Source organism: Procambarus clarkii, chromosome 71 (assembly GCF_040958095.1).
Source record: "Procambarus clarkii isolate CNS0578487 chromosome 71, FALCON_Pclarkii_2.0, whole genome shotgun sequence".
Lineage (NCBI taxonomy): Eukaryota > Metazoa > Arthropoda > Malacostraca > Decapoda > Cambaridae > Procambarus > Procambarus clarkii.
The window spans coordinates 16,515,110-16,634,212 of NC_091220.1; the positions used below are offsets into that span (position 1 = coordinate 16,515,110).

General features: G+C 38.8%; 2 protein-coding genes across 18 annotated transcripts in view; one reads left to right on the forward strand and one right to left on the reverse strand.

Annotated features, from left to right (window-relative positions):
- Positions 1 to 12,138, reverse strand: part of Hipk (Homeodomain interacting protein kinase) — a 101,834-nt gene extending 89,696 nt beyond the window's left edge. For 7 of the 12 annotated variants that reach the window (XM_045726330.2, XM_069312106.1, XM_045726328.2 and 4 more), the window contains exons 1-2: positions 11,803 to 12,138; positions 4,185 to 4,388 (exon numbers count right to left, since the gene is read on the reverse strand). In XM_045726330.2, the coding sequence (XP_045582286.1) occupies positions 4,185 to 4,385 (201 nt within the window). In that variant the 5' untranslated portion in view covers positions 4,386 to 4,388; positions 11,803 to 12,138. Of the gene's footprint in view, positions 1 to 4,184; positions 4,389 to 8,129; positions 8,465 to 11,802 lie in introns of all 12 variants that reach the window. The other 5 variants (XM_069312101.1, XM_069312104.1, XM_045726331.2 and 2 more) reach the window with 3 other exon arrangements.
- Positions 12,139 to 25,000: 12,862 nt separating this feature from the next.
- On the forward strand, positions 25,001 to 111,181 carry LOC123745612 (golgin subfamily A member 4). 6 transcript variants are annotated; one of them, XR_011224305.1, is made up of 28 exons: positions 25,001 to 25,178; positions 26,559 to 26,612; positions 32,699 to 32,776; positions 33,681 to 33,759; positions 34,100 to 34,347; positions 35,028 to 35,155; positions 37,689 to 37,785; positions 39,132 to 39,248; positions 46,711 to 46,827; positions 49,546 to 49,840; positions 52,046 to 52,191; positions 53,540 to 53,776; positions 54,525 to 56,696; positions 60,915 to 61,006; positions 61,951 to 62,022; positions 71,935 to 72,202; positions 84,699 to 84,959; positions 90,873 to 91,111; positions 91,305 to 92,090; positions 94,747 to 94,928; positions 95,908 to 96,038; positions 98,006 to 98,203; positions 99,525 to 99,557; positions 100,838 to 100,962; positions 101,925 to 102,090; positions 102,221 to 102,310; positions 103,618 to 103,768; positions 108,165 to 111,181. XR_011224305.1 is itself a non-coding variant. In XM_069312097.1 (27 exons), the coding sequence occupies exons 1-27, from the start codon at positions 25,080 to 25,082 to the stop codon at positions 108,198 to 108,200; spliced, it is 6,573 nt and encodes a 2,190-aa protein (XP_069168198.1). In that variant the 5' UTR covers positions 25,007 to 25,079; the 3' UTR covers positions 108,201 to 111,181. The 6 variants fall into 6 exon arrangements, 1 of the variants encoding a protein (XP_069168198.1); XR_011224309.1 differs by lacking the exon at positions 99,525 to 99,557; XR_011224306.1 differs by lacking the exon at positions 46,711 to 46,827.
- The last annotated feature ends 7,922 nt before the right edge of the window (positions 111,182 to 119,103 follow it).

A 119,103-nucleotide genomic window follows, 5' to 3' on the forward strand; every position in this document is an offset into this window, starting at 1 on the left:
TATGAAGCGGGCCAGTACTTTAACCTCGAATATTTCATGCTTTCATACCAGGAAGGAGGAATGAATTAATAACAAAGGTTTTCTACAGAAATAACTAGAGAAGTGCACCAAACAAACATCCCGCATGAAATATTGTCTTGGAAGAAAAAGTTTTGTGACTTGCATTTATAATGATGCCTGGTGGTTAGGTTAGGCCATGAATAAGAATGCTGCAACATCACAGGAGAGTCTGATCAGTTCCCTACATCCCAATGCCCGATCACGCCAGATGAACTGAACATTCTGAATGAACAAGTTTTCACTAAGGTTGATCCATCTAAGATGGTCGGGTTGAAGGTCTACTTTTAAATTTTTTACAATTTATAATGGAATGATCCCATACTACAGTATAGACAGAACAGAGCTGGTCATCATGGAGTTCAATGACAAAATTACACACCAAAATGTGTATATATACTGTACTGTATCTGTTAAGATCTGATTGTCAAAGTCTAAACAGCAAAGCCTCAGCATCGGGAAATCAAAATTGAGTTTGCCAAGAATTTGTAATAATTTTAGGGTTAGGTTAAATTAGGTTCATTAATAATAAGTATATTTCACATCTTTTTTCAATATAAAATATACACAGTATTAAGTTGTACACTCTTCTAATCCCCCATTTGGCTACTGGATGTAAAGCTCCAACTGCCTCAAGGCAATTCTGATCACCCCACAATAGTTGAATGTCCTGCTGGTTCAATGGGAACGTCATTCCCCACTTAGAGAACCTCAGTAATTGTTTGCCATATTGGAGAAAAATCATGAACACCTTAGTTTTCTTCAAGAGCCTTAGCAAACAAATGTGCATCTTGTCTGGCACATCACCTTCCAGCTAGTAAATTCAATAAATGGAAGTGAAGTGAGACTGAGACTACACCCTGGAGACTGATCAGTCTCCGTGGTGTAGTGGTAAGACACTCGCCTGGCGTTCCGCGAGCGCTATGTCATGGGTTCGTATCCTGGCCGGGGAGGATTTACTGGGCGCAATTCCTTAACTGTAGCCTCTGTTTAACGCAACAGTAAAATGTGTACTTGGATGAAAAAACGATTCTTCACGGCAGGGGATCGTATTCCAGGGACTTGCCCGAAACGCTACGCGTACTAGTGGCTCTACAAGAATGTAACAACTCTTGTATATATCTCAAAAAAAAAAAAAAAAAAAAAAAAAAAAAAAAGTAAATGGTTTCAAGTGTAGCTATGCTACACTTGAAACCATTGACACCATGCAAAATAGTAAAGACTGAAAGACCTGGATGATCTTAGTGATGAATAGTAATATACTGCAAGTAACTTCAAGTTTTCTTATAAATCTCATTAAATATAAAAGCTTCAACATTTCTCTCTCTCTCTCTCTCTCTCTCTGGCTATTGAAAGCTAATAAAATTATAACTCCCTGTGGTGCAGTGGTAGCACACTCGCCCTTCGCTTTTGAGCTATTTGGCCTGGATTCATATCCTGGCCGGGGAGGATTGACTAGTCGCCAATCCTTAACTGTATGCCTCTGTTCACCCAGCAGTGATTTGGTTACGTGCTTGAGAGCACGGGTGGGTCATATTCCAAGGAAAAGTAGTGGATAAGGGTTACTATGAGCTGTGGAAAGGGAAAGCTCTCAGCTTGCTTACAGGAGTCAGCAGGTGTCTGTTCCTGTACCCACCTGTGTTGACAAAAAAAAAAAAAAAGTACACATAAAATTCGTTAAATAGTGAATTTTTGAGCACGTGGCATCATCACCCCCCAAAATATTTATGAAATATTAAGTTTGCCTATACCGTACACACAAGCAGCATTCACTAACATAGTATAAACCAAATGCACAACTGCAACAAAGTTCTTAAAGAAAACACAAGCCACTTAACTAAAAACACTTGGCTCCCCCTGCCCCACACACCCAGTTGCTGAAGCCAATTAGGATAGACTGAGTTCTGGCTGGAGTATACCAGAAGTAGGCTCTCAGTGTTCTTCTACTCTGTCTTTTTCCTGGCTAATATTGTACCACCTAGTTGTGATTGCAGGGGATGAACTCTGTGAACTCTGGCTCTTTGGGCCTGCCTCTCAACTATCAATCAATCAACTGTTTTTCTTCTTCCCCCCCCCCCACCCCCACCTACCTTGAGGTTACCTTGAGGTGCTTCCGGGGCTCAGCGTCCCCGCGGCCCGGTCGTCGACCAGGCCTCCTCACTTCCCACACACACACACACACACAGGGAGCAGCCCGTAGCAGTTGTCTAACTCCCAAGTACCTATTTACTGCGAACCAGGGCATCAGGGTGAAAGGAACTCTGCCCATTTGTTTCTGCCATCGCTGGTGATCGATCCCCGGTCCCTAGGACTACGAATCCCGAGCGCTATCCACTCAGCCACCAGGCCCCCCTGTGGCTGTGTTTGCTTTCATATGCTCACTAAACATTTAGTTATCTGACATCATTATTCCCAGATCCTTTACATGTCGCTTTCTTTCTATGAGATCTGATTGTGTCTTGGTCCCTGTATTTCACTTAATTTATTCATTTTTACCATACCTAAATATCTAGAATTTATCACTGTTAAAGATCATGATATTTTCTGTTGCCCAAGCAGACTTTATTGATATTTGTATCAAATGCAAAAGATGACTAGAAGTTGTGACTTTTATTTTTGTCTATACCTGAAATGAGAATGAGAAAGCACTTTTGTCATAGTGGTTCAATAATTGTGAAATGCTGGATCTTCCTGCTCTAAATCCATGTTGACCTGTATTGTGAATTTCATGGTTAAACCATAGAACTAGAGATTTGACTAATAATCTCTATAAAAAAACTGTAGTTATGTGTGATATAATGATAGCAATGTGTGATAATACCTGATCAACCAGGTTGTGATTCTTACATCAGGCTGTGAGCAGCCACGTCCAACAGCCTGGCTGACCAGACAACCAACTACGAGGCCTGGTTGGAGACCGGGTCGTGGGGCTGTTGATCCCCGGAAGCTACACAAGGTAGGTAGGTAGGAAGTTAGTACGAATGACCAATCCCATAACTTTAAGCAAATGCTTTGCTACCTCCCGTTACGACTGGAGCTTTATCTCACAATGTAATTGCTTCACATATTTAACTAGTATCCAAGCTTCTTTTCTATACTATATTGAGTGCTCATGATACTGATATAGTATTTTGCATTTCTTCATAAATATGGAGGAGTCAAGATAGAAGGCTGAGTGCATGACCATGTTATCATGTTGTTTATTGGGGGGGGGGGACTAAACATAACCAACCTGATTTTTTTTGTCATTCTCTGTGTATGTACCTTCTCTGGTATAGTGTTTAAGGGTTACGGGCCGTCTCTGGGAACGGATTAAATTCGTAAGCGAAGGTACCACTGTTCATGATAATCTGTTCAATATATATATACAGTACAACCTTATTTCCAAACTAGTACTGTACTTGCATTGGCCCAATGCTTTTTTTAATCTAAAGTACAGTAATCCAATTGGTTTGCATTGTTGAGTACTGTATTTTATTTATGCAAATATTTTAGCACACTGCAAATACTGTACCCTCTTATTATTCATTTTTACCTATGTATATACTGCAATTATGACCCCCCCTTCCCCTAGTCTTTGCTTTTTAAAATAATGTAAATCAAGTTCTTAATTTATTTTCATAATCGAGGTCACTAATGTCTGGAAATACTGTACGCTTTGGTACCTTTATTCTTACCAATAAATAAAGCTAAAATGAGTTCATCTTTTGCTAGGGCCCGTCTTCTTTCTTACCTAAAATAAAATTCTCTGTATCACTCCTGTTCAAATACACAGCAAATGTTATAAATCTGAAATGACACCCAGTGATTGGACAATGATGAAGAAATTGTTAAAACTTTGCAGAAACAAACCAAGCACCAGCACTAAATGTCCTCACGTGTAATTTTATACTTATGGCTATGCAAAAACTAGCTTACCTTAGCCACAGGCTGTTCTTGCTAATATATTCCCACATTAATTAGCAAGAACATTAAATTGAGTAGCAAGAACCCTTCAGTTTAGGTTATCCATTCCTTATACAGCACTGAGCTACCATTCCTCTATTAGCTACTTCCTTTCTTACTTTTAACTATGTTGGTTGTGAAGCCACATGGGGAAAAAAAGCTACTGTACATGTAAACCTCACCTGATGAGAAAGGTGTTTAGCAGCAAGAGTTTGGGAAGGCACTGCCGTAGCAGTCACTGTGTAACCGGTCGCAGTGCCGGTATAACTAGTGCCAATCTGGTCCAACTTTCGCTTCCTCTGCAGGCACTGTCCAGAAGTGGCAGGGGCATGCAAGACTGCACTGGGCTCACCTCCCGCCGGAGAGATGAACATGTCATGCATTCCCTGCAACACACCAACAAACACACACATGTTACTGGTTAGGCCACAACACACACAAGGCAGGGAGAGTGTAATGTATCCCTGGACCTTCTACAGAGGAAAGACCTGGGTACACTAAGAAGTGAAAAAAAGATGTAAGCCAGTATTATTAGAATAAGAGAAATCAAGCAGCACTTGCTGCACAGCATTCTTTACAAGACAGACATATATAGGCAAAAGATCACACAACACTGAAGTATAATTATTAAGTGAGAACATTAACATGTTAAGTGTACTAAAGTAGGTAAGGATTACATTGCCCTGAAAACAAAATCCACACCTAAAATACATCAATATATGTGAGAGACATGAGTGCACACTACCTGGAGTTGTTCTGTTTACCTCGTGTTGACTTTCTGCTAGTTGCAGGGATCAATTTTCCTGTGGTCCAGTTTCTAACCAAGTATCCTTGTTAGTGATCTGGTAAACAAGGCTGTTAAGCAGCAGCTGCTCGCATTCTGACGAATGAGTCAAAGCCTGGTTGATCAGGTATCCATTGGAGGCGTATATCAAGTTCTTTTGAACACCACGAGAGGTCAGCTAGTCATGCCCCTTATATTTTAGAAGGAGTGTTGAGAAGTCTTGGACCCTTAACCACTATACTGCACCACCCAACATAACATGGGGCATGGCGGTGCGCCACCCAACATGTGAGCGATAATAGGATATCTTAAGATTGAAAATGCATATGCGGTGGGTTGGTTACGAGATGAAGGCCTAAGATCTCCAGCGAGCGGCAGCCATCTTAAAAAAATGCCAGTTTTTGATACTACAGTAGTATTGGTGTGGGTGATTGTCAACTAAGAAAATGTGACAAGATTTTATCAGTGCATTGAAAAGACAGATGTGAACTGAATATGTTGACAACTATTTACACTGGTGAAATGCTTGACAGCGGTAAAATGAGGTTTGGAAGAAACGGAAAATTGTATAAGCCAGTGTGTCATTGACTACAATATAAATATGAGATTGATAGATAAATGTGACGTGATGGTTGGTGCCTTTGAGTGTTCGCAAAAGTGTAAAGTGGACAAAGAAATTGTTCTTTCACCTTGTGGACGTAACAGTGCTGAACTGTTTCAACTTGTATTTGGTGAAATCAGGCAAGAAACGATCAATTCGTGTTGTTAGTCGTGCTCTCTTGACGCAATTATTCGTCAAGTATGGCCAGGAAGGCAGTGTAAGGACAGTTGTTCATGCGTCAACAAGAGCACATGTAGCTCCCAACAGCCTGGCTGCTAAAGACTACCTTACAATTCACAAGCCTGGCTACATACCACCTACAGGAACTAAAGCCAAAGGTGTACATGAGTGCATTGTTTGCAAGCACACAGAACGAAGAAACTGGAAGCAAAAATCTGTGTGTACCTGGTGCATCGAGTGCAAAGTTGCACTGTGTACCATGGACTGCTTCTTTGATTATCATTCACTTCCAAAGTACTGAGTGTGTAATACAGTGTGTAACTGTAAATAGTGTATGTGAGTGTATATATTGTAAATAAATTGAATACAGTATTGAACAAGTAATATTGCGACAATAAACGTATTTTGTGAACACATTAATGACATTTATAAGTTCTTTGAAACATTATGTATATTCTACTGTGTATATATCGTAAAGGACACAAATGTGCATCAGATACAATAAAACAGTAATTAGAAAGCATTGAAAGTGCATTGAAAAATAAATTAAAATATATTTGTGGCAATTCGCAAGGCTTGAATTGCCTGCCAACTGCATCTGGCAGATTCTTGCACAGGTGAACACGTCTCGATGACGTCACATCACATCTTCTCCACGTCGCCACAGCCAAAGTAGTTTTGTATATACTGTACTGTATATACAGTAGATTTTTTTTATTTACATGTACATGTTCAGGAAAGGCATTTCAACAATTCATTTCAATCATTTCTTAAACCTTACTTTCCAGTAATTATTTCTTAAACCTTACTTTATTTAAAGATACAATAAAGTAGCAGTCACAACTGTAAGAAAAATGAGAGGTTAGATAACAAGATCCTTTGTAAAACAAAAAAAGATGCCATAACAGCAATACTTTTTAAGACACTGGTGCTCTCTGGGGTGGAATATTGTTGCACACTAAAGGAGCCATTCAAAGGTGGAGAAATTGCTGACCTGGATAAAGTGGAACGGTCTTTTACTGCCCGAATCTAATCAATAAAACATTAAATTATTATAACAGTTTAAAAAAATTAAACCTGTATTCTCTAAAGCACAGGCAAGAGGGATACACTGTACATAATAATTAATACTTGAAATATATTAAAAAGACTGATTCCAAATCTTCACATGGAAATATCTCCACATGAAACCAGAGGGTTTCATGTGTCAGCTTCACTAATGATTTAAGCAACCACGTAGCAACAGACATCAGATTTCCCACGAGAATTGCTACCTGGAGAGGGTTTCGCAAGTTCTTCTACTCCCCGAAGCCCGGCCTGAGGCCAGGCTCAACTTGTGATAACTTGATCCAACAGGCCACAGGCCCACATATCCACTACAGCCTGGCTGATCCGGCACTTCTTGCAAGAACCTGCCAAGTGCCTCTTGAATACATCCACCGTCGTTCCGGCAATATTTCTAATGCTTGCTGGGAGGGGTGTTGAACAGCTGTGGACCTCTAATGTTCGGACATTGCCCTCTGATTGTGCCTATGGCACCTCTACTCCTCACTGGTTCTATTCTGCATTTCCTTCCATACCTTTAGCTCCAGTATGTTGTTATTCTACTGGGCAAATTTGGGACCAGACCTTCAAGTATCTTCCAAGGGCCTCTTTCCTAGCCATGTCCAGCTGTAGGCCTAATAGCCCTGGCCTTTATGACTGGTCCCTAGCGGTGCCAAAGGCAGTGCTTCCTATTATGTTCTAAGGTGAGAACAATGTAGATTGGGGTACTGGACTGGAACAATTGTGTTATTGTAGTTATGTGGGCCTGCAGTCCACGTAACCACAATTTGTGGATGTTCTTTTTCTTCCCTCAGAGGGAAGGGTTGGGTTTGGTTAGGACCCAGCTATACGATCTGCTAGAGGTAGTTGAAGTGTAAGGTAAATGCTCTATGATTTATACACTGCATATAAACTCCATTTTGTTTTATTTTAGGGATATTTAAAATTGGACATAATTGATTTTATTAAAAAATTATGTTAATATATTCTTGCAATTTCAGTTCATTCCTCTTGTCATTCCAGTGGACAAATCTCACCCAAAGGCTGTTTGACCTTTGGCTTATTACCAGTGTTTCTCCACTCTATAAACTATCTAAAGAAACAATCAACCCATACAGAGAAATCACATTATCCTAATACAGTATATCAATGAGAAAATTCACAGGAGCCGTGATGAGGATTCGACCCGGGTAAATCTGGGAACACCCAGAGCATAGGTTCAAATCCCCATCTTGGTTCCTGTGGATTTTCTCAACTATCAACCTAATTGCAGTAACTAATAATCATCTGTTCCCTAGTAATTATCAAGAGAGTAAAGATTAAGTCTATTTTGCTGATGTCTTTGACCTCCTCTCATGGATTATGGGCAATGACTACCAGTGATTATAAAAAAAACTTTCAAGCCTATACAGGTATATATCTAAGGGTGGTAGCAGCTGAAGACTTGACAGATTTTTGCATATAGTTAACGCTGATATACTATCCCTCCAGTTTTCCAGTACAGTACCTGGATCTTACCTGGAGAGGGTCTCGGGAGTTCTTCTACTCCCCGAGCCCAGCCTGAGGCCAGGGTCGACTTGCGATAACTTAGTCCTACAGGCTGTTGCTTGCAGCTGCTCGTAGGCCTATTTATCTACTACAGCCCAGTTGGTCTCGTACTTCTAACAAGAATTCATCTAACTGGTTCTTGAAGAAGCCCACCTTTGTTCCAGCAATATTTCTAATGCTTGCTAGGAGAGTACTGAACAGATGTGAACCTCTGATGTTCAGATAGTACTCTCTGATTGTGCCTATGGCACCTCTAGATGTCTCACTCTTATCACTTCTGTGGCCTTGTAAGCTGTGACTGGCACCTACACAGGTAGCAAACATTAAAGGTCACAAGGGTCAAATGTTTCAATAAACCAAATTTTATAATTCTAGCAATTAGAAATTTCTTAATGAAGAAATTCTAGGAATTAGAGTTAAGGGTGACATGATTGAAGTATACATGTGGATAAATGGGCATAACAAGGAAGACTTTAATAAGTTATTAAATATATCAACACATAATTGAATGCAAAACATTGGATATAATTTGGAAAAGTTTAAATTTAGGAATGCCCTGGGTAAATACTGGTCTGGTAACATGATTGTGGATATGTGGAACAAATTACTGGGTAAAATAGTACATGTAGGATCCCTCAATCCTACAGTGCCTATTAGTGAGTTTAAGTGGATATAAATTGGAGCTCCCATATATGGGCCAATAGGTCTTTAAGAAGTTTCCTTGACTCTAATGGTCTAATAAAATATTTTAGGAAATACAAACTTCCCAAATAAAAAGATTCTAGGAATTAGAAAATTCCCAATGAAGATATTCAAGGAATTCAAAAATTCCCAATGCAGAGAATTTTGGAATTCAAAAATTCCCAATGAAGAGTTTTTAGGAATTAGAAAATTCCCAATGAAGAGATTCTATGAATTAGAAAATTCCCAATAAAGAGATTCCAGAAATTAGAAAATTCCCAATAAAGATATTCCAGGAATTAGAAAATTCCCAATAAAGATATTCCAGGAATTAGAAAATTCCCAATAAAGATACTCCAGGAATTGGAAAATTCCCAATAAAGAGACTCCAGGAATTAGAAAATTCCCAATAAAGAGACTCCAGGAATTAGAAAATTCCCAATAAAGATATTCCAGAAATTAGAAAATTTCCAATAAAGAGATTCCAGGAATTAGAAAATTTCCAATAAAGAGATTCCAGGAATTAGAAAATTTCCAATAAAGAGATTCCAGGAATTAGAAAATTTCCAATAAAGAGATTCCAGGAATTAGAAAATTTCCAATAAAGAGATTCCAGGAATTAGAAAATTTCCAATAAAGATATTCCAGGAATTAGAAAATTTCCAATAAAGAGATTCCAGGAATTAGAAAATTTCCAATAAAGAGATTCCAGGAATTAGAAAAATCCCAATAAAGAGATTCTAAGAATTAGAAACCTTCTTAATGAAGATATTCCAAGAATTATAATCCTTCCTTATGAGGATATTCTAGGAATTACAAACCTCTATTGTGAACAGAAATTCCAGGAATCAGAAACCATTTTATGAAGAGATACTGACAAATAGAAACCTCATTTGAAGAGGGACTTTAGGGATCAGAAACCATCCTCTTGAAGAGATCCATTGAATTAGAAACCTTTCTTATGAATAAAGATTCCATTAATTAAAAACTTTCCTTATGACAAGTGATTCCATGAAATAGAAACCTTCCTTAATAAATTATTAAATAGGAATTAGAAACCTTAACATGAAAGAATGAGTATAACTTGGATTAGTTTAGATTTAGGAAAGACCTGGTTAAATACTGGTTCGGTAACAGGGTTGTTGATTGGTGGAACCAATTACTGCGTAACATAAAATAATACCTTCATTCTCATGTTCTTATGAATAGATTTTATGAATTAGAAACTTTCCTTATGAAAGAGAGATTCCATGAATTAGAAACCATTTTTTTGTATTGATTCCTTAGATTCCAAGAATCCTTATAAAAAAAAATTACATTCCCCAGAATGATGAAGAGTAAGAGTACTAAGAGGTGACATGATTGTAGTACTGTATACAAATGGATGAAAGGATAGAACAAAGAGGATAAGGTTGTTGACCAAACCACACACTAGAAAGTGAAGAGATGACGATGTTTCGGTCCGTCCTGGACCATTATCAAGTCAGTTGTGATGAAACAAGTTGTTTCAGATTTAGCTACTCACAACGAAGTGTCCATGTAGCACAGGTTATGGTGAGCCCGTAATAAAACAAGGGAGGCAAGGGCATTAAGTAGGCAAGGGAGAGGTGAGGAGATGGAAATCTTAGAGGAAGATAAGAGCAAGGTGAAAGGTACATAAGGTAAGGTGTAATAATAGGAATAAAAAGGGGATTGTATGAGAAAACAAAAGAAAGGAAAAAGAAAGATAAAAGGGCAGGCTTATTAGAAAGTTTAGAGCATTTGAGTATGTACTGTGAAAGGGAAGAGTCAACAACAACAAAGCCAGGACTCGGGTTCATGTTAGGTATGTTGTTTATCACAGCCGATTTCAACTTTTTCAGCCACGTTACTGTGACTCATTATCTGCACAGGATAAGATTTTAAACCTTATCCTAAAAAAACAAACCAAACTAACACAAGACAAGCAACTTCTCCTTACTGCTGGTCTTCTTACGAGATCAGCAACTTTACCCTAGAAATCTTTTTACGGAGAGATTAGAAAAACTTATCTCCCCCTTGAGAGAGTCTACCAATGTCTACCAACCTATCTACCAAGTCTACCAATGAAGGGCATTTATATGGGGCCATAAACAAGGATGTCAGATTGTTAAAAACTGGCGAGAATTTGTAATAATTAGTATAAACTAATGGAGTTCAAATACAAGATAGATATCGGTCTGCATAGGTTTTGTAGACGAGTAATAAACTACCAGATTGCATCGTTGCCACTAACAATTAACAGGTGTAGAGAAATCTATCGGTGGGAGACAAACCCGAGACCTTGTGAACCGACTCCACTGACAATCTGATTCAAACGAGTTGACAGAAACACATACAGCACTTGGTTAATTATGTTGGGAAAACCATTTTTAACAGCGGAGCCCTTTCATTATAAGGTGTACCCAGTATAAGGTGTCAACACACACATTGGAGCACACAAACAATGTACTAAAGTACATGTGACTGTACACCCAAGAATATGAGCTGACATAAGCCAAACAGTATTAAGAGTCGAGTGACAACTACACCCCCTCCAGTCACCAGCTTTATGGGGCTTCCTCACTGTGTTGGCCACACACACACACACACACACACACACACACACACACACACACACACACACACACACACACACACACACACACACTATGCTTGATACACACCACACACACACGCAAACACTTAGCTAACAACATAAACAAACCAAGTAGAGGCAGCTGGTGACTGCCCCACGACCACAGACACCAGCCTCGACCCCTGGGCGTAGCCAGGCCCCAGGGAGGGAGAGGGAGCCTGGAGATAAGCCAGTATAGGGAGGCGAGGCGGCGGCCACAGCTGCCTCCACACACACACGTACACTCCACCTCAAGAACCTCCTGTCACTCCTCTCCACACTAACCTCCATGCCCCAAAACACTACCAGGTGGCCTGTGGCACTCACCTGCTATTCTCACTCCACCTCCTGGCTGCGTCTTGGAGCATTCCGCAGCGCAACGTCTAGTAAAGCTCTCAGCAACTGGCGTCAGCCATTTTCGTTTAGCCTTCGTCAGTTCACCTTCCCCATTTCCAAGCCTTCAACTAGTTTTCATGTTACGGCCTTTAGAACGACACTCACACATTCCTTGCACAACACTCGAGGGGGTTTTGGTCCCAACACTGACCCCTATTCATGGCAAAAGCCAGGGGATGAACGGGATAATGTATAATTCTTCCCCCTACACAACCCACTCAGACAGATTTCACCTTACACATCAGACTGGTTCCCCAGGTTCCAACAATGCATTATCCTCGCCCACCTAATCTCACTATTCCCTTCTCCTATTCACAACTTGGAAATAAAATTGCATTTATTTGGCTTTCTTGTATTAAACAAATTTTAAAATGTTTTATTTTACATTTTGTTTAGTAGATGAGCGGCATGCAGAAATAGAGCAGAAGGATTGATGTGTTTGCGCTACAGAGGAGAGTTCGCCATCAATGGCGGCGGAATTAGCCAATCAGCGACGGAGTTTACGTGAGATACCAAAATTACTCACTTTTACCTGAAGGTCAATATGACAACACCTTTACACCATTGACTTACTCAATGTGGCCTTATATTTCCCATCCAGCTACAGAACACACAAGTCTATACCGAATCAACAACTAAAGTCATACAAGGCAACCCCGGAAATACAGTGAAAGACGACCTAAAAAACGTAGCGTATTTCTTGGGTGCGTCCATTGCCAGCTGTGAAAGAAACCATATATATTATATAAACTAAAATCCATATTTAATCACGTCACTAAAATCTTTCCCGCTTAAAATATATTCAATAATTCCACAGAAGCAGGTTGGTGGGAGGAAAATGAACTATTAAGACGAGTTTTAAGGTAAATGAAGAAACAAGTGGCGTCTTGGCAACACCGGGAAGTGCACGTGCATCATCTACGTTTGTGACGTCACAAGTGTGTCGTCACGGGCCCACCCCGCGGCCTGACCACACGTCTCACCCCCAACACTCTCACCCTAAATTATCACCCCTACCACCACCCCCCGCCACACACCCACTCTACTCCCCTAATTCTCTGAATGAATCATGTTAAAGCCTTGCCTGATTCATGACAATATGCGCCCAAAACATAATACACATATACATATTATACATATACATATATACATATACATATTATATACATATACATATATACATATATACATATTATATACATATATACATATTATATACATATATACATATTATATACATATATACATATATACATATTATATACATATATACATATTATATATATATATATATAACACTTAGTTAACAACATAAACAAACCAAGTGCAGGCAGCTGCCATTTAATATGGGGGAATTCCCTAATCACAGGTAACATTCTTTCCATCCTGTTGGAGGAAGCTGAGGCGTAGTCCAATATTATAAGAAATCGAGAAACGATTAATCTTACGGGCTATTCATGCCCATGCCGCCACCTCTTGGGTGGCTTAATATTCATCATATGCGGGGGGGGGGGGGGGTAGGGAATTAGCCTCGGATACCATCCTCTTTTGTCCGGTCGTGTTGGTCGAGTGGTTAAGGTGTCCACCTTAACCTGGTCGTCGACTAGGAGGCCTGGTCGACGACCGGGCCGCGGGGACGCTAAGCCCCGGAAGCACCTCAAGGTAACCTCAAGGTAGATGATTAATCGATTGATAATTGATGAATATTAAGCCACCCAGGAGGTGGCAAGGGCATGAATAACCCGTAAGATTTATCGCTTCTCGATTTCTTATAACATTGGACTACGCCTCAGCTTCCTCCAATAGGATGGAAAGAATGTTACCTGTAATTAGGGAAAAGATTTAATGAATTAAGTAGACTTATTTCCTTAAGCTAATGAGAGCTTGGACTGAGTATATTCTTGACATGAAATACTCGTTACAAGTTATTAAGTTTTAGCCTAAGTGTTTTTCCCTACACATTGCCCGAAACGCTACGCGTATTAGTAGCTTTAGACATTGTAAATACTGGCTCTATCTATTAATCCAACACTATGTAACTCATCAATATCAATCAATAATATACAGAATGAGACCACCCATTAGGAGGAGCCTTGAAGTGGAGACAGCTGAAGAGAAGTTGGTGAGAGGAAACGCTGAACTTGTAGATGTTGTTTAAGATTCAGCTGCTGGGAACAAAAAGTTCCAAGTAGCACGGGCTATGGTGAGCCCGTAGTGGACTTATCTGGCACAGGAGCGGTAACTGAAGTAGTAGAGAAGAAGTCAGGGCTTAATCGACCCATCTGCGTGTCTTGAGTTCATGCTGCAATAACCCAACAACTGGCTAGGCTCTGAGTTCAGCTTACATGTATGTACTTTTATGTGAATAAACATTTTATTTTATTTTGTTTTATTTTATGTTATGTTATTTTATTTTATTTGAATGCAAATTTTACTACAATGTACCTAGAAATAATCCTCTAATTATGCAACAATGTAACTGTTAATAATTCTCAAATTATACTACAATGTATCTGCTGATAATCTTCAAATTTCACTATAATGTACCTACTAATTTTCTTCAATTTTTCTTACAAAGTATCTGTTTACATTTTTCAAATTTGCTTCAAATTACCTACTTAAATTTATCTGTTAGATTAAGAACCTGCATGATTAAGAACCTATGCGTGCTACAAGAATGTAAAATCATCAATGCTTTGTACTCTCATAAACCCAATGTACCTTCTTGTATAAATAAATAAATAAGTTGACATCAAAATTAAAAAAAAATAAGTCTACCATTGTATTAGTAGTTTTCTATGACATGGCTTTGTATTAAATACTGATTACAGGCCAGACTGATGTAGTTGGTTAGCTTATGGGAGGGAGTATTTATTTATGTATTTATTTATTTATTTATTTATTTATTTATTTATTTATTTATTTATTTATTTATTTATTTATTTATTTATTTATTTATTTATTTATTTATTTATTTATTTATTTGTTTATTTATTTATTTATATTCAAGAAGATACATTGGGTTTATGAAAGTACATAGCATTGATGTTTTTACGTTCTTGTATAGCCACTAATACGCATTAGCGTTTCAGGCAGGTCCTTAATCTAACATAATTTTAAGCAGGTAATTTGTAGAAAAAATGAAGAACGTTAACATGTTCATTGTATGAAATAGGTCAATGAAGAGTCCAATTGGAATTCATTTTTGTCCTGATACGAACTGTAGGGGACGGGGCTTCCTTGCACTGGTAGTATCTTCTAACTACTTCTTTTGTAAATAGGCCAATCCTAAGTCTTTTTTCACATTCATGTTTCTTGCTGATTGCTTTGTGTATGCCAGTTGCTTGTTAGGAATTGTTTAATTTGTTGGGGGTTACTTGCTTGGTGAGGAGAGGACAGTGAGTGTTGTAGAGACTTAGAGTTTTGGAAAGGAAGATGTTAGCTAATGAGTTTATATCCTGTGTATTATTGAATTCAGATTCCCAGTTTATATTGTGAAGTGCCCCCTGTTGTTCAGTCAACAGGTTGATACACGGGAGATCAGGTCAACTGATTACATGAAGGCTCTGGCACACAGTTGGCTACACGCTCATCCTGTTCCTTGTTAATGAATAAAGGCTATTCCTACTGATGGATATAACAGGCTCATGATATAAATGGGCCTCTAGGAGTAGGCTTCAACTGAGCTCAGGAAGGATTACAGCTCTTGCTTGCAGTTTCACCAGGTTCCTTATATGATAATAGTTTAAACGAAAGAGAGAGAGAGAGAGAGAGAGAGAGAGAGAGAGAGAGAGAGAGAGAGAGAGAGAGAGAGAGAGAGAGAGAGAGAGAGAGAGAGAGAGAGAGAGAGAGAGAGAGAGAGAGAGGGGGCGGAGGGAGAGAGAGAGAGAGAGAGAGAGAGAGAGAGAGGGGGGGGGGGCGGAGGGAGAGAGAGAGAGAGAGAGGGGGGGAGGGCGGAGGGAGAGAGAGTGAGAGAGAATATAAATATCCCAGGGGCGACCCTCATGAGAAGGCGACACCACCGCCCCTACACATCAGTCTAGTTGGGTTGGTGAACTGCTCGGGGAGCGTCTCGTCTCCCCCTCTCATACAGTCCACCTGGCAAGCCAGATCCCACACCTCTCCCTCAATTCCCTCTTACCCACCTCTCTCCCTCCACCTGTCCCTTCTAACCCATCCGGCACGCCCACACCAACAACTCTGTCCTCTCTAATCCACGCCCTTCCCTCTGAGAATGACTCTGACGAACAGACAAAAATAACAGTTAATTCCTGTGGAGTAGATTAGTTAAGGACTCGTCCGGCGCACCTGAGAAAGACTCGTCCGGCGTGCTTGAAAAAAGACTCGTCCGGCGCACCTGACGAAGACTCGCTCGCGTAAAAATACAACACAAACTTTGCTTGATAAGGAATAATTAACGCAAGTGCACCACGTGAGACTCAAGGATAAACGGTATGTTTAAGGACCTACAAATACAACACTGATAAAGAAACGCAGAAGTCAACTTAAATTACATAAACAAATTATACCAGCAAACACAACAAAAACAAATGCTTGTCAAAATAAATCCTAAAAAGAAGTGTGTGAACCAAATAATAAAGAAACAAGGTGAGGCAAACGCAGCCAAAATTGAGCGAGTAAACACAAATTAATTCATATATACGCATTGTAAACAAGAACAGCTGGGATGATTATGTATGGTGATCAAGCATGATCAGGGAGATGTAGTCATACGTACATATAACCATAGGAACAATGATTAGACATGTTTACTTACATAGGCTACATATTTACAAACATATATACACCGTTTCAAACATTTATGTATATATTTATATACATATATATCCAAACATATATGTCATATTTTGACACATACGCACATGTAAATATATGCACACATACATACACATGAATATACGCATACATACATAAACATGAATATACTCATACAAACATAAACATGAATATACGCACACATACATAAACATGAATATACGCACACATACATAAACATGAATATACGCACACATACATAAACATGAATATATGCACACATACATATACATAAATATGTGCACACATACTTAAACATAAATATATTCTCACATACGTACACATAAATATATTCACACACACACACGTACACATTTCACACGCGTACACATATTATATATGCACACATATACGTTTACATATTATATATGCACACATTCGTTTACATAAATATATGTACAATAATTTATATATTTTTAATGATATTGAAACCCACGTTAGTCAGCCACGGAAGGATTTTCTCCAAAGCCTATGTCGAGAGACATAATAATAATAATAATAATAATAATAATAATAATAATAATAATAATAATAATAATATTTTATTTAGGACTTATGTACTGTGTATGTACTTTTAGGAAAAGTACATACACAGATGCACAGTTACATTCATTTTGATTTATTTATAGATATACACCAGTACACCATTTTAAATAATACTTCTCCTTGTATACAATGAGATTACTTTAGTCCTGGGACAATAATCAGGAGTAATGTATACTTGGTAATTGATCAGTAGGCTAGTGTCACGGGTATATTAACCTTCTAGAGGTCAATACGCCTTAACATCAAACATAGCCGTCGTTTGTTTTGTGGGTAAACGCAATTGCTCACCTTTCGTACAGTAATGAAAGTGTGTTTTGTATATATATATATATATATATATATATATATATATATATATATATATATATATATGTCGTACCTAGTAGCCAGAACTCACTTCTCAGCCTACTATTCAAGGCCCGATTTGCCTAATAAGCCAAGTTTTCCTGAATTAATATATTTACTATAATTTTTTTCTTATGAAATGATAAAGCAACCCTTTTCTCAATGTATGAGGTCAATTTTCTTTTATTGGAGTTAAAATTAACGTAGATATATGACCGAACCTAACCAACCCTACCTAACCTAACCTAACCTATATTTATAGGTAAGGTTAGGTTAGGTAGCCAAAAAAAGCTAGGTTAGGTTAGGTTAGGTAGGTTAGGTAGACGAAAAAACATTAATTCATGAAAACTTGGCTTATTAGGCAAATCGGGCCTTGAATAGTAGGCTGAGAAGTGCGTTCTGGCTATTAGGTACGACATATATATATATAACCGCGTGTAATGTATAGACAGTTGCGTCAATTATACCGGTGCACCAGGCATGGTGGCTGAGATGTATATTGATATATTTTGGCTTGGCAGGATGAGTCTCTTGCCAAGATGGGCGTCTGGCCTCACCTCACCAGCTTACCCACCTGACTGTGTGTACTCAACTGACTGTGTGTACTCACCTGACTGTGTGTACTCACCTGGCTGTGTGTACTCAACTGGCTGTGTGCACTCACCTGGCTGTGTGTACTCACCTGACTGTGTGTACTCACCTACATGTGGTAGTCAGGCCCAACTTTCTGTTGACGGCTAACTAATGCGACGGCTACTAGCCCCCCCCCCCCTGCCAAAAAGGTGGCACGGGCATGAATAGCCCGTAATATAAGTGCGACTGACTCAGTTCGTACACTAATTTCATTGATTCAGATTCAGATTCAGATTCAGATGTTTATTCAGGTAAGGTATATACATACAAGTGATGTTACATTAATGGATTGATATATAGATTGAGCTAGTACATACAATGCCTAAAGCCACTATTACGCAATGCGTTTCGGGCAAAGATTGTTGTTATCAAAGATTTGACGATTGTTACCATGTCGTCAAAATCTGTTGTATTTGAGAGGCAAGAATTGTCGTTCCTAAGGAGGGTGGCTTATGAAATATATATTATGTAATATAAATTTGTGAAATAACAAAAATTCTTAATATCCGGTTTTCTTCCTTGGTATACAGGCGGTGAAAACAAATAATAAATGTCATTGTCTTGGAAAATACAAAAGTTTTTGAAAGAAACATTCCTAGAGACTAGACTGAAGAAATCATGAGCTCGTAGACCACCGCAAAGGGTAAAAACATATAGGGAAAAGAATAGTGCTTCTGTAAACAGTTGACTACGAAGAAAACAAAAGCCTGTGAGGAGGACGTCGGTCAGGAGAGGCGTCGAGGACCTACATCAAAGGGACAACTGGGTCATGTCGTCATCTTCCTCTACGGGCGACGATGATGACCTTACTGTCATCGAGGTGGTAAGTGTTCAGTAAATTATAATAACATTCACGTATTTGATATACTCTTAAGTATGGTAGTACCAAGCATGTGTATTTTTCTTGATCTTGAGGAGAGGTTTTGAGTACACCGGCCGTGGAAACACTCACTCAGCAGCATCTTCTTGTATATTGTGACGATGTCAACGCCTTCTGTTGAGCGCACCCGACCCCATTTTCTGTTACCCGGTGGAAAGGTGTGATCTTACTCCAGCGAGCTATTGGTGATTGGGCCGACGGGGGTGGCCCAGTGTTGTTACTAGATGGACGTAACGTCCGTCTGTTCTCAAAGTTAAGGCTTGTTAAAGGTGCTTCGAAGGAAGCCAACCAGCGTGTTACTGGAGCTTCGAAGTTGTGTCTTGACACTGTCATGATACTGTGGAGGACTGGCCCGTGAATTGCTGAGAAAGGCGGAGTCGCCGGCGTGAGTACCTTAGAAGAAAGACTCAAGGAAGGAACCTTGAATGTTGTGAAGGACTCGCTGGGATAGAAGATCGCAGAAGTTCTTTTGTAGTGTCCTGTGTGTAAGTGACACCTATGTACGGTGTTATCCGTGTTGTAAATATGTAATAAGTGTATGTAGTCAAGTAGAACATGTGGCGATGATTTTGTTAAGTGTTGTTTACCACCATTCCCGTTGGATTGACTATTACTGCCAGGTTTTTATCTTAAACCTGACTTGAAAAGTTGTTTGCTTGACAGTTGAGAGGCTAGACAGTTCTGAGAAAGAGCCAGAACTCAACCCCCGCAAGAACAACTAGGTGAATATAACTATAATATTACAACTGAATATTTGTAATTTGACTTGAGAGCATTAAACATACTCCCAATACACTGTGAGCCAGATATGTAGACACCTGTTGATAATACTACAGCCTGGCACCAGCCACTGCCAACACCAGACCTAATATAACATTATAATCTTCCAATAAGGCTCCCGCTCTATATACATCCTCCCTTGTAGATAACTGTTTAGCTTCCATTAACCGAACCCTGTACTAACTCAGCTTTAGACACACCAGCGATTAGTTTACTGTTGTGAGGGACAAGAAGCCTTAACATAGGCTTATTGAGGACCCTTAGCCAACTACTGACCTTCCTCAGGATGTAACCCATAACAGTTGCGTAACTCATAGGTACGTATTTACAGCTAGACGAACATAGGCACGTGACAGTAAAAGTATTCAATAGTCTTTGACTTACTACGGGAATAATCTGGGACCTGTCAGTTGTTTAACTCCAACTGTATGGTTTGATCTTCAATTAGAGTTTACCATGTGATTGGGAACGCTAAATACTTAGGTATAATCATCTTTAGCAATGTTTGTTGGGTATGATCATCTTTATCTTCAAATGTTTTTTAATATTGACAAATGCAAGACCTTGCATGCGGGGCACAACTACCAAATTTATGGCATTACATTATAGCAGATTGATGAAGAAAAGGGCATTGGAGTCAAAATCTATCACTTGATGAATGTTGCACAGCAGGTAGAGGCAGCTGTCAAAAAAGTTAACCAATCCCTTGGAATAAGCAAGCGTACCTTTGTATATAAGGTTATGAAGGTAGTGATTCACTTATATATATCTCTGGTGCGGCCCATTTGGATTACTGTACCCAAGCATGGAGACCACATCTCCAGAATTACATAGCTGCTGTAGAGAAAGTGCAACACCGGGCAATACAAATCATTCCAAGGCTAAGTCATCTCTCATACCAGGAATGGTCGAGGACCTCAGGGCTAACACCACTGCAAACCAGGCATGACAGGGTGGATCTCATTGAAACTTATAAAATACTGAACAATTTACAGGATGCTCTTCCAGACCACTTCTTCAAAAGGTCAAATGTAACACAAACAAGGAGCAACGGTTTCAATCTTGTTACGGCAATCTCCTGCCTAGCAGAACCCTTCCTGTTCCTTTACCGCATATTCACCATCGTATCTGTATGCTCCAACATCAACAACAGCAATACGTGCTCAAAACGTATTGGGTGTCGAGCCGACCGTTCTTCTGCCGGCGATAGTTACCTACAGAATTCTCGCCAGCTATGACGTCATGGCTCACATATAAGGGCTTGCCAGTGTCCAGTTCACCCACAGTTACAGCCCCGGTCAGTGTTGCCAGATTGGGCTACAAATAGCGAATTGGGCTACTTTTGAGAGCCCCGCGCTCCCAAATTTTTAATTTCGCTACTTGCTACTTTTTGGGCTAATTTAAAAGCAAGATGTGCTAATTTGGGCTATTAATGTTAAGAATGTACGATTACGAGTTACATGAAAGTAACTAAGCTATAAATAATTGTGATTAATAATAATTGTAAATATTAATTAATACTAAATAATATTATTTAATAAATTAGTCCCAATTCAATGCAGTTTTCTTCCAAACACAGAAACTTGTAAATATAAATACAAGATAATAGATAGATCGACAAATGAATAGACAACTTTCACATATTGCACCAAGTAATGGCGAGAGGAAAAAACTAGACAGTATACATTACATTTGAAATTAATAATGGATGAATGGTAATAAATTGGTGTATGTTTGTATGTATACCAGACAAAGTCTATTTAATGGCAGAATTTAGCCATTTTGTGTAAAAACTTTTATATCTCCTATTATTAATTATAACAGTAATCGAAAAAAGTCATAGTTTGTATAAGAGATGAAACAGCGAGCCATGAGCTAGAGCGATGTGCTGAGTCCATAAGGAGGCCGAGCTTCTAGAAATACCTTCCTGTGATTGGCTGTTGCGGGGAATACCAACACTCTTTTATGAATAAAATTTAAACTAAGAAATAGGTCCTCGTGCACAACAACAAGGTTATTGTCAAAAAGAACAGCAATTTCAGTTTTGCACCTGACAGAAATCTCCATCTAACTGAATAATTTACTCGAATAAGAGGGCAGAGCAGAGTATCATTATTTGTGTCAAGGCAACCCCCAATAATAACGTCACAAGTTAGGTAGCCAGCCCATGTTTCTGTACCACCCGTTACATCGTGCAGTATTTAATTATCACTATATTAATACTTTTAAATACTTAACATTTCACTTTTTAGGTAGATTAAAATTGAAGCAGAATGTCATAAGCAAGGATGGTGTGCTGAATAAAGATGATTTATTAAGTGGACGGAGCCTTTAGCTGATCCCTTCCTTTGATTGGCTGCTGCGGGGAATGCCAACGCTTATATGAATAAAGTACAAAATAAGAAATACGTCCTTTATTTGCTCAATAACCTTGTTGTTGTACAAAAGAACAACAATTTCTGTGTTATACAAGACAGAAATTTCCATGTAACTGAATAATGTAGACCAATAAGAGGGCGGAGGCATTGTATCGCCGATATTATTTGTGTAAGGCAACCCTCACTGATGACGTCACAAGATAGGTAGCCAGCCCATGTTTCTGTAACACTCGTTACATCCTGCAGTATTTAATTATCACTATATTATTACTTTTAAATACTTAACATTTCACTTTTTAGGTAGATTAAAGTTCAAGCAGCATGTCATAAGCAAGGATGGTGTGCTGAATAAAGATGATTTATTAAATGGATGGAGCCTTTAGCTGATCCCTTTCTGTGATTGGCTGTTGTGTGAATGTCAACAAAGAATATCTACCAATGATATGCCATTTATTATGCACCACATACCATCTGTGGGCGGAGCTTGGAACCTCCTACCCGAGCACAACAACCCACCTTATGGGTTGCTGTTTGGCTATTTATAGTGCGTTGGAAAAAAACTAGATGGCGTTAGTGGTATTTTGTGGGGTAATTTGTTATAGGTGTAATTTGATGTCAACAGATGGCGTAAGCTGTATCTTATGGCCATTATTGACCAGCCAGTTGATAGTGTTCTCTTCTGCCGACAGATGGCATCAGCTGTATCATTATTACTTCCGAATTCCCTTTTAAACACTGATCTACAAATCCCTTGGCTTATGATAAGGTTTTATACCATTTATGACAAGTATTAGATAACTTGAGTTCCGCAATTACTTTTATTTATCAACTGTTCAGGATGTCATCATATCACGTTTGGTTAGGACGTACTGCTCTCGACTGATGAAGATTAAGCCACCCAAGAAGTGGCACGGGCATGAATAGCCCTAAATACTGCTCTCGTAATATTATTCAAGGGGGTAGGAGAACTATCAAGTGAAAGCGCCAAGCCATTACCACTATATAGCGCTCGGAAGGGATCAGGATACGGATTTGGGATGGAACGGGGGAAAGGAATTTTGCCCAACCTTTTGGGCGGTCAGGAATTGAACGCGGACCTGTAGGAAACGAGACCGTCGCTCTACCGTCCAGTCCAAGTGGTTAAGCATAATATTATTAAAACAACAATTTATGCATATAATAACAGCATTTCACACTAAAAATACTTGGATATATCGAAATTTGGTAGTGAATTCCAATCTGGGAATCTCCTATGACTAAACTGTACTTTTTAATGATTTTTATGTGCTGTACTTACTACTTATTATTAAATTATTAAGTACTTACTATAATAATTAAATAAATTATTTTATTTAATATTTAAATTAAATGATAAAATAATAGGTAATAATAACTCATTGTGTAGGGGGACAGGCAGACAGTGTATATATACATGTTAGGCGTATACCAAGGTGCCAAATTAAAGATTGGGAGCTGCCGGGGCGGGCCCAAGGGCTGCTGGCGGCCCTGGCCAGGCGATAAAGAACTCTGTAGGGTAAGGCAGGTCCTAGTCAACAACGGCTTCTCCAATGGTTTCGTTGAAGACATCATAAGAAGGAAGGTGAAACGCCATGCAACCTCTGAAGAGACAACTAACACAACACCTGTACCCCCTATTAGACTATTTTACAGGAACTTCTTTTCCACAGCTCATAAAACAGAGGAAAGGGTCCTGAAAGATATTGTTAATAGAAACGTTATTCCTACAGACAAAAATCAGAAGATACAATTGACGATTTACTATAAAACCAAGAAAACGGCCAGCCTACTCATGAGAAACTCTCCAGACACAAAGCAGAACGCTTTGAAAGAGACCAATGTCGTCTATGCCTTCAAATGCCCACTTGGGGACTGTAAGCCTCAAAGAACTCAGTATATAGGCAAGACAACAACATCTCTTTCCAGGCGATTAACGATGCATAAGCAACAGGGCTCCATTAAGGAACATATAATCTCTTCCCACAACCAGACCATCACCAGAGAAATCTTATTTATTTATTTATGCTTTACTTTTCTTTATTAATGTACGATTGGCACAAGACCTGCCAGAATGGCCACTACTCTATTCCAGATTCTCGTCACAATCTCAACTAGCCACAATATACGACTGAGAACTGGAGATGCATTTTCACCCACAGGGTGAATTTGGGTTAACCCATGGAACCGCTTACCCGCTGAAGCTGTAAATACAAAAAAAAACTCTGTTAAGCTTTAAAATCCAATTGGAAAAGATCATCAGGCCAAATGGGGAGTGGAGAGGGGCCTTTAACAAGCCGACGGCTTCCTGTCATCGTCGAGAACACTAGTGTGTTAGTGGCCCTCAGGTAAATTCAGGTTAATTAATATAGTTTTCTCTAATTCTTGCTATTCCTCAACTAATGTTAGTTTTGAGACGTTCAAGACGCTATACGAGTGTTAGTTTCCACAGAAGAACGTAATCTACATACCAAACATTTCAAACATTGTTATACAACTTAAATTCTTGTGTTTTAAATAAATCAATTACTGAATTCATATTGATGAAATATGAGAATGCTTATTATGTCAAAGCAAGAATATATTTTCTTCAAGAGTGTGTTGATATATTATGCTAGCGATCATGTAACAGGTTAAAGAAAGTAATTGTAAATGTAAAATATATGATATAACAGAATAATATTATACGCGTGTCAAGTAGGAGACAATGGGCTTCAGTTCGGAATCTAACCGACCAATGGAAGACCAAAAAGATTAGTGTGAAATATGTGTGAATTTCGCCGTATTTTGCCAATATGTTAAAGAAATTGCGGGACAAAATTACGGAGGAAGTGCAGCAGACATCATTAAGATTGCCAGTGTCTGTTCAACAGTCTGTGCAGCAGCTGACGCAGGTAGACAAGGACTGTGGCAGCCAAATATGTCCACCACAGGTCCCTGCCACAATGTTTTGGTTCATGTTTTGACAGCTGGCAGTGTGGCCGCCCTTGACGGCAACTCTCCTACAGATCATGTATTCAAGAAAGGTCATGTTCGAGAATAATACAAGTAAAAACAATATGTGATTTAGGGATTCATAACGTGTTGAGTGAAGTGATTGACAGGTTATGGTGTGGGTGGGAAAGTGTGAATCGAGGCCAACCCGAGTCGACCCCATTCCTAACTCCTATATACTAGCCACGATATACAACACGTATGAGTTGCGTTAGCTAAGGGTTAGGGGAGGTTAGATAAGGTTGTATTAGGTCTGTATTATCAAAATAGGAACGAGGTGTTAAATGGGGGGGGGACTTGAGACTCTTTGTGGCTAGTCCTGCCGAGCCTTGATTTCAGGTGTAATCATTTCCTGATTTTGATATTATGGGTTTGAGACGGTAGTAAAGCTGGGGTCGTATTAGTGTAGTGTAGGCGATGTAGTGCAACCTCCAAAATCCAAACTTAGTTTCATACATTCCATATTTTTTAAATGTTCTCAGTTTTACAAAATTTCATGTCTTATATTGAAAATTTTAGTAAACACACTTTTACATATGTACACACATTACAGCATATAGTTCTGCAATATAAAAGAAAAAAAAAAAATTTTTTTTTATAAAAAGCTATTTGTTTACATCTTGAGGATATAAATTAGTAAAAGATGTATAACATGACTTAACTAAGGGAATCCTCGTGATTAACAAATTTACGCCTAATTTTTTCCAGCAATTTTCAACCAATTAATAGTTGAAAAAATTGAGATCTTATACTGTAACCAGTGCACAAAAAAGTCTCATGGTTGTGTGCCCGGTCGTTTCCGGGTGTGTGCCTGGTCGGTTCCGGTTGTGTGCCCGGTCGTTTCCGGGTGTGTGGCTGGTCGTCTCTGAACTGTGTTGAATAAGTGATATCAAAGGGCTAGCCTATGTAAAAAAGAATGCATGATTGAAAATAAATATTTTGTGTTTTGAAAAAGATTGTATAAATGAGAGATAGAATTTTGTTACACAGTATTTTGGTAAATATAAAACTTTCTGCAGTGTGTTTGTGTTTATTTTTTGTTTTTACAGCAAAAATTTTATTTACAGTACTTGGGATTTTTAGGGGAAACTAATATTGATATAAAATGATTTGTTCCAGATTATTTATGAAAGAGGTTAAGGATATGAAAAGTAGCAGGTGTGACTGCTGCTACTTGCTACGCAGGTGTTGAGTAGCCTGCAGAGTTACTTTGAGGAGGTGTGCTAACTGGTGGAGTTCATCTAAGCTCGCATACTAAAACTCACCCACTTACTTTACAGAAGTCAGCTACGGATCAGTGGCTTGAGGCCGTTAAAGATGGGAGCCAGTTGAATGTAAGATTGTCATATAGATGAAGTTGCAGGTTGCAAGGCTTTGGGTGGTGTAACTAATTGCTGCTGTGATTGGGAGTATATTGGGTATAACATTATGGTCTGCTGTTAACAATTTTGTATATATTAAAATACAAAAAAAATGACAATACTGTTAATGTATTAGCATGATCCAAAATGCTATGTAGCTTAGTAAATTCCATAAATTGAGTTATTAAAGAAAAGTTTTTTTTTAACAATTGTTAAGACTATTGAGACCTCAGTGTTATACTTAAAATACATTCACTCAAGGCTACAATAATATTTACTCACTTTGTGCAGCCACACCACTATATGCATTTCTTTTATCTCCCTTTTTCAATTTGCTTGTCTATCACATTTACTTTATGCAAAGTAGGCCTATTCTTCTTTGAAGTACAGTACAGTTCTGTACATTTCTCCAGCACTGTCAGTAGAAATTTGTCCTGCAAGATTGCACCCTGGATTAAACTGGATGTTAAATAAAAATGATTATAGGTCTCAGGGTTTTGTAATATAAATTCATATGTGGCTGCATCACTGATTGCTAATGCAGCTGGAGTTTGAGTAACTTTGGAAGTGTGTGAAGTCTTTCATTGTGTGCTATACAATTTAATAATTCTAGGACCAGTCATCTGTTACTTATAGCATTTTTTCTGAATTTATAAGACCAAGTTATCTGAAATCTGGTGGAATAGAACCTGAAATATGTTTAGTTTGGTGTACCAGATTGAGATGTATTTAAATATATTGTAAACAGTTTCCAATACCAAGACCTGGTAGATTAACATAGGTGACGAATATTCTTGAATTACATGTCACCTGCCACTCATGTTTAGGTGTGTTGAATCTACTCTCTCCAAGGTCTGTATAATTGGCCCAGAGAAAACTGGGTACTCTAATAGCATTTTTTTTCTTTTAGAACTTTTCCATGCTATATTTAACCTGATATCCTTATGATCACTGTTCCCTAATATGCTCCCTATTTCAATATTACTTATTTTTGTAGTATCTAACTGTTTGCCAGCACCAAATCTAATATATTATTTCCCCTGTGTTGGCTCCATGATGTATTGTTTAAGAAAACAATCATCAACCATTTCTAAAATTTCTTATGCCTTTACATTCCCTGATTTATTGGTCCAGTTTATTCTAGTCAAATTAGTCACCTATAATACAGCAGATACATTATCAGACCTAGATACTTCTGCCCATATGTCTTCTTTCCATTCTGTCAAGGTTTGGTGGTGTTTAGTTGAGCCCTGAGAGGCCAGGTCACTGGGATGGAGTCCTCACCCTGGGCACGAGTCATTGATGCCTCTGTGAGCTCCATCATCCGGGGACGTTATATTTGGTTGTGATATGGGGAGTAATTAGCTCGAGTGTAATTATCTAACTGTAGTTACAGGATGAGAGCTATGGTTATGGTGTTCTGCCGTCCCAGTACTCTTTATTGTATGTATGATACTGACTTTTGGCATCCACTACCTTCTCACTTGTTCCAACTGTCAGCCACTCTTGTTTGCAAAAGAGAATTTCATAATATTTATTCAGCATCTGCGTTTCATTGGCTATGGAAGCATAGATCTATGCCCATTTGTTTTTGAAGTTGCAGTTTTCAAGAATTCCTCTTTGTCAATTTTGTCAATTCCTGTTACTGTTTTGTATGTGGTGATCATATCTCCTTTTCTCCCAGTTTAGTAATGTGTATAGTGTGTTTCAATTTTGGTCTCGCAAAAGTCATGAACAATTTCTTTTAATATTTCACTGGCCATATATTTAAAAGTGATTTTGAAGTTAGAAAGCATAGCATAGGCACCTCATACAATGTTCTTTGTGGTCCTCTGCTGACAGTTTACTATGCAGAACCATGCCTGGATCTCTTTCTTTCTATATCATTTTCGATGATATAGCCAAATATTAGCTGCACATATCCGGTTGGATGTTCCATGTCCTCACTGAGCTTGTGCAGTACTCAGGCATCTTTCTAGCCATTACTCTGCTTCTTGTTCAAGCTGTGGTCTTCTGCTTCCTCCTCCATGGGTAAGCTATTTCTGGCTGTTTTTTTGAACAAAGCACTTTTTATCACTGGAGTACCATTGTGAATGTGCACTGGGGATCCTACTGAAGAAAGTCCAGCTTAGAAATCAGGCATTGAATATAATGGAACACTCTTTTTTTCTGCCTACCATGTACTGTAGTTCTTTCCTTTTGGGATAGGGTGTATCTTGCGGGCTAAGTGCCAGCTGAACCTCTAGGGGACCTGAGCTGCCATCTGGTGGGATGATTGTTTATCATTGCCACTCTACCACTTCCTTGGTTTTACATATTTTCTCTGTTTAATCAGGATTTGTGATACCCCTATTCTCTGAAACAATTCTGAAATAAATTTAAATAAATGATAAGCTGTTCAAGAGCATTCAGGTATACAATGCTTCTTTTCAATGTTTATGCCATAAATCATTTTAGAAGAATAAAAAATGAATAATATTAGCTTTGGTTTTAGTTGCTATTTCCTTGATAATAATTTTGCTATGCTTTATTTTATTTGCAGTGCTAAGCAGTGTTTTTGTTTGCTGCGCTTAGCTTTGGTTAATAATGTATCACACTACAGTACATAAATCACTTTAATATATCTAATAATTAATGTTATCAAATTAAGTTGGTAAATTAATGTTATATTATGTCAGTTTAATAATTATTAATCTTGTCGGGCAATGGAAAAACACTGATCATCTTCCTTCTTTGCATTTAGTATGTACCTTTTTAAGATTTTGTATAATGTTGTATTAATACAAACCAGGAATGTCTTCCTTTCACTGGCCCAAGTAACTGGCCAGGTTTCATGCTTTTCTGCTTTTGGTGGAGGTTCTGGGATTTTCTTTTCCTGTTTGGCTCCTACAAAATTTAGACAGTAGTGTATAAAACTTAACTATTTCTTTAATAAATACGGTTCCTAGAAAACTTGAAAAGTCCCCCTGAATAATTTGTTTTCAATATTGTTTTTATTTCTATTAGAAAGCCTAGATTATTAGCCTTATTATGAGCTTTATTTGAAAGAAATTAGACAGCTCTTAAGTTATTCATTGATATTTTCTGCGAGGCGTCCCTTGGGGGCACCCTTAAGCTATTTTGCTAAAATGGTTCCTCACCGCTGGTGTCACATCAGTCGCGGGGATCCTGTTGACCAGAGTTTAGAATCTGTGGCCCCCACTCACAGATGCACAAGGAACAGGGGACTGTTATTCACACCAGCTGGTTTTTTTTTTTTTTGGTAGTTCGTCTATTTTAGCACTCCTGGTCCCAAGATTTCTGGCCTTTCTGGGTCAACCTCCTGAGGGGTAGTTGGTCGACCGATCCACCTCTCCTGGATTTGGGGCTGTCGGATCAGGAGTCTTTCATGGACAATGTGATGTGGTCATCTCCCCCTCTCCTCCCTCTCTCTCTCTCCTAATCTCCCCCTCCTTTACCCTTCCCCTATCCCCCCCCCCTCTTTTCCCCCTATCCACCTTTCTCTCTTTCTCCCATATTCCTCCTCCACTCTTCACCCCCGCTTCTACTATCCTCCTCTCTCCACCTTTCTCCTCCTACTCTCTCCACCTTTCTCCTCCTACTCTCTCCACCTTTCTCCTACTCTCTCCACCTTTCTCCTCTTACTCTCTCCACCTTTCTCCTACTCTCTCCACCTTTCTCCTCCTACTCTCTCCACCTTTCTCCGCCTCTCTCCGCCTTTCTCCTCCTCTCTCCTCCTCTCTACTCCTCTCTCCGCCTTTCTGCCACCCCCCCTCTCCTTGCTTATCTCGCCCTTCCCCCACTTCCTTCCCTATCACATCCCCCTCTCTCCTTCCTTACCATTCCATCCACCTCTCCTTCCTTATCGCCTCTTCTGCTCTCTTCTTCCCTATCTCCCCCTCTCCCCATCTCTCAGAATATTTAATATTACAAACCACTGAAAAAAGTGCTAAATAACTCAGTGGAAAGCACAACCTGTATTTCAAACTTCATGAAAATTGCAGTGAGGTCACTATTGATATTAATATTTTTAAATGTGACACTGGGGTCAATCCCGACTGGCCTATGATACTCCTATACCCCTTTAGTGTCGTCTTGGAAAGTGGAATGTGGCTAGCCCCAAGCGTGTGACCTCTAATCCTGGAGAGAGACAGACATTCTGTTTTATAGATATAGATAGATTGAAGGCTAAAATAAGTTTAAACCCACACAAATGGCTTTCTAAAGAAACTATTTTGTGTTAAATCTGTGCCAGGTTTCGGGCACATTTGGGACAACCTGATAGTATTCAGTACAATAAGGGACGGAAGAGACTTTTGAACAATTATTAGGTGTTTGGATGTATGTACGTGTTTTGAGTGCATGAAATACTCTTAGGGCAATAAATATGGTTAAGAGAGTGTAAACCCAGTTATGTGAAAGCCCTATCTTAAGATAGACTTGTTTGTGCATCTAGGACTGGTAATGATAATGCTTACTGTGTTTCAATGTGATTAATTCAACATGGCAAAATTTATTTCATTGACTGAAGTGATGACAATATGCATTGGCCTTAACTGGTGAAGGTGTAAATAAAGGTTAGCCTTAGCATTAACCCAAGAATATGCATTGGCCTTAACTGGTGAAGGTGTAAATAAAGGTTAGCCTTAGCATTAACCCAAGAATATGCATTGGCCTTAGCTGGTGAAGGTGTAAATAAAGGTTAGCCTTAGCATTAACCCAACTTTATTTCAGTTAACATGACATGGCTGAGAGTATTATAGTTAAAAGCCAACAACTTGTATGTATCCTTTGTATCTCTTGATGTCTCATAAGTTGCTTATTGTTTTTATAGGATGCACATTGCAGGTAGTCTCATTTATATTATTTAGATACAGTGGCAATAGAAATAAATGTTATTGCATCAGAAATGGGGTTAAATATTAACTTATGTATGTGTGGTAATCATGTACCTCTTTGTTGTAGTTATACTAGGATGTTATGTGGATAGACTCCTAATTCAACATTCATGTGACTAGATTCATTTTGACCTAACATGTCATCTTTATTAGATATAATAAACAAAACCGTCATTCACAGCCTGTAGTAACTACAGTAATTTGGGTGGAATGTACAACAATGGATTGTTGCACTTGAAAAACCATGTTTGGTACTACTGTGTTAATTTGGTAGAGAGCACAAGATAGAATGCAATACCCAAACCTGATCTTTTCTAGGGCTTGTGTAGCAAGGCTTAGTCCTAAATTAATCCTGAAATGGCATGTGATTGGCCTAGGATTGCTTGTTTAGTCCTAGGACAGATTAGGTTAGATGGTATAGTTACTGTTTCACCTTTAGGCATGTCCTTGTCATATTTCAATAGTAAAAAATGTGAACTTTTTTAGCACAACAGCAAATTATATAGTACTGTACTTTAGGCTTTCATCTTGGTCGAACTGCTGACCCTTCTCAGGATGCAACCCCAAAGCAATTACCTAACTCCCAGGTACCTATATCCCAGGTAAACTTGGATGTAGAATGCACAGTATCTTTTAATTTTGTCCTTTCATTGAGTCATTCCATATTGAAGCAGATTCCCCTGGGTGCTGAAGAGGCACGATACTATATTCAGGGTTTAAGATGGTTTATTTTTCTGTGGGGCGTCCTTTCGGCTCCCTGGAGCTATTACTGATATGCGATATGCTGTACTGTGTTAGTCTTGGGCATTAGTCAATGGAGTTCAGCTTATCGGGGACCACAAGCCACCTGTGCCTCTGAGTGGGGCCAGGTTCTGGCTCGTGGTTCTTGGTAGGCTGAACTCTGTTGACTAATGCCCTAGACTAATATATCGCATATCAGTCCAATAGCTCCAGGAAGCCTCCGGGGCTCGCCCAGAAAATGACTTTTCATTACATTCAACAGGTTTTTTTTTACCAAATGAGCAGTTCAAAGTTGAACATTGTATTTTGAATTACAGCCATGAATTATTTTCTAATGTGGTTATTATATATGTAACTTGTGGTTTTTAGCATGTGTTCATGTACAAAGTGAAGGTAATCATGTGGACAACCTCTTAACAGCTGTCACCATTCAGCGGGGCAGCGACCTCACCAGGTGAACACAAGAAGGACATCCAGACAGGATCACTGCAAGATGAGGTATGTATTTATCTACTTATAAAATATACATACTGTACTGTACTTTATAAACGTTGATAATTAAAGTTATTCATAAAATTACCTCATGAATTTGAATAACTGACTGCAATACTAAACTAAGATAGCAGTACTAGACTTAAGCAAAACTTAACAAACTTAAAACATGTGCTGAGGGCATTTAACAAAATTAATGAAGAAGTAATATGGAGAGTGGTGAGCAATAATGGAGTTGTCGATGGTGTGTGAAATGTTTTGAAAAGGTTTTGTATTGGAAGTAATGCATGTGAAAGAGTTAATATTATCACGCATAACTGTTGTGATACTGTATTAGTGTAGGTATGCATCCAATTGTGAGAGATTTCAAAATAAGAAACTACAGAAAAATGGGAACCTGGTAATCAGACCTAATATGAGTAATTGTAGTTTTGTGTGTCAAATTTTATGAATGGAGATGATGCAGTTGTTTTAACAGAGCATTATAGAGATTAATAAAGACTAGTTGAAAATTTTGTTGACGTGTGTAACAAAAGACTGTTGAAAATTAATGGGAACAAAAGTAAAGAGAAAAGGAAATTCTAGGAGTGCAATACTGTAAATGTGAATGGTGAAATGTTAGGATTGGTCAATCAATTTATGAATAAGTGTGAATTTAATGTAATAAGTGTAAATATAAGAGGAATTTATGCAACTGAAGTTGAGATGAGAGGAAGGAAAGTGACTTACTGTAGTGAATTAGACTACAGTGTTATATTCATATTTCTGCAAAGCTTGCCTCCACACAAGGCAACTCTTGCTAACCCTCTCATTTGCCAGATTGATTCAAATTGTAATGTCTTTATTTTTTAGTACTCGGAGAATTTTAAATAACAATTAAGATGTCTTCGTGTTGTGTGTCTTGTGACAGCTTCTGGTGGACATCTCAGATATTAGGCCAGCAGGACACAACAAGGATCTCTTCAGCATTGATGAAGACAGCCATGAGGGTGAGTTGTGGCTTGTGCTTGCATGTGTCAGTATCTCTCTATATACCAGCAGCTTTATGAACAATTATGAGAGGGATTCCTAGTAAAATGTGTGTGTGTATTTATGGCTTCATACTTTGAAGAGCACTGTTTTTCTGGGAGAAGCCCCTTGTGGCTTCCTGAACCTATCTCAGAGATGGCTCTCTATAAAATCAAATCAAAATCATCAATAAATGATCACTTTACAGTGATCATTTTTGGACTTTTTTTTTTTTTTGTGGACAACTTTGAGAGAGCTGTACAGTACTTTTACTCTCACTGCCTGGCATATGTGGTGATGCATTCCCTTTTTATTTTTCAGGCTCCCCAAGCAAATCTGGATTTCAGTTGGTAGACCTGAGCGATGCAGAGTCTCTTGCTCCTGCTGACCCTGGCAGGGGGCCTGGTCAAGGGCAAGGGGTAGCTGGAGTAACATTTGACCCCACTTTAATAGGGGCAACCAGTCCTGCGCACAGAGTCAGAAGGGACTCCTCGGGCTCCTGTGTCAGCGATGCTAGTGGTCTTTTTCCCATATATGAAGTTCCTGGTGTGTCTTTTAGCATGCCACAGGTAATTTATTTATATTTTAATGCCCTAAAAAATAACTTGAGCAAAATATTGAATGGATTGAGATGAGTGAGTAAGTAATGGTAGTTCAATCTTTGAAAATGCTGGTTATTTTTTGTTCCAAAAGTTATGGGGTGTCTAATAGCATAGGACTGTAACGCATCCCCTGCCCACCGCTAAGTAGTACAATGAGCTAAGTATAATGTACAAAACAAAGGTTGAGGGATTAGGTTAGCAACCTGTTTTCCAAAATTAAATTGAATTAATCTTTTCCAAGCTCCCAAAAATTTTAACTTCAAAATACATTTCATACGTAATACACACATATTTTGTACTATAGTATGTACAAGTTATAGCTTACCTTTATTGATGACTCTTGTTGGCATATGGAAAACAGTGAGGAGGGGGGTAGGAGGAGAGGTGGAGGCCCTTTATAGTGCGGAACAGTGATCAGATTGATCGATTAATGTGTCTCACGCAAGTCTCTTGGTGTTGTTGGAAAAAATGGGGAAATAATAGGGCCTGATGCTAGGTTATGTGCTACTGTGAAAATTATGGTATTTAGGCAGCACACTGAAGCTAGAATTTATTGACTTAAAAGTTAGAAAATTGATTTTTCAAGTTCTCATATTTGTTATAGTGATTGGGTACGAAGTTGTTCTTTAAATTTTGGTATTCAACAGAGTGACTTGGAATCCTCAAGTGAGTGGGAGGATGGTAGTAACACAGCAGTTGTGGATCGGCTTAGCAAGGACACTGTGTATCAAGCGTACCTTAAGATGCGTCAGCGCTATCACAAGTACAAGGGCCGGTACGATGTGTGGTTGTTCATATGTTGGTGTGTGTTTACTCTCCTTTGTTGAGCTTTCTCAGTCTTCTGGTTATGCCTGGATAAGCTGTTGGAATAAGCACCTAACACTTATGAGTTCTCTACATCACTACAGCCTCTTGCTATTTGCACTGAGAACCTTGCATGACTTGACATGATTCTGCATAGTAATGGAAACTGTAAGAGCAAACTTATGAGAGTTTTTGGCATGTTTTTTCCCAACTTAGTAACGTAAGCATGTAGCATGAATGTTGTTATTGCTTGTGTTGTTTTCCTGTTATTTAATACTTTGTAAATTAGCCATATTTATATTCTTTTTGTTTCTTGTGGATTTGGCAAATCTTATGATAAAAAACACAAACCTGTTTGCTGTAAAAAAAAAAAAAGTTCATTTGGTAGTGTGATTTTAGTTTGGTTAAACTAATAATGATGCATTATATCATTGTTAAAAAAAATGATATACTGTATAAGATAAAGATTGACTTTTGGGAAACCTGAACTCAAATAATGCTAAGGCTTCCTTTTCATTTACTGTACATCATAAGTTTTAAGCCAAGTTTGATCAGTGTCCATAGTACTTAAGGATTAGAATACTAACACCATATATTATTTGCTTAATGAAACTGATATATATATATTTCCTATATATTTGTTGCACTAGGTGCTATTGTTAAAAGATCTACCGGTAAAGAACAAATCATTTGAAAATACTAAACAGTGCTGTGTAACAGTGAACATGAATGAACAGGAGATAATATTAAACAGTACTGTACTGTATACAGTCCCCGTGGCATAGTTGTAATGCACTTGCACAGAGCTTCGCGAGCGCTTTGGCCTGGGTTTGTATCCTGACTGAGGAGGATTGACTGGGTGCCAATCCTTAACTGTAGCCTCTGTTCTGTATAACTATTAATGGGCATGAAGGAACAGGAGATAATACTAAACAGTACTGTACAGTATAACGGTCAATGGGCTCATCTGGTCCGCCACAAAGAAAATGGATAAAAAAAAATTTATATGAAAATTAACTAAATAGCTCTAAAAAATACTTTAATGTGTGGCAATACTCTCCAAAGAAAATGAAGGATAACTGATAATTGTAAGTGTACTTTTCATAATTTGCAAGATAAAAAGAAACCAGTGACTGCCCCCGTCAAATTTACACACATTATTTTCTATACAAAAATTCTTATTTTGTGTGTGTGTGTGGGGGGGGGGGGGGAGTTATAATTATTTGTGAATGTGTTCAGTGGCAACCCCCATGACTAGGTACAACAAGGAGCTCTCAGTCGTCTTCCAGGTTTCTTGAAGAAAAGGTAGATTTATGCTTCTGAATGACACTTGCTCAGTTCTCATTTCTACCATAATACACCATGAAGTTTATTTAATATTTTATATGAATATATGAAAATCCAACTATAGAAACAAAGAAAACAGATAACACATACAGCAAGATAAATGAGTATTACAGCAAATTTTGATCTGGTCAAGAACATGTGATGTGTTGAGCCAGATGGCCGAGCGCTCATCAACAAAGGGAACAGCACACTACTCGGTACCTTCCACAGTGCAGTACTCGGGCGCATCCGATCCCACGATCGTCGTCGCCCCTAAATCAACACAACAACAGTGCAGTACTCGGGCACATCCGATCCCACGATCGTCGTCGCCCCTAAATCAACACAACAACAGTGCAGTACTCGGGCGCATCCGATCCCACGATCGTCGTCGCCCCTAAATCAACACAACAACAGTGCAGTACTCGGGCACATCCGATCCCACGATCGTCGTCGCCCCTAAATCAACACAACAACAGTGCAGTACTCGGGCGCATCCGATCCCACGATCGTCGTCGCCCCTAAATCAACACAACAACAGTGCAGTACTCGGGCACATCCGATCCCACGATCGTCGTCGCCCCTAAATCAACACAACAACAGTGCAGTACTCGGGCGCATCCGATCCCACGATCGTCGTCGCCCCTAAATCAACACAACAACAGTGCAGTACTCGGGCGCATCCGATCCCACGATCGTCGTCGCCCCTAAATCAACACAACAACAGTGCAGTACTCGGGCACATCCGATCCCACGATCGTCGTCGCCCCTAAATCAACACAACAACAGTGCAGTACTGTTTAGCATATCAACAAATACCAAAACAAAACAAAACAAAGTAGTCCAGTTGTTGCATTCAGAGAGTCCTTGACATGTAGTTGCTAAACATAATAATACTGTAAATAGTGGCTATACATACTAATATTTTTTCATAGAATTAAGTAAAATAGCATAATGTTATTTTTAATATATATATGTAAATAAAAATTTGTTTTAATTTTAAATTCTTTTGTAAATGGCTAATATTTACCTTATTTTAATAGATATTCTTAGCATACATTTTTGTTGGTAGTGTTTTGCATGTTAACTATGTTACTTTAATAATCTTGTTATCTATATACAAACATATAACTCATGCTGATCAGTTTTGAAATCATGCGGGAAAATAAATGTTGCAGGTACTCTGACTTGGCTCGGGCGTATAAAGATAAAGAAAAAGAGTCCGAGAAATTGCGTGATGTACTCACGAAGACACAGGACAAGGCTCTGCGTAAAGTAAGTGAATAACTTCTTATTTATAGGTAGTTTTCAGTGCTTACACTTGATTGCGTGTGTGTGCGCTAACTTTTTGCACTAATACTGGTAATATGTGGGCCTGACAGCTGAGTGGACTGCACTCGGGATTCAACTGAGGTTCTGGGCTCGATTCCCGGTGGAGGCAGAAACAAATGGGCAGAGTTTCTTTCACCCTGATGCTCCTGTTCACCTAGCAGTAAATAGGTACCTGGGAGTTAGACAGCTGCTATGGGCTGTTTTCTGGGGTTGGGTAACAAAAAAAAAAAAGAGGCCTAATCGAGGACCGGGCCGCAGGGATGCTAAGTCCTGAAATCATCTCAAGATAACCTCAAGAAGATATGTTATATATTATGTTAGTGCTCTACTTCATTGTCAGTAGGAGCTGTGGCGATAGAATTGTTTTGAAAACATATACAGTATAATGAGCAGGTGAGCATTTTATTTCATATTCAAATGGATCATTATACATTCAGTGATTTAGTATCAAGATCAGAATATGGCTTACTGGAGTTAAACGTACAGTGCAGTATATGCTATTTCATTATGATTCAGTTAACAATGTGAGGTAGAAAAATCATAAAGATAATTGGTGCTTACTAAATGCAATTAGGGAATTACTGCAATTCCTCCCATTACATTCCTGTGCCCACATTCTAAATTGTCTTTTTTGTTCTATGCTGATTTGGATGGTCACTAGGGTAATCTCTAAAGGACTGGATCATGCAGTTGTGACTTTTTGCGACTTTATGGTACTTATACCACAGAAAACTTTTAAAACGTTTCATGCGGAATCCCTTGAAGGGTTTTAGGGGGGTCATAGGAGACAATTCAATCCAATTCAGAATGACCAAAAGTAGTTCAATCATAAAACCTCAAAATCTTTATGAACCTTTCCTTGTCATACTGAATAATACAATGAGACCAATTTTGCTATTGTATTATTCAGTAATTCTCAAGATATTCCACTTATCACCTGAATCATATATACTGCATATTTGATATATGGTAGTTTACTTGTTTACACAAGTACATAGTCAGTTAGGCTTTGTTCTACCCTTTCAACACTTACACTTGGGATAACTTGTCATTATCATTTTTTTCATTGAGAATTGTAAAATTGTATTTGTTGAAATTATCTTTACTTATCTGTTGTTGGTGTTACCAAGATGATCACTAATAAGAACCAGTGAGGGGTTTTGCAAGTATTTTTAAATATTAACCAGTAACCCTACAACCACTTGGTGGTGGAGCTTTGCAGTTTGTTTTACAACAATGGGCTTAGGACACCTTTAACATGCTAACTTTGTGTGATTTGTAATGCATAGGTTAGTGAGCTGAAGGAGCAATGTGCGCTGGAGCAGCAGGCAAAAGCTCACCTGGAACAGGAACTTCGCAGTGACTTGGAGGAGAAGGACCATAAAATTACAGCTCTCCAGACGAAGGTAATTCCTTATCTGAACAGCTAAAAGAAATTGAAGTTACAAGATGAAATAAGAATCTCTTTTGCTATTAGATTATACTAGTATTTAATGTAGAATAGAATTTCAAGGAATAGAGAATAAGAGGCCAACTTTTTTCAGTATGAGAAGAAAATATACATTTTCCTTTTATGATATTTTTATAAAGAATTTTTACCATAACCACATTTAGGGACAACCATTTTTACTCTCTCTCTCTCTCAAATTATACATTTGTATAGTTTTTATACTGTATATGCCTGCACTCTGTCCATATTTAAGGGTTAGTTTACACATACAGTTAAATGTTCCTGCTACAAGCCAGTGCTCTTGTTATTTTGCAGACAAATTATATCATTTGGCAGACTCATGAGCTTAGACCTTTGTCTCTACCTGTCTCCTGAAGTAATCAAATTAGAAATATCCTAACATGGATATCATGTTAGGATACTGCCCCCAGTTGCCCCCAATGGCACTGGGGGCAACTGAAGAACTTCTCAAAGTTGTATATAAATATTCTCAATGTCCTACTTCTGTTTTTATCTCTGATGAACCTCTTGTTAGCCTCTGCTTACCAGTCTACATATTGAGGGGTTTTATCTAGATGAAGGTGGTGAAGAACAGCTTATGTCAAGCTTGTGTTAAGCACGTTATCAATTGTTCTGACTTAAACTATATTTATCTGTGATTGCTTAATATGACCTAACTCAAGTAATTCAATTATAATAATTCAGTGACACAAAAACTACTAGACCTAGATTATATTGGAAGAGACCCACATGATCAAAGCAAACACTAGCAAATTTGAATGTTCCATTATAAATTTGATTTGTGTGAATTCTGGTACAGTACTGTATATAATTAAGACAAATTTGCTTGAGCCTCTTGAAGAAGCAGAGTCAGTAGAAAACAGTAGCTTGTTACAACAACTAGCAAATATATATTAAAACAGGTTGTCATTTTTATGGAAAGACTCTGGAGTACTTTGAAGATGATTGTTAACTGGAAAGAAGGTAAGCAGATTTGTTAAGAAAGGTCAAGAGCAATGAAGAGTAGATCATAACTGGAGAGGATCACTGTAAAGTCATTCACAACCCAAATAACACTGATGTTGACAAATATAATATTTAGTACCATATTTAGTGATTTATGGATTTGAACGGTGTGAATTTATCTCCTGAACTTATATGCTGCTGCTGGGTGGTGTGACTGTTAATACATTTTGTATGTTTTTATGTAGTATTTTAATTTCGGTTAAATTGCATGCTTAGAACTGGGTCATATTAAACAGTCTAAGGTTATGACATTATGACTGTTTAGACATGGGGTAGTTTTCCTGATTAAATGTATAACGTCTGTTGTTCTTCACTTCCTAAATTTAGTGAAGCAATAGGAACATAGCCTTTCTTAGCTAATCATTAGTGTGACATTCAGGAGTCGTGTGAAGGTTTTGCTTCACTAAATGTAGATTATAGTATGTCTTAGCTTATAGTGCAGTAGATACTTACGTGGTGGCTGGTGACTTAACACTGCATGATCTGTGTATGTGTTTACAGCTGTGCATGATTTTGCAAGTACCGTATGTGTTGTAGAGTAGATGGCAATCTACAAAGTCCTGAGAGGACCTGACGCCGCTCCAATAACCAGAGGCAAGGTCTTGGTGTAGCTCTCTCGACGCCAGAGAAGGATGTGACCAGGGATTAGGGTGGGCAAATATTATCTTATCCTGGGCAATGGAGAATGCATTCTTTTCAGAGTTTAACCCTGAAAAGTGAAAATTTACTAGTTGCTAGTGAAATTAGTGAAATTTCACTAGTTTCTTTTGCTCATATTTTGTCATACTCTTTTAAACTGTACCAGGCTATCCCACAGTGTGAGAATCAATGTGTTCACATTCTTCACTCAATGGGAAACAGGTGTATTAAAATTCACTGAAGATGTTTTTATATATATTTAGTTACATCATATTTTTAATATTTTGGTCACATTCCTGAGTAAGGGAGAGGAGATTTTATAGTGGTAATATTGACTAGATGTTTCATTTTTTTTTACCATTGTAGCGCATAATGTATTTTATAGCACTAAATCCACTAATAGACTGCTTACATGTGACGTGTTGCCATGTGTTGTATGTAAACATTGTGACAGAAGGGGTCAGTTGGTGCTCTGTACATCTTACGTCAGCATTGTCAGATACGAATAGTGAACTGTACTAATGGTTCTAGTGATTTGGTTTGCCTCATGACGAACACGGTATTGGAATATACTGTTAGAAGTTAGTGTATCAGTAATTTGTTTATGAATGATTAGTGAACTTGGACGGACAAGTGAAGTAATCATAAATATGTATCTCGTTTAAAACATGATGTTATGCATGGGAGCAATAACATGCACTGAAAATCATTTGAGTCATATTAAGTAAGGTATAATGTGATGCTTACCTATCCGAGACTATGGGAAGTAAGAGCTGGCTCTATATGCCCTGTCGCCTAGCCTTTTGTACCTGCCATGCTAATTACTGTACCTCTCGGCAATATTTTTTTTTTTTTAAGTTGTGGATCGAATTGACTTCAACAACCTATTCCTTCAATGCAATTCACTTGCCAACCATCCGTACAGGAATTGAGAACTTCCTTACATCTTTTACTCAATTGTGTGTCCAGTTACAACTACTTTTCCTCGTCATACCTCTTTTTTAATTAAAATAAGCTTCCTTTATCCTCTTTATCTATTCCCCTTTGAGATCTTGTATGTAGTTATCATATCCCCCCTTTGTTTCCTCTTACTAAGGTTGTGAGGGTGAGTTCTCACCACCTGTCCTCAAAGCTAAGGCCTCTCAATTTTGGTACTAATCAAGTTACAAAACTCTGAACTGTCTAAAGTTTCAGTTTATTCTTCACAAGGTGTGGCTTTCATGCTGGTGCTGCATACTCAAGTAATGGTCTCACATAGGTCTCACATAGTATGGACTTGAAAGCCATCTTGTTTAGATTTGTAACCTCTTAGACTTTTTAACAAAATAAAGCATAATAATGTACTCATTATTATTTGTTTTATTATGTATTTCTCAGCAATGCTATACAGGCACCAGCTGCATATCCACTTTATGGGCACTTCTTACTACTCTTCTTCTTCTTCTTTGTGTGTCGGACAGGTGCTTGCATCTCTTTATTACTGCATTATTCCTCAGTTCCAGTTAATAGGAGCTGTTCTCTTTATCAGCAAATTTTTTTTTATTTTTTTAAATCGTGAAAAATCTATTTCTGAAAATTTTGGGATGAAACTTTCATGATGCTGAAGTCAATAAGTTGGAGATTTGTTTAACATTTATTAATAATTTTCACATAATTTGAATATTTGTTCATTTCCTGGCCCCCTTAATCAGGTCACCAGTAACACCTCTTCCTGTGGATATAGCATAAAAGCCTCTATATCAATACAGTCATGCATAACCACATACCAGACATCATCACACACAGAGATCACACTAACGTGATGCATCAAATGAACAAATCCACAAGGGCCGTGACGAGGATTCGAACCTGCGTCCGGGAGCATCCTAGACACTGCCTTAATCGACTGAGCTACAACAGGGTAAAGCCTGAGCCTGTCGTAGCTCAGTCGATTAAGGCAGTGTCTGGGATGCTCCCGGACGCAGGTTCGAATCCTCGTCATGGCCCTTGTGGATTTGTTTACCAGACATCATGTTTTAAAAGATAAGAAGGTTTGTATATTTGTGCTCATCTCCACTGTCCATCTCGACCTACTTACTGATACGTAAACTTGTTTTGACACATTGCTCTTCACCAGCACAAAATTCTGTGCAGAGTTGAGTCATTGTTGTGATGTACAAGTAACACAATTAGTGTTCTCAATGCCTGAACCACTGATGCCGATTGTTATTCACGTGCGACACTTTTGGACTTAATATGTAGACAGTGCCAGTTGATCCCTACCTCTGCAGTGTTTAACAATGTATGGACATGTGATTTTGAAGGAAGGGGGTCTTTATCTAGAGGATGGAATAGAATCCAATCAAAGTATTAGATTTTGATATGAAGTTGTATTTGTAAGGTGGTAGATCATCTCGGGTGTTATTGTAAGATTTTTGTAAACCCATATCATGAGCCAGAAATTTTGTTGAGGATTATGTTATAGTTATTAAGATTTTATACTAGTTTTGATTTTTTGTATAGATGTGATTTACTTGCATTCCAATGTGTGTAATGATGAGTCGTGGGAAATGATGAATTATTGCTGCTTGAGAGCATGCAACATCTTTCAGTTTACTGTACTGTAGATAGCATTCTAAGAATGTATTAATACTGTACCTCATAATGAATTAGCATTTGAATTCATGAATTTATTGTGAGTAGTATACAAAAGCTAATTCAGAACTGGAGATCGAATAGATCCCTATACAAACTGGGGTTTGTATAGATCATTTCTATAGATCATAAAAATAATGGTGCTAGGTGAGCATGATGAACATTGCATAATTTATCATTTGGATTTATCTAATATAGTTAATAAAAAACATCAAAGATACTAAAAATATTGTAATAAAATTGGCTACTTAACGTGTAAAATTAGTGCATATAATTAGAAGCAGCAAGTTGTATGGGAAAGAGGATGGGATTGTATTGTGGTGTATGGGGAATTTGTTTTACCTTCTGCAGCACTGTTGCTATATTGGCGTATGATGGTGCCCGTATATTACGATACTATGTGCACGAGGAAAGTCAATATTGAGGAGATAATGTAGGTCAAGAGTTCACTTTGTGACTGCAGAATGAGTCTTTGTTTATCATTGACATATTTTCCTGTGTGTGTTTATCAGCAAGATTTGGTGAATATGCCAGTTGTTGCATGCTGCTGACTCCCGGTAATAATAATAACAACAAACTGCCACTTGCACAAAATGCTGAAAAATCGTTGCCTCCATTGTTTTCTGAGGGGAGCCCTGTCGGCTCCCTGAAGCTATCAGACTGATATCTGCCATATTAGTCTAGAGCATCAGTTACAAGTCCTTTGCCCACCGGGAACCATGAGCCAGAACCTTGCTCCATCAGAGAGGCCCAGGGAGCAATGGCTTATAAAACACTCCACTATTTGAGATTATGGTCATGCCTGCCATCGACATGGCTATTACATCAACCGACATGCCTGGTTGATGGCAGACATGACTATACTCTCAAATAGTGGAGTGCTTCTTAAGCCATTGCTCCCTGTGCCTTTCTCATGGAGCCAGGTTCTGGCTCATGGTTCCCAGTAGGCAAAGGACTCTTGTAACTGATGCTCTAGACTAAAATGGCAGATATCAGTCTGATAGCTTCAGGGAGCCTCCGGAGCTCAACCCAGAAAATGGCATTTCATTACATTCAATGCTGGATTTTTGTAAAGTAATAGATCATTGACTGTAATGTAATGACCCATATTGGGCGACATCTCATTACCTCCCCCCTGGGCTTATGGCACTGGCTAACTAGGGGCATATTGTGTATGCCAGGATACCATAACTGCTCTCTGCCTACTGAGGACAAACACTTTATTGACCCCTCCTTGGGGCGAGAGCAGGATGTGGGAATTATCGATCAACTCCCTACCGAGGTGAACCTCCTGCCAAAAACTGAAAGGAAGTAAAAATGAACTGAAGCTCAATACAAGCAGTGTTTGGCAACACCTCATATACCAAACCAAACTCTAAACTGACTTAACTAGGTACTTGTATGAGGCCCCTGGTGATGTGTACACCTCATTTCATCCTCCTACTTATGCAGGAAAGAAGGAAGACAGTTGGGATGGGGAGCTACTGCTGTGCTATCCAGACTGAGGCATTTCATTACACTCACTGCTGTATTTCTGGCCTGGCCAACTCATTAGTTCCCCAAAGTTTATTCACTATGGTGACTTGAAGGGCAAGTACCAATTTTTGTTAAAATTAAGATCTACCAGGACACAGGCAAAATTAAAAAATACAAGAAAAACACTAGGCTTTCCTTAGTGTGTCCTTGAGTTACTCAGGCTGCCACCTGGTGGTGGAGCGAAGATGTGGACAAGTAATGTACCTAGTTAAGTTGTTTCATTGTTTTGTTTAGTGATGAAGTTGTTGCAAACATTGCTTTGAAGGAATCTAAGTGTTGTGTTACCTCCTTTTGACTTTTGGTCTTCAGTTCAACTTTTATCCTCAAATGCATCCACTGCCCTGTGAAGGTGGCAAGAGAGTTAGAAAATGTGCTTGTCTGAGGTAAGTAGAAAGAAGTGATGAGAACCTGACAGATGAAGTACAGTAGGTTGCTAGTAAGCCAGTGTCATAAGCTCAGAGTTACTACTCAGTAGGACCAGTCTAAAAGTGTTTGGTTTTAAAAACATTATCATTTAGAATTCTTAAAAGTAACACTTACATGGCGGGATAAGTATCGGGGATAAGTAATTCAAGTTTGTTGATGTACTGTATGTAAATTTGTTTAAGTAACTTACTAACTGATGAGATAAACACTTTAGTAATATTGTAGTTTAAAGACCAAGTCAGGACACTGTTCTGTAAACAAGGTAAGACATTTTAAAAAGACTGAGGAGTTTTTGAGGTTAGAATTACATTAAGGAAGGAAGTCTTTGTTTCTAGATAGGAGTGCTCAACTGTTTAATGCATTTTTCAACTGTTGAAAAGCTGCTTTGGACCAGGATTGTTACATTTTATGAGAAAGCACTCTTAACCCTTAGACAGCGGTTATCATCAAGTGTTGATTCACGGGGAAATGCAGTCGTCATCATCATACAATGATTTAAACAATTATTGTCTGGGTTTTATATGTATGATGGACATATGGATATAAAAGCTCTCTGTGGATGTAAATAAAGAAAAACAAGTGACGAAACAATCGGTAAAACATCGGAAGATAAAACAGGAAGTGTCAGCGTAGTCAAGCACCAGGCGTTGACAAGTGCCAGACTCAGCCTTGCAGAGCACCTCCACCCAGTGACACGATAAATTTTCACTTATTTTCACGTTTTTCTAACATTCTGCATACAAATTACTAATTCTATAATGAGAAATTATTTGTTGTAAATTTTTTTTTGGCATAGGTGGGTAACTGGGTATGACCATTTCTCCATAGCCGCTGTCTAAGGGTTAATTCTAAATAACGTTTGCACAACAATATGTAGATCATGTAATTTAAGGGCTGACTTTATATGGGATTTTGTATACATATATGAGATATGTTTTCTTGGTTATACACACATTAGCGCTGTTATGATCTCTCTCTGAAAGTTGCTGTAAATATAAAGAGAAGCAATACATAAGGGATTTCATTTCAAGGGTCAATGTAGTCAGAGTTACATGCAAAATATTTTATTTACTCAGGAACATTAGAACTTTGAACAGTTGGTATTTTGAGGGGGCTTCAAACTCGATGGGTTAAGGGTTGACTGTGGCTGTTTGTAGGTGAGTGGACTACAAGAACAGTGCGTACTTCAGCAGCAAGCAAAAGCCCACCTAGAAGAAGAGCTTAACACTGACCTGGAGGAAAAAGAGATCAAGATAGCTACACTCCTGACAAAGGTGACACACTCTGCTTCAAGGGTTTTACAGTCTTGGTGGCCCTTTTCTTTTAGATGCATGTACATAGTGTTTTGCTTGTTAGGTATGTTGTGTTACAAGAAAGTCATGCATGATCACTCTTATTTTTAATGCCAGACACTGAATGAATGAAGAGTCAATTCTTGATTAACCGAGATAGTGAATAACCAAGAATTGATTTGTCAGAGCACGTTGTGAGTGGCTGTAAAGGCTTGAGCTGTGATTACCTTTATTCCCAATTAAACACTTGTTGGTGAAACTCTAGAGTACTATTCAAATATTTACAACATTTTCCTTATAAAATTATGTTGAATGTTATAGTGTGTGTGTGTTTTAGTTCTAAATAATAAACATTGATACTGTATTATGAACTCTGTTTATAAATATTTTAACATTATGTTCAAGAGAAAAGTGAGAAAATCTAATGTCATAAAATATTCAAATATCATGGCCACAAATCATATACATTATACTGTAATCAGATATTGCTTTAATATTAATTATAACGTTCCCTCGCTCATAATAATCAATACATAATATGTATTGATAAAGGTGTTTATCCTTCAGAGAACTGTCAGAGATTAGTTAGTAACAGCTTATGCTGAATGACAGCCTTGTTACTCTGGCAACTCTACTCAGTAACTCATCAGCTGGTGGTGGGAGCTTATGAGATGTATATGTAATTTGTTTTATATATTGTGTTGTGTTATTGTGGCATGTACCGAGTATTGTACACGAGGTATTTCTGAGCATAAGCTGCTCGGTTGCTCCTTTAGGCAATATCATGCTCCCCCACTGGAAAACTGTTACCTCAGGCTAGGACCAGTGTGACTACATTTTCTGATGTAACTGGGATATTTTGTAACTGGCCTCATTAAGCCATATTTGGAGGAAGGAAGACACCAGAGAATTTTCAATCAAACTCTGAATGAGTGTCAAAAGTTATATTTTTCTACACTCAAACCTCCTCCAACCATCTTCTCCAATAGCTCTGCTACTTCTAACAACCAATACCAAGATGCTTGCCTGACAGTCTGCTATCAATCACCAACTGCTGACAGCACTATTAGTTAAACAGCCAGAGAAGGCCACTTTCTCCCAGGCTTGCCAACTGTGAATACCACCTCGTGCCAGTGAGAGACCTCTTCTTTCAATTAAGAGATAATGTAGATGGTTCAATTAAGAGAGTTTGATCTCTTGAGTGGCTAGCCTATATTTTGAACACTTGAGGTTTGTAATTACCTAAGTGTAATTACATAAGTATAGTTACAGGATGAGAGCTATGCTTTTGGTATCATTTCTTCCCAGTACTCTTTGTCATATGACGATTAGAAACTACTGACGGTTTTGACATCCACAGCCTTCTTGCTTAACTTGTTCCAACTATCAACTACTATGCAAAAGGAAGCATGGGGGCGACGAAGCACACATTGAGGTGCTCAAACTTGCCCCTCAGGAAAACCTGAATGACCTGAGACAACTCCCGCCATTCAAGCGTGTGGGTCTGACAGAACGCATGCCAATCCCTCAACGAAAAGAAAGCGCAGTCTGAAAGCCAGGAAGACTTTGGCACTCGTAACGCACTCAGTAAGGAAAAGGGGAGCCAAACTTAAAAGAAGAATGATCCATTATCGAGGCGTAATCCGGGTCTCGCAGGAGATAAGCAACAAGGGCCTTTTTCGGCAGGATGCGGGAAGCTGAAAATCTCCAGAAGTAGGGAACCTGGAGTCGAACCCGGGGGAGGAGTCGAACCCATGTCAAACTCGTACAGGGAGTGAGGGTGGGGGGGGAATAAGAAAACCCCCTCCCCCTGTAACAACAAGCCCCGCGACGAGGGTACCAACACCCAAGGGGGTCAAATGGGGCCCAAGCCCCCAATCTGGGACCCCCCCTTCCCCCTCCTGGGAAAGGGGAAGTTGTGCAGACAGCGGTGCTGTGGCTGTACTCACCTAGTTGGGTGAGTACAGCCAAACAACCAAAACAAACTACTGTACAGCGGCACTGTGGCTGTGGTGATGTCATGCTTGTTTGCTTGTTTCTGATTGGGGAGTTCTGTTTGCTCGTTCAGCTTTTGATTAGCAATTTTTCACCAGCTGTAGTTTGTTTTGGGATTCTTACCTTTCTGGGTACCTGACCTGGTAGATGACAGATATAGACCTTTACTACATTTCATTCAATATCAAACAGGAGTGCTTCGTGAGAGAGGGTTTGTATGATTTTTGTATTTAGTGCAATGCAAGATAACTGATATACATATACAGTATTAGGTTATAAAACGAGATTGAAAGTTTGATAATTTTTGCTATATGCCGAGAAGCATGAGAACTGCAGATGATGGTAATCCTTGATATTGATGCTACATTGCTCTAGAATTGATTTCTGTACTCTTTTAAACTATGAATTCAAACTCAATATTGATTTATATTTAAATTTCTTGCTAATATTATGAAGGAAAAATTGTTAAAACAAATGATTTTTTGTAATTGTTGTAGGAAAATACTTATTACACAGAGGCACAAAGAGCTCTAACCTATTGTTCTAATATAATTTCCAGTGACTCGTATGATTGTATCACTTATAAAAAAAGAGAAATGGTTGAGTACATGGAAAAAGGGCTATTATTGTGTGTGTGTGTGTATAATATAATATAAATGTTTTTCCTTAACACACAATTCATTTGGCTTAACTTTATCTCTACAGGTGAAGATTCTACAGGAAGGTCTTGGAGGGGATCTTAATAACACCGTTGCACCTCAAAATAATGAACACACAGCAACTCATCAGGACGAACATCTTACCAAGAGTCAAGATGAATCTGACAATATCTCATCGGGTGACACTTCATCTGGGGCAGACAATGTATCAACAGCAGAAAGTGTTTCTATGGCCGATAACATTTCCATGGCAGACAATGTGTCGGTTGCATCTCACGGGTCGGCCTCGACCTCGGTCACTCTCAATACCGAAGCCGAAGAACTCATTGAGAAACTGAAGGGTATGGAAACTTTGTTATTTATTAGGGAAGAGGTAAATAGAACATGAAACTATCATTAGTTAGAAAAGATTCTTGGAAAAGAGAAGTTTCTAAATGTAGGTTGGTCAGTCATCCAGGATAAAGTAAGAGACTATGGAGCGGTGTTTGACAATAGTTTCCTTAAGCCTCTTGCTAAATTGATGCTTTATAAATGTAAATTGTAATACATGATCTCCTACCTCTCTTCTTCACAATACTGACCTTAACCTTTTCTCCATTTTTCTCCTTTATAAACACTGCCTCTGTACGCACCTATTTGTGCCGGCAGGATCGAGCATTAGCTCTTGGATCCCGCCTTTCTAGCCGTAGTTGTTTAATGCGATGACTCCTGTCCTATTTCCATATCATATCTACTTTTAAAACTAAGAGTTTGCTTCCACAACCAACTCCTATAGTTCATTCCATTTTCCCACTACTCTCGTGCAAAATGAAAACTTTCTAACATCTCAATGTACCAATATACTGTACTGTACTGTATTTTTACACACACAACTACAAGAAAAACCAGCATTAAATGTATTGAAATGCCAGTTCTTGGGTGAGTCTCGGAGGCTCCCTGAACCCTCTGGGGCTTACCCAGCCTTAATCACACTGATTAAGTACCATACTACTAGGTGTCAGCAGTTGCGTAGTTCTATTTGCCTACCGGGGACCACGAGCCAGAGCCTGCCCCTCTTAGAGAGTCACAGAAAGCAATGGCCTATGAACACTTTATAATTAAAGTTTATCATCTCTGCCACCATGCAAGGGAAGGCACCCAGAAAGATAGGAGAATCAAAACAGATTATTGCATGGTTAAAAGGAGACAGCAGCCCCAAAACTTCCAAAAAACTCCCCCACAATGAAAACAAGCACAATTTTGAGAAACTAGCCCCCCCCCCTACTAGTTTGACCCCACCTGTCCCCCTCACTAAGGGGAAGGAGGGAGCTGGCTTGGGTCAACCAGGTCCAACCTCTTCAGTTCTATAATGATACAACACACCGCTAACCTGGGGAAAGGAGGGTGTCAGGAAGCTGCCGGGGCTCACTAAGCTGGTGTTTCATTACTTATAACATAGGTTTTCTGAGGGAAGGCCAATTGGCTCCCTGAAGCTACACCCACAGAGGAGGACAAAAAGGGGCACCTACCAGGGACGCAGCAGTACTGCAGGTATCAAGTCGAAAACGAGACCAACCTTCGTGACACACGACCCATAGCAACAACAGGCTACTGAGGACCAGGAACATTAACAAGATACCTGGCAGCGTAGACCCTGTTCGACCTCCAGAACTCCCTGTGCCCAAATATTGGCCCAAGATATTACCAAATACATCCATCAGAGTGGCATACTTAGACATTATGAGCACGAGGGTAGACGGCAAGCTGGCTAGTTTTAATAACACTGCGGACAACCTGAGAAATACTAGCCTTGGAACAGGAAACTAGGGAAACCGTATAACCCACAATATGTCCACTGAAACAGAACCGTGGCCTGAAGGTAGCGGCATAAAGCCGCCACCAGACAAAGGACATGATACACCCCTGACTGAGACAACCAAGCATCTACAATTAAAGGACCCCTCTGGAAGCCTGCTTCACATTCGTGTGAAGCTAATGCTAAATTTTGGAATGATACACAAGCAAATGGTCTCCCCCCGTACAGGACAGAATCCAAAAGGATGGCTACTACTTATTGAGAATTAGTTGGAACCCAAGAGGCTTGGCAACTCGGGAAGTGGTCCACACAGACGGACATCAGGCAAAGGATTGAACAGTATTAATGTGGGAGCTGGCAGCTCCTAGGATGCAGCCACCTGTAATGAGAGGGGTTTGAATTGACTACTTGGAAGATCATTTTATGGAGTTCAGTTGCTGCTTCATTTTTATTTTTATTTCTGAACCTTACAGTTGTCTGTTTTGATTTTTTTTACTGTTTGAATGTTTCCTATGGTGCAGACAATTATAAATAATGCTCTACTCCCTGCACCTCTGTTAGGGGCTCTGGTCTTCGATAGACTGTTAAGGATTCCTAAGGGTGGTGTGGCTTATGTACGCAGAGCTGTCTTAGTGCCGCCAGCTTCGGGGAACCACTGCTTAGACCTTCCAGAAAATGTATATTGCATAATATGAGAAGACACTTCATTTGTTTAGCCCTTGATAATACATGGTATGTGTGTGTCTTGCAGGTGATGTGGTCAAGCATAAGTCATTACTAGCACGGTGCATGGACAACATTCGAGGCAACAAGGAGCGCATTGCTCTGTTAACACAGGAACGGGATATTGCCACTGCCCAGCTTCAAGATAAGCTCAAACAGATTGACATTCTAAAGGTTTTTATAACTTCAGTTACAGTATTTGCTGTTTCCATTATTGTGTGTTGTGTGTACATTTATGAAGGGAATGTTTCATCTGTTCGGGTTTTACATTTACTTTGGTTTGTTTATATACTGAATTTTCTGTCCAAATTATCATGTTGGAGCTTATAGGTGTAATATTGTGGCATCTCAAACATTGCCACCTGCTTTGATATATCTCTCTGAACTGTAAGTTGTAAATAGTAAACCATCAACTTAACGAATGACTGACGACCAGTTTTGGTGATTAGTTTTGGTGAATTACGTTTGTTTGATTTTGTGTGCCTTTACTGTGAAGCATTGTGAGGCATGTTGCTTTGCTCCTGTCTCCTTGTTTGTTCTGTTTGTCTGTGTGCTCATCTCTAATTAGGAGAAATAGTTTGTTTAAATAACTTGTGAGGTTCCCAGTGAATTAAGAAAGTATAAATTTGTTGTTTATGGTTTATAGATGTTGTATTAGCACCTATGTACTGTTGGAAGGATAATAATTATGAGTGCATTATAGGGCAGCTAGTTTAATTAGCATCCTAGGAAAACTTTTAGACCTGCCTTTCACATAGTGGGGAGATTGTGGGGCTACAATGACCTGGAGGACAGTTGAGTGTAGCTGGTGAAGTTTTCTTGTGACCAAGAGAGAGAGGATCCTGAAATGATCACAATGAAATGGCATTTCATTACATTCAATGCTTTTTTCTTCCAGCTCATATCTTTTGTTTTTACTTCAAGTACATCTGAGTGACCATTATAGAATGTGGAAAGGCTTTTCTTGCTATCTTAGCTCTGGTCACCTTTTGCAAAATTGGCTGATAATATTCTGTCGGCTGATAACAGATGCTTTGTGTAGAGAAAAGGTTAACCAGACAGGTAAAAAGAAGTTTTTAAGTTTCACTCTTTGGCCACTCATGATATCAAGTGAGCTGATGGGACTTGATGGGACAAGCGATGATGGGACTTTGTCTCTATGGAAGTGTCGCTCATGAATGTTCTGGGCTGGACTGAGCTTTTCTGTAGTTATGTCCTATTATTTTATATATGAAGCTACAATAATGTTTGAAAAGATCTCTGTGGCACGGTTGCATGAGTGCCAGCCTACTTGACTGTTCATAAATCTTGCTTCTGACTTGGCAATTCTCATCTTATTGAGCAACCAAATATTTTGCCTGATTTTTTGTGGCAGGTAATCAATTAAACTATATGCGCAGCATTATTTTTGAACTTACTATTGTAGTCGTTCTAATTTTGGAAGTTAAACCCAGGTACCAGATGCATCTTATTTTGAAATTCAAACCCCATGTTCTACTCTAATATGATATTACTCACTTAGGAAGAGCACCTAAAGGAACTGGATTCACTGCGATCCAGCATGGAGTCTTCGGCCTTAAGTATGGCCGAGACAAAGAAGCAACTGTTTGAGGAACTTCAGGTGAAGGAGGCGGAAACTGAGCGCTGTAAACAAGCCACTGCATCACTGGAGAAGCAGTTGGATGAAGAAAGGGATCGATGGCAGGAAGAACTGAACATCAAGCAGCAAGAATTGGAGGAAAAGGAAGTTGCACTTCAGGTAGAGCATCTTGTATTATTGTGGGTGTTCTTTTATTTCAACTTCTTTTTGTGTGCATACCTGTATATATCTTTTCTAAGCAAAAGGTTATGAACAGTCTGGCACTGTGACATTCTTACATTGGCACCACAAGAAATCTTTCAGTGGTTCCTGCAAGGTTATATTAGTATGGTAGTGTTTCTGCAAGGTTTTATTAGTATTACCATTACACCCACCACCCCTTCCCCTCCCCATCTTCTGCCAGTACACATGTACCCTTCCCCATGTTCTCCTTCCTTGCCCATACATGCCCTTCCCTAGCTTCTCCCTCCCAACACACACACATGCTGGGAAAGATCCCAAAAGAAGGGTTTCATTACATTCAGTGCTGGTGTTTTTATCTTTTCCCTCACTTCTGGGCTTACCTGTTGCTGGAAGATATATCACATTCAAGGCTGTAATTTGGTTTGGTCTTGGCACTGAGTATTATGTTGACATGCATCAAACTATGAAGGGGATTCTCTTAAGTGTATGATCTTAAGGATTGGTTGTTAAGCTTGCAGCCTCCTCCGGTATTTCCTCTCAAGAATGAATTGCCAGCATTCTGCCAGGGTCCATTGGTGGTGCAGGCATGGCTTGATTATATGAATGTGTTAATTAGATATGGGTTTGAAAGAATTATCATTAATGCTGGTATTTTTATGTTGATTGATATTATTGTGGTAAATAATTATGTTGTATTTAATATCTTTTGAACTTTCTTTGTCAGGAACTTGAGACAAACTCTGCTTTGCAAGATGATCAAGAGGAGGATGCAGAAGAGTCAGTAGCAGCCATGAAAAAAGAGGTAGAGGCTAAGATCCATCAGTTAGAAGCTCGTGCTCTTGAACTTAAGGAGTCGAGAACTCAACTTGAAGCTCAGTTAATGGAAATAAGTCAAGTGAAGTTACAGCTTGAAGTAAAAGTGCAACAACTAATGAAGGATAAAGAAGAATTTAAAACAAAGACTCAATTATTGAAAAGTGACAAAGAAGAAATGGAGCAAACGATTATAACATTGAAGAGTGCTAATGCCGAGCTTAACTGTCAAGTGACGCGTCTCACAAGTACCACAAGCAATCTTGAGGAGCAGGTTGCAGAACTAACTGCCAAAAAACAGCAACTGGAAGAACAAATAGTTGATCTGGAGACAAATGTCTTGGACTATCAAAAGCAAGTGGAAGAATTAGGTCAAGTTTCCTCTGAATCTTTTGACAGGGCAAAGGTTGCTTCCCAAGAGATCATTGTTCTGAAGGAAGCTAATGATAAATTGTCTCATAGTTTGGAGGTATATCAGAATGAGGAGGTTGAACTAAAATCTGCGTTAGAGAGAAAAGACGAGGAAAAAGAAGACATTCTGAAAGAGATAAAGGTCAAAGGAAAGATGATTTTAGAATTAGAAGCAAAAATTACTGATCTAAATGAAAAATTAAAGTTTAGCATTGAGGAAAATTCTAGACTGAATGAGGAAATACTATGTGCTAATAGAGAGAAGGAGTTAATTTGTGAAGAACTTGAAAAAAGTAGATCAAACATTGAGGAGGAGAGAAATTTACGAACAGAAGAAATTAAATGTGTAAAGTTAGAAAATGAAAAAATTGTAAAAGAATTAAACCAAACAAAATCTGAAAAAGAAACTGCCAACCAAAGACTTGCATCTCTTCAAAAAGAACTAGAGGTATTGAAATCTGAAAAGGATGAGCTTAACTCTGAACTTACAGTGTCTAAGGAAAGCATGGTTACAGTGAATCAACAAGCTCTTACAGAACTGAGTCTAGTGAGAGAAAAGATGGATAAGCTCAACAGTGATTGGGCAAGGCAAATGAAAGAAAAAGATGCTATCAATGAAGAGCTCAGTAGGAAAGTGTCTGACCTTGATCAAAGTTTGAAGTTGAAAACTGATGACTACAAACAGAAAACTGATGAATATAAACAGAAAATAGAAAGCCTAAACTTCCAGTTACAACAGAAGGAAGACAAGGAAAATGAATTTAAGACAAGAGTAGTAAACTTGTTAGAAGAGAACGGTAAACTGTGTAAAAATATTACTGATATGAAGGCAGACTTGCAGGTTAAGGAATCCGAAGCTAAGAATATTGAGAATCTGCAGAAAGAAAATAATGAACTGAGTGTTCGTGTGGCTGATCTAGAGACCGATGTCAACAGCCGTGAAGTGGAACTGACAGCAGCGGTAGAAGAGAAGCAGCAGCTCCTTGCACTGCTGGAAAAAATTAAGCTGGAAAAGACCAAATTGGAAGATGAATTGAAAGCTGCAAAGATTGAAGTAATTAAGTATAAGGAAGAGATGTCTGCAGCACAAACAGACCTCAAGAACAAGGAGGAACATAACATAAAGCTGAAGGAAGAAGTGGCTTCTTGTGCTGAAGAAAACAGGAAGACAAAGGAGAACATGGAGAGAGAATCACAATCTTTTAAAACTGAAATAAATAACACTAAAGAAAGTTACAGACAACTTAAAGAAAATTATGAAACGTTTAGTAAGGAAAAAGAAACGTTGATGACTGAACAGAACCAAAAAATTACAGAACTTGAAAGTAAGAACCTGGAACATGGACAACAATTGTCTGAACTAAAATGCAGAGTGAAAGAGAGAGAAGAAAAAATAGAAAAGTTGCTTATTGAAAAAAAATCCATGCTTACTGAACTTGGAAAGCGAGTTGATGAGCTGCAAATTGAACTTAATGAAAAAGAAAGCCTTTTAAACAAAAGAACTGCAGAGTTTGAGTTAAAGGTAGAGGAGTTAGAAGTACAGATGCATGATAGTGAAGAATCATTGAAAAATGAGTTAGAGAACAGTTTTCAACAAAAGCATGAACTGGAAAAGAAAGTGGCTGAGCTGTCGCATGCAATATTGAAGAAAGATGAAATGATGGTGAGACAGGTGAGAGAGGTTTGATAAAATAGCAAAGGTACAGTGATTAAAGTTTTGATAAGACGTATTAATAGGCTAGGACATCTGGTGAGGATTGTGTGTGTGTGTGTGTGAAAATAAGCTGTAATTTTAAATGTCATTGTGTATCATTAATTTTTAAAATATGTACTTTACTTTCATGAATATAACTGTGTTTGGGTGTGTTGTGTGATTATTAATCTATGGTGCATTTATATTTCAATTATCAGATTTCAACTATGCTCGTGGTGTCTTGCTTGCATTACTTGTTAGGATTTGGTGTAGGGTAAGGTCGTCAGTACATTACTCTGCCAGCCGCTGCAACCCTTAACTAACAAATACTGTAGCACCTGTATTGTTGAATACAATAAAACTACAAAAAATGACCAGGACCTCTTCAAAATGCTACAATAACAAGTTTAAATATGAAAGTTATCTAAAAAGAAACTGGAAACAAGAATTGGATTTCTGGTTTTCATGCATGTGCATGCTGCTTACAGAAATATGATTTTTGTCCATGTTGGCAAATATGAAGTGTTATATTTTCCTGAGCCCACATTCCCACCAGGACAGTGTTGAATACACCAGGATCTGTTAACTTTTACTTCCATCACAACCCGTATCCTTGTTAATGACATGGTTGAGTAATTTGGGGACGGTAGACTTTGGAAACTATTCAATCCACTATTTGCTGTAAGCCAAGGAGAACATTTCAAAAAAATAAATTCCACTGTAAGCGATGTATAGATTTGTAATTACTTTAGTTACAGGATGAGAGCTATGCTCGTGGTGTCCTGTCTTCCCAGTACACTTTGTCATATGACGGAAACTAATGGTTTTGGCATCGAACACCAAACTTAATCCAACTGTCTACTATTCTTTTTGCAACAGTGATCTTTCCAAGGTATTTTTGGTGGCTTTTCTTTTGTAATTTGAATCTATGACCTCTTGTCCTTAAAGGTGCAGTTTTCAAAAATACTTTTCTATCAGTTTTGTTGATTCGGTTACTATTTTGTATGTAGTGATCATATCACCTCTGTTTCTTCTAGCCTTCCCTTGTAGCTCTTGGTTTTCAGCTCCAGAAGTCATTTGGTTGCATATCTTTGTACTTTTTCAGTTTGTTGATGTGCTGCTTGAGTTATTGACACCATTCAGCTGCTGCATATTCCAACTTTAGAATACATGTTTCAGTTTCTAGAACCTCTTAAGTGGGACTCTGTCAGGAGCTTTTTTTAGGTCCAGATAAATGCAATCAACTCGACCATCTTTTCCTGTAAAATCTCTGTGGCTCTGTCATAGAAACTAAGTAGATCTATTTTACAAGAGCTTCCTTTTTGAAAACCATATTGTCTCTTGTTATTATATTATTTCTCTCCATGTGTTCTGTCCACTTGGTTTTATGTTTTCTAATGCTTTGGCTACCACATTTGTCAACTATACAGGTCTATAATTAACAGGATATCTTGTGGCCCCTCTTTGTTATTCTCTAGGCAAGTTACTTACACACTTTAATAATTTTTTATCTATCATGTGCTCCCTCTGCCTCAGAGTAGGGCCAAAGGGAAAGGTCCTTGACTAAAGTTTTTAAATAATCTTCCAGTTCTCTGATGGCTACCCTGCCTGATAATGACTTGCGCATCAGCATAGGCCAGCTAATGAGGTGGAACACTGAAAGAGGCATTCATTGTTGACCAAACCACACACTGGAAAGTGAAGGGATGACGACGTTTTGGTCCGTCCTAAACCATTCTCAAGTTTATTGTGTGAACCATTCTCACAGTCAACTTGAGAATGGTCCAGGACGGACCGAAACTTCGTCGTCCCTTCACTTTCTAGTGTGTGGTTTGGTCAACATATTTCAGCCACGTTATTGTGACTCCTCATCTGCACAGGCATTCATTGCTCTGAATGTTCAAATTTTATTTCCAACTTGAGCTCAAATAGCTCTCTTAGGTGGCTGAATGCCAACGACTTTACCCTACACCATGTTTCTTCATGATTATTATGAACTGTTATATCTCTTTCTGTTCAAGCTTGATATAAAAATTATATAGTTCTTTGCCTCTCTACTTAAGGTTCAGGCACGACACCATAGTTGCATATTCCAGTTAAGGTCTAATATGTTGCACACGTAGTATTATTATTATTATTATTATTATCCTGCTTTCTTCCGTTATTAAGAGCTGGGGAGCTATCACCCAAAAGAAAATGGTGAATAATATAGTTAAAGATTACAGATTTAAAAAAAATATATATACCTCAACCATTCATTATAGCAAAATACAGGCTGTCTGTAGTTGAATGCCATAACACAGTAGTCACGGGTTGTAAGTAGCCATTCACTCATGCTCTCAATATCCAAAAAAATAATGCAACTTACTCTGGGTGAATACACTTTGTTGTGTTGCTGCCTTATACTTGTCTCTACCCCTTATTCTCTCTCTTATTGTGTGTGTGTGTGTGTGTGTGTGTGTGTGTGTGTGTGTGTGTGTGTGTGTGTGTGTGTGTGTGTGTGTGTGTGTGTGTGTGTGTGTTATGAGCTTTAGGAAGTATTAATCTGTAGTGTCCACTAAGTTTTCTCTCCACCTGTCATCCTCCACCATAGTGATCATTACCAAGTTAATATTTCCATTACTGTCATCATATTCTTCCCTTGGCCTCATGCATTTAACTGAGGAGTTGTATATATGGCTATTACCACTGTCCTCTTGTCTATTATTATTATTATCATCATGCCTATAATGTAGACTTGTGAGTAGTTAACCATCTCTTACTAGTGTTTCTGCTTCTGCTCCCGTATTTCTTTTCTGATCAGCATTTTGTTCTCTGCATGACTGGAATGCTTTCACTTTGTATGCAGCCGATGCGTCACAGTAACGTGGCTGACGATGTGATGACCCCAAACCATGCGTCGGAACGTGCAGAAACGACAATATTTCTGTCTCCTGGACCGTTATCATGTCTTGTGATCCACACAACTTGATAATGGTCTAGGAGGGACTGAGACAATGTTGTTTCTACAATTTCATATGTGTGGTTTGGTCTTCACTGTCTAGACCTTTTCTGATCAGCATGTTGCTCTTCGCATGACTGGAGTACTTTCACTGCCTAGATTTGTTTGATTTACATTGTAGTATTTGTTCTCTGAATGATCTTTGCTAAACGTAGTGTATTTCACTGAATATTTTATTGCTTTTCACTGAATGATTTATTGCTTTTCACCAAATGTTTTGATTTTGCTGAGTTTGCATCATAATTTTTTTTGTTTCACAACAAATTTTAATTGTGTAAATTTTGTATTCAAATGATGGATTAAATTTCTCTCCTAATAATAATATCCCTTATATTATGTTCAGTCTAAATTCCTTTGCAGCTTCAATGTTTTCATGATGACTTTTCATGAAACTGTTCTTAACTCAAGTCGTAAATTGTCTGCAATTAACCTGGAGTATCTTGTACAAAGTAGTCTCTATAACCAGTTTTTCTCAATCTTTGCATCCTTGAAATAATTCTGGCTCATACTTTAAATAAACACACATGGCATTCATTGTTAACTGAAAGGAGGTGATTTCTGTCTTTGCTGTTGATACTTGTTCAATTAAAAACATTAAACACAAAAATGACTCAAAAACACATTGCATATGATTAGAATTAGCCTATTTATCACTATCTCCTGCTGAACCCTCAGTTACCTTTGGATTCCGTGGAACCCTGGTTGAGAAACACTGCTCTAGACAATCTAGCCAATCAGGTTTAGTAGAGTTCACATTTTCTCACTGTTAATGTCCCTCCTTAAACTAGTGCATCACTGCTTGTTTTCCACACACACACACACACACACACACACACACACACACACACACACACACACACACACACGCACGCACGCACGCACGCACGCACGCACGCACGCACGCGCACGCACGCACGTGTCTTGTGCTTTATGCTGTTGTGCTTCTCATTTGGGTCTTTACATGTTAAATAGCTTGATTCATATTATTGTATATATATGGCAGAAAGTGGTAAGACTTACACTTTGTTAGAAACTTCACAGTGCTACTGAAAGTTGCTGGAAAATGTTCTCACATGTTAAAATCTTGGAAACTCTTGGCAAAATTTACAGAAAAATCATGGTGATACTATAAATATATATAATGGACTATATAATTATTGTCATGCACATAGTTGTATATAATTTGACATTTGCAGGCAGAAGATGCTGAACAGAAACTTAAAGATGCCCACGAAGACTTTGCCCAAAAGACAGAAGAACTGGAGACAACTTGGGAGGAGAGACTGAGGTATGTTATGTTGGTTCAGTATGTAGCAGAAACTTTTGCTACATACTATGTATCCATAAATTACTTAACGACGACATGCATGCATTCACACCTACATAATTTAAAACGTGCAACAATGAATGATTGTATACTGTATTTGGTTAATTAATTAATTTACAGGGCTGAATAAAGTATATAAATAAATATTCTCCATTATTCATTGGTCCGTCATAGAGATCAGAGTTTTTTGTATATTATTTTAATTTAGAAACAACATTGGAGAAAATCGTTATGTGGTATACAGTATTTCTTTGTGGTTGGTATTATGTGAGCAGCTGGCTGAAGACAAAGTGAAATGCCTGTATGGGACTTTTCCTTAAGTGGCATGAAATCAGGTAAGCTTTTATATAAAAAGGAACTTTCTTTCTAAGCTCTATAAGCTGAACTGTTAATAGTACGGTACTAATTCACTTTTGAACAAGCATGACATGCTTGGAAGTGTTTCTGAGCCATCTTCCTCAGTTGCCCCCAAGGCATGAGTCTACTGGTTGCAAGGTTTGAGTCATGCTCAGTCAGGGCAGGTCTACATTCTTCACTGGCACTGTAGGCATTGTGTCAGGACATCCATGGTTCATACTGGGGCAAGAAAACACTGGAAAAGTCATTCAGGGCTGGATTGAATGTTCTACAGTGACTCCCTAGCACCTTTAATGATCCTGCAGAGACCACTTTAAACATTTCCTCTGGTCAGAATATCCTCCTGTGTGACCATCACTGTCAGAGTAGTGGTTACCTTAAAAGGCAGACTAATTTTCCGAGCCAATTTCTTTCCATATAACTCGGACAGAGTTTTATATTTTGCCTGATAGCCACTGTGTCTAGTTGTGCTGTTGTCTGGTATTGTTTGTTTTCTATCCAGAATATCTACTTTTTTTTTTACATGAATAATACTCTTCTTTTTACAGAAATCACGGGTTTGCTGATTCTCTCAGTGCAAATAGCCGTTACATTGCTTTACTCAACATGATGAAAATATCGTATGTACAAGTTAAGCGTGGTGTGATTCAGCTACCATAACTGATGCATGCATAGTAATGGAGGGCAGACTTAAGAGTAGACCACAGGTTCATTAATTTCATACATTGACAACATGAAATTTATGAAGCAACTAGACACCTGTGTCATTTCTAGGTACTGTACAGAGATTGCAACTTTTCTATGTTTTGGCATTTTGTTATAGAATAACTCCAGACCCATAATGTGATGAATCTCTCGTGTTCCTACTAATCTTTGTTCCCACATAACTTGGGTTAACCATTATGGATGGATGGTCATACAAATTTGCCAAACCAGCAAATTTGTATGACAAATTTGCCTTTAACCAGTAAATACTAGACTCGCCTAGAAAGGGAAACACCATTGACCTTATTTTTACAAACAATGATGAACTACAGGTAGTTTGAAACATAATGATTACAAATATATGTTATTTAGATCACAACCAAATCAAAGTTTAGATAAGCATGGGCAGAAGAACTGCACAGCACGTCTCAAATCCAAGAAGAGGAGAATTCAACAAATTTAATATTAATAATGAACCAATTATCTGGGTGCTAATAAACCAAGCCCTTGCAGAAATGAGCTGTGACGAACATCAATGACAACAAGGAAATTAGTGAAATACTGGGGATACAGTACAATTCTGTTTTCGTAGAATCCCTGAACACATTGATGATCTATGATCCAAATGAATTCTTCATGAATTTGATACCTAAATTGAATCATATATTAGATATCACCCCTAACTCCCACTTATCTTTGAAGTAGCCGTACACAACATGCCCATGCACTCTGCACCAGGCTCAGATTCCTGGAATTCTAAACACAGCAGGATATGCAAAAAAAAACATTATGACAGTCCCAAAACAAAATTTGGAGACAGCTTAGATACTGGTGTTATCCCCGACAAACGTGAAACATCATAGATCGTGGCACTCCACGAAACGGGTTAAAGCAGACACAAAAATGTATAGACCAATAGTAATCAAATACATAAAAAACTTTGAAAAAGATAACTTGATAAACACCTCTAAAGGATACCTGATCAAGCAGGCTGTGAGTCATGTGTCAGACTGTGAGCAGTTGTGTTTACCAGTCTTGATGACCAGATCACCAACCAGAAGTCCTGGTTAAAGACTGGTCTTAATCCAGGTCCAGTCTTAATCTTAATCTTTAGGCTGTTTTAATCCCTTTAACCTTACCTAGATGTGTGACTACAGTTTGATTACTCACATGTATTACCACTCCTTTCGACTATTATTTGTTGTAGGGTTTGATTCACTTTCTAATACTTACTCCTAACTTGTGGATTATATCGGGCTTGGTGATCCAGTTCCATTCGGACTGTTCTCCCGTAGCTCTTTGCCTCAAACAAGGGGTGATCTCTTAGTTCTGTGGTTCTTAGGGGGGGCGGGGAGGTTGCTTCAGGTAGTTCATCTGCAGAGTTCTCGGGGTTTGTATCTCTGTGCCACTCACATCCAGCATCCTGGTCGACGGTCTATTCTGGTTCCTTCACGTCTCCGTGGAATGGACTGTCGACGCCACTTCCTTCCTGTGGCTTTGCCAGATGTTTGGACGTCCAGATATCAACCTCTTCTCGACGTTTGGGCGTTCGAATGGCACCTCCAAGGGGATAAGAAAACCCCCCTCACCCTGCAACAAAAGAACCTTTGCTTCAACTTTTAGGAGTTGAAGCCACTGGAAAGCCACTAATCAGATTAGATAAAACAAACTGCCATGGATAGTTTTCATTTTGTGTTAAGAGGTCTCCGTAAATTTTAATGCTTAGATTATGACTACATATGGTATAACCAGGTAGGTTTAGGATTGGTTTCTATTACAGATTAATCAGTAAAAAGACTACATCTGTATATAAAAGATTTTGAGATAAGGTTCCTATTAATTTATAAATATGGTTTCCATTGTAATGTAATGAAGTTGAGGCTTCAGTTTGTAGAGACTGATACGTTATAAAAATTGGAAGCAAATTAGTTTATAAAGGAATTTTAAATGTAATATAATATGTAGGACAAAAATGATAGTGATGTTTTAAGTGAGGCAAGTTGTTGCAGGGAATGAGGCACATCTAGCACCGAAGAACTGGGTTAAAAAGTACACAGTTGGTAGAGCTGAAGATAGTTATAAATTTAGATATTTTAATAGTTTTCAATGTATTTATAGAGAACAGTGGTTTGCAAAATCAAAAATAAAAATACAGAAGTACATTACTGTTTTACAGGTATATATATGAAAAATAATATGCAGTGTTTCTAAAAAGTTGTATAATATAGAGTGGGTATATATGTGTGCGTGAGAATACCAGCATCCCAAGTGCAGGTCTGTTGCCAAGTTTAAACATTATGACCTTTAATGCTCGTTGGCCTCAACTTGTGGCATAATTTTATCTTGCGTTGCCTATGAGAGTACAGTATATTTAAGATGGATAACCAGACACACATTAGTCCTCATTACTTGAAGATTTAAATGTCTACTCAAATTTGTCAATCCTACACATGTTAATTTATATTGAAGTAACATGTTTGGAATTACACACGAGATGATGTTGCAAATTGAATTTATACAGTATAAAAAAATGATAAAGTTCTCTTTTGTAGATGGTTAGAACAAGTTAAGTGAGAAGGTGGTGGATGCTGAAACCATCAGTGGCTTATGCGTGTTAAATGACAAAGAATATTACGAAGAGAGGTGACACGTTGAGCATTGCTCTCAACCTGTAACTACATTTAGGTAATTACATATACAGATCGATGGGAGGGAGAGGAGGATCATGATCATGACATACAAGATTCTAATGGAAATTAGTAAAATAGATAAAGAAGCCATGTTCATTGCTGTGAACAGCAGCACAAGGAAGCACAGTTAGAAACTAGACAAATGATCCATAGAGATGTCAGTAAGAACTTCAATGCCAGAGTTGTAAATAAGTCAAATGAATTAGGTGAAGAAGTAGTTGAAGTTAACTCAATAAACTACATTAAATGTAAATATACAAATCCAACAGTAGCCTTGATGAAGGTTCGAACCTATGCACTGAGTGTTCTCGTTGACTGCACCACGATATGGTCATAAGAATTGCAACCTGGATAATATTCTTACGGTCATGTCGCGGTACAGTCGACTAGAGCTCGCCTGGGAACACCCAGCGCATAGGTTCGAACCCTCATCAAGACTCCTGTTGGATTTGATCATTGATACATCACATTAATGTGATTTCTCTGTAAAATGTAAATATGATTAGATATTGTGGAAAATGAGTTATTGTATTAAATTAAAACAATTTTTGACAGTGGGGCTAGGAGCTAATGCTTAACCCATGCAAGCTTATATAGGCGAGTACACAAATGTGTGTATGAAGAGCAACAGTAAATATCCGAGAATATGATTTAAATGATAGAAGAAAAAGAACTGTAGATTGGGGAATTTTGTCAGTAGTGTTTTGTACTCTATTTTCCGTTGATGTCAAATAGATAGATACATATAGACAGATATGATCTATAATAGGAAGAATCTGACATATACTGTACTACTTTTAAATGCCAAAAAGTTGAAAATACTGTACATGGAAAACACAGATATTATTTTAAAAAAGCAAGAGTGGGGGGGTAGGTAGCCAAGTTGAGTGGGTTCATATCTTTTAGAGGCTTGCTAGCCAGGAACTAACTGGATTGTAATGTTTTTACTCTCCTACTTCCTGACATTCTTCACCATGTTTTGCTTGACAATGTGCTGCACGTATATAAATTTAAAGGGAAGGTCACATACAATAGTGGCCATCACTCAGTAGTTCTGATTCATGTTCCATAATGTTTCTCACTTTTTCCCACCATTTCTCATTTTCCACCGTTTCCATGTTCAGAAGAAATGGCAGGAAGATGGAAATAGTGGGTGGGGAGGTGGAAATAGTGGGTGGGGAGGTGGAAATAGTGGGTGGGAAGTTGAAGAGTGAGAAAACATATTCAAACAAAAAATGTTTAGTGTACAGTATTAGTTTAAAGTTTTGGAATGAAGGGGAGTAAGGGGTTAAGTTGGGTAGTGGAGATGGAGTGTGAGTGGTGGAGTGGTGGTGAAGGCTTGACTGATGGTGTAGAACCAGTGGGAATAATGCTACGTGCAGCACCTGTGGTGATAATAATAGACCGAGAATATGTGAAATGGGGCAGGGCAGGGAAGTGTAGGGCAGCATCGCTGGTGCCAGCTTGCCTATTTCTGGCCTGGCGCACCCCCAACACTTCCTCCAGCCCCGATGCTCTCCCACTTGCCTCCTGCTGACTCCACCCTATTACCCCTCCCTTTTTTTTTCCATTTTTTTTTTTTTGTCTTTTCTCTTATCCTCTCCTTTCTCCCTCTACCTTTTACTGTTCTCTTTCTCTGGTTTTCCTCTCTCATTTCTCCTCTTTTATTCTCTGTTCTCTTTTGTTCCTTTTCCTCTTTTCCCCTCCCTTTTTACTTTCTTTTACTCATTTTTCTCTTCCTAGCTTGCTCACACTCTCACTCTTTTTTTTTTTTTTTTTTTTTTTTATAACTAAGAGGGGTTCATAAAGGGTGTCAAATAATGTACATAGTGAAACAGCAAGCAACAGCTGTTATCCTACCTCAACTCATCTCATGCCTGGTTCTAGAGCAACCCGTTCTCGCAAATTTAATAAGTCAAAAGTGACTTATTAAATATGTGCATAGGTGACATACTTAACATAATAGATACCCTTAAAAAGATTCATAGAAAACACCGACCTTACCTAACCTACTTAGTATGTTAAGATAAGCATCTTATTGCTTCGTAATTACAATTATTACCTAACCTATAATAGGTATAGGTTAAGTAATAATTGTAATTACGAAGCAATAAGATGCTTATCTTAAAATACTAACAAGGTTAGGTAAGGTCGGTGTTTTCTATGAATCTTTTTAAGGGTATCTATTATGTTTAGTATATCACCTATGCACGTAGTTAATAAGTCAATATTGACTTTACGAATTTGCGAGAACGGGTTGTCTAGAGACACGTTTATTTCATGAGAAGGTACTTTGAAACTATCACATAGGGAACTATCATATAAGGAACCTGGTGAAACTGCAAGCAAGAGCTGTAATCCTTTCTCAGCTCAGTTGAAGCCCACTCCTAGAGGCCCATTTATTTCATGAGCCTGTTATATGCATCGGTAGGAATAGTCTTTATTCATTAACAACATTAGGTAGCACTCATATAAGGAACAGGATGAGCTTGTAGCCAACTGTGTGCCTTCATGTGATCAGTTGAACTGATCTCCCGTGTGTCAACCTGTTGAGCTAACAAGTTCCAGATGCGAGTCAGCCTAGGAGTGAATGATCCCTGATGGAGTGATGTTCTTGAGAAAGGCAGTTCCAGCATGAAACTATTTAAGGTTGAGAGCCTAGTGGCAACCAGTAGGGTGCCAATGACTGGTTGTCCATGGAATTGTGCCAGGAGCCTATGATACACTTTCCAATTTCTTAATTGCTTTTAAATACATGGATGGTGAAATACTAAATAAATTTTTCACAATATTTTGAGACCACAGTTGGAATATGCAGTAGTTGTATGGTGCCCATATCTTAAGAAGCACATCAACAAACTGGAAAAGGTACAAAGACATGCACCCAGAACTGAAAGACAAGAGCTACAAGGAAAGGTTAGAGGCATTAAATATGCCAAAACTAGAAGATAGACAAAAAAAGGGATAATTTGATCACTATGTACTTACAGAATAGTAATGGGAATTAACAAAATTGTTAGGGAAAAATTCCTGAGACCTGGAACTTGAAGAACCAAAGGTCATAGATGTAGGCTAACAAAACAAAGTTGTCAAAGAAATATAAGAAAACTCACTTTCACAGAGTGGTAGACGGTTGGAACAAGTTAAGGGAGAAGGTGATGGAGACCAAAACCGTCAGTACTGTAGTTTCAAAGCGTTGTATGACAGAGTACTGGAAGACGGAACACCATGAGCATAGCTCTCATCCTGTAACTACACTTAGGTAATTACTTAGGTAATTATGCATTCATTCATTTGTAAATACAATACTGTACCTGCAGTTCTATTTATAAGTGATTAAAAGTTGCCTTTCCTATTAACATCCGGACAGCGGTTATCGTCACATGTTGATTCACAGGGTAATGTGGTTATCGCCACTTGACGATTTGAACAATTATTGTCTGGGGTTTTACTTACATGAAGCAAATAAGGATATAATAGCTCTATGTAGATGTAGTGGCACTTACCTTGACCCACGAACAAATCCTGCTATTGTTTAGTGGTTGCGTTACTACTGGTATGTAAATGCGATTATTGTCATAAATGTTACTGGGTGAGTGTGGTCATTGTATAAAATTCTATCGTATTTACATGATATGTATACCAATGATGTTCATATGGTTTTCACAACTCCTTATGGTTATAATGAGGTATACCAGGAAAACCAATTATCAATTGAATCATTATCATGCATTACATACACTAGGAGCATATCCTCATCTGAGGTGGCACAATGGTGGCTAAGTAACTGCAGGTACTTTGTTTCAATCTATTCTCTCAGCCATATGATGCCAGTTAGGCCATATGTCATTGCCCAGAGCCCAACACCATTGTATATTATGTTCATATGGTTTTCACCACTATTTGGTTGTAATGAAGTATACCAGGTAAGTCAATTATCAGTTGAAACAATATCATGTTATGTAAATGATGTGATTTATCAAGTTATTCAACACACATACACTTGTAAATAAAAAGAAACAAGTGATAAACAATCATTGAAACATCCGAGGAGAAGACAGAATTTGCCTCTCGCATACCTCAGTGTCGGCAAAGTTGGCATCGTGTGTTGACAGACGCCAGACCACATAGCCACCATGGAACCTTTCAGACCACCTCCACCCAGTAATATTCACAATATAGAATAATTTTTTTTTTTTTTTACATTTTACGTAAAGTTAATAATTCTATAATGAAAAATAAATTTTGGAACTTGTTATTTTTTGAGGGCATGGGCAAGAATGATCATTTTTATATAGCTGCTGTAGAAGAGTCAAATTTTAAAATTCATATGCAAGTTATGAAAGTTATAAATACATATAAAAGTTATATTTAAAATGGTTAATTTTGATATGCTAAAGTTTTGTTGTTTGGTGGTATGTGACCTTGTCTGTGTTGTCTCGTGTAGAGCTTCAGTCTGGCTTGTCTTGGAGTGTACTTGGAGATTATATTAATACCTTATTGTTGCTTGCAACTGGAGAGCATTCTTGCTGCTTGTCTGCATCTGTTGCAGTGCTCATGCAGGAGACTCAGGTCATCTGCATTTCTCAAGGTTTAACCATTTTCAAGTTAAGATTTCAGTTTGCATTTTCTAATATTCCTTTCTGCAATCAACATACAAATCTATATCTTCAAGTCCCCTAAACATGCTAAACATGCTCTCACTCCACACATTCTCTTGTGCTATTTATACGTACAAAACCTTATTCCTAAATGCTAATCTTGATCTGAAACTTTTCCTGGATATGTATAATAGAACCCCATGAGCACCACACCAGAAATAAATGTCTTTGATATCCCCAAAGTTAAACTAAATTTATGCAAACATTTCATCCAAATAAAAGGATGCAGTCTATTGAACTCACTCCCAAATGAATTAGAAAATTGTCCAACCTATGCTTTATTCAAAAGTAAAACCAAAAAGTACCTAATTTCATCCTCATAGTTGTGCTTCAAACTTTTACTGTATCTTGTGCTATCCACTCCAACAATACTAGTACTTAAGATAATATCTACACCAGTGTAATCATCTCTTTCAATTTATATTACAGTTATATGATAGAAAATTTTGCTACAATGTACCTTTTCATCTTACCCGATCTGGTAGATAAAGGATCTGGTGGATTAAGGACCTGTCCGAAACACTGTGCGTACTAGTGGCTTTACAAGAATGTAAACACGTCATGCTATGTACTCTCATAACCCCAATGTAACTTCTTGTATATATATAAATAAATAAATAAATAAATATATATATATTAATTTTTCATGAAAAAGTTACTTGGAAGAGTCTGTAAGTGCCTCCTTGCTGCTGAATACATTTACAGTATATGTATCTTTGATCACATGTTACCTGCTGTGAATTAAATATATTCATGACACTTTGATACTGTGTTTATTTTAGTTCTCTTTGTGTGGCTAAGTCGAGTGCATTGACCTGTTAGTATAAAAAAAAGGTATGTGGTATAGAATTCACAACAGATGTTTACTAAAGGTCTTTGACACCACAAGCATCCAGTGCTGTTCTTTGTGGGAAATGTCCCAAGCTCACGAAGAAACGTATGTAAAGAGCTGTGCGGAACTTTGGTGTTTACTTGTTCTACGATCACTGGCCAAATGTGATGGCCTCTTGGAAATGTCGTTCTTGGTATGAAATATTTTGTGAGTGACCTGCAGTCCAGGTATCTGCAAACATGTGTGTTTCTTATATCCATCTCTTGATTTTAATTTTTGTAGATCAACTTTAATTCCTTGTTCATTTTTGGGGGGTTTATCAATATGCTTACATATTAAATTTCTATTACATTATACATGATTTGATTTTTTTTTTTTTACTTTAAGTCAAAACTAACACACAAATTTGATTAAACCTAACCTACCTAACCTATCCTAACCGAACATAACAAAGTTAGTAAATCATGTAACTAATATAATATATTATTATTGTTAGGAAAGAACCAATTTGGAAAGAAATGTTTTAAAATAATGAAAATCGTTCTGTCTTTGAGACACATCGTACCTTGCACCCTAGGCCAAGTAGTGCTGTTCTGGCTATTATAATAATTACACAAACTATGCAGATGCAACTTAAAAGCTTTCACAAACTTATTTCAAAATAAAAGAACTTCCTGTTGGAATCTCTCCACCTATTTGAGACCAATACCATTGTATGCTTTCTGTTTGGAACCCATACCTTCTCGAGGACATTAAAAGGATCAACTTACGTCTTGCCACCATTTGAAGGAGCTAAGTTTTTTGCAGACATGCACAATAAACTTAAAATGCTGGGGAAACGAAAATGGGACATGATTATAGCATGCAAGTTAGTTAAACATATTGACAAGGTTATTACAGACAACAAGGGTGGGAACAAGACATGGTGACACAAGTGGAAGCTGAGCATCTGACTCAACCAAAGAACTATAAAGAACCTTATTCAGCTTGAGGGTAGGGAGTGTGTGGAATGCACTAATGGAAGAAACATTTAAAACTATATCTAAACATGAGTTAAAATTAAAATTTTACAAGTTGAGAAGGTAACACACAGGAAGGTTAATGGTTAATAGATAATTCCTAATGCTTATAGTTCAATCTTTTCAAGTTTAATTAGGTCAGTACTTCTGCACATAAACATTTTGTTTTATATAGGCTCAAGAAGTGTGTGTGTATGTGTGAATAGATAAGATCTGAAAGCTAGTCACAGGTATGACCACTGGATTGTTAGTCAGAGGAATAGTGGTTAGACATTTATGGGACATCATTAGATTAAGAGGTTTATTTTCTTGGTATGGTAATTCTTGATTAAAATTGCAACTTTTATGGTTTGTGTACTCCGAGGGAGAGTATCAGTGAAGCTTCTTTTAAGAGGTAAAGTGGTTGAGGTGATGTTGGCTGTTGGCACTGTCCTTGCAACTATTTGTGGAGTTGAGAGAGTTGCCTTGAGGTGAGATCTCCCCCCATTTTCTTTGGTTATGTTGTGGTTGGGATAAAAACACTATTTATGAGGACAAGATTTGATGGTTAGTACTTTTAACTTGGAATTTACTTCTTTATGTTGTTGTTATTGATTGTTTAACTGTGTAAAGTATCTGTTGGCAGGTGTGAACTTGACAGACTCCAAAAACAGCATGATGAGAATTTGGCGAGTGCCTCCATGGACGCGAACAAGTCCCAGCACTCTCAGTTGGAGGCAGCCAGGAGTAGCCACCAGCGTGCCATCGCCACTAGAGATGCCACCATTGCTGCACTAAAGGACGAACTTGACCAGCAGCAACTCTCTCACCAGGAGCAGCTGGACACCTGGAGCCATAAATACGAGAACTTGCTGAGTGAGCTGGCCGAGGCCAAGTGCCAGTCAGTGTGTCAGGTGAGACCTTGCTAATGTCATGTGGTTTGTCTTTCTGTATATTGTGCCCAATGATTCTTGATTTATAATGACAATAGTGTTTGGCAGTTAATGATAAATTATCATAGTTATGGAAATATATATATATATGGCTGTGTGCCAACGGTTGTGCTGTAAAGAGAACGTTAAGCATGGTTGATGCTAAATTTAGGTTGTTGGGTAAGGTGAGTGAGGCTGATATTGGAGCAGTGCCAGGCTTTATGGCAGCCTGGCCCCAACATCTTGAGATGCAGCAGTCAAGGGGAGGACTCCTGTAGAGAGGGTGGTGGGCACACCAAGTCCAAGGTGGAGTGCCACAGAGTAACACAAGTGGCACTATAAGGAATCTGCTGCAACTGGGAAAGCAGCAGAGAATAGAAAGCAACAGTGTTAGAAGCTTTAAAATAAGAGGACCCTGCTTTATTCTTGCTCTCACTCATCAGCCATGGCAGACCCCAAGCAGCAAATAGAGCTGGAATGTCAGCAGGTGCAAGAGCACCTACTAAAGCTGACTGCTGACCGAAATGCCCTTCACCAAGAGTTTCAGCAGCTGACCAAGAGCAGTCACCGTCTTCTGCAGCAGATCCAGGAAGACAGTACCTCGGCCAGCGAGAGAAAGTTCCATAACTATGAGGCCGAAAAGAAGAGAATTGCAGAGAAGCTGGAAGCTCTTGAAAGTGACATCTTGGAGAAAGATAGGAATATAGCACTGTTAGATGCCAAAGCTGGTGATTATTTGCTGCAAGTGAGCACAACTAGTAATAGTTTGTTTGATGATGATAAGGCAGAGAAGCCTCTTGTCAGTGGTTGTGGTGGTGGTGGTGATGCAGTGGCTGTTGGGGAGGGAAACATTTCTATTGAGGGTGCTAAATTTGGTAGTAATGAGGTTGAAGTAAAGTGTAGTGATAAGTGTAATGAAATTTCCCAGGTTAAAGTTGAAGGAAGTGCAAATAAGAAAGATGATGAATCTGAGAGAGTGATGGAAGATGTTAATGTCTTGTGTGGTAGTGAAGAAGCATACGTAATTAAAATGGCAGACACGATCATTAGTGAGGCTCTTGACGAGGCTGCAAGAGAAGAACGCCCTCGGGAGTCTGATAGTGCCATTAATACAGTAAATGTGCCTATATCCGAGCCTAAAAAGGGTGAGGATGTAGTTAAAGTGGTAAAAGTTGAAGCAGAAAAAGCAAATGGAATCAGTGATGATGAAGTGAAACAAGAAATGTTGAAAGAGAAAGAGGTTTATCATAAAGAAATTGATTCAGTTAATGTAGAAGGTAAAATAGAAATGAAAAAATGTGTTACAGAAAATAGTGAAGGCTTGGTAGATGATGTGTTACCAACAGAAATTGTAGAGACAAAAAAGAGTGAAATAGCTGAAAATGATAATGTCAAAAATAAAGATGAAAACCTGGAGAAAGTAAATAGAAGTGATAGAGATGTGATACCTGGTGCAGTGATGACAGGTAAAGATGTAAGTGAAGTGCCACATGCTGTAGCTCCTGCTCCCTCTGTTACACCTTCAACCTCTCTGCTAGATTCTGATGCAGCTCTTCCTACAGTCACACAATCCACATCAGGAAGTTCTCCAAAGGATATTCCAGGGAAGGACAATGCAGGTAAGCAGACTCAAGGTAATGGATCGCCAGTTCGGGATCAAGTAGCCTCTCTATCGGTACTTGTGGCTGAACTACGTCGAGTTAAAGATGATATGGGCAAGTGCATGTCTGTTAAAGAGCAATCCTTCATTGAATTGGAAGATCAGCTTCAGGCAGCCAACAAAGAGGTTGCATCTTTGAAGGTTTCAATGTCATCTTTGGCAAAGGATCTTGAGGAAAACAAACAAAATTATCAAGTACTTGAAGAGGAAAATAAGAAAAAGAAGATGGACATTGAATTTAAAATGAGTGAGGTTCAAGATGTCACAAACAAGTGCACTATGTTGGCAGAGGAGAAGTCTGATTTGTTGCGAAAGTTGGAGGTGTTAGATATAATGATGACTGAATACCGCACTGAAATCGAGATGCTTGTTGCTGAAAAGACAAAGATGGAGGAACAGACAAAAGAGTTACTGGCTGCTAAGACAACAACATCTGCAGCTGAAGCTGAAATAGACTCAAGGACCAATGTTGAAGAAAAAGAAAAAGAAATAGAAGAATTGGTGGAGAAGGTACAGAGTATGGAAAAAGAAATGAAGGAGTTGAATGATAAGTTAAAGGTTACCAACAGGCACTTGAAGGTTATGGCTCGAGAACGTGAGCATAAACAGAAGGAATGTGAAGTTCTCAAGCGTAAAGTTGAAATGGTCGAGCTTAAAATGTGTGAGCTTCAAGGAACATTTGACATGTTGGTGAAGGCTGTTATGGTTGAACGAGATGATCTAATTAAGGAAATGGAGGAGAAGAACAGTCAGATAGATGACCTCCAGCAGACTCTCGTCCGACTTAAGGATACACATGAACAAGAACTTGAAAATGTGTTGTATGATAAAAAAATAATAAATGATGAACTGTTACAATACAAATCTGGCGAATTAAGGTCAACCAAAGTACCTGTGGTGGATAAAAAGGAGTTCGATGCTGTCGTACAAAAAAAAGAGACACTGGAAGAAGAAGTAAGACAAAAGACTGATCTAACAATCTTCCTTAATAAAAAAGTGCAAAGTATCCAGGATGACATGACAGACTTTGTAGACTCTCTCAAAGATGAAATGGCACGTCTTAAGGAAGACGGTGAAAAAATGAAGTCAGAGAAGGACAAATTGATGGAAACATTTGCCACTTTACAGACTGAATATTTGGACTTGACAAATAAACATCAACATATGGAATCATCATATCAAGAACTTGAAATATCAAACAAAGAAAAAACAGCAAGTGTGGAGGCCCTGAAGCTACAGCTGGAGGATCTGCAACATCAGCTGGAAGACCTAAATGCTAAGAACTTCAACATGACAACAGAGATGTACAACAAAGAGGAAGAGTTTCGCGAGGAGTTGGCAGCTCGAGAAGGAACCATCCAAGAGTTAACTGTTACTCTCACAAATAATCAGAAACAATCAATGGAGAACTATATTGCTTTGGAGGAGGACAAGGCTTCTCTGGAGACAAAGTACAAGACTATACTTACAGAAAATGAAAGGCAAAGAAAAGATTTTGAGGAGAAATTCAAGCTATCAGAAGAAGAAAAAAGTAAAGAAGTAAAAGAGCTTCAAGAAAAAATTAATTCCTTGATGGAAAATTTGAAAGAAATTAAGACTGAATTGACAGAGTCACAAGCTTCGGCTCGCCTCCAAGACAAGTATTCCACATCCGCGTCGCTGCCGTTTGATTCTTCTACGACTTCCCATTCTCTAGTGACAGATGCAGAATGTGGAGAAGTTGTGGATAAAGAGAACCTCATTGAGATCCTTACTAAAAGAGGAAAAGATCTCAAGGATGCTCTTGAGGTGACTCAAAAGAAGTTAGATGATAAGGAGGCTGAAACAAAAAACCTTATAGATTCAGATATTCCAAGAATGCAGGTACAAATCAATGAACTTACATCAGAACTCGAGACTCTTAAAGCTAAATCCACAGCTAGTGGAACTTTTAAGAGTCATGAAGAATTTGAGTCTATTATTGCTGCCAAGGAGGAGAAAATACGAGAACTTGAAGTGAAAGTCGCTGAATTAGATAAATGCATGGCGTACATCACACAGCTTGAGGGGAAACTTCAAGGAACACCAGATGTATCGAACAATATAGAATCTCAGCTTGTGCAGATAAATCAGCTAAGTGCTGACATTTCCAAGCTGGAGGAAGAATTGAAACAAAGCTGTGGAGAATGTGAAGCCTTAAAAACTACAATCACTCAGTTAGAAAATGACAAATTAAATTTTGAAAGAGAGAAATCCAAGTTAGTGGAGGAATATGAGAGTAAATTACAGCAGGTAAATGGCAGTCTCGAGGAAGCTAATGCTGAGCTAGAAAAAAAAAAAAACTCGGTTGAAAGATTAAAATTAGAACTTAGCAGCAGTAGTAGTAGTTATGTAGAGGAGGTTGCAAAACTAGAGAGCAACCACATAGGTAGAATAGCAGAGTTAGTCAAGCTTCATAGACATAAAGTAGAAGAACTTAGAGTAAGCAATGCAGCCCAGGTCACAAAACTGCATAAATGCATTGATGAAATATATGAAGAGAAAGCGGCTTTGGATGAAGAACTCAAGAAAATTAAATTTGATTATAATGAATCTGTTTCAAAGCAAAAAATAAATTTGATACAAGAAAAAGAGAGTCTTCAATCCAAGGTTGAAGCTCTTCAACAAAAAAATGAATTGCTAGAGAAAGAGAGAAAGAAGATTGAGGAAGAAAAAAGGCTATTAAAAAATGGCTTTGAAGAAGAGCAAATAATGGCAATGGATATGCAAACTCAGATGGTGACTGATCTGGAACAGTTAATTCTCAGTTTGGAGTCTGAGAAAAACAACTTGGAGAAACAGGTAGCTCAGTTACAATCGTCATGTGATATTCAGTCTGGCAGCATTCTTGAAGGTGAGAAGAAAGTAGCTATATGTGAAGATCTTGTTATAAATATGGCAAAGGAAAAAGACATTCTTAAGGAAGAGATAAAAAAGCTGAAAGAAATTATTGGGGAAGAAACAGTTTCCCGGATCAATGAGGACCATCAAAAGTCAAAAACCATTGAAGAACTCACGTCAAAAACTGCAAAATTAGAAAATTTGCTTGAGAAAGCAGAGATATCTTTAGAAGAGCAAGAAGAAATTTATGCTCTTAAACTTAAAGAGGAAAAAGACGACCATTTGATGCAGCTGAAAGCTTTACGAAAAGAACTTTCCGAGGAAGTTGGTGTTATTGAGGAAAGTAAAGAGAAAGTGTCACTAGAATATGAAGATAAAATTGGCTTGATAATTGCTGAGTATCAGGAGCAGCTTAGTACAGTGAAAAGCAAATATGATGCCAAGATGCTGGAGGAGAAAGCCGAGTTTGGTCGTGTTTTGGTTTCAAAAATAGACGAGTATGAGAACAAATTAGCAGCCCAGGCTGCCGAGATAAATTCCTACGAGATACAGCTGGATGCCCTTCAGAGTGATATTGATGAAAAGATAAAAGTAATTGATGAGCTTGAAAGTAACCTTGATGAAATGACTCTTATGAGAGCTGCTCTACGGGCTCAAGTGGACGACTTAAAACTAAGTATTACAAAAATAAATGAGGGTGGAGCAGAACAGTATTTGGATGTTCTCCACTCTGATTATGAGTCCAGACTTACTGAAATACAAGAACATTATGAAGCTCAATTGACTTTCTTACGGTCTTTGCTGTCAGGGACAGAGTATGAAGTGCAAAGAGCAGGGTGTAGCTCACCCTCGCAAGGGTCAGAATACTCAATTGAACTTTCTTGTCTTCGACCATACTTGCAAGGACAATCATCTCCCATAGCTGATCTAGCATCAGAACTGAGGTCACACTCTGCACAAGAATCACAATCTCATCATGCTGGTGACAGTGAAGCCCATACATTAAGCCAGAGTTTTCATCTCTTAACTCGGTCATCTTCAGGTGCAAAGTGCAAGGAAGAAATTAGATCATATTCATCAGCAGAAGGCAAGTTTGGTATTACTTTAACTTCTTTAAGTGCTCATCTACGGACTAAATCTATATTAAAAGCCAAGAGTAAATGCAAATCCAATGGGTCAATTCCTCGTGTGCTGCTTAACTCAGCCTCAAGGTCTGAGCTTAGACAGTTGCAGGCCAGCTTAGGTAAAAAGAGCGAGCCCAAAATGCAGCAAAACGTGCCTATAGAACTTCAAAATACGAAGGAAATGGCTACAGGGATCACCTGTCAAACCCAGTCTTCTAATCCTGATTCTCATTCACTAGAACAGTCAAATGATGCTGTCAAGTGTGAACCTCAGATTTCCAGTCTTGACAAAGAGTTGCCAACTGCGTCCACAACAGGGACTAAACCCCGACCCCCTCGGCGAACTGCTACAAAGTCCAAGTCCTCCACTTCGACGAAACCCTCGACTTCTGATGACACGGACCCTCAGCTGGCTACCAACGCCATATCCAGTACCACTCAGCCCTCTGACCTCGCTCCCAACAGCACAGCACTTGACAAGTATCGTATTAAAGTAGAAATGTCCACGTGTTGCGTAGTGCAGTAATAGAGGGCTTGGGAAGGGGTATCGACTTAAAGACATCGGCAAAACCCTCCCCTTCTTTTTTTGATGACTTTTAGGCGGCTGACGGTATTGATACGCTGATGGTAGATAGAGGTATTTAATGCTATGAGCACTTTTGTTTAGTGATGCTCATTTTTTCACAGTTTAACCAATTCTATAAAACCAGTTTAACATTATTCTCATATGCTAGTGCTTTTTACTAATAACTGCGTGTGTTTAATACTCAACCTGCCATTACTGTGATTGGTAGTTAAACATTAATTTTAAGAATTAAGATGCAGTATTACTCTCACACAAAATAGAAGATAATAGCAAATTATATTTACTGCTGATAGATAAAGATGCATATTTTTTTCAAATGGATTTGTCACTTATTATCAGTACTTGACTGAAGTTTTCAGAAAGTGTATTTATACTAGTCAAGCTTTAAGTGATTTCCATATACAGTACTGTACATTACATAAAAGCAAAGTAATAAATGAACAAATAGTTCAGTATCTCATGGTTGGAGACTGGAAATCTTTTTGGCTTATCAGGATCCCTCCTTAGTCAAAGGAGATACTGTTCAAATGGTCACCAATCCAGTACTGGCCTCACTGTGACTGACAGTGATGCTTACATCTATACAATTAATAACTAAATATGGAAATAAATAATTTATTAATTGTTTATGCTACATTTGCCACTTTCTTGGGGTGGGAATGCATCAGCCTGGAGAAAAAATAATAATAATATTGTAAAGGATTGTTCCGTTTAAGGTACACACGGTATTTAATATAGATGTAAACACATTTTGTGAGTTGACATTTTGGGATGATTAGCCCTAGCCCAATACCTCACTCACCCTTGTAATGCAGGGGAAGTTAACCTGTGGCTGATTGCTTCTCGCTAAATAAATAAATAAGTTTGATATATAAATGGAAAAAATGGAATGATAAAATTAATATGATAGGTAAATAAAATGAATAGTCATAAAGCCACCATTTGATCACAGTGAGAACCATTGGTGGCTGAGCAGGGTGTTGCATCCATATTTGGTGTTCATCTGTCTTGCCCTTCTAACATGTATGGATTGCTGTACTGTATTGTACATCCAAAAAATAGCAAAATAATACAAATGTCAATTAGAATTCCCCCAAAGTTGAGAAGCTGCTCCATAATCTTGGAGTAGTTGATTGTTATGATGGGTTTCCATACATCTGATGCTTCTTGAGAGGACTTAGAATGAGGAAACCCAACTTCCATCAGCTGACTTCCTCTCCCTGCATACGTGTACATGCTTAATACCCTGGTAACTCTTCAAGTACCTTAGCCACCCTCACTATGCCAACACTGCTAATTAATGTTTATTTTACTATGGAAATGCTATATCTTCTCCGTGAGCTACCATCCTTATAGTTGTTTTTATTCTGGTCATCCAACTTCTGCATGTGCAGCTCCCACACATCATCATCATCCATATTATCTTTGCCTCATAGACTATCTTGCTATTGCATTGCCTTATTACTTTCACTTTCAGCATTATGGGTTCAAAGTAGCCTTCAATACAGTATATATAACAGAGTTGCCCTGTTCATTTGTATTCAATGTATTTCCTGCTAGAAGAAACCTTTGTTGACATATTTACTGCATTTTGAGCATACTGTACATGGCAGCAGCAGCAGGAGGATCAGTATTTTCGTAAAATTATTGAGGAATATGAGTGGACACAAATATTTGATGTTTGTGCCATTGGCAAGCAAAGCTTGGTCAGTGGCACCTCAGTCAGTGAGATGGAAGAGCATACCTTCTCACCACCACCATTTGATAGTGCACTCCATATTATATTGTATGGTGCCATTGCATTTGGAAGAGTGTGTATAGTCAAGGGCTATATTGATTATAATTTTCATCCATTGCAAGATCATAACTTATTATGTAATTTATTATTATGTAATATAACTTAGTGAGTAATCTTTGTTTACCTAGGTATTACTTAAATCAAGTGCATTAACTTTTTAATAATACTGTACTGTAATTAATATAATTAATTATTATTAAAAAGTTAATGCACTTGATTCCTAGGTAAACAAAGATTACTCATGTTCAGGTTGAAAAAAACAATACTTCATATATACTAAGGTTTATGAGCATGGAAACTTTAATAGGCATTGAAGTCGATGTTTGATTACATTATCCTTCTTGCTGCTGGGGATTTGTTAGTCATAATTACACATGATATGCGGTGCCATCGTGTAGCCCTCACTAGCCACACCTTCGTGTCATCCTTTGCAGGCGATACAAAAGTCAGCACGAAAATTACCTCTGTAGAAGATATTGTAAACTTGTAAGTTGATATCAATAGTCTTTGATTGGGCAACAGAAAATAAAATTAAGAACTTGGAGTATATGATATATGGGGTACAAGACACAATCCGATCTCCTCAAAGAAGAAAAACATGTAAAGGATTTGTGAATATGGATGTCAGCTGACCTAACAGTTAGTGAGCATAACAAGATAAATATAACATCAGCCAGGAAATGATAGGATGGATTATGCAACCCATCCTCCAGTTTAGATAGTACTTTTTTGTGGGGAGCCTCGTCGGCTCCCTGAGGCTATCATCACTGATTAAGTGCCATACTACCTAGTGTCATCAGTCGCAGAGTTCTCTTTGCCTACCAGGGATCTGGTCCCCTCAGAGAGGCACAGGGAGCGATGACCTATGATCACTTTACATTTAAAGGATATCATCTTTGCCATCACTATGGGAGGCACCTAGAAAGATAGGGGAATCAAAACAAACCATTGCCTGGTTTAAAAGCATGACCAAAGCCCCCAAAATCCCCAAAGAACTTCCCCCAGTAATAAAAGAAAGAACCAAAACTTAGTGAAAATGTCCCTCCCCTCCTCCACCCCTGCTAGTTAACTCCACCTACTCCCTCGTTGCAGGAAGGGGGGGGGGGGGAGATGGGCAGACAAGCTTCAGCGCTTTACTGATGTGATTACCTGACGGTCATGTGGCTCTGGCTCCTGTCTCACATTTTCTTTCATGTTCTCTTGCCTATACGGCAGTGTTTTACACGGAAGTGTGCTGGAGCTGCATGTGCTCAGGGTTTACTTCCTTGTGCACTCTGTGAGTACTGCCCTTGTGTGATCAAGGTTCTCTTCCCTGGAGCATTCGGGGAATGCTCCCTTTAGTGGACCTCCTCCCTTGGGATGATCCTCAACCTTACAGTAAGCCAGGGGTCTTGGGCTTTCTGTCTTGCCTGGGGTTTAGGAGTGTAGTTGGCTGGGAAAGGCTCACTGTAGGTGCTCAGCCTGCACTTTCTATAAGTTGTTTCAGGGCATGCCAATGTTTCTCCCAGACTGCTCATTTGCTGCGGTCGAGTCTTGGGGGTTTTCTTTTCTGTTTTTCTTTTGTGTTATTTTGTAGTTTTGCTTAGGATCTTTCCTTTCACTATATTAGGCCTAGCCTAGAGTGTGTGCGGTAGAACCCCCTTGCTGCTCACTGGACTTTTTCTTAGGCTTCGGATGGTCTGGTTGCTTGCATTGACAGGGTTTACCGGCATTGTAGCCTCAGTGCCGGGGCTTCCCGCAGGACTCATTCACTCTGCAGGCCCCGGAAATTTTCCATGGGCTTGGAGGTATCATGGATACCTCTTTCGAGCCCGCTCTTGCCTTGTGTGAATTTGAGGGTTGTTCGTCACCGGTGCCACTTGGGGACGTTCATTCTTTCTGCCTCCACCATGCCGCCCATTGAGTCGGTGACACCTACGACCCTAAGTCATGTGGGACTTGTTCTCCCCATGTGCCCATGATCACATATTCTTCTGTGGAAGCCCTGAAGTTTCAAGCAGCACATGCTTTGCATTAGCAGTTTTCAGTCATGGTGCACCCTAGGTTGTGTCTCCGGTTGGCTGCCTGGGATCTGCCCCATTTGTGTTTTAAGAACTTGGAATTGGAGGTGTTGGTCAACTCGACTTTGGTTCTGTCCGCACATCCTCTTACCTTCCTGGTTGGTTTGGTTCACCCTTCCCATCCCCCTGCATCCGGCTCCGAATCATCTGAGGGTTACGGAATCGAGGCAGGGTTTAGCTTGGGATGTGGCTTGGGCAGATCCAGGAGTCGCCCCTTCCAATTCAAGTGCGAAGGCAGATGAGCCACTCTTTTTTCCCCCTGAAGCTTCTGAATCTTCCCAGCTGACTCCCTCTTCTGAAACTTTCCCTTTTCGTCTTCCCTTCCTGGGTGGTACGTGTGGAAGAGTACTCTGCCTCGGGGCCCTTGCCTGCAGTTCCCGGGGCTCAGGGGAGAGTCTAGCTCTTGGGTTTCCTTATGACTCTATGTGAGCCCATGTGCCTTCTCTGGAGGGACTTTTGTTGGAGAGAGTGGGATTTTCTTATCCACCTTCCCTTTATGAGTTTGAGTTTGTTAATGAACTCCTACATAAATAAATATATAAAAATTACTTTCATGGTAACTTCCACCCAGAGCTTGGCCTGGCCTTGACCCTGCTCAATGAATGTTCCCAAATCATGCGATAATTGTGAGATTTCCTCACACCACCATGGCCAAAGCAAGTCACATAAATTCTTTTAATATTGCCATGGTCAGGGAACATAATTTAGCAATCGTAAAAGTAGAAAAAAATTCAGATTTACTTTCTTTTACACAGAGTGGTTGTCATGGAAATTAGGGTGAGCAGTGCAGAGGGTCAAGGAGCTCTTAAATATTCGTTATCACAGACAGTGCTCTACAGCCACTTGGCAAATGGCAAATTTACATTAAATTCCATGTTATGGAATGTGGAATAGGAGAACATAGACCTCACACAACCTGTAAATTATGTGAGAAATCTTTAAAGAATTCTGATAAAGAGAGAGATCTAGGGATGGTTCTAGATAGAAAACTATCACCTGAAGATCACATAAAGAACATTGTGCGAGGAGCTTATGCTACACTTTTTAACTTCAGAATTGCTTTTAAATACATGGATGGCAAAATACTAAAGAAATTGTTTACGACTTTTGTTAGACCAAAGCTGTAATATTCAGCGGTTATATGGTGCCCATATCTTAAAAAACACATCAACAAATTGGAAAGGTGCAGAGACATGCCACTAAGTGGCTCCCAGAACTGAAGGACAAGAGCTACAAGGAGAGGTTAGAGGTATTAAATATGCCAAAACTAGAAGATATAAGAAAAAGAGGCAATATGATCACTACGTACTAAATAGTAACAGGAATTGATAAAATTGATAGGGAAGATTTCCCGAGACCTGGAACTTCAAGAACAAGAGGTCATAGATTTAAACTAGCTAAACACAGATGCCGAAGAAATATAAGAAAATTCACTTTTGCAAACAGAGTGGTACACGGTTGGAACAAGTTAGGTGAGGTGGTGGTGGAGGCCAAAGCCATCAGTAATTTCAAAGCATTATGACAGTGCTGGGAAGACGGGACACCACGAACGTAGCTCTCATCCTGTAACTACAATTAGGTAATTACACTTAGGTAATTACAGCCATATTGGGTTAGCACTTTATTTGGATAATTACTTAACTAACGTTTAAATATCTTATGAGTTTTCATGGGATGCCTCTCTGTCGACCATCCCAGGCTGGCTTGAGCTTATCTACTGCGGCTCCCTTGCAAAAAGTTTCCTCTGGTGCCAGTATCTATAATGTCACCACCTGTCTGACTCATTATCTTTGAACGAAGGACACAGTGGATCTAATCTTGGAAGGCAACTCAATGTATTAGCTCAGAAATATGTTACTTACTCTATAATGGCAAAGGTTTTAAGACAATGGTTGACCAATGATGATGCCTTGATTCCTCTGAGCTAATTGTCTTTATATTTGTTACCCAAATTATCACAATTACTCGTGCTGCTCAAGTTACCCGAGTTGGCAAAGTTATCCAAGTTGGCTGATTTACTCGAGTTAAACTAGTTATCGAAAGTATGCGCGTTATCTGAGCTACTGTGTCTTAGGTTTTCTAAGCTACGTGAGTTTGCACGTGCTTAAATTATTTAAGTTATTTATTTACCCAAGTCTTCCAAAATAATTAAGTTGCCTGACCGTCTTGAATTATTAAGGTTTTTGTGTTGTGTGATGTTTTACCATTTATAAGCATGCTACTAATTACTCCTCAGTATTAGTGAACTTGGCCAAGCAAGTCCTAATTACATACAAATATTGTTGTAGAACTTTTTGGACATGAATACTTCTGAAAATAATGGAACATTTCAAGTTTTTCCAGAATATATTTACACAACATGTATTAAGATACTGATATTGGGATTTTCAGAGCGAAAGGCTTCGGATTATTGAAACGACTATGGAAGAAACTAGTGAGCAACTTGCGGCGTCGGCGGCCGGGCATGCTGGGCTGGAGGAGAGGCTCCAGCAGGCCACGGCCACCTGTGAGGCCCTCGAGGCGCAAGTAGAAACGCTCGCTATCAACAACAACCAGTTAACTTTGACAATAGAACAATTTGAAAAGGAAAAGGAACGAACTACCAAAACTATAGCTATGTTAGAGTTCAATAATGAACATAATAAAAATAAGGTGAGATTTCTGGATTTGATAATTAGGTCATAAATACAAGTACTGTACTGTACAGTATTTAGTAGTAATTATACTAAGGAAAATATTGGTTTTCTGCAAGTTAAACTTAAATAATAATAATACTTGTATATATATTAATTACCTTACTGGCATACTTTTTAATTATTAATTACAATTATAATTGTTAATACTTCTATTACTTGTACTTGGTGCCACTGATGGATTTTATTTATTGAGTATTTATAGAAAAAGTATCAAAAGTCACAGTGAAAGGTTTGTAACAAAATTCTTGCAAATGAAAGTTTGAAACCTTCAGAACTTAAAAGGCACTTGGGAACAAATCATGAAAAATTCCTCGACAAATCACCGGAATATTTCTAAATACGAATGCATGAATTAAAGTTATGAGCGCAAGTTCTTCTTCTAGCCTCTTTGGATATGGTGAGTACACTTTATCATAATAAGTTTGGAGAAACGTATGAAAGTATTCCTCTCTACGATAGCCGGTCGGGAGCCGGTCGGCCGAGCGGACAGCACGCGGGACTTGTGATCCTGTGGTCCTGGGTTCCATCCCAGGCGCCGGCAAGAAACAATGGGCAGAGTTTCTTTCACCCTATGCCCCTGTTACCTAGCAGTAAAACAGGTAACTGGGTGTTAGTCAGCTGTCACGGGCTGCTTCCTGGGGGGTGGAGGCCTGGTCGAGGACCGGGCCGCGGGGACACTAAAAGCCCCGAAATCATCTCAAGATAACCTCAAGATAACCACAATGTGTCGGAGGATATCTACTTACTGTGCAGGATTTAAAATCCCAGTTGGTTTCACATCAACAGTCTGCCAGAGAAACTTACCATCCAACTTGATGAGAGTAATGATATTACCTCTTGTGCAACACTTGGCTTATGTGAACTATGTATTGAAAGAGGCATATTTGCAAGACTTGCTGTGTTGTTTGACCTTATAAACAAACACAACCTGACCAGACGCATTAAAAGTCATGAATGATTGTGCAGGTGGGAAAAAAAAAGCTTGATGGATTTGGCTAATTGCAAAAGACTTACAACTGAGGGCACCTGCAGAAATAATTGTAAGAAATAGTGGGATTGTGAGACAAATATTTGATGCAGCAGGTGTTTGGAATCACTGGTTGATTCACTGTTAAGCTTTGGCTTCTAAGGATGTTCTTGATAGTTTGTCTGGTTCTGAAAGATGTGATCAAAGATATTAATATTATTAAAGGCTTTAAAGGAAGCTCACTGAAGATGCAGCTTCTTGAGAGGCTGTGCTATTAAAAGGGCTGATCCTTCCCACTTACTGCATAGCACTGAAGTTTGGTGGCTTTCACAGGGTAGAGTCCTAGCAAGACTTTATTAGTTAAGGATGTAAATTCATTTTTTTTTTATTCTTGAAAATAAAGTCTGATTTTGCATCTTTGTTTTAAAATGACAATTGGATAATGGTCATAGTTATCAATAATTTGTTCAAGTTTAAATGAAGTTAATTTGAATCTTCAAGGAAAAGAAAATTATTTGTTTCGATACTGAAGAAGTCAAAACATGACAAAAATCATTACAATTGTTACAAGCCCAACTTCGGGTTGAATGTCCTATTGACTACATTCCCAACGCTCTAGTAACATATTGAAGAAAATAGCATTACAGAAGAAAATTTGAGCAAAATAGGAGAAGCTTTACAGATGCATCTCTCTGCTGTGTCTGCCAGTTTAGACCATTATTTTCCTGAGGAGGAGTTTGAAGCTTTGAAAAAAAAAAAAACAGGATAAAATCTCATTTGCTTTTGAGATGCCTGAATCAATTGTAGGGTTGAACCTAATGCCTGAATACGAAAATGAACGACTCCATCTCACATATGACAATACATTTCAGAGATTATCAACTTTGTCATCATTCTGGATAAGAGTTCCAAATGAATATCCACTCGTAAGTAAGATGAGTGTGTTGGTTTTGCTTCCACGTACGACATTAAATAAGTGAAGTTGGATTGTCCATTCTGACAAGGTTAAAAACTAAATAGAGACTAAATAGAGATAAAATATTTATTTATTTTGTTTCTATCTCCTCCTTTCTGATCCCCTGTTGGAAAACTGTTTACTTGGTGATGGGGATTTTGTTCTTCAGTGAGCAGTTGAGTGTGGCTTGTTCAGTCCTGCTTGCCAAGGAACAGGAGACAGACTTAGTGTGAACTCCATCGTATAGGATGAGCTTTGTCGTTGTGTTGGACCACAGGACCCTGTCCCTGCTGGTTTTACTCTTCCTTTTGAAGTTTGACTGACGGCTGTGTGTGCCTATCTCTTAGGTTAGATGAATTTATATTTATACGGCATAAAAACCTTTTTTATGGTGTTAGAGAAGTGGCTAATCAATCGATTCTCCTACTTTCCCTCAGTTATTCCCATTATAAGCTGCGTAAAACTGTGGGTATTCAGTACTGTACTTGGGCTGGAAATAGGATTTGCACCAATCATATGAAAAGATATTGTATATATTCTTTATATACAGTAATTTTATCCTAGTTATTTACGTATTTTATCTTAGAACCTCACACTTGATGTCATTTACTTATCCACTCCATTTACACTTGACACCTCCATTCTTTAGTATTTACTCTCATCTCCATCAGCTCATACAGTTTTCTTAATTTACTGCCTATTTAAACATAATGCATAAGCAGCTTTAGACGCACCTTATTAACCTATAAATATTTAACCCTTTAATTAATAGTAAATGTTTATGTATGGTATTTGCAGAGCAAAATTATATTTTGTAGCCCAGGAGACGTTGATGTCCTTGAGTTGAGTGCAATATAGAGGAGATGTTCTGTCTTTTGTCTTCTCACTAATACATTTAATAACCAGTATTAAATATATCTTTGTTTTCTACCTTTTTCTAAATTTCAGGGCCTTGGTAAATTTGTTACTGTTTGCATAGCATATTATCTTCTTGATCAGTGACACAGCTTACTACCCACATAGACGATAAAAACTAAACTTACTAGCGACATAGAGGATGAAAACTTAACTTACTAGCGACATAGAGGATAAAAACTAAACTTACTAGCGACATAGAGGATGAAAACTTAACTTACTAGCGACATAGAGGATGAAAACTTAACTTACTAGCGACATAGAGGATGAAAACTAAACTTACTAGCGCCATAGAGGATGAAAACTTAACTTACTAGCGACATAGAGGATGAAAACTAAACTTACTAGCCACAGGGATGATAAAATTTAATCTTACTAGGCACAGAGAGAAAGCTAAACTTACTAGGGACATAGAGAAGCGTAAGGAGGTAACTCATGCTGTCAGCCACCGGGCAGAGTCGCATCTAGCTCTTGGTACGGTAGAAAAGGTGTGCGTTATGGCATTACTGAGTTGTATGTTGCCATATTGCTGTCACCTCATTCAGGTTTTAAATGTGGGGTTCTCGTTGACTGTCAAGCCAATGTTATGGCCGCTGCACCACCATACCCACCACACTTGTATTGATATATTTTCTGTGCTTAATTTGTAAATCATTTTGAATAGGATAAGTGAGTATAGTTAACCTTGTAAGAAATATTAATAACAGTATATAACCAATAAATGAAAAATTAGATATGCTGTAATCGTCAATTGAGATGAAATGTATTCTTGAAATCTTTTAGCTGATCTTTAAATTGTTATGGTATGTCCAGGAGAATAATTCCAGCTGTGTCATGTACCACAAACATTCCTGAGAATAAGTCTTTGTACATTACTGTTCTTTGAATTGTTAATGAAACTTCATTCTCTCCTATTTCCATTTTTTTACAGCATTTGTTGTGCAGTCTGTTAACTCACGTTTATGGGTAGCAGCTGCTGTTATACCTTTGTACCTTAGTGGCCAGGGTAAGGTGACATTCTGCACCAACTCACACAAGGATCCTGTTAAGCGTCCCTGTCAGTTCATACTAGCGCTAAGAAGGCATGCAGTCCAGTCCAGAGAGAGTTCAAGTTCATTCATTAACACTCAAACCTTTTCCAAATCTTGCTTGGTATAACAAGGAAAGCTAAGGAACACTCGCAAGATGCCAATTGCTTACCTGGCCATTATCCCCTGACCCCCATCAGATGGCAGCACCTATACCAACCACTGGTTCCCTGACTCGATCCCCATTACAGTCCTCCTGACTTGTCCCCATGAGGATTAGACATCCTTGTTTTCATCCTTAGAAACCTATATTTTATTGTGTTTTAGGCACAAGAATTTGACAGTTCTTGTGATGCCATGAAGGTCTTGAAAAAAATTTAAATGTTCATGAGTGAATTTTCTGTGTCCACTCAAGGCTAGATTGAGCATTTATTGTGCCTTCCTGGTACCCATTTGATTAAACATGAATGTTTTAAAAGATCCCTGTTGTGTTGGTGCAGAATGTCAAGCTGCAGTGACTTTGAGGATTCTTTCCAAATGTAGCCTTCCTTTGAAAGAATTCAAATGTCTTGCTAATTTGAAAGCTTTTCATATTGAAACCTTGATTTTATTTGTTATTTTGCTTCTAGTATAGCAGTATATTAAAAATATATTCATAGAGACATTTTGAATGTTGTACTGTATATTTACATTTCATTCACTACAGTTGTCACTTTATTATACTGTACTTTGTTGCATCTTTAATGCATTTGCAACTGTGTGCACCACCGCTGGTACGTTGTGGATTTTTCATGTAGTCGTTGGTGTCCACCAGAGGTACACAAAGGAAGGTACACCATTCCTGCAGCAATAGTGGCAATATCGAGCCCCCAGAAATAAACAGAGTTGTTTGAGCTGCATTTAAACATGGTTCTTGTTTGTACCACTGCCAGAGATCAGTGGCTACATGAGTCACCTGCAATAATGCATATGTACCAACATTGGAGTATGGCTTCATGAACATGTTAGGTTTTGAGCTGCATTTGGTTGGCCTCTAAGGTAAGATATGTTGTATCTTCTGGACAAGAATTAAGACAGTTTTACAGGAGAAATGCTGTGTATTACTACTGCAGGTAACTTTTCAAATAGTCTCTGCAGTCATTAAAGGTACTAATAATTCTCTAGAAGTCATTAGTATATTGTATAAAAGCTTAAAGCCATGTAAAAGTTCCACCTATTGATCACATGTGATTGCCAAGGGAGGTTTACACCTAACAGCCACTAGCTGCTAAGCAACTTAGTATCCATGGCCACTACCAGATGGCAATTCCTCTGGGGCCAGATTCACGAAGCAGTTACGCAAGCACTTACGAACCTGTACATCTTTTCTCAATCTTTGTCAGCATTGTTTACAATTATTAAACAGTTAATGAGATCCAAAGCACCAGGAGGCTGTTTATAACAATAACAACAGTTGATTGGGAAGTTTTCATGCGTGTAAACTGTTTAATAAATGTCACAAAAGCCGTCAAAGATTGAGGAAAGATGTAGACGTTCGTAAGTACTTGCGTAACTCGTCGTGAATCTGGCCGCTGGCCACCACTGAATGGCTAATGCACACGCCACTATCAGATAGCAGTGCCATCACCACAACACTGTCTCAGACACCTATTCATCACTGTCTTCCTGACCAAAAAAAAAGATAATTTCTCACATTTCCTTCACTGTAGGTATTTTGGATAATCCTCATGCATTTATTTTTATTTAAAATCTAGTGTTCCTACCAATGCTTTTATAAATGCATTAATCTCAATAAGAACTAGTACTGAATGGTCATTCATTAGTTTCCTCTTAATATTTTAAGTTTCCGTGACATACTAACCACATTTTCTGTTCCGCACATTATACCTCGTCTTCTAATCTCAGTACTGTAGTTGATTGGTAGTATTATAGATCATTATAACATTCGAAAGGAAGCTTATTATGTTTTTACTCTTGTGACTTTTGATTGGTTATTTTGTACAGGTCTTAAACATGGAACTGTCCAATAAGGATCTCCAGGAGAAGATAGAAGCGTTATGGAAAGAGAAAGCAGAACTTATGCAGCAGCTGAGAGAAGGATCTGCAGGCATCTACAAGCAGTTAATAAAAGAGAAGGAGGAACTGGAGCAGAGGTTAGCTAGAGAAAAAGATGAATTACAGGAGAAGCACAAGTGTGAGGAGACGGTTCTCCAAGAGCAGCTGGAGGGCCTGACAGAAATAAGGTGAGGAGTGTTGTTTGGTGGTATTTGGGTGTTCATGGTTAAATAGCATATTAAATTGTTTAACACAACTTTAAATTTGCCTTGTCTCTATCTTTTATTTAGAAAACATTTGTGTGATAATAATAGTAACAGTGTGTTAATATGAATGTTAATTTGTGTAATCATTCTAATGGTTATTATCTCTTATAACCAGATTAGGATATGAGAAGCAGATAAGCCAAATAGAAGAAAACAATGCCGCAATGCACAGTAAAATTGGTAGTATTCAACTGGAGCGAGATGCTGCTAGATCTGAGGCTGCCCAGCTCATGACTCTCAAACTTGATCTGGAGAAGAAACTTGATGATCTCAATAAAATCAAAGAAAACTCTGAACAACAAGTTGCTGCACTCAGAGGGACCATTTCTAACTTGGAGGAAAAATTAGATGCTGAAGAAAATCTGGTCCAGACACACAAGGAGACAATCCATACACTTCAGAACAACATACTGAACCTTCAGAAACATGTCGAGGGACTCAAGGAAACCAGTACCAAGCTTGCTTTCGACCTGGAAGGTGAGAGCAAACTACGAATAGAAACACAGCTTCAGTTAAATCAGGTGAAGCAAATGCACCGGCAGCTTGACGAGACTCACAATGCCGACAAGGCGAAAATAAGCAAATTGGAGAGTGAAAATGAGGACCTGTTAATGGAAAGAACAAAAGTGTTTGAGCTTGAGGCTCATATTGCCCAGCTTGAGTCTCATAATAATATGCTCAAAGACAAGTTGGCCACTCAACCAGACACACTTGACTCCCCTAATGACAATAAAACAAATGCAGTGGAAGAACAATCAGAGGAGAAAGCACAACCGAACATTAATGAACAACGAAACACAGAAGGAAAAGAATTGATGAGATTAAAAGCTCTGCTGAAGGTTAAAGAGGAAGATATCTGCAGAATTCGACAGAGCCTTAAAGATGTTCAAGAACGATTAAGGTTAGTTGTCTTAGCTTTGAAAATTATGTCAAGGTAATGTTTTGTACATCATTGCTTTAGCTAAAATATTGAAGTGTATGGCATAATTATACAGAGTTTCTGGGGAGGAGCCGTGTCGGCTCTCTAAAGCTATCACACTGATTAAGTGCCATACTACTTAGTATCATCAGTTGTGGAGTTCTTTATGACTACCGGGGACCACAAACCAGAACCTGGTTCCCTCAGAGAGAGAGAGACAGGGAGTGATGGCCTGTGATTACTTTACATTTAAAGGTTATCATCTTTTCCATCTCCTAGGAAAAACACTCAGAAAGATAGGTAAATCAAAACAGACCACTACCTGGTTTAAAACAAGACCATAGCCCCCAAAATGTCAAAAGAAATCCCTCTAATAGCAACAAATAACCAAAACTTTGTGAAACTAACTCCCCATTAATTAGCTCCACCTCTTTCCTCATTGGGGGAGAGGAGGTAGCGGGCCCAGGTCAGCCAGGCCCCCCCTCACTGGCCAGTTTTTGAGTGATATCTGTGCCTAGTCGTCACAGTCACTCTGGCTCCAATTTTTGGGTGGTGTTCAGGCTGTTTCCTTACACGTGAGTGTGCATGAGCAAGGAGTGTAGTCTACTGGAGCTGCATGCTCAGGGTTTTCTTCCCTGTGCATTCTGTAAGAAGTGTCCTTGTATGGTCAGAGTTATCTTCCCTGCGATGTTCGGGAAACACTCCCAATAGGGGACTGCCTCACTTGGGGTAGTCCTCGCCCTTAAGGCGGGGGTTATGGAAATGCTTTTGGCTCATGGAGCACACTGCGATCTGCGAGTCCTGCTCTCACACAGCATGCCGAAGTATCTCCCAGGCTGCTCATTCGCCGCAGTTTGATTTTCGGGCATTTAAATTTAATGGTTTTGTTTTGTTACTTTACACTGGCTTTTTGCTTGGGGGTTCTGCCTTTCGCCTTTAGGCATGCGTGGGTGTGTCTGATGGAACTCCTTTGCTGCTCCCTGGAGACAGGGTGTTGTCTGCAGTTAGGGTGGGTCATCATCATTGATGCCAAATGCACTGTGAGAGGCACGTCCTGAGGCCTCATCTTCTTCATCTGGTCTGCGCCATATTCCTTCAGATTGCATGGCTGGCTCTTGGGATTTGCGCTAGTCCTTTGGTGATATGGTGATCAGGTGGCTGGTTTAATGGTGTCCCAACTCTGGTCTTCTTCCTGGTGACAGTATGAGGTTTCTTGATGTGCCTTCTGCAATTTTCTGTTCCTTCTTTGTTGATCTTTGATTTCTTGTCCTGCCTTTTCTTTCTTGGTACAGTATTTCCTTAATTGGCATGTTATGCCGAATACTGTCTCCTCTTATTGGGTGGCATTGGCAGAGCCGCTCCAGCTTATATTCGGGGTTGATACCACTTTGGTATCGCCTACCAGAATGTTTGAGATGCCTACTTTTCTGGGTGCCTAACCCGGTAGATGGCAGACATAGAATGCTTTGAACCACATGGGGGTTTCTATATGCCATTGCTCCTTGTGCCTCTCTGAGAGTGGGAGGGGGGCAGGTTATGGCTCGTGGTCCCCAGTGGGCTAGAACTCCAATGGAATTGACTGATGCCACGGTCTAATACATACATATCAGCCTGGTATAGCTCCGGGGAGCCCCTGGGACTTACCCAGAAAATGGCGTTTCATTTCATTCAATGCTAGGTTTTTCTTTACTCATTAGATGCTTCTTTTAGGGATAAATATTCTTTGGACAGGATTATTATTTTTATTTGTTTCCAATATTTGTGCAGTATCTGGAAATATGTGTGATAACATAAGGAAGATTTCTATTGTTATTATCTTAATGATCATGATAGTGGAATAGTTCAGAAATCAGTCTCTGAATTAATAAGAAAAATTTGTTTCTAAGCAGAACACAGATGATCCCATTGTCCCATCTTGAGTTCTTGATTACCTTGTGCATACTTTGTTCATCAGTCATAATGTGAGGAGTCTCATTATTGTTTCCCAGATAAGCTGGCAAGTCTTCAATTGGGCTTGGATGCCTGTGTTTAACATTTCCATGCTTTGACCATATTGATGAGTGTATGCTAGTCATTTTGTACCCTGCATATTTCATCTTTTATATCTTTCCATATTTTGTCATAAGTAAATCAGCCAAACCTTCAATTTTTCATTGGACATTTCTGGTAAAATGTGCTACCCTTAGGCATATATTACTTTATATTTGTCTTCCACTTCTGAGCAAGACATTACCCTACTTAGACATACGTCATGGCTCTCAAGTAGTTGGTGCATGTAAGACACGAGGACATTATGTGTATGCTTCATCATTGATACTAAAATTGGCACTGATAGTCAAACTGGAACCAAGAATGTTTCAATATTAAGATAATTGCTGCTGACACATGCAGCTGTGCACATTGTATTCATGGTCACATGTGCACATGATATTTTTTGTTTTACTATCTATTGAATTTTAGCATGATAAATGCTATACCAGTACGTGTACCCGATGGGGCTTCCTTTAGAATTTGTATTGTCTTGTGTGATTCTATTGATTATTCTTTGCTTTCTTAACCCGGATATTTGTTCAATTTTCCTCTTAATTTGCTGATCACTGTTGGTCAGATGATCTTCATTGGATATATTTTTGCACAGATTAGCTGAAGTAATAAGTGGAGAAGTTGAAGAACAGCGAGAGAAGGTGCAAGAGTTAGAGGCCAAGTTAGCCTCTGCAGAAGAGCAACACCGTCAGCAGTTCATGACCATGGCTCTGGAGGCTGAGAGACGCGTTGCTGCCAAAGAACAAGAATGTCACCAGACTATTTCATCGGCTTATGGTATGTTATCTACTATTTCAGAAATATACTTTTCATATGTACTCAAAGTTTTTTTGGGGGAAGGGGAGGGGGCCTTGTGGTTCTAAAGCTACTCTCTCTGATAGTGTGTCATACTACTAGGTTCCATCAATCACGGAGTTCTGTTGGCCTACCTGGGACCACGATCCACAACCTGGCCCCCTCACACAGGCGCAGGGAGCGATGGCACTAATGACAAAAATTTTAGAAATTTATTTGTCTGCCACCACTATGGAAGGTACCCAGAAAGTCAGCAAAACAAAACAAACTACTGCTGGCTCCAAACGAGACTGCAGCCTCGAAAACCGACAAAGGAACACTCCCCCCAACAATGTTAACAAACAAAACTTCACAAAACTAGAGCAAGTTTGTTTGCCCCCACCTTTTCCCTCGTTTCAGGGAGGGAAGAAGGGGGGCAGCCTACAGTCAGCCATCTTCTCCACCATCTGTTCTATTCTGATAGTAGTCATGTAGTGTGGTCACCCTCTCTTTTGCTGTGGCTCTAGTGTTCTGTTTTCAGCTAAATGGTGTTTTCTGGGGGCTTCTAGAGTCCAAGTGAATGATATGTTATTAACCATGTTTGTCTTGGTTGACAATTTATATGACTGGGGCGAGGATCACCTAATTCCTCCATTCTTTGAGTGGCAGCTTAGGGAAGGCTTAAAGTTCCAGCTGGGTAGTAGTTAGATGTTTCTGGAATCTTCCTTATTGTGGCTGTTCATAGCATGGTTGATAGAGCTACCAATGCTCGTTCTTGGGGTCGGTGGTACGAGGCTCGTAGGTCCCACTTGAATGAGATGTTATTACCCGACCTTTATTGTGGTAAAGAAATAACATGACTGGGTCATGGATCACCTAGGAGCCAGAATTTATTTTGTCATTCCTCACAAGATTTTTATTTTGTACAAATTAAATAACACTTATTTGAAGTCAATTATAGCTAACCTTTATATATCCTCAGATCAGCAGGACAACGAAACAAGTGCTTTGGTACGGCAGCATCGTGATATCCTGCGTGAAGCTCAAGAAGATGCGCGGGACAAAGCTGCTGCCCTTAATACAGTTGTGCAAGACCACCAGAGCAAGCTCAAGGTACACAAATTTATGTTCAATGCCTTATTGAATGGAGAGAGGAAGTGATAAGAGTATCTTAAGGGTCATTACTAGGCCCCATCCTGTTCTTAATACAATACTGTATTCATAAATGACTTCACAGAGGAAACAAGCTCATTCTTATCAGTGTTTGCAGTCAATACACAAAGATATGTAACACAGCTCTTTCCTGAGCTAAGGGAAATGAGTTATGAAGAATGTCTGAGGGAAATGGATTTCACTGGAGGAAATAGTAAATAGAAAAAGTGCATACATGATAATGACATACAAGCGTCTAATAGCATGGACCAAGTAGATACAGTAGCAATGTTCAGGCTAGGGATCAGAGGAATGAGGGGGAGGGGGGAATATAATTGGAAACTGGAAATACAACTAAGTCACAGAGATATCAGAAGGAACTTATTCAATTTCAAAATCATAAATAAATGAAATTGATTAGACAAGGAAATTGTCAAAGCTAATTTAATTTACAGTTTTAAATGTAAATCTGAAAAGAAAATGTGTGAAAAAATTGTGATGGCATTGAATTACTCATGGTTAAAATGTAAGGTTTAAGAGTGGATGCTCAATCCTTTAGGTAGATCTAGATGAGTATATTTAGGTGAGCACGCGATACAGAGTTATATGAACATGGTTGTGGATGACACTAAGCTACTGGGAAGAATATGGAGACTGTTCACTAGTAGTTTCCCATACGCTGCTGATGCTATCCTGTGTATGTGTGCCTGTGGTGAAAAGGTTGAATTTATATTCACTCAAAGTTTTTTTTTTCTTTTTCAAATTCTTGTAGTTGTCATCCCCATGTGGTGTAGATTCCCTCTCACATCTTTTCTCTGTTTTCTTCTCTTTTTTTATTATTTTTATTTTTTTTATTACTACCATTTTTGATGGAACTGAATTCTTTGTCCACCCAAAAGTCCTCAGTTTTGAATTTCCCCATTAGCTTTATATCATCTGCAAACATTGACATGTACGAGCTTGTTGCCTTGCTGAAGAAATAGCCGAAGCTATCTCCATGCATAAATTCAAATGTAAATAGTGTACAGTAAAGTAAAGCAAGGGGGGGGGGGGGGGTTGAGTAAACATCACAAGAGTCAATTATGACTAAAAAGTGAGATACTCAGGAGCTTGTGCCCAATCCCTGCAAACAGTTTGGTAAGTACATATGCCCACACATATATGGCTTGGTACATGACTATCAGTAGATTTCCATATTGTAATCAAGTCTTTGTTTACCACGAGTCCTAAAAAGATCCTCGATATAAATATTATATATTCATGCTCTCTTCAAAATTACATTTTATAGTTGCATGTACAACCTGAACCTTATCTAAATCCATGCCCTTCCTTTCTCCCTACATGGATTGCTCCCTGGAATGACTTCTTCAACTGGATTGAATTGTGTGTCTTGCATTCAAACCCATTATTGGAACTGAATTGATCGTCACCTTGTTAAAAAATGTGAACCGATATAAATGTACAACGCTGAACATTTATGATTTGATCTAAAATAATGTTAACTGCAACTGGCAATCATTCTTGGGTTTCCCGTATATACCTTGTGGATACAACTTTCTGGTTAATTAATTGCAATTGATATTGCTTGTTATCCATGCTATCTGTGAGAGTTCTTTTCGTTGCATTTGTTACTTAATACTATGAAATATTTATGTGGAGGCAACTGTATTGTATACAATCTGTGAATCTCGCTGCCATATTGATGTTTTGGGGCGGGTGCCACATAAACATAAAACGTCATGATAATGCATGCTACTTTACATGATGTGGAAAATGTGATATGACATTCAATGCATTGAACTACCTCGTACTGCATCACTGCCCTTCTGCTTATGCGTTACTTCTAACTTTCAACAACATCACTGCCTGTAACACTTCTCGACCCAAACCTGCACTTTCCTGGTGTCCCTCTCATCTGACAACTTAAGGAAAAGGATGAGGAACTATGCAAGTTTGTCCAACAGTACGAGGAACAACTGGCCTCTCTCACTGCCCAGCACGAAAGCCACATCAAGGAAATTGAGGCCACCTGGAAATCCCGAGCTGAGAAAATGGTACGACAGCGGGAGTTACAATTACTGGAGGAGAAGGATTCACTCACGCAGGAGTGGAACAAGGAGCGCAGGGTATGTTAATATAGTGTGCTATTTATTTAGGATTTTAAGTTTTACAATGTTTTTGTTTTGTGAGTGGATTTACTGCCTGAGTACTTTGGTTTTACATAACAGAGTAGTTTATCAGTTATTTGTTCAACTTGTAGTGTTTTATTTCTTATTTATATGGGTAATTATTACCAATAAAACTAGTAGACTGCATGGAACATGAACTCCTAGGCAAAAACAACACACATTGTATGAACTGATGTTGAGAAATACAATGTTGAGAGAAGACGCTATTGAAATGACAATTGGCTTGTAAGAGCTTTATCAAATCTTACCACTTATGCAGGAGTAGTGTTTACACTATACCTTGTAATACCATAACAGTTCAATACATGTAGGTTTAACAGACAAAAACTTTCATGCAAGGATTTAATATAAGAAACCTGCTATGTTACCAACAACAATGCTTGTATCACACACAGGAAGCAGGAGAAGTACTTGTAGAGTTTAAGGGCTGCTCAATTCATCATCAGAGAAGAAAACGATAATTAATGACAGTGTATACAGTATGCAGCCATTAAAAACACAACAACACTGTTAAACAAATACAAAAATATTCTGCATTACTACACTTACTAAAATATTTTTAAATGTAAATTTTCAATACCACTAATGTAAATCAAAATAGCACAAACAAGTTCAACCATTTAGACTCTGCCAACTGCTTGGAATTTCAGTTTTATTCAATGCATTTTTAAATACTTTTAGGTATCAATTAAGATTATTATGAATTATGAATTGTCATCCACGGAAGTGTGGATGACAATTTATTATGAATTAGTTTTAATAAAGCCAGTGTTTGCATGCCCAGCATGTCTTGCCATATTGTTTAGAATGAAAATGCATGTTTGTCAAGTGGTGGTGCTGTAGCCAGCGCCCTTCTCCCGGTGAACCTGTTATACGCGCTTGGTGCACTAATATAACGCTCATCAATATGTTCAGTTTCCAGACCAGGAATTTTATCATTCCATATTGGTTTAGAGCTCCTTGCCTTCATTATAACTTTCATCTTACTGTTGTTGCTGCCACAGTTATCAGTAGAACCCCCACTCTGTTATCACCAGTCCCACCGCAGTTATCACCAGTACAGCTTCCTCAAGTATTGGTGCCACAGCATGTTTCTAATTAAAGTTAATTGATATTTTATGTATGAAAATCAGTATGACAAGTTTGAAGTGGAGTATAACAGGTTCTCAATGCATGAGATTTTATGATAGCAAGCAGTATATATGTGGTTCATATCTCTTGTGTTTCCTTACCCAAATTTTGATTTTTGATCTTCTAGAGTCCTGCGAGTGAGACAGCCGAGAACCCTGAGGTATGTCCCTTCTCTGTGTTGTTGTTGTCTTATGTATACTGAGTTTAGTCTGTCTTCATGTTTGCTTTTGCTTCATGAGCAACATTGTGGGTTTTCTCTTTAGTGGATAATTAATCTGCGATTGATAGTAAGCGTGGGCACTTCAAGGCTAAACATTGACCTTGTTATGATAAAGTTGAGACTTAGTCATGCTCCCTTAATGTAAACATAAACTGATCTGCAACTACTTGTCATTGATGCTATATTTAATGATGATTGTATGTATTTAATAAAATATGTGCATTGTTTGAAAAAAATACATTTATATCCAGTTCATTAAGGTACTGTACTTTCAAAAGGGTCAAGTTTTGTGTGTGACTGATCATGTCTTCTTCTGTGTACTTTCATCAACACTCATGCCATACTAATCACACTATCGTGATGCATCAGTGAGAACATCCGTAGGAGCTGTGATGAGGGTTTGAACCTATGCGCAGGGTGTTCCCAGGCACACGCCCTAGACAACTAGGCCACACCATGGAAACGGATTGCAACCCTGGGGTACTACTGCACCCTCTAGGATTCCCGAGGCTTCAGCTGAAGCCGAACCACAGTTTCATACAATGACCCCATGCACTCTGGCTCCATCATCTAGGAATGCTCAACATCTGATGCTCCTCTTTCATTAGGGAGGGAGAGATTATGCATAGAATGATTTATATCAGTAGAAAACATTGAGTGATGAACTTGCAGATATATTGGCTTAATAGGGTTAGTGTAAAATTTGGAAGGTAGCTACCATCTTGTAAAGGGAATTTAAAGGTGCCTCATAAGTGTAATGTTTCATGAGAGAATGAAGGGAATGAGATAAGTGAAGATATGATTATGCACAAATACCATGGCCTCGGGGCTTCCAGCTTATGTTCATTCCATCAAGCTATGTTACTAAATACAAAAACTAAGCATATAGAAGCCCCTGTAAGATACTAGTTACAGCATACATATGTTTGTATTCACACATAATGTTTACTTATTGCTTTTCAATAGAAGTTTACCAATTTTGTATTTAATTTTGTCAACAATATACAATACTGTACTTACTTATTGTATGTATGTATTTATTATACAATATACATCTTGTTTATGATGTTCATGTAATGTTTACTTATTGCTTTTCAATAGAAGTTTACCAATTTTGTATTTAATTTTGTCAACAATATACAATACTGCACTTACTTATTGTATGTATGTATTTATTATACAATATACATCTTGTTTATGATGTTCATTATGGCCGGCAGGAACTAGAACGGCTAACTCAAGTAGCTGCCGCAGCTTTCCGAAGTGGCACCGAATCGGTGGAACTTCTAAAGAAACAAGTAGCAGCTCAACGAAGGGAGCTGGAGGAGGTTAAGATAAACCATGGGTGAGTGGCGGTGAAACAGCAGCTTACAAGATTAGAAAGGAATGGTATTCTTAAGAGGCTACTGCCATTGATGCACCATATTTGTGGTAGAGGCAGAGCTACAGTACTATTACAGTATTGTTGTAGTGTAATGTGGTTCACTAGATTTGATTCTCTTTTTAGTGTGCTGATACACAGTAGAATACCATAATTGTGTTTGTTTTATTATCTCATTCTTCTCATTCCTGTATTCTTTCAATTAATAATTCATGGTACATGTTTGCAATTGGACATTGGCATAAGGCAGGTAAGAAAGCCATTATTAGAAACTTCATTAACTGTCTGGTTTCAGAAAGTTGAAAATTCAGTGTTGAATCTAATGGAACACTTGTTTCTGGGTAAGGCTTCAGTGGCTCTCTGAAGCCATCTTGCTGAGATAGCAGAACTGTATTTTATAATGAATAAATTCAGTATATGCAGCTGTATACTAGTATGTTTGAAAGGGAATTCATCTTGAGCTAGCATTGTTGTTTAAATTGGCCATAATTGTTGGTTGATATTAAGGAGTCATTCATATCTTTTGAATGCTTAAGAAGCTATAAATTTATCGGTAATTTTTTTTAAGACAGTAGAATAAGCAGTTTATTTGTTTGGAATAAGGTTTGAGCAGCATAAATGAATTTGATATAGATATGTACTGGTAGTGTCTTTTGTTGTGTGGGGTTGATGGAGTTTTTGTTAGTTGTGAGTCGAGATCCTCTGGCATGATGACACATTCTAATTTAGTGTTTAAAGGAAAGGAATCATGAATTGGCTTAGGGTAGTATGAGGCTTACAGAAATTGTAAAGAATTAATCTTTTCATTGTAGCATGTGGTAAAATATTTATAATAATGTTTAGAATTTGCTGTTGATATACGTTCAAAGGAAAGTAATTGTTTAGAGTTCTTTTCCATGTGTTAGTGAAATTTTGAAATATTTCAGGAAGGAGATCGGGGAACTGAAAGCACTGCTGGAACTTAAACGGAGATCCAGAGGCGGTGGTGGTGGCGGCAGCAGTATGAGGTTGGGAGTGTCATTAGAAGAAGCTGCAGAGTTTGAATATCTGAAAAACATTCTGTACCAGTATATGTTAGGCAAAGAAACACAAGTGAGTTATATTTATACTTACAAATATTTAAGCAAATATTTTCTTGAAGTTTCTAATATTTGAAGACGGGTTTACTTGTAGATAATTATGCACTTTACACAAAATTCATATTTGAATCATTTGCCCACAGACATTAAGCAAAGTGCTGTGTGCTGTAGTGAAGTTTGACAGTCAGCAACAACAAGAAATCCTGGAGCACGAAGAACAACGTCAGAACGTGGTGAGTATGCAGAGAAGTGCTAGGTGGAGAGTAAATAAAAGAAATTGGGTGGGAGAGAGTGATGGTGCCGAGGAGGAAGAGAGTAAAATTAATCGGCAAGTTGATTTTCTTAGGCTGCGGGCTTTTCCTCCTTGTGGATCACTTCAGACAACATTCCAGCAGTAACTTGGTAACATCCAAATGCTTATAGGCACTCGCATGCCTATTCCATTTGTTTGTTAATAATTTTATTAATGCAAATACAAAAGCAAAAATAATGTTCTTTAACCTTTTCAGTATAGTACCCATCTTGAGTTTTGTTCCTGCTGAGGGTTGAAATGAGGCTAATATTTTGTTTTTCACTTTATATTAGTTTGAGTAAGAAAAATACCCACTTTTTATATATATCATTAAAAAATACAATTAAATATTAGCACAAGACTGTCCGTAATCATGCAAGGCAAAGGTTATGGTCTAAATAAAGCCTCCATGATTATTTTGTGGTAAAAGAATTCAATATTCTAAGCAATTTAAAGGTTTGGGGGAAGTTAGCTTAATCTAATATTATTGGCATTTTGGTTAACAATATTTATAAAATTGAATACAAATTTTAGTAAATGTAGAAGATCCAGGATAAATAAATTTTAAGAGTTCAACATTTTTAAAACCAATTTTGTGTGTTATGTAAGGCAGATAAATGGCACATTAAATGAAGATCTGTACTAATTCTAAAAGTTGAAAGTTGCTGATTTTATTTGGAGATATGAAGGATATGCTATATCATGAGTTGATGAAGTGAATTAATTGCATTATTGTGTAAAGTGGAAGGAAGGGAAAATGTTGATTGTGTGACTTGGTTTTGGGTTGTAACTCAATTGTTAGCTGAAAACGTTATCATAGGAGTTTTGGGCGAGAGACGAGGTAGTCGAGGACTTTGTCATAGCAGTGTCAGGTTAGTGACGAGTGACAGATTTTGAAGAAATGTGCACGAAGCAAGAGTGAGTTCTGATGGATGTCTAGACAGCAATATGTTCTGTGAGAATAGTAACTTTTCCGTGAAGATTCCAGTATTGAAGCATTTTATTTACTGCCGTTTCATGGTGATTTGATGTATACAAACCAAATTACACTCCATGTCTACTATATTTATATAAAAACGGAACTTGAGTAATAGATAAAATTATAGATATCATGTAGAAGTATAAAAATACTTGATGAAAAGCATACCAAGATGTGAAGAAGAGTTAATGGTGTATGTGAATAAGAAGTGTATGTACGAAGATATCTGACCTGTATGTAAGAAGATATCTGACCTGGGTTACCATCAGGAGCAGCTGGAGACAGAGCATCCCACTCTCCATCCCACACTTTTAGAGGAAGAAAGATCAGACCCATCCAAGACCCTGTGATGACTGAGGCCCGCAGGCGCGCACACAAGCCATTTATCACAGTCTTGGGTCTGGTTTGATCTGATCAGTGGCATGTATTTATTTCCTATTGTAATGTTTAATAAGATTGTGTGATTTAAAAAATAATGTGTGTGTACAATTAATATAGTGCCAGCATTTTTATTTTTCCTATAATAGTTTTTGTGAATTTTATTAAAACTGCATAAATGTACTTTGTGTGTTGTTGGAGTTTATTATTATAGATTTTTACCTGTTGTTATAGTCATGTGAGAGCACTTCTGGTGCCAAAAAGGTTTTCTTCCATGGGGAGGCTCAATTTATCACATTAATTAGTTTTCAGTGTGACTAATTTGATTTTGAAACATAAAAGCTTGCTTTATTAACTATATTGTGATGCAATCTTTAACTTGCTAATTATGTTTCCATAACATTTTTCCTCCGGTACAAATGAGAATTGTTAGCATGGTACTTCACACTAATGATACGTTTTCAAGTGGGGCAACGGAAAGGCGGCTCGTTGCAGGTGGGAGACCTAACTTGTGGGTGTTTGGTGGCTGGGGTTGTGTTCACTGTGGTGGTGGCTGGAGTTGTGTTCACTGTGGTGGTGGCTGGGGTTGTATTCACCGTGATGTTGGCTGGGGTTGTGTTCACCGTGATGGTGGCCGGGGTTCCAGCTGGGTTGTGTTCACGGTGGTAGTGGCCGGGGTCCCGGCTGGGTTGTGTTCACGGTGGTAGTGGCCGGGGTCCCGGCTGGGTTGTGTTCACGGTGGTAGTGGCCGGGGTCCCGGCTGGGTTGTGTTCACCGTGGTGGTGGCCAGGGTCCCGGCTGGCTTGTGTTCACCGTGGTAGTGGCCGGGGTCCCGGCTGGGTTGTGTTCACGGTGGTAGTGGCCGGGGTCCCGGCTGGGTTGTGTTCACCGTGGTGGTGGCCAGGGTCCCGGCTGGGTTGTGTTCACCGTGGTGGTGGCCAGGGTCCCGGCTGGCTTGTGTTCACCGTGGTGGTGGCCAGGGTCCCGGCTGGCTTGTGTTCACCGTGGTGGTGGCCAGGGTCCCGGCTGGCTTGTGTTCACCGTGGTAGTGGCCGGGGTCCCGGCTGGGTTGTGTTCACCGTGGTGGTGGCCAGGGTCCCGGCTGGCTTGTGTTCACGGTGGTAGTGGCCAGGGTCCCGGCTGGGTTGTGTTCACCGTGGTGGTGGCCAGGGTCCCGGCTGGGTTGTGTTCACCGTGGTGGTGGCCAGGGTCCCGGCTGGCTTGTGTTCACCGTGGTAGTGGCCGGGGTCCCAGCTGGGTTGTGTTCACTGTAGTGGTGGCCAGGGTCCCGGCTGGCTTGTGTTCACCGTGGTGGTGGCCAGGGTCCCGGCTGGGTTGTGTTCACCGTGGTGGTGGCCAGGGTCCCGGCTGGGTTGTGTTCACCGTGGTGGTGGCCAGGGTCCCGGCTGGCTTGTGTTCACCGTGGTAGTGGCCGGGGTCCCAGCTGGCTTGTGTTCACCCTGGTGGTGGCCAGGGTCCCGGCTGGCTTGTGTTCACCGTGGTAGTGGCCGGGGTCCCGGCTGGGTTGTGTTCACCGTGGTGGTGGCCAGGGTCCCGGCTGGCTTGTGTTCACCGTGGTAGTGGCCGGGGTCCCGGCTGGCTTGTGTTCACCCTGGTGGTGGCCAGGGTCCCGGCTGGCTTGTGTTCACTGTGGTAGTGGCCGGGGTCCCGGCTGGGTTGTGTTCACCATGGTGGTGGCCGGGGTCCCGGCTGGCTTGTGTTCACCGTGGTAGTGGCCGGGGTCCCGGCTGGCTTGTGTTCACCCTGGTGGTGGCCAGGGTCCCAGCTGGCTTGTGTTCACCATGGTGGTGGCCAGGGTCCCGGCTGGCTTGTGTTCACCCTGGTGGTGGCCAGGGTCCCAGCTGGGTTGTGTTCACCGTGGTGGTGGCCAGGGTCCCGGCTGGGTTGTGTTCACCGTGGTGGTGGCCAGGGTCCCGGCTGGCTTGTGTTCACCGTGGTAGTGGCCGGGGTCCCGGCTGGGTTGTGTTCACCGTGGTAGTGGCCGGGGTCCCGGCTGGGTTGTGTTCACTGTAGTGGTGCTTAATGCTCAAGGAAACACACAGATTTTCTATTTTGATTTGGTTGATTATTTTGAGTTTGATTTCTTAGAAATATTCTTTATTGCAGTGAGGCTCAATGAGTTAGTCACTTTACTTTATGGGTGTTTTGCAGCCGCGTTTCTTATTGGGCAGTGTATACACGGTGGTGGTGATATGTATACTGTGGGAGTGATATGTATACTGTGGGAGTGATATGTATACTGTGGGATGCATGTGTGGGCTTCTGTTCATGTCTGCTTTTGATTTTCTTGTTTTATTTAGTTATTATTTCTTTGAAATTTTGTTTTTATGCAGTGAGGTATACTAAGTTGAGTATTTGTGTACACAGATAAGGGTTCACTCTTCCCTATATGCAGCATATAGATGGGCAAGGTTCATCCTGATGCTTGGATCACTTGTCCCGGATATCTCAAGAGACTTCATAGTGTGCTAAAGAAAAGGAGGACTGAGGAGAGCTAGGCAGAACCGACCTGAAGAAGCTTCACCAGAAAAGTATGAGTGGATGCAAGAGAGTTAGGCAAAAGCTTCCAACCCAAGAACAGCTAAACGAGGAATTACAAAGTAAGAAGAAACATCATGGAGGAGGACTGGTGTAGAGCAATTAACCATTACAAGGCAACCTCATTCTGGTAACGAGAAGTGAGACAAAGATGTTGGATGATGAACAATGCCATGTACACAATTATCTTCATGCAGATTCAGAGAGATCCACCTGGGGAATGCTGAATGTGTTGCATACTCACAGGAAAACGGTCACATTTTCCTCCAACTTCATCCAGCTTGAACGAAACTGGGAAACTATTCAGCAACATATTTGATACTCGGATGTGACTGCTCAGAGTGCTAAATCCCAAACTAAAAAAAAGAGCCTAAAACTATCGTCTAACTCTACAGTGATGGTAAAAATCACCCCAGAAAAGAGAATACATTAACAATGGACTGTTAGATTTTAAATGAATGGCTAAGCTTCTCAGGAGAGGTAGAGGTATGTGCTTGAGCACAGTTTGACTACTGCCATTTCCTGAATGTTGAAGTGAACATGCAACAAGTTTGGAGACCAAAGCCCCCTGCTGACATGGTGGAGACTTAGAGACAAAGTTCTAACCCCTACTGAAATGTCAGTAAACACCTCAAAGGAGGAAGATGGGAGCCTCCAATAATCCAAACCCTAAAAATCTCAAGAGGAAATTGCCAAAAAAAGGATCTACCTTAACCGTTTAGTTGTAGGAGCTGTTTCAGCTCCATACAGGAAGCAGAAATCGGCTGGAGAAAAGAAAGCTAGGATGAGTAGGATGAAAGATACCATGACAAAAAAATAGGGCACTGACCAAAAGAGAATTGGCTGCATAAGATAATGACAAATGCACCACAAAGACTCGCCCCCCCCCCCCCCTCCCCCCGAAAGAATTGCACAACAGAAGATGACAGTGACGAAATGCGAGGAATGTCCAAACAAGATAAAGGCATGCCAAGCATCAGCCAACTGCAGCCTCAAATGCTGCCTCCAGAGAGGAATTTGGATGTATGCCATTGTCCATCATAAAGGCGGTGAACATCAATGAATGAAAGCTCTTGATATGACATCTAGAAGAAGAGGCCCAAACATGCAAGGAAAGTCCAGCTGCTGACTGTCCAGAACAGACAAAGCCCTGTAAAAACCACTGGATGAGAGCACAGAGAGAAGGCAGAAAGCACGGCAAGACTGGCCACAAGAAAACACAAGAAGATACGAACTGGTGGATATGGGGAGATGAAACCACACTAACCCAAAACATACACCAACAAACTCTCAAGATCGAGAAATTGGGAAACACTCCCTGGAGACACCTGAAAGCATGCCAAAGAAAAGACAAACCTACAAATCATAAAGCTTCACATCATCAGCATAACAATAACCATCATTTCCCTTTTTTCTTCATTTGCACATTTTCTAGTTGTGTGTTTGCCTTCTCGCTTGTATGAGTTTGTGGAAACGTCTCCCACTCTCTCCTGACACTTATTAATCAGTGTAAGCATTACCCAACTAACATGTACTCTTCCTCGTCAAATATTGTGAATTCTTGAAAGTACGGGACAGTAATTTAAATATTATGTATCACACGACACCTCCCGTGACCCTCCCGTCTGCAAGAAAGGAAATTGTCCAAAGGAAGAGTGTCATAAATAATAACTAGTAACAAGACAAATTTAGAATCATTTTTCTCTGACCAACTATGTTGACATTTTGATTTGTGTTCTGGTAACTTTCTTGTAATATGAAGCATGTGTTATTATAGTTAATGTATAGTAAATACAGTACGCACATTACAGTTTTATTATAGGATCTCGCTCTTTGATATTCTTGATATGAGGCTAATATAATTCTTTATATCCCACAGCTTCAGAGCTGGTCACAAGGTCTAGGTCTCTACTGAACATCGTAGTGGATACGCAGAGTCGTCTAATTGAAGAAAAGATGGACAAAAACATGATCACAGAGGTAATTGACTTGTGGTAAAAGCCGGCCTTTGTTGTCTCGTAATGGTAATTACCTAGGTAATTATGTTGCCATGGTCAATCAATAATGTATTTAATGTTGTGAGTTTTATAGTTCTTGCAGAGAGCATGTTGAAAAGCTCACCTAGTTAATACCTAAGAACATGGTGTTACCGTACATGTTAATTATACATCATATTTTCATGTTAAATAAAGATGTGTGTGTTGATAACTTAACACACGAACTCTAAACTGAGACTTAACAACTAAACTGAAAGCTATCCATTGTTATTATACCAGCTGTATAAACCATTATTTTAGTACTTTGAAATAGTCTTTACAGGACTTTGAGGTTTTGTACTGCTGTTATTTGTTTACATTTAGTAACTTATTGGTACAACTCTCACAATATTGATGAATTACATGTCAATTAAATCACCTACTGTGAATAATTATGATTTAGTGTAATATACTGGACTAAAGTTTGGTGTATATATATGTCAACTCTGGTACTGAACTTACTCTCAACATGATAACTGAGTTTTGGAACTGTACTTAAGGAAAACATACCGTCATCTTTACCGTCTTTGGAGAAAAAAGAAAGAATTTGTAGGTGAGTTCTTAGTATGTTAAATAACTGAAGCATGTATTAGCATATTGGCTGTGTTCAATTTTGTATAAAGTCTAGTCGCCTTGATAAAGTCATGAATCATTGATATTCATCATCACTTCCTAATGATTGTATGATTTAGCACTTTTCTATTTTGAGAAAAAGAGTATAAATACTGCCAAATTATTTACATTCATTTCATTCTTCAGTTTTTAATAAATTTTCCCAGAGTATATTTTTTAAGGTGTCAGAATCAATGCAGATATAAATGCTTGTGAGCTGTGGTTGTCATTATTGGTTTCCTCGTAGCTCATTATTTGCTAAATATATGGTTGTCAATTACGGCATCCAAACTATCTCGTATTTGCCTTCATGAGTCGTACAGTCAAAAGTGTGTTTCTCAGCCAAGACACACATTGCGACTAAGGTGAGATGAGCAGGTTGTACAGAGTGCAATGGTTGTCCTAGTGTGTGATGAACAGATAACTGAACTGTGTCTGCCAAGCAGTTGTAATCACCCTGACAGGGGTTTAGACTCGACAGTAGATGATGAAGCTAATGCGAGGAAGCCTCACCTCCAATTAGTTGTTTATGTGACTTATGTCCTAAGTGGCATACCTTTCCATAAATGTATTCCATTTATCCTTATTTTTGCAACTGCTTTGACTAAATATACTGCAGCTGCTCCCTAGATATCAAAGATCTAGTCATTCAGACCATCCATGACCTGTTAAGTCAGGTATAAGAGCTATTTGGACCTGGTAACGCAGGTATCAGCAGCTGGCAGGGTAGGTATCGGGACTTAATGTAAATACTGTGAATCTGGAAGCTCCAATAGTTGAGCATAGGTATACAGATTTAAATGTGTAGTTCATCTTTGTCACTCCCCAGGAGCTCAACAATTAAAATGTTTGTAATTATGAACAAAACACTATGATTTTTATTGGTTCCAGATAGGAAAATTGTTAATCCAGAAATTATTAAAAGAATTATAGCTTTTAAATTTAAAGTGAGCAGGAAGAATCACTCTTAGACATGGGATGGTAAACACTGTTGCATGTTCTTGTGAGGAGGGAACTCCAAGGAGTTTTGATGAGTGATCTCACCAGACTTTTGTAACGTATTGACTGCCAGTTTGCACATGTTTAGGATTTAAAGTACAGTATTGGTATATTTGCCCCCCAAAAAGCCATTCTTAGTGAGGAGTACGGCCTCTCCCTCTCCTCTCCTCCTCTCTCAGCAGGAAAGGTTGTTACAACCTTATAAACAAGAAAACGAACTAATTATACATGACAATGTCTTTCTCTTCAAATAAATTCATTATATATATTATTTATACCTCTGCATAGTCATTGTTATTGAAATAAATATTATAATTTAATTGTTGTAAATTATATTTTATTTATTTGGCTGTTGTTGGGAGTACTGCAGCTTTTGTTAATATTCTACATATTTTTGTGTATCTTGTGGCTCTCTGAGGTTTGGTTCAACCAGAGTGGATGTGCAGTAAATTTCTTGTTGAGTCACAACCACTGTGGATTTACCCGGACCTGAATCACTTTTTCCATAAAGAATTTTCACCAGATAATTAAAATGTCAGATTTTTTTGCTCGATTGTAAATGATGCATTGATTCTTAAGGGATTCATTTGTCTTACACGTGAGTTCTCGGCAATGTTGCTTCCTTCAGCTTTTTTTCTTGTTTTTTATGTTAGGTATCAGTGATAGTACTTGGAGGCAGTTTATTATTTATTTATACTCATCCTTAGTAAAAGTAAATAACTCTTAAAATACATTCACTGCCTGATCTTTGTTTTATGATGACTATCATCACTGAATTTACCACAGACACTGCTAAGTGCAAGTGTGACGTTAGACTCGGTACTGTATATAGTCGTGATATCCGAGTTGAAGTTTTTTTTACTTCAGATTTTATTTAGCATTAAAAGGTAAATATAACACAAGTTAATTTTAGGCATGACTTGCTATCACATGTGTACAAAGTTTTCAACAATAATTTGCCCTGTATTGTAGAGTAATAGAAGATACACATCAGCCTTACCAGTCAACCTTAGGAAACCTAGCATTTGTGAACACTATTTAGAGAAATTCCTTAGTAGCAACCCCCCCCTCTCTCCCTGTCTTTGTTTTCTAAGACTCCCTCTTTTTGGTTACCAGTGCTGGAACATAAGAGTGAATTTGTTATTTTAAGGGTTATTTGAAGTTACTCAAGATCATTGATTTGTTACTGAAGATTCCCCTGTGTGTCTGTGTATGCTGTATTTTAAAACAAATATAGAGAAAGGTTGAATATAGTCTCTAAATATCCAGTTGTTTGACCATGAAACATGTAATCAATAGAGCCATTGCTCGGCCAGGAGATTTGTGATGTGCTATCGCTCGCTGCCACTACGAATACTACCATCAACTGCAAGCTTTCACTGCTGCTTCAGGTACTACCTACCACTATAAATACTATAAATACTACTACTACAAGAACAAACTACCATTACAAGAACATTGCCGGAGCAACTGTGGACATTTTCAAGAGGAAACTAGATTTATTCCTCCAAGGAGTGCCAGACCAATCGGGCTGTGGTGGGTATGTGGCCCTGCGGGCCGCTCCAAGCAACAGCCTAGTGGACCAAACTCCCACAAGTCAATCCTCGGGCCGGGCTTGGGGAGTAGAAGAACTCCCAGAACCCCATCAACCAGGTATCAACCAATCAGGTAAACAAGCACTCTGTAACTATGAGTACTAACTACCACAACAAGCACCGCCGCTGTAAGTACTACAACCACTCACTGCCACTATGAGTACTACCACTATAAGAGCTACCCTCCACTACAAGTACTACCACTATGAAAACTGCCTACCACTACAAGTACTACCACTATGAAAACTGTCCACCACTACAAGTACTACCACTATGAAAACTGCCTACCACTACAAGTACTACCACTATGAAAACTGTCCACCACTACAAGTACTACCACTATGAAAACTGCCAACCACTACGAGTACTACCACTCTCCACTCCAGGTTCTCCTGACAATCCGAGCCATTGCCAGAGAACATGACAAAGTGAAAGTGCGACTCCTTGGAGTCTACAAGCGCTCTGAGCGCGAAATTGCAGCAGCCATTGACAAGGCAATATGAGTGGACAAGTGGCCAGAACAAACGAATAAGTACAGCTCATGCTCCGGCACTCACAACTACAAGGATTGTACCGCAACCACCAAGAAATGCGCGAACTGGGAGAACAGCACGCCGCCACCTCTAACCTCTGCACAAAAAGGAAGGAGGAACTAAAGAAGATTAAAGTGAAGACCACCATGCCGCCGACCACCCAGACTACAACCGTACCAGCCCTACCAAACAGTGGCTCCTCCAAACAGATCATTCTGCCTCCACACCGAGGACCTCATGACCAACCAGCACCCTCACAGTCCCTTGCAGGCATTATCCCTGGTCTTATTCAACTAGCAGAAAGGCTTGGCGGATCAGACAATCAATGATTCGTCAAGGAACTCAACGCGATGTATCCAGCTAACAGCCTGGAACCCATTATCGCCCCGGACGCAAGTCTCATTGCCTCCACTACCACCAGGACGATCACGAGGTCAATCTCAACAGACTCCAGAACCACCCAAGATCCGGGCAGCACAAACAGAGGTATTTCCCTCTCCAGCTCCCAACACTCCTACAGTCAGACGTGCTGTCTTCAAATACTAAAAGCACCACCAACGATCTTGAAATAGCTTCTACCATTAATCCACGACACCTGAGATCACCTCAGGCTGCGAGACGAAAGACAAAACCACCAACTACGAATGTTACGAACTCCTCAGACGAGGAAATCTTAGTAGGAGCTCCACCACCGCACTAAAAATACGACACCTACTCCATACAAGCACTCATGGAGGCCACCTCACCAAACTCCGATGTCAGCACGTCCATATCAACTCATCAACTCGCAGTAAGTCTCAGGCAAGACCATAGGAGACATCTCCCGTCATGCAGGGTGCAGTCGCACCTCCACAGATCTCCAGTATCAGCTCTTGATACTGGTAATGGCTCAAAAGGGCCACCACTTACGGGCTATTCATGCCCGTGCCACCTTTTGGGTGGCTTAATCTTCATCAATCAATCAATCGGGCAAGACACACAGCACTGCTCCTGTGCCAGGTAAGTTACGGGCTCACCATAGCCCGTGCTACTTGAAACTTGTTCCGAGTAGCTGAATCTATAACAACAATCTCATGCAAGGAAAAACACGGAAGACCAAGAGGTGTACACTAACCCAGCAGCTCCATAACTGGTACAGCCAGTCCCATCCCCAGATCTCCAGTATCAACTATTAATGGTGGCTCGCAGTTTATGGTCCACAAGATGGTGCTACGTTCTTGATGAGCTTATATCTATGCTTCGTCTGACCTTGTGGTGGACAGTTTGCTCCTGGCAAGACAAAATCTGACCTCAGGAGAAACTCCCGGGTTACTTTTGGCCTTCCTATATGATTCCTGGAAACATGGGGGAACACACATTAATATAATTACAGAAGTCTCCGTGGTGTAGTGGTAAGACACTCGCCTGGCGTTCCGCGAGCGCTATGTCATGGGTTCGTATCCTGGCCGGGGAGGATTTACTGGGCGCAATTCCTTAACTGTAGCCTCTGTTTAACGCAACAGTAAAATGTGTACTTGGATGAAAAAACGATTTTTCGCGGCAGGGGATCGTATTCCAGGGACCTGCCCGAAACGCTACGCGTACTAGTGGCTGTACAAGAATGTAACAACTCTTGTATATATCTCAAAAAAAAAAGGTCTTTAATGGTTAGTGAATATGATGTCAAGTGTCATTAGTGTGGCTGTTTAACACTTAACACTGCCCCCTACAGGATAGGTATCGGGTGCATAATAAATGAACTAACTTCATTATGGTGATAAGTAGCTGGAATATTAAGGGTAATTAATGTTGTATGCTAAAGTTCATTCAAAACAAATGGTTCACTGGAAATTAGGTGGAGCTCTGTAGTGCAGATGGTGGTCACCAGAGGCCAGCAGCAGCAGCAGGCGTCGTGAAGGTGCGGGCTGACACCCGCTCAGTCTTGAGGCTGGCGTGATACCCACTCGAACCCCAGTTTTAAACAGACCCAACTATAGGATGGGTTAACCCAAGTATCGCGCTTCCAAAAGGGTCGCCCAAGTTGGAAAAGACGAACGCTGAAAGAATATTGTTGAAAACATCTTGATAACTGATTAAACCAAAATTATTTATTAGAAGAAAGACAGAAACGCGATCTATATGTAAAACCTCTACCAGACAAATATTTTAAGTAAAACCGAAGATATTTGTAGTTGTATAAAAGTGGCAGTTTTCATCGCTCGTGAAACTCGAAAACCGCAGCATTCATCTCGGAACCATGCCTATTTCACGCAGATTCCTTAATAAACGTAAGAGTTTTATATGTCACAAGAAAGACAGATATATAAGCTTCGTTCTAAATACCTTACCATGGGCATATTTAAATTTAAAGCGAAGATACGTGTACTTTTATAATAGCCGAGCTCTGACCCCCGCATAGACTGAGCGACAGAGCAACTCTCTCAGAAGAATGCTTATTTTACGTAAATTCGTTAATAAACACAAATGTTTTACACGTCTTAAGAAAGATAGAAATATAAGCTTTATTTTAAATACATTACATTAGACATATTTAAAGCTCAAGTGAAGATATATATGTTTTTATAGTGGCGTTCAGTAGCATTTCGGTCATGGAGTGCAGACGCCTACGCACTTATAATAATAATAATAATAATAATAATAATAATAATAATAATAATAATAATAATAATAATAATAATAATAATAATAATTTTTATTTAGGTAAGGTACATACATAAAGAGATTTTACAAAGTTTGTTGGCTTTATAGATAGAGCTAGTACATACAATGCCTAAAGCCACTATTACGCAAAGCGTTTCGGGCAGGAAAAACATTAATGACTAAAGCTTAAAACTAATGGGTAAAAAGAATAAAATGTGTTGAGTACAAATAAAAATAGAGGTAAAAGAGGGGGAACATTGTTGAAAAAGCAGACCAAATACAATTACAAATTATTACAGAAAATACATTCAAACAGCGTTGATTTGAAAAACAAAACAAAAAAAAACAAAAAACATACATGTGTTGACAACAGAGGGGTAAGGTAGGTTACAGGAAATTTATTAGGTACTTGCCAATATGTTGTGTAATTAACAAAGATACGCTAATAAAGCCTAAAATATTACATGCCTCCAGAAAGACAGAGCTATAATCGTTATTGTGAGTGCATCAAAGGAAATATATCATGTTGGAGACCAATGATATAGCAATTTTAATTTAAGTTTCGAGTCCCGCCCGGTCCAGAGATGGGGTGAGAGAGATGGGGTGACTCTCGCCCCATCTATTGGAGATTCTGTCCACTAAAAACCCAAAGCTACTCAAACCTTCCTAGCATTACGTAAGCAATGAAGTAATATGGTATATTTACTCACTATAATGTGGATGCTGGATGCAGAAAATGAGAAAACATAATTTTACTCTGAAAAAATATCATTTCATAACAAAATAAGATGTAAATATGTAATATCAAAGGAAGTCGATGGTCCAAGCAACAATATCGTGGAGCGACTTATCCAAGATATATTGCTCTCTGGAAAGTGTTTGCTGGCATATCAACCTTCTGTACACAGTGATCCAGTCGTCGAACTTCTCTGCTCAAATTATCGCAAATTTAATTTATGATGTTAACAAGTAGAATGCGTATTTTTTCTGACCAGGGGGAGAAAGATACTGGCAGTATGGGGCGTTAAAGTTTATTGAAGATTAAATTCTGCAGAACATGTAAATATATAAAGTTCACATAAAGTAAGTAATTATATAAAGTTTATATTAAACACGGTTTATATTATAGACTTAACAAAGTTGATATTATATAAAACTTAATATTGAACATGTAAATATACAAAGTTTCAAATATAATTTAAGGAATATATAACGTTTATATTAAAATATATAAAGTAAATATATAAAGTACGAATTAACAGTAACAATTCCAAGGACTAGATTTAACTTAAAAGGTACACCCGTAGTAAGTATGAGACCTTAGCCTATAGTGACATGGAAACTAATTCTGCAGAAACCTAAAGGTTAACTGGTACTAGAATTAAGGCCGAGTGCAAATGTGTAGTAATTATATAACACTAGGATATAACAGGCAGGACACAAAGAATAACTAATAAGTGAGAGACCACATAACGCGTAATGTACCCGGCCAAGAGGCCGTAAAAGACCTAATGGATAAGGAGAAGGGGGTGTGACTACAAGTAGGGCTTACTAGCACCTAGACTGGGCAAAGTATAATCAAATCTAACGATATTAACAAGTAGAATGCGTATTTTTAATCAAATCTAACATAACTAGCCAGAAAACGTTAAAGATTATTTAAAAATACATGGTTGGAAGTTAAATCAACTCCATAGAACAATATTTTTGTTAGATACTAATCGTTATTTGTTGGTATGCGTTCGCTACTTAAACTATCATGTACTGTATTTATGTAAAATCTCCCTGTTTCTTCGGACATGGAACACGGAACCTTACACGCTCTCTGATTTACTGTTTAATAGAGATTCACAAATAAGCTTATGATTGTATACGTTATCAAAAAGGCAGTGGCAAAGTCAATTTTGCATTTTAATCACAGAGATTAGATCTTAGTCAAAAACAAGACACACAACAAGTCACAAGCAAAAGGCTTAACAATCCTTGGCTTACAAAGGGAATACTGAAATCCATTAACAAAAAACACGACCTTGAGAAGAAGTATAGGTTAGGAATTGTCTCCAAAGAATTCTCAAAGAATTACTCATTATTGCTATCTAAGATAATTAGACGAGCCAAAACTAATTACTACGAAGATAAATTTACTCAAATAAAGAGCAACATTAAACAAACTTGGAGCACAATTTCACAAATATTGGGATCAAAGAAATCTTTAAATAACAAACCGACTCTCCTGTCTAATAACGATGGTCAGCTTTCAGCCTCTGATTCTGCTATTGAGTTTAATAGGTTCTTCTCTTCCATTGGTTCATCCCTTGCAAATGATATTCCATCTTCCAGTACTGACATTAGGGACTATCTCACAGGTAACTATCCACAGTCTCTGTACCTAAAGCCTATTAACTCCACTGACGTCAATGAGATAATCCTTTCCCTTAAAACCAAGTCTGGTGCCCTTGAGGAGATACCAACTTTAATTTACAAAAAAGCCTCCAGATCTTTAGCCCCTGCTATTGCTTTGCTCTTCAACAAGTCACTTGAACTCCAAACCTTTCCAGATGTTCTAAAAAAAGCGAGAGTAACGCCTGTCCACAAATGTGGTGACCCCACAGATGTTAACAACTACAGACCTATATCAATCCTGCCAAACTTGTCAAAAATTTTTGAAAAACTTATATACAAGCAGCTTTACTCATATCTAGCCAAACTCAATATACTTAGCCCTTGCCAATATGGCTTCAGACCCAAAAAAAGCACTAACGATGCACTTATTAGTATGCTTAACTCGATTCATACAGCTCTTGATAAAAAGGAGTTCCCTGTTGGGTTATTTGTGGACCTGCGTAAAGCTTTTGATACTGTCAACCACCATAACCTTCTTCGTAAATTACATCATTATGGAGTCAGAGGACACTCCCTACAATACCTCGAGTCCTACCTTACTGACAGGCTCCAATATGTTTCTGTGAATAATAAAATTTCTCCCACCCTACCCATCAACATTGGTGTTCCTCAGGGCAGCATACTTGGCCCTCTCCTCTTTCTCATCTACATTAATGACCTTCCAAATGCCTCCCAACACCTCAAACCAATTCTATTTGCTGACGACACAACCTTCATTTACTCCAGTCCTGACCCTCTTGCTCTAAATGCCACAGTAAATACTGAGCTAAATAAAGTCCATCTTTGGCTAACTGCCAACAAACTCACCCTTAACATTGACAAAACCTTCTATATTCTGTTTGGCAATAAATCCTCTAGTCTTATAAATCTCAAAATAAACAATACCCAAATTTGTAACAAATTAGATGGCAAATTCCTTGGCATTCTCATTGACCACAAGCTGAATTTCCAGGGACACATTCTAAATATATCAAAAAAAGTTTCAAAAACTGTGGGCATTCTTTCTAAGATCAGATATTATGTACCACGCCCTGCCCTGGTGACTCTCTATTACTCCCTTATCTATCCTTATCTCAACTATGGTATTTGTGCTTGGGGTTCTACTACCCAAAATCACTTACGTCCTCTAATTACCCAACACAAAGCCGCTATTAGAACAATATCCAACTCTGGCCCCAGACATCACTCGGTACCCCTACTCAAATCTCTTAATATGTTAGATATTAAGTCACTGCACATTCTCTCATGTGTATTATACATATATAAAACGCTAAACTATAATGCCAATCCTGATCTTAAAAGCTTCATAGAAGGTTGTAACAGAACCCATGAGCACCACACCAGAAATAAATACAGTTTTGATATTCCTAGAGTACGTCTTAATCAAACTAGAAATGCTCTGCAAATCAAGGGGCCCAGAATGTGGAATGACCTTCCCAACCATGTTAAAGACTGTACCTCTCTCAACCAGTTTAAGATAAAAACTAAACACTACCTAATAAATTCCCTGTAATCTACCTCACTCCTCTATTGTCAACCCATGTCTGTTATTTTCTTTTTTTTTTTTAATCAACACTGTTTGTCAACCTATTGTATTTGTGCTGCTTTTTCAGTCATGTTCCCCCTTTTTTTTTATCTTTATTTGTATTTGTTCTCAACATCTTTTATTCTTTATGCTCAATTAGTATTAAGTTCTAGATATTAATGTTTTCTTGCCCGAAACGCATTGCGTAATAGTGGCTTTAGGCATTGTATGTACTAGCTCTATCTATATATCAATCCATTAATGTAACATCACTTGTATGTATATACCTTACCTGAATAAACATCTGAATCTGAATCTGATCTGAATCTTAGTGAGATAGGAAAGATATTCATATTTTAAAGAAGGATTTTTGAACCATCGCTCTCCCTATCGATAGAAACTAACTTTTTTTTTTGTTATTATTAACAAGCTTAGGTATACACAGTAATGTGCTGCTACCCTATTCTATATGAAA

Bases quoted from the DNA above. Each gene is read 5' to 3' on its own strand.
- LOC123745612 (XM_069312097.1), top strand. From the start codon at position 25,080: ATGTTAAAGAAATTGCGGGACAAAATTACGGAGGAAGTGCAGCAGACA. The intron at 33,760-34,099 runs GTGAGTTGTGGC...TTTATTTTTCAG, and splicing joins TGATGAAGACAGCCATGAGG to GCTCCCCAAGCAAATCTGGA. The intron at 61,007-61,950 runs GTATGTTATGTT...TTCTTTTTACAG, and splicing joins ACTTGGGAGGAGAGACTGAG to AAATCACGGGTTTGCTGATT.